General features: G+C 41.2%; 4 protein-coding genes across 14 annotated transcripts; 2 read left to right on the top strand and 2 right to left on the bottom strand.

Annotated features, from left to right (window-relative positions):
- Positions 1–22,755: 22,755 nt before the first annotated feature.
- Positions 22,756–71,310, bottom strand: lmo7a (LIM domain 7a). Of its 7 annotated transcripts, XM_085248664.1 has the most exons (33): positions 70,825–71,274; positions 70,521–70,696; positions 62,897–62,967; positions 60,609–60,678; positions 54,678–54,784; positions 47,422–47,452; positions 46,392–46,505; positions 45,261–45,480; positions 44,439–44,688; positions 43,888–44,193; positions 40,142–40,165; positions 39,368–39,482; positions 38,380–38,519; positions 37,233–37,914; positions 36,566–36,817; positions 36,092–36,206; positions 34,890–35,051; positions 33,911–34,095; positions 33,732–33,795; positions 32,411–32,467; positions 32,106–32,147; positions 31,306–31,334; positions 30,677–30,781; positions 28,911–28,997; positions 28,130–28,455; positions 27,856–27,912; positions 26,222–26,277; positions 25,924–26,082; positions 25,319–25,502; positions 24,816–25,151; positions 24,042–24,150; positions 23,527–23,629; positions 22,756–23,437 (listed from the first exon to the last, which is right to left on the bottom strand). In XM_085248664.1, the coding sequence occupies exons 2-33, from the start codon at positions 70,590–70,592 to the stop codon at positions 23,415–23,417; spliced, it is 4,653 nt and encodes a 1,550-aa protein (XP_085104790.1). In that variant the 5' UTR covers positions 70,593–70,696; positions 70,825–71,274; the 3' UTR covers positions 22,756–23,414. The 7 variants fall into 7 exon arrangements, with proteins under 7 accessions (XP_085104790.1, XP_085104791.1, XP_085104793.1 ...); XM_085248665.1 differs by lacking the exon at positions 27,856–27,912; XM_085248667.1 differs by lacking the exon at positions 43,888–44,193 and having other exon boundaries at positions 70,825–71,271.
- A 1,027-nt stretch (positions 71,311–72,337) lies between these two features.
- uchl3 (ubiquitin carboxyl-terminal esterase L3 (ubiquitin thiolesterase)) lies at positions 72,338–77,106 on the bottom strand. 2 transcript variants are annotated; one of them, XM_085249950.1, is made up of 9 exons: positions 76,968–77,106; positions 76,777–76,788; positions 75,461–75,589; positions 75,203–75,356; positions 73,907–73,992; positions 73,578–73,625; positions 73,403–73,478; positions 73,185–73,243; positions 72,338–73,099 (listed from the first exon to the last, which is right to left on the bottom strand). In XM_085249950.1, exons 1-9 carry the CDS (start codon positions 77,007–77,009, stop codon positions 73,010–73,012), a joined length of 696 nt encoding a protein of 231 aa, XP_085106076.1. In that variant the 5' UTR covers positions 77,010–77,106; the 3' UTR covers positions 72,338–73,009. The 2 variants fall into 2 exon arrangements, with proteins under 2 accessions (XP_085106076.1, XP_085106077.1); XM_085249951.1 differs by lacking the exon at positions 76,777–76,788 and having other exon boundaries at positions 76,968–77,099.
- A 2,616-nt stretch (positions 77,107–79,722) lies between these two features.
- On the top strand, positions 79,723–82,512 carry commd6 (COMM domain containing 6). The gene is made up of 7 exons (XM_085250138.1): positions 79,723–80,000; positions 80,681–80,739; positions 81,196–81,261; positions 81,373–81,449; positions 81,631–81,799; positions 81,912–82,064; positions 82,156–82,512. The coding sequence occupies exons 1-7, from the start codon at positions 79,976–79,978 to the stop codon at positions 82,204–82,206; spliced, it is 600 nt and encodes a 199-aa protein (XP_085106264.1). The 5' UTR covers positions 79,723–79,975; the 3' UTR covers positions 82,207–82,512.
- A 2,599-nt stretch (positions 82,513–85,111) lies between these two features.
- On the top strand, positions 85,112–114,041 carry tbc1d4 (TBC1 domain family, member 4). Of its 4 annotated transcripts, XM_085248601.1 has the most exons (24): positions 85,113–85,733; positions 85,888–86,329; positions 92,589–92,717; positions 92,808–93,039; positions 94,101–94,345; positions 95,406–95,495; positions 95,805–95,909; positions 96,012–96,144; positions 96,270–96,361; positions 96,453–96,563; positions 97,292–97,414; positions 97,934–97,993; positions 100,722–100,939; positions 101,407–101,568; positions 103,086–103,243; positions 103,947–104,153; positions 105,549–105,710; positions 105,861–106,019; positions 107,068–107,168; positions 107,283–107,426; positions 108,306–108,465; positions 108,621–108,790; positions 109,239–109,415; positions 110,030–114,040. In XM_085248601.1, the coding sequence occupies exons 2-24, from the start codon at positions 85,943–85,945 to the stop codon at positions 110,258–110,260; spliced, it is 3,756 nt and encodes a 1,251-aa protein (XP_085104727.1). In that variant the 5' UTR covers positions 85,113–85,733; positions 85,888–85,942; the 3' UTR covers positions 110,261–114,040. The 4 variants fall into 4 exon arrangements, with proteins under 4 accessions (XP_085104728.1, XP_085104727.1, XP_085104726.1 ...); XM_085248602.1 differs by having other exon boundaries at positions 85,112–86,329; positions 100,725–100,939; positions 110,030–114,041; XM_085248600.1 differs by having other exon boundaries at positions 85,113–86,329.
- The last annotated feature ends 15,319 nt before the right edge of the window (positions 114,042–129,360 follow it).

Below are 129,360 nucleotides of genomic sequence, written 5' to 3'. Positions count from 1 at the left end.
AGATGATTTGTGATGGTAAAGGTCGTACTAGGATCAGTTCAGCATAAGGCGACCAACATCAACTGACAAGTACAGCCTCTTCCAAAAAACTGCAAGCAGAGTGCTGTAAAATATTTGAGCTTTATGAAACACAAAAAAACGTCATTCTATGGGGCCATAGCTAAAGGATTGAATGCCATAGTAGCGAATGACTCATTGGTGGGATCTTTTTTGCCATCATGAGAACAACAGTAGCAAAAATTATAAAACCATAAAGGCAGTAATATTAGATTACTGAGAGCAATATGGATTATTTATTTGTTCCACATGCGTACTTGTGTTCATAGGCACTAAATACCCAAATTACAAACTGAAAACTAACTAATGCTAACCTTGAAACAAAGCACCTGCTGCTGGAGCCACTGCTGTCGTTGTTACAACCAAAGCAACTCACTTCACATCTCTACGGAGCCCCGCAGGGGACATGGGAGAAAAAAAAATTAAGACGGACTTTTGCGAGATCTCGCAAAACAAACTCGGGATCTCGCAAAACAAACTCGGGAAAAGTTTTTCGCAACTTTCGTTTTAGCCGCAAAAGTTTTAGCTGCATTCTTCCCGTTAGCTCGAGACCCACTACAGCCGGGAGGAACACCGCTTTCCCGGCACATCGTGCCTCGACCTCCCGGTCGGCTTCGAGCCGGCGTCCGAAGAATGCGGCTAAAAGTTTTGCAAGATCTCGCAAAACTTTTGCGAGATCCGGAGTTTGTTTTGCGAGATCTCGCATAAGCTTTGCGAGATCCCGAGTTTGTTTTGCGAGATCTCGCAAAAGTCCGTCTTAATTTTTTTTTCTCCCATGTCCCCTGCGGGGCTCCGTATCATGTCTCTGGCAGCGCACTGTGAAGAATTCCTAATGCGCGTCGCAGTCTTATTTCAGCTCTTTTTAGATTTCTGATCATTTATCAGCAGTCTTCAGACTAATATAATGTGTCCCAATCACCTGAGCGGAGATGTTGCGCCGTTCATTCGCTTGGCCATTAAACCTCCCACCTTTCACCGCAGCTGAGTTCTTTTGAAAATTACAGTCATCAAATAGAAATGCTTTTTCCACAGCTGCTGTGCACTTCTGTAAAATCTTTCTTACTTACCGGGGACCGCTCGTCTCACGGTGAAGCCTTTCATTCCAGTTTTCTCTGCATTCCTACGGTTATTAAAATCAGATGCCCTTTTAAACTGGCTATGCCGAGTATAAGTGTGGCCCAGATGAAAGACGAGCAATATGAAAGCTTCACTGTGATATTTTTGATTGTGGTGACAAAACATGTAACCAGTAGTTATCTGTAAGAGCAGCTTACAGCTGGGCGTTTTAATGGTCTTGCAACCAAAGAGTACACAGGACAAAATTCTCGCCGTGGCAGAAATTTAGGATGATGACCTCACAATGTGGCATTATGGTGGTTAGTAAGAAGAAGACTGTGTTCAATTAAACCCAGAGTGTTTCCTTGCCTGCATGGGTTTTTCCCAGGTTGTTCTAGATTCCTCCCAGAGTTTAAAGACATGCACATTAGGTTAAGAGGTGATTCTTCATGAACTGTTTGTCTGTTTCTCTGCGATTGACTGGTGACTTATTTAAGGTGCATCCTGTGACAACTGGGACAGACTCCAGTCCTCTGAGCAGGAAAAACAGTTACGTAAATGAATAGTAACTCAAGTGACTATTTCTGTTTTAATGTTTTGAGAACAAGCAGAAAGCCGTGTCACATCTGCATTTTCATCTGTGTCTGTCCTATGTCTTTAAGGTGTCCAGGTGACAACCTGTGTATAGATTTTATTACCGTCCATGTCACTCTGGCTAGAATCGATCACAAGTCAAGAACGAGATTTGTTTAACATGTGCTAGAAAAAACAAAAAAATGTTTCAAACTAATCTGCATGGACGTTCTATTAAACCAAAAGGACCTGAAGGACAATGTCATCTGCGACTTTCAAAAAGGAAAAGAATATGGCAAAAACCCCACATCCTGCATTGCCTTACTCTCCAGAAGATATCTGGCTAAATGCACTCAGGTTATCTGAACCAGTGGTTTGACTGATTACCCTATGTCTAATAACATACCAGTATGATGGCACAGGGCACACATTTTCTTTTCATATTGCAGTTGTTATTTTGTCAAAGAACAAAAAAAAAGTAGTGCATGTTTTTTTTGGTCTAAACCCACATTGCCTAATGTAAGTGACTGTGAGTCTATATCTGTGCCATCACAGCCCACTGATTTCTTGCCCTTAAATGATTATTCCACATCAATAATTATCCTTCTCATCTCCACATCTTATAAGAGTTCATTACATTTTTCTATTTGGCATCCAGGAAAGTCCTCCCCTTCAGTCGCTGCAGTTTCTCTGGCCAAACCAGGACCAACACTGACAAGGAATTCATTAAAACAATTTTCAATATCTTTTGTTTTGTATCAGGAAATTATTGGGAAAGTATAGTTTTTTTTGTCTTGCATGAATTTTGTTAGATTCGCTGTAGTAAGCCATTTCACAATTTCTCACCATGTTAGTTGGTTTGTTGTTATATTTCTTACAAGATCGCTCTGCTTTTTTTTCTATTCTTCAGTTTTTTTCTTACATGCATTTTTGAGTGCCTTAGTCAGTCATGGTTTCTTAACAGAGTTGTATTTTATTGTTTTTCCTCACCCGTGGATAGCCTCTGTTACAGTGTTATTATATGCAAAAAGCTTCTGTGTGCTTCATACAGAATATATATCATCTACATCTACATTTTACTCCAATCATACCATCCTCATCAATGTATTTTGTTTTGAATTTTATTTTTATTTACTTGTTCAAAAATCTATCTATCTATCTATCTATCTATCTATCTATCTATCTATCTATCTATCTATCTATCTATCTATCTATCTATCTATCTATCTATCTATCTATCTATCTATCTATCTATCTATCTATCTATCTATCTATCTATCTATCTATCTATCTATCTATCGTCTCTTGAAATGATCCGATCAGTGCAACACTGGAACAGATCCAAATAAAAGACATGGAGGTTAATAGGCCAAACAAAATGTTTATGATGCAAAGAAATAATAGTAATAAAAAATGTTGACCTGAAAGACCCAAACGCTTGCTTGAATGATTATGTTTCTGGTGTTATCATATCTCCACTCAGGAGAGTGCAGCAGGAGACACAGTGGAGGAATTGCAGCCACATCTCATAGTCGACGATTCATTAGCTGTTACCATCTTGCAGTCATGTTGCACAGAAAAGCACACAATACACTTGCAAGAGTGCTGAAATCTTAATCTATATGCACCTTTAAGCAAGTAAGGTGTCTGCTCAGTTGTAGAAGCTTTTTATATTTCAAAATAAAACCTCAATAATAATAAAGACACATTACTCACTTCTATCAGGATCATTGAATGCTTTAGAAAAAGCTAGCTTGTAGACCTTGAGTTAATCTTTTTAATCAAACTACACCAAATTCAAAAGCGGAAGTTCAACATTGAAATATTAAATCACCAGACATTTTTTGTTTTTTTGCACAGTGAAGCATGATATACTATATATTTTTATATTTTCAACTCTCTGTTTATATTTTGTATTTTTTGATGTATAGAAATTTCAAATAATGCATGTTTACACAGTTTTTTCTCTTTCCTAACTGTATCAGGGTAGAATCCCCAATGATGCGGTTACGTCTGCACGAATGTGGTATCCGCATGAACTCGGAGGACAGGCTTTTGGAGTCGTTGGTCTAGTTTCACGTTTTCCACATCTGGCTTGGTTTTGAGAGGAAGCAATTTTGTGTACAGGAGACAGAATTACAGGGTGCAGAGGCATAAATAAAAAAAGCCAAAGTATCAAGTCAGTGCTTATGTCTGAGCTTAGAAATAGCCACTATGGACAGAAATGGAAGGAAAGAGGTGTAAATCACATTCACAAGTGGCATTATGGAAGAAGTCAAGCAACAGCTCTATGTGTATGTTGTTGCATCGTGGTCTTACCGAGGAAAAGGCAACAACGTCTTTCACAGATTTTTCACTGACTACACTGAGCCTTTTACTGTTAGTTTCAAATCCATTTGAACAATAGTTTTAGTCTACTTAGACATTTGGGTGATTCTGTGGCAGCAATAACTTAAATTACAAGCCTCTACAGAAACCACAGCATCCTGTGTTTCATTTACAGTCTACCCTTTAGCCATTAAAGTTAGCTTGTGAAACAGCATTCACTGAGAACTGCACTCTACTATGAAGTCACGTAAGTGGCTCACTCAAAATGAAAATTAGCGTCAGTCTTGCAGCTACTCAGTCAGTACCGCTAGCTAGCTAATGTAGCTTAGCATAAAAAATGGGACATAACCTGTTCAGCTCTAACTTCCTGGAGTGCTGAGGAATGGCTCTGGATATAAATTGTCCTTAAGCTTTGTTTTTGGTGTCAAGTACATAAGATAAAACACCTTAATCTGTGCCCTTTAATAGTGCTAGCATACTGCTATTAGTAGGTTAAATAGCAAAGCATTGTCAAAATTTACACTGAAGAGAGAGTGTAAATTTTGGTTACAAAAATGGTTAACAAGTTAACAAGTAAGTATTAAGCAGGCTGGTGAACATGTTTCCTATGAGATTGATTGGTTGATTGATTGATTGATTGATTGGTAATTTTAGACCCCATTCCCAGCCCCATGTAAGCTAGTTTAATTTTTAAGAGACTTTTGATGTCATGTGTTAATAACACTGACGTCAATTTGTTGTTCTTGGTCAGAATAATTGTGCACTGTGTGAATGAGGCTTGTAGTGAAAAAGGGCTTTGCATTGCAGCAGTTGAAGAACAAAGAAGCTCGTCACTTCATCCATGTGGGGCTCTCGCCGTTGAATACTACAACGCATTTGTTCAAAGTATTTTTTAACAAACTGGTGCAAAGATAAAAATGCATGAACCCTCTGATGTTCTGTAGGGTGGTTAATGCAGAAAGTTTGGAGCCATGTCCAAATATTTTAGTTGTGATGCTGCCAAAGTCTTGCTAATGCTTTTCAAAGCATAACTGACTTTCAAAAACGAGTTTGGTTTTCATGGAAAAGGAGCACGTTATTATTACGTGATTAAGACCAGACCTTTTCTATGTTTTGTTTGAGTTTGCACATTTTTGTGGGGCAGAAGACCGAAGATAGAATTTCCTGCAGAAGCCAACTGATGCAGACTGATTATTTGCGGTCTGAAAAGACCATAGAGTGCAGCAATATGTCAAAAATAAGTTGAGGATATTATTTATTTATTTATTTTTTTCCTTTTTTAAAGCTGAAAAACTGAACTTTCAGCTATGATTCACTTACAAACAAAAACCCGCAGTGATCAGCAGCCTAAAACTACTTAAATTACTGAGTTTCTGTATTCAAACCACACGTTCATGAGTGAATTCAAAGCTGCTGGAAAAATGCACATTTTTTGCAGTAGGTGTTTTTCTTTGCCTTTGCTTTCTCATCTATTCTCTTCTCTCTTTTCTATTTAAAATATATAACATGCAGAAGAACGTTGCGCAGCTAAACAAAGAAAATTGCATCAGTTTATTTCCTCCAACTCCCTGTAACATTATCTGGAATTCACACTAGTCAAGACTGAGAACAAAAATCTCCCGTTGTTGCTTGTTATTGCAAACAACAATAGACGAAAATGAAGAAACGTGAAAGGATATGAGTCTCAGGGCTACAAATCACAACAGCACTTTCAGAAGCTGATACAAACACTGAGACAGCTGCGGTGTTCAGATAAAAAGGAATACACGTCTGTATCTGTCATATCAGATTCAAAGCAAGAACTGATGGGGAAAAAAACAAAAAAAAGACATTCTGTACACACATTTCACAGGTGATTTCATCTCGCTTGCTTTGAGCTGTGTTGTGTTGCTCATCTGCACACTGGCTGTCTGACAATCCTCTATTTGTAGCGGGAGAATAAACATCGGAGGAGTTGATGGAAGCCCCTAAAGATATTATGTAACACACAGAAAATCAATACCAGGCAGCAGGGATACAGTACAGGTGGATTATCTTTCTTCTGGGTGGATTCCTATTAATTTATATATTAAAAACAAAATTTAAAAAATAAATAAAAACAGTTCTCTTTGAGGAGTTACACTCTGACAGGCAGCCAGTAGATAGTAGATTAACACGGGGGGATTGTTTTCAGCGTTGCAGAACTACACTATGAGCTGTGCTGAAAGTCTGTGGTGTTATATATGTGATCACAGCAGTGACTGCTTCCATGTTCAGAACCAAGCACAGTTAAGTGGTGATGGAGAGTGGAGTGCTATAGAAATACTTCCTTAGAAAGTGGTGAAAAAAAAAATCCAACATCTGCTTGACTCTTTTCTGACAGATGTCTGCCTCTTCTGCAGAACTTGTTTACAGGTTACAGCTTGATTAGATAACTAGGTCGAACTAGGCTCCTTTTCCTGAGACAACCTCGAATTTTCAAGTGCATTCATACATGCAGATACTGGTTAACATATACATGACTTTGCATCTGTTGCTGAGGATGCTGATGAAATGTTGGTGCTTAAAATTTAGCAAAGTTTCGCTTAAGCAGAGACACGAGCGTAAAAACTGTTTAACGTTACCAGCGCTGTTTGGTAGACATGCACAGAGATGCAGCTCTGTTTGACAGAAATTCCCAATCAAATGTTCTGCTTCTTCCTTGAGGCAAAGCTTAGAGTGGCTGTTCTGGCAAGCATCAATGGAGTTATTTTAATGTTAGAAAAACATCACACCAGAGATTTTATTTAAAAAAAAGGAATGTAACTGCTGCCACAATCCTTCAAAGGCATGTGGGCATGTACATCAGTTCCTATATGAAGATTCAGTAAATCTCTCTCTCTCTTCTCACAACCTTCAAACTCATTGGTTGAGGGATAAAGCAAAGTGAGAGACACAACCGACTTGCGAATGCCTGTAAATTAACACTGTGATTGGATAGGCTATGCAATATTTCCATCCACTAAGTGCAGTAATTAAGGAGAGATGCTGTATCAGTATCACAATATTAAAGAAAAAAAAAGATGCATTTGAAACGAGCGCATAATGAAATGGAAAATTCACAAATCTTTCTGTGTGTTCACTGTGAACAGATTTCATCGATGTGTGGCAAGTGCACATTTTTCTACATGTGTGGACTCTAGCATTGAAAATGATAATTGATCCTGTAAGACTTTTTGATTTTATTTATTTTTATTTGGTGGTATGTCAAAGATGGAATATTTTAGGTTAGTTGGAGTCAGATGGGCTGGTCTGTGTATTTGAGAAACTGCTGATCTATTGGGATTCTCCCACACAACCATCTGCGGGGTTTAGAGGGAATAGTCTGAAAAAAAGAAAATATGCAGGTTTCTGGGTCAAAATACCCTGTTGGTGTTAGAGGTCAGGGGAGAATAGTCAGACACGAGTATCAAGACGGCAACAGCAACTATAATAACCACTCGTTATGCAGAAGAGCATCTGTGGCCAAGCAACACGTCAAAGCTTGTGGTAGATGGGCTACAGCAGCAGAAGACCACACCACATGCCACTCCTGCCACTTAAGTACAGGAAACTACAGTTCTCATAGGCTCACCTAAATTGGACAATACAAGATTGGAAAAATGTTGTGTGGTTTGATGAGTCTTGATTTCTGATTATTGATCCAGGTGGTTGGATCAGAACTTGCTGTAAACAACTTGAAAGCATGGATCCATCCTGCTTTTATATCATGGGGTGTAAGAAAAAAATCATGGGATTTTTTTTCTTGCACACTTAAGGACCCTTAAGCATCATTCGTTCACCGTGTACCCATCATCTGATTCCTGATTCTAGGAGGATAAAACACCATGCCAGAAAGCTAAAATCCTCTCAAACTGGTTTCTTGAACATGACAATAAGTTCACTGTACTCCGATAGCTCCACAGTCACCAGCTCATAATGTAGTCGAACACCTTTGGGATGTGGTGGAACAGGAGATTTGCAGAAAGTATTGAAAAGTTGTTGCCATATGAACAAAGCCCTTTAGTTTAGTGGGCTTCCAGGTTTATGACAAAAATGTGATGTTTCATTCGTCACCTAAAAGTTGTATTCTCTGTAAATTTTCAATAATAAATAGATGAAGAAAAAAGGGACCCTTGATTTTTTGTAATAGAGGACACTAAATAACACTGATATGAGCCTTTTCCTTAGATATGAGCCTTTTCCATACTGATGGTAATTACACCTAATGAAAGTCACTATATTTCAAGCATAATTAAATTGAAAGTTCCACTTTTACTGTAAGAATTCAAGGCTAGTCAAGATTTCAGACTGTTTTATGAGTCACCCAGGAGACATCATGGCGCTCATTATTCTTACGGCACTGACCCAACTCTCACAGAGAAACTTTTAATTGTGTGTCAATCTTGGCCATTATCACACTGAGCTCAGCAGGCCGCAATCAAAAAGCCACTTTTGTATTGACTCAAAAACTGTATTTTCTCCTCTTTGCAACAGTCCCTCAGTTGGATCTCCCACAGCGCACCCGGAAAGACGCTTGGCTCAGTCAGACACTCGAAGAGCTGCTGGGAAAACCAGTGAACTGCCTGACTATGATAAAGTGCTGTCATAATCATTGATCTGAACCCTGCAGTAGTAAACACTAATGCAACGCTGTATTACACCAGCAGTCGAAGATGTAGTGTCACAACTTTAATCTCTCCTCTGTGTTTAAAGTGGGAGCAGGTAGGGTATCTTACATGAGATTGCTGCAAAGAAAAATACCTTAGTAGAAATGGAAGTGGGTTTAGGGGGTTGAGTGCGATAAGGCAGCGTCTCCTTCATCATTTCAACTGGATCAAACCCAAGTGCCGGATTAGATGAGATGGTGGGAAGGAAAAAGATTTAAGAGCACTGAGAAAACGTTGCCAGCTTGGATTTCACTCTTTATCTAAAGGCTGGGGCGCCTACTGCCATGCTAAATTCTTTTAATTATTAATGCGCTTGTTTACTTTGCTCAGCGCAGTGATTAACTAGAACTGCGGTTCAACATGATAAGTGACTGTTGAAGACGCAGCCAAGCTGTAAATATTTGCCATACAACGAGGCATCATATTGTGGCTGATGACGGCAGTAGGACAGGTGGCCTGAGGAGTTGCACTCAGTGCATTTCTTTTTCACTCTGAAACAAGGATCGCGCTGAGGCAGCTGACATTTAAGCAACACCACCGCTGAGGAAGATTTTTCAGGAGGTGTAAAGGTCACATGATGCCAGGGTGGCATCTAGTTTTCTTGTTATGTTTCTTTTTGAAGCTCTGAGTGTGACAAACAAAATTTTAATCACTTCTGTCAGTGTGTGGTTGTGTGATTGGCTAAACAGTGAAACACGTGAAAGTGTTTCCATGTGATCATTTTTTGTGTACACTTTCATCAAGTTATGATATCCACTGAATTTCCTCTGTATGCATGATTCGCTGTATTTGTGCTGCAGGAGCGGGGTGCACCAAGCCCAAACTGCTTTGATGTTGAGCCCTCACTGGTCAGCCTCCTTTGTTGTTGCATGCTTGGCGGTGGGATCCTGGGAATGAGAGCCCGGCTGTGGGGTATGTGTATGAAGCTCGAGTTTAAATATGCGTAACTTATCAGTTCAATTCAAGGAGGCAGCTGGCGATTTGACTTAAATGAATATCTACTTGTAACAGACTGACCCGTGTGATACACAGTTCAACCCTCACAATAAATGCTTGCTCGAATCGGTGAGGAAGTCAATTGAATTTACAGAGACCTAATTACCGGCCTCGGTTTCCTACTCCAATACTCTCAGAGTGTTGTAGGCAATCATATTGTCTCATTTCCCGTTTTTCTTCTTTAGTCGACCACATTCAGCTCATATTGCTGACGTGGAACATCTGAAAAGATTTCTACCAGCCACATTTTGTTAGCAAAGCAGCTACATTCACAGCCAGGTTTTTCCTCTTATGAAGTGGGAAGAGAATTTCAAAGGGATCTTCTGAAACTCAGCAAATTTCTAGTGCAAAAACCTTTGTGTAACAGATAGGAAAAATCCTTCTTGTCTTCTTCTTCTTCTAACAAGGAATTGTTTCAACTGGAGAAAGACTTAATCCTTCATACAGTCTGCAATGAAATATGGATTAGGAAGTGTGAGGTGATAAGTATAAGATATGATGCTGAAATGCAGAGGTGGGCTGAAATTCAGTGACTCATCCACGACTAAATCTTGGTGCAGCGACATGATTGTCAGCAACGTGCTATGTGATATGGTGTGCTTTGTAGCCGACCTTTTCATTGGCTTATGACGGGCTATTTATGCTTATTAGAGTTACAGGTATAATCACAGCTGACTGGTACTTGGCTCCCTCTCCCGTAACGCCATTAATGAACAAGAACAATTATATAATAAAGAAATTATGTAATGGCCTAATGGTAATGCCAGGAAATGAGTAAAGTAATTGACACTCTCATCATCGCCTTATAACAGGTTGGTACATATTGAATACTGTATATTGATTTGCCTACTTTACACATGATTTCAACAGATGAAATTTTATTGATGCAAGAGACAAGAAAAACTAATAAAACAACAACAACATCTGCCGGCTTAAAAACTGCCTATTTATCTGTTCTGTGCTGTTCCTTCTTTTTCACTCTTACCAGAAAGCAGGTGTGTTTGCACCCTCACGACCCAGCTGTGCCCTGATCTCCAAGGATAGCAGGTTTTCCCATCAGCCTCCCACCAGCCGTTACAGAACTGAAGTAAGCAACCAACTTCACCCAGGGTGAATCTTCTGCTTCATCCTGTTCGCTTAGCTGGCTAATCTCTCCCCCACCTGGGTAGCCATTGACCCGGTGCAACGCATTCAGTAGACAGGATGAAGCCTGATGGGACAGCAAATTAGTGGTATTGATTACATATTAGATTGAAGAGGGTTTGTCAGGAAGACAGAGGGTGGTGTTTTGTAGGAAATACAGCCTACAGCAGCTGCGATCCAGCTGGTGAATAAGCTGATATTTTTTTTTTTTTGGCAAGATCTACAATTGGAAAAAAGTATAATAAATCAACCTGCTCAAATCAGTTAGAGTTAAATCTGTCTCTACAGAAGAGGTCAACAGCTGCCACTTCTCAGTTAGGAAATCAGGCTGGTTGGTGGAGATTACTAAAGGGCACGGGAGGATTAATGAGCACAAAAAACGAGGAGCTACAACAAACAAACAGCGTTTTCGGTCTCTGCTTCAAAGCATCCACACATTTTAATAAAGAAAAGGTTATGTGGGTCTACTTTTAATATCATTAAAATCACATCACTTAAGTTTTAAACATATAATAAAATTGTTAAACATTTTTGGGAAATCCCTTCTTTTTGGGAGCTCGACAAGAAGACTCATTCCACTCATAGCACAGAAGTTTAGTGTGAGGATGCAGCCCGCTTTAACTTTGCGCTAAGACTAAAGAAAAATGTTAGACAAATGTTGGTCTTAAAAATCCGATATTGGTGGTGATTTAAGTGCCTTAAATCACTACTCTACTCAAAAAGCTACTCCTCTTGTCTCAGACTATATGGAAGTCTGTAAGAAAAGAACCCTTCAACTCATTTGATACATGACCTCACATTTCTCTGATGAGTTTGTTTTGTCAGTCTAAAAGCCAGTCATGCAGGGAATGCTTTGCAGCCTACATCACGAGCATAAATTCTGATCTACCTCTCACCTGTCATTTCCAATTTCAAAACACCAAAATGGTGACGCGCAAAATGCTCAAGTCAAGGCTTCAAGATGTTTTCACTAACTAAGAAACAACTAAGAAGCAGTCCAGCACATAACCACTCCATAAAGCCATAAATCGATGCTTTTACACCATATTTTATTATGGATTTACCACGAAACAGCATGTATATTTATTATCTTTATTGATGCCGATTTGGGCAGGGCTTAGCCAGGCTAATTGTTTAATTGTTTAAAGCAACCCAAATCCCTTTAAACTAAAGAAGACAAATTCATGCTTTTTACAAATAAGTGTTTAGGCTTTTAGTGTTTTAAAATACAAATGAAGTGTGCTTGATGGATATATAACTCAAATTATGTCCACTCCCTTTGAGATCCGAGAGCTCGAAATAGCCTGTATGATTCATGTGAAGCCGTAAAGAGCCAAAGCCTTGGAAATCAATCAGTAGTTTGGAGAAAAATGCTCAGTGTAACATCCTCAAGTGGCTGGCATCACAATGAGAAGCGGCTGTTTATCAAAAATTGCCCGCCTTCGTGGCTGTTGTTAATTAGGTAAAGGGATTATTCTCCAAAATGATATGAACGGAGCTGCAGGACTGTCGAACTACAGAAACTAATATCACAGGAAGAGAATTCACTTGTAGCTGGAAGATGTTTTGTTGCTACTTGCTGACTGCCACACAGCTGAGATCTCACAGGTAGAAAAGAAAACTGTATATAGTACTATAGATGGAAAATCAAAGGCCCTTCAAAGGCCGAAACAATTCATCTATGGAAACCATAGCAACTACAAGGAGGCTATGGGGGCTATAATGATGTGTTGAGGGTTGACGTCTTAAAGAGTACATACACACTTTTTTTTTTCTAAATGAAAAAAAAAAAAAAAAAAAAAAAAAGAGTACATACACACTGATGAGCAGGAAAGCATATCATCCAGTCCACTAAGTAAGAGGAAATTCATAATAACATAATAATATACAGTATATTGCATATGTAGTTATCATAATCACTGCAGTAATTATTAATAAATACAACAATCCTGCAATGTCCTGGGTGTACCCTGCCTCTAAGACAGCAGGATGGATGGATGGATGGATGGATGGATGGATGCAACAATCATAATACTTTGTAATACCTTTGAGTTGTTCCCATTTTTAAATAGTTCTCACTATTAAGAACACAAGTAGAAGAACTAAAAAAAAAAAAAGTCTCAGCAACGCAGCGGCACTCTTGTGGGTCTGAAGACTTTACCTTTTCTTGGTCGTTCCTGAAAGTGTTTTTCTACAAACACTACATCCACATGTAGCATGCGTGGCACAAGGATGATCCACTCCGCTCAAACCCTCATATCTCCTCCTCCTGAGGACATAAAGTATCAGCTCAGGAGAGCATGAAATTGAGTTTAGAGATAAATGGACATAAGTGAAGTTTTCATGATAACCTAGAGCAAACACCCAGGCCATTAGCAAGTTAACAAGCCAAACACTCTAATAAGCTCAGCTTTTCTCTTTGCTTTGTGTATGACTCCGGAGCACTCACAGGGTTTAATGATGAACAGAGGTAATGGCTAAACTGCAAACAGACAATAAAGGAAGAGGAGGATACAACCTCCTCTTCCTGAGTACACAAACTTTGTTTTCCAACTGTGGAATTTGTGGTGTAGTCAATCAGAGAAAAAGGCATACCGAGGGAGCCTAGCAGAGGGATATTTACATTAATTAAAGTCTGCGCCAGTATTTAATCATGTCAGCATGATCTTCAGGGAGTATAGTTTTCATATGCAAAGTCAGAATTTAATTGAGATAATTGTGAGAGCGGCTAATAAAATACACAAGACAGCACAGGATTTACCTTTGCCCCCCAAGGTGGAAAGTCTTTCATTTAGCCTTGTGTGCACTGGAGCAATGACACAGGTTTTGTAGTTATGCTGAACATCTAAGGATATGAGAAAGAATTGGAATTTAATTTCCTATCTCTACAGACAGCCTTCAGAATGTGAATATGAATGATGAGCGTTCATCCAACACAAACAAATTGTCAAACAGTGATTTAGGAGCCACGGCTCTGGAGGAATCCCTAAAGGGCGTCCTGTTCCCGCCGCAGCTTCAGCCTCATTCCCCGTGGGTCTGCAGTCAAGTATGAAGAAGATAGCAGCTGGCGTATCAACGACCCGTACGCTTGGGACTTCGGGACATAAGGCCTAGAAAGTTGAACTAACCCATTTGCAACCTTTAAGTCTAAATTAAATTACTGAAAGTCTGACTGTAAAGAAATTAGAGGAGTTCTTTCATACAAATCAAGCGTTAATGCCTGCATCAGGCCCCACGCTATCGTGCTCCTCTGTGGTTTCTTCTTCACAAAGAGCACAGCTGAGGTCAATTCTTTGATGTTTCAGAGACTCTCGGCGCTATTTCATCCTCCAATTTCTCCTCGATGTCCATTTTCTTTCTTTGTGTACACAGAGCATATGCGCAAACCCTCCTCCTGTGTTGCCATCATGAAAATTGTTAATATCAATATACTGACAATAGCTCTGCTCCTCTGCTGTAGCCTGAACAAAACAAGAAGCTTACAGTGCAGGAAATGATGAGTTCTGGAAAGCTATTCACCATACAGTAATTACAGCAGTGCAAGGGAGATAATGATGCTGAATGGGCCACAAACAAAAGACAGGACTGACAGCTTCATGTTCTAGTGGTGCTTTTCAGATGAAATATTGACCGCTTGCTGCAGCGGTAACAATAAAGTCCCATTTCGATTAGCCTGCTTCTTTTTCAGGAATCTATTCACCCAACAGTCCTGCGTTTCTTCAAAGTCAGAGCAACAACAGGTATATTCAGTCAAGTCAAGAGACTAAACTTCTAGTGGAGAATTAAACCATGGATGAGAAAGAACCTTTGCTTTTATCTACACAGACAGTGATAGCTTTCCTAAATTCAACAACTGTGGCTCCATGGCACATAAGCCTGTCTCAGTGGGTCTTTATGACTAAACACGCAGTAAAGATAAAGTTAGATTCTTTTACAGGACACGCAGCACAACCGCGAGAAAAAACTGTTTTGACAGGGCAAGAAAACAGAAAGATGACACATCTTTAGACATAATATACACTCTGAGAACATCTATAAGTGCTACTAATGTCTGAGAGGAGAGAACACGAGGCTGACATCAACCAAAGGCAGAACAGGACACAGCGTGCTGCATCCTAGTGTAGCGTAGAGAAGCCAAATTTATATTGGTGTCTAAAAGCGTACACAGACAGCTCATCCACGTCAGGCAGCAGAGTCACAGTCAGGCACTGAAAGTGTTGTTTTGTGGAAGTGTGCAGCTCTGAAAAGATGTGCTGTTAAAAATATGCTTCAAACTGGTGTGTCACCAGTCTGGTCTTTGCACACATTCAAAGAAATGTTCCGCACTAACTCGAAACCTGAAACCCCCCTGCTGCATTTAGATTCTGACATGGAGCTACTTGACCAAACTATATTCTTCCTGTTGGAGAGCTTTATAGAGCGGAAGAAGGGAGAAATGTGGACTGACCTGCTTTAAAAGCAAACCAAAGTTACACATCCTGCTGGATTACCTTTCATCGAGCACAGCTGCAGGCATGAGTTCACAAGCGGGTCTAAATAGGCTATATATATATAAATATAATATAAAGTGCCTAGAGGCAACTGTTGTTGTGCTTTGGTACTAAACAAATAATTTTCAGTTCAATTCAATTTATATAGCGCAAAATCACATTGTCAGATTCAAGGTGACTGTTCTTTCTACTTTCTACTATGAGAGAATGGCGCCTTTGGGAGAGCTGAAAATAACTGTGTGCACAAGATGGAAATTACTGTGCTTTAAATTTAGTTTGCAAACAATTGTTTATTTATCCATGGCACAGCTGCAGAGCATAATTAGCATCTTTTCTGGAGTCTTGTTCCCGGAGAGTGATGAATGTAAAGCAGTTCTGCTCCTTTAGCTCCATTCTTGGTCAGGAAACATCTGACTGTTTAGATGCTAAATGCTCCACTGTGTCACCCAACAGCGCCTGTCAGTTGTTTGGTGATAAGAAGGTAGTGTGCAGGGGGGGGTTGTTGGTACTTTTCACTGTAAACAGCTGCCTCTACAGCACAGGATGGTGCTATGACAGCAAATGAATAAACAAACAAATATATGTTAATAATTCATTTTACATAATTTTTATAGTGACATTTGAAATATTGTGACTTAAAGAAATAATCCAAATCTTGTCTATGCATCTTTATTCAGCTTTTTATTTTACATAAGGAGGTTTTGGTAATCAGTCCTCTGTAACATGATCTCCTGCATCTGGGTGGTTAAAACCATGGAGCCAAATTGTCTGTTATACCAAGCTCAACATAGAGTTGCATAATCTACACAACAGACTGATCTGTCTAGAGTAGTTGGAGTTCCACAAAAGGATCCTATTTAAAGCCAAATAAAAACAAGGATTAGAGTGAGGCTGTTCAAACCAATTCAGACATTCACCTGCTTTTCTTTTGTGTTTTTAAAATCACTGAAACTGCAGTCTACAACAGCAAAATATTACATATACAGTCATGATTCACTCGTGTGTGTTACACGATCGTTTAAAGCAAAGACTGCAAATGTTTTCTTGTCAGTGTGGCTTTAATCAGGCTGTTTCAGCCTAAGGTTGGCTTCGGGTTATCCAGAGGATTATTGAGTTGCCCATATGGCTATTCAGAGAAAGAGAGAGAGGAACAAAAGTGGATGCTGGCATTGCCAGCTGTGAATGAGCAGAAACCATGCACATCCACTAACACTCTCTACTCAACTCCCTCCGGCCTGTGCAGAATCACACTGCCATAACTGTTTGATATAATATAATATAATATAATATAATATAATATAATATAATATAATATAATATAATATAATATAATAAAAACTACTCTCATTTCGACCTAATATGAAATTTCAACCATTGCCCAATATAAGCATATATTGCCTCACTATCACTTTAACCACATCTTAATAAGAATACTATACGTTTGACTTACATCTGTAGTATGACTTAAATTGGACCTAAACAAAGTCATTAAGTGTAACTTTCCACTCTGATAGTTTGTGCAACAACTGAAGAACTCAAACAGCGTCTGCCTACAGTTTTTCTAAAATTTGATTTGTACATCCTCTTGTCTGTGTTCATAAATTATGCTCTCTCTTCTTCCGGATGAAGCGTTGTTGTTGTTATTCTTGAGTAATTTCTTTCACAGTTCAAGGTCTCACTCAAGGTCTGTTTGTTTATTAAGAAACCAAATTTCCTTTCAAGCTTGAGTAAAAGTTTAGAGCCAAAAATGTTTTGTGTTTTTCTTTTGCTCTATTAATACAATTAAACATAAAAAGTCAGAAGAACTTTTGTGTATAAAACAAAGACACAAAAAGATTATTTGCGAACTTGTTCTGAAGCCTTCAGTATGTGATCCTGGTTTTTGAATGAGAGCATGAACACATTTGGAGAAAAGGGTAGAGCTACAGAGTTATCCAGCAGCAAACTCTCTTTACATGATAAATCCAGAGCATTTTTAAAAAAAAATATAAGTCATCCCATAAAATCTAATTAGTTCAAGCTTATTCAGAAGAAATCCAGACACAGTCATGCATGCTTTTATCAACTCTAGATTATGTTATTTCATTGTAGACTTGCTTGGGCCAACAAAATTATAGGCTGAACGCAGCTTCTAAACTAAGCTTGCTAAAAGCTGCAGGATAATGTCAACGGTAGTAAAAGTTGAAAAAGTCAGATGCAGGCTGAAAACTGAAAACATTCACCTTCAAAGTAAAAGCTCTGCCTCAGCGCTGTAACCGACAATTTATTGAAAACATAGCTTTTGCTTTGAAGGCCAACAGACAAGTCAGCATGTTCCATGCAAACCATGGCAATCTGCTAGCAACCGAAGCAATCACATAGAGGTTATTGCCCACCAATCAGGGAATGCACATCTTTTCCTAGTGAGGGATGACGCTTGCTGACTGTCTCTAGGCCTGTTTGATTGGGGCATTCGCAAATTGATTTCTGCCATCAGCCTTTGCCAATCGCTCACCATTTGGTTGGAGAATACACATTTTTCCCTTGTAACATTTTGAGCCAATATGGTAGTAGTCACATGACTGCTAAACCTCAATAAGGATTCTGTCACTTTTGAGATCCACCCTCAACTTGCCACTTGAGGAACTGACACTTTCTCTATCCATCCATTTATCCATCTATTTTATCAGCAGGTCTTTTCAGAACTGTAAAAAAAAAGTATTTTGTATCTGTAGGTATGGAGAATAGAAGTGGCGTGAAGGTGAAAAGGGGTGATGTTTACAGGTTGTGTCGCTTATGATATTTCAAATGTACCTGGTGTAAACAGGCAAAATGGTAATGACCTTTAGGTGGTAAAAGACATTTTTGCCTCAGCTAGAGTAGCAGTGGGCTGGATGCTGTGGGTGGACAGTGCAAACACAATCTCTGTGCAACACTGTCTGCCTCTGTAGCAGTGTGTGCAGTCCAAACGTGAAAATGAATCTCCTGACATCAAATAAAAGGGCAGCTCTGAGAGAGTGCTATCCTTTCTTTTAAGTTTTCTTCTGATAAAATCCTAATTAACTTCAATCCTGGGCGACAAGTAAGCACAAAGCGAAGGGAACAGAGACTTGGCAATTTATGGAAAGGTGACATGCACTCACATGTACTGCTGCACACATCTGTCCTCCTGTCAGGACAATTCTTGAGCATATACAGCAGACCGAGAGGTAGTGCTACTTTGATGAATAGTGCAGCAGCATCCGGCAGACTCCAAATAGAAAATGTGAGTAGAGCATAACCCCTCGCATGTGGATTTGATCAAATTCAGTCTTGGCAAATGACTGTGCTCCTCCGTTCTTCTTCTGCTGCTCAAAACATACACACAAAAACACCACATAAAGAGTAGAAAATGCTTAACTGAAAATCTGTATTCCAACTCACGCTCAGATTTAAGGCAGAGGCATGATGAATTAATATGAGGACAGAAAACTTGGTCCCTTGTCACCTCCGGCATATTGCGGTCTCAAGCATATCAGGGTGCCCCAGCTGTGACCATGTAGTCTTATCATTTTAGAGACGTGTAACACTTTCTGCACTCCTTTTCTTTTCCCTGCCAACTGGAAAAGCAATTCAAATGCATCTTGTCACCAGTGGTAGCTTTCCTTTCTCATCCACTATCCAGAGGAAACAAAAATCAATCAGTGTTCTTTAAGGACATCGAGCGAAATCACGGATGTTCGTGGTCCTGATTGGAAGATGAGAAGAAATACTTTGCTTTTTATTGTTTTCATGTCTTGGATAATTACGTTTTTCAGTCGGTAGTCTTTTTCCTAGCAAAGATACTGCTCTTTAATAAAAGAAGAAAAACGTTCTTCTTTGTGAAACCTTAAATACGAGTGGGAGAGCACTGCTCACAGTGAGTCATGTTCATCATATAAAGAAAACTAACCTGCTCTGGTCAATGTGTCATATTTACCTCACACTACTTTAGACATCCATGGGAATCTTGTCTTATTGAATAAAAAGGTGGGGGAGAGGGAAAAAAGACCTTTGCCTATAAAGCTGAGTCGCTTTTGAATCAACATTGCCCTTTGTGAGTCAGGGATTAGAGCAATGAAGACGAGTAGGGATCTAGTTGAAAAAATGACTTCATGTCTGCAGAAGCGAGGTGATAAGCTGTTGTCAGTCAACAAAACAGCCAGCTGTGCTTTGCATAATGAACAGAGGAAGTGCTGGTATGGTTTGTTACTCCTTCAATAGATTTTTATTTAACACAGTTACTGCAGGTGACATTAACAAGGCTGCAACTACTGAACCTGGTCATGCTTTCCCAGACTGTGTATGCTAAAGTACCAATTTTACACACTCGTAATAGTCCAATGACTGAAAGATAAGGTAATTGGAAACCCATTAAAAAATGGGAAACGCCATGTGTGAATATAATGTGTACATGTACTGTACACTTGGGGAAAAGAAAGTACACCCATTTTAAATTCTAAGCTTCTACAAATCAGGGCATAAAAAATTAGCAAAATTACACCAAATTGCAGAATCAATGTGAAAAACTAAGTAGATCCTTACTGCCTCCACCTGGTTTAAGAGGGTACGTTGATTAACTGATCAGCAGCGAGTGTGAGTGTCTCTATTATAGTAGGAGTTTTGATAGTTTGCTGGTCTGAAGCATTCAGGTGTGCATCAGCATTGATCTTACAGAAGAAACTGTTGTGTGCATCAATATGGGAAGGTTTAAAAGGCCATTTCTAAACAAATATGATGTTCATCTTTCTGCAGTGTGGAAGACTTTTTACAATTGGAAAATATTTAAAATAGCTGCCAATCTTCCCAGGAGTGGAGGTCCCAGCAAATTCACCCCATGGTGAGACCATGCAATGCTCAAAGAAACTGCAAAAAACCCAAGAGATGCATTTCAGACTGTTACAATTCATGATAGTGCAATTAGATTAAAGCTGAACAAATATGGCTGGTTTGGAAGGACTACCAGGAGAAAGCTTCTTCTTTCCAAAAAGAACATGGCAACACGGGTTAGGCCTGGTAAAATTGTGTCTGAACAAAACAACCAGACTTCTGTCTTTGGATGTATGACAGACAAGAAGTGAAGATGTTTGATCATAATGTGCAGAGCTACTTCAGGACAGTGATCTCCAGCGCAGCAGCAAATCTACAGCTGAATGTCTGAAAAAGATAAGAATCCAGATGTTTCAATGGGTCACTGCCAATGCTCAATGAACAACTGCTCCTGAACCTCCATGAACTGATGCAATGTTTTAAAGAAGACTGGGACAAAATTCCTCCACAACATGTGAGAGACGGAGTCATACAGTAAACAATCAAATTATTGCTGCTAAAGGCAAGCTACTGAATCACAGGGTGCACTTAGTATTTCCACACGCTGCTTCTGCAGTTAAGTTTCATTTGTGTTAAATAAATAATTTCATCATGTATGTGTAATTGTTCATCTGACGTTGTAGTTAAGTGATGTTAGGCCATGATAAAAACCAGATGATTTATAAAACCTCAGGACTGAAAAAAGAATGCATTTCTTTTTTTGGATGACTGTATATGGATGAAACCTATACACGTCTCAACGGCTGCTGTGGCCTTTACAGATACTTACTATGAATGAGAGTTACATGCACCACATTCAGTTTAATCTAGTAACATTTTCTAATCATTTCCACCACCACAGACATGTGCTGCAATTAAACCAATCCAGCACAGTCATCATTTATGTAGCCCGCAGAGCTGTAATCATAACGTAATCACAGCCTGCATAAACGCTGTTGACTTTTTACTGATTTACTAAATTGCTACACCTTTTCTGCTTAAAGATTCTCCACTGCTTCTTAAAAAGCCGTGCTATTATGAATGAGGAGCAGCCTCACAGGTCCATACTGATGTGCTGGGAACTTATAGATTTACCTGAAGTGCATTTTCTTTAATCCCTGTGGTTAATTGAAAGCGTGACAGCACTTTGCTCTTTACACATGGTGCCTGCAAGCCATGGTCTGGTGAGACCGTGTCTGCAATTACGTGACTAATTATAGCATCAGTTCAAGCTGCAGGTGAATTAGTGCTTGATGGCTTCTCTAAAATGTGCGAAAAGCATTTTGCTTTAAAATGGCAAATTGCAACAGGTGCTGCTCGCCAAAGCTGTCTTTACACAGCGTCAACCAAAACATTGAGGGTCATTTATTTAGAAATGAAGCTCCAAAATTTAAAGCACATTGCAAATAGAGTTCTGCTTTTAAATGATTGTGGCAGCATCACTTCCTCTCTGATTCTGGATATCATACTCAGCAGTGCAAGCAACAGCAGCTGCAGATGAAAGAGAATTTAGTCCTTCTTGGTGAAAACTCTTATAGCACAGTGCCCCCTTCAGGTACTGAAGGGGGCAAATTGCACCCAATCAGAAAGAATGACTAAATCTCTCCCGTTGTGACACCAAGGCTGGAAAAGAAAACAAAAGAGAGAGAGAAAAAAACATTCATCACATGTTCTTCCCTAGAAATCCTGAAAAATCCTGAAAAAAGCCATTTCTGTAGTTAGGAATAGCTTTTTAAAGGAAGGTAGAAGAGGCCTTTCCGTCTCTTTACAGACCTCATTTTTTCTGAGCAGTCAAGCGTTTCTTTTATTTGTGAGCCTCAGTGCGTGCACACAAACACACGCACACACACAGTTATATGATTCTCCATGTCAAAACCTTCCCAAACCACAGGTTGTGGCTGTTGCTTTGGAGGAAAAAGACGGGGATACATATTATTCAGGGTTTCAGATTTCTCAGGCACTCGGCGCCATTCAGGCTGTGTTTGTTTTCTAAGCATTAGGATTAAAATCTCTCTCCCAGAAGAGCGCCAAGAAAAATCTAAAAAGGGAATCTAAGAATTTGAGATGTGCACCTCCGGGGGCTGTTTGTGCTTCACCTCAAGAAGACAGAGCCAATTTATGCTCAGTCCAGCTTATTTCCATACAGTATATTGCTTGAATTGGGCTTATTTCCATTTGGTCGCGGGCGGGGTGTAGGGTGGGTGAGGACAATTTCTTCCCCTGCAGATTAAATACATTTGGAAGCTCCTTCTTGTATGAATATTCCTTGTATATTTATGCAGTAGAGATAAAATGACAGAATACATTGAGAAAATAGACAATCAAAGTATAATCAAATGTAATGCATGCACTGAATAAAATATGCATGACAAATTGGCTTTGGAGAACACAGAGCAGGCAGGTCCTCTGAACCTTAGCACAAAAGCTCATTGAAATTCCTTTCATTATGACCGTGGAGCTACAGCGAAACAGAAAATGAGAGGGACAGACAGAGAAAGATGAGTATAATGATTTCTGATTATAGAGGCAGAAGAGTCCTTGCATCCCACTGTACCCAGGAATATCATTACAGTATTATGCAATTTAACAGATGGAGAACAAAAAAAAAAAAAAAAAAAAAGAACGACGTAACACGTGGGGAGCATTTAGTTATTTTTATTTACATTGTTATGTTTGCCTAATCAGTGTGACGTATATTCTTTACATAGAAACCTGCTTATGTGTGCAATACTCCATCACTGAAAACTTGAGACAAATGCAAATGACATTTTGCAGTATTTTAGTAATCTTAATTACAAATAAAAAGGCACATAGACATGATACCAATACCTTGGCTGACACAGATTTTTATAACACAATAGTTGGTGGGAAAAGAAGCGTGAAAATGAGGAGGATGATCCTGCAGGATTTTCTCTCAGTATCTAAGCAAAGTTTAGAAACAAAAAGGACTTTCATCTGGAATCTGGTAGACAGTTAATAGCTCGACTAGTTTTGTGGCTAAAACGTTTAAAAACTCCGGCGCATGCAGAACCCTTACACTCTGTACAATTGTGCTGCTTAATAGGATATAAACACAAAAGCTGATAACTACTTTGCAAGCGTCCCTCCCTTAATCACACACTGTAAAAACAAATATGATTCTCATCAAGGTATCGCCTGGGGTTTTAACAGAATCATAAACAGCGATACGTCCCAACCAAGTGTCCCGGTTAATTGCAATGGCTTCAATGTTCACTTTAAAATTCAAGGGTTGTTGTCGGAAGTAGTCTCTTCATCAATCTGCTGGAGTACAGTCACGTCACATAGATGTTGGTTGACCAGCTAAAAGAAGAGGGGAAAAAAGCGACCGATTATGGGAGGAAGGCGAGAACAACACCACCCACTGATGATCAGCTCGAGAAAGTACTCACTTTTGACTCGCATGTAGCAGGAGTTACAGTAGAGCTGCTTGTTTCGTATTCTGACTTCAGCCCCGGCTTCTGATCCTCCAAGGTCAGACTTACAGTCGATGCACTGAGGAAGTTTGGGAAGGAGAAGAATTGAGGAATGAATCAGTAAACGTGACCAAAGGAGGAGTGATGAGGACAGACAAATCTAGACCGTGATTCTGTGTATTAAAGGAGAAGGATGAGAATCAAGAGATGAAGGCTGACACAGTGGATTAACTTTCAGATAAAGGTCACCGCAGCTCCCAGAAGAAACAACAACAACTAGATTAGACTGCTGATAAAAAAAAAAAAAAAGCAAAGGGAATAGTTGATCTTGCAGGATTTAGTTTCTTTTTCTCAATAAAGGGATCAGGGGATTGACATTCACCAGGATTCACCAGGTTAGTAAAACAAACTAAAGAGCCTGAGGCGATCAAGTTAGTTTTTGAGGATCGGCGGCCGATGTGCTCCGCGGCTGACCGGAGTCCAGCTCTCACCTTAAAGCAACCCAAATGATAACAGAGCCCAAGGGACTCGATGATCATGGCTGCTCCCTTTCCCAGCGGGGTTTCACAGAACGTACAGATTTTCTTTCCACTCACTGACCTGAATTACAGAACGCACAGCTGTCATTTCAGAGCCAAGCACACATACATGACACATGTATGAATGCACACATATATGCACATACACACATACAAAACACACGCCAACACTGGTTCAAACCAAACAGACGGACACTTTGGCAAGCTGGCAAATGTTAACCTGTTGAAACAGCACTGCTGAAATGACAAAGGCTCATTAAAACAGTGTCATTTAGTGTCACACGCAAAATACTGTTTATGGCAACAAAAATGACACGAGGGAAACACTTGTGAATTTTCATAAAGGTTGGGAAACTCGGGTGTTAGGAAGTGAACAAGCTTCTTTAAGATAACCTTCAGGCAACCTTTGGACTTTCTTTGTCTCTCAGGTGTTTGGACATGATCACTGACAAACTTTCGTGTAATCCACAAAAACATGGCTAAACTTAAACTAGCATCTGCTGTATTCCACACATAAGTTAAAGTGAATTATGCTACTGTGTGATCTATAAAAAAGCACATCAAAAGAAACATTACATCATAAAAGGAGTGACATAAAGGAAAAAGAGAAATACCCTTTGCCACCACTTTTGCACGGCTGAGTAGCAACGCCTTAAATACCGCAACCCAGATGTACCAGGGAGTTGTTAGAGGCAGCATTAAGCAAAGCTTCATTTCTGGTTTTACCTGCTGTGCTGCTGAGGAGCGTCTGCCTCAGCCGTGGGTTCTGGAGAGTTGATGGGTGAAGGAGAAGAGGGTGAAGGTGAAGGGGAAGGCGACTGCCTGGACCAAGGGACCAAATGGGATCCTGCCCCACTTCGGAGTGAGCCCATGGAATAGGAAGAAGGCAGAGTGGAAGTGGAACCATACCGCTGAGCCCGCGGCCCCCCACCATAAAAGGATGTGCTGCCAGAAAGGGCAGAGTGAGGCCGAAAGTAGTTTTGGGCAAAAGAACCGCTTCGGGGTTTCGATGACGAACGCCAGGAGTTGTATGAGGTGTCCAAGTTGTCAAGAGAATCGCCTCTGCAAAGCCAACCCAAGCCACACCCCATGTTAGCCAGTTAGAAAAAGCAGTCGAACCTTCTGACTGACAACTTAACTTTTACACCCAACTCAAAAAAACAGGACAGTAGTAACAGAAAAGAGCCAACCGCCACCATCGCACCAAAGTTAATGAGGTATTACTGTACCTGCGCATAGGTGGCAGGTCCCTCTCCTTGTTGGTGGAAGTGTCGGGAGAACGCTGGCGGATCCAGCTGTTGTCCGTCAGCAATGACGTCTTCTTTTTCATCTCATTGAGGATCTGCTGCCGCTCCAGCTCAGCCTGAGATGCAGGCTGCTGGTCCTTCTTCTCAGCGGCTCCGCTTGAGGTCACTGCCAGGTGGGAGGACAGACAGAGGAAACATTATCGATGGAAAAAAAAAAATCATGACTGGTGATCGGCGGAGGAACAAAATGAATAGTCGTGGGGCAGACAGAATTAGATGAGGATGATATAAGTATCTGTTTTCCACAGTCTGGCTTGATGAGACAAGATATGACTAAATTATGGATGAAAAAGTCATTGATCTGAAAGAAAACATGCTGTAATCAATAAGTTAAATTGCTTTTGCTGCATGTCATTTTCTGGCCACGTGGCTGATTGGTTCGTCATTTGTCTGGTCAGCTGCAAATCAAACATCTGTAGGTTTAGAGTTAGAGTTAACGAAATGTCTCGATTGACTGATCGGCTGATCGTAACGGGAGTTTCACATTAAAACGACGAGAAACGGCGCTTTAGGGGGCTAAAATCCACCTCTCTCCGGCTCTCTGTATCTCATGGCATGGAGGATGTTCCTGCGCTCCAGCTCCAGCTCAGATGCAGCCTTCTGACTTTGGTAAACTCTGTCATGTGCCTTCTTCAGCTGCTCTTCCAGCAGCCGCTGAGCCATGCCCCCCGGGGGTACATGCACACCTACAGCAGGGTACAACCCACACAGGTATACATCTGTGCAACAAAATGTGTACGTGGAGTCATTTAAAACACCCTCTCCCACCTCCACAACCACCACAACACACACACACAAAGCCCCTAATGAATTAAGAAGGCTGACCTTTTCTCTGAGGTCTGTCCTCTTCGTCGAGCTGAGGGGATGATTTGGATTTTGTCCTGTCGAACAAAATTCAAAACATACATGAACAACACTACTTTTCAGTTCTAGCAGATGTTTCACTTTTGTGTACAAGTGTGAGGGAATTCATGTCTTTTTGTATGGATCATAGTTATATGTCAGATGGTATAATATAGAAGGCGATAAGTGTCACAGCATGTCAGCTGGTAATGTAGCATTCATCTTAAAACTTTGTGTATTTTTCCTTTTTCCCTCCGACTCCTGCACTCTCTGCCTCCCCTCTACCTTGTATCCCCTTTGACCTTCTTTCCCGCTTCCCACAAATCCTATAATAATAAATACAGTATAAATAATTAAATGGTTCCATTTGTGTGGGCGTTCAGGAATGCAGGATTACAGTTCTCGCTTTATGAGAAGCAGAACAGACACATTGCAAATGATTTAACAAATGAGTTCACAGATTACAGATTATATAGATTCTTTCTTTAGTTGCTAGATGTTTGATTTTGTTGCATGCACTGCTTGACTTCAAATCCCCCACGAGGTCAAATCTGTGCTTGTTTTTATTCCTGGTCCTTAATGCCTAGTTTATTCCATCCTTGGTAAGAATCCTGGTGGATTTACATTTGTTCTTAGGATCACTATCCTGTTTGAATGTCCCCACTCAGGTTCAGCTTCAGTTTTAGGGACATATGCCCTCACATTATCTTCAACCACTCTAATATGACTGTGGCTACACAACTCTGCCTTTGATTTGTCTCTGCAGTGCAACATTTAGCTGTTCACTGGGAAACTGAATTTTGTACCAATTTCCTTTCTGCACAGCAAAGTTTTTTTCCTCTCATATCTCTGATACAAGTTTAATACGAGCACCAGTTGTAAATATTTTCTTTAAAATATTTTAACTGTTTGGTTAATTTGAAGATAAACTCTCAAAGGCACCCATTTTCTTTTTTTAAATAAAGGCCTCAGAAGGATCACACAACACTAGCCACTAAAAGTCTGTCAATCATTTAAAAGGACTGAACCTCTTCTAATTTTATGGATTTAATTTTGTTATAAATGTAGCGGTTTGATTACTTTCTCCATATCATCTTTCCGTACTGTTTCGGAAAGGACAAAATGTTTGCTGGTCTAACAATGTAAAAATCTAGAGCTGAAAATGATTTGGGGCTAATTACCCAATAATGACAACTGTAAATAATCTACTTTGTAAAGGTTTCTAATCAAACTATATTGTTGTTGTAAGAAGAAGCATTTGTTTTGTGCATATAAAACTGCATAAATATGTACATACTTTATTGTATGTTTATTCTATTTGTATATTTATAGGCATGTTTCATTATAATTTGGTATAAGCTATACCAAATTATAATGGGGGGTTACGCTCATGAGTTCCACAGACTGTTGTTAAATCCAATCCAATATAATCTGTCTTAATTAATTATGTGTGTATGCATCTCATGCATTCTAAATAAGGATAGTCAACTAAGTATTCAACACATCAAACTGCAGTTATTGTAGAGCAATGATATCAAAAGCATGTTGCAGAGAAAGCATGGTTAACAGGTTATAAACAGGAAGAGGTCCAGCTGCTCTCGCTCTCTCGTACTAACCTGTCTGCATAGGTGAGTGAAGGCTGGGCATAAGGAAAGCCGTGGGAGCTAGTGGCCCTTTGGTGAAAGGCATTGTGTGCAGAGAGGTGGGATGATGAGTACCACACAAAGGAGGGATAAAGCACATGCAAACACATTAGTTGCACATGTTAATGCACAGACAGTAAAGCTGGTTAAATGTGTTATTATCAGCATGATGGTGAGTCAAGGAATACAAAAGACATGTGAGTTTGAGTATTCAGGGCAGCACAGGATTAGGAGTGGCTCTACTGACCACTGCTGCTGCTGCTCAAAGGCTCTCTCCTTCTCTCTGCGCTGCAGCTCTTCTGCCTCCAGCAACCTCCTCTCGTCCTCCCTTCTCTTCCTTTCCTCCTGCTCCTGCCTTTCCTTCCTCATCCTCTGCTCCTGGAGACGCAGCAGTTCTCGCTCCTCCTCTTCCCTCTTCCTCTTCTCCTCTGCCTGCCTTTGGCGCTCCTGCTCCTCCTTCCTCTTTCGCTCTTCTTCTTCCCACAGTAGAGATGTGGGCTGGTTGACGGGAGATAGTGGTGAGTGTGGGCCGGTGCTGCTGTTGCTGTGGTTGTTCACCTCCAGGCTCCCAAGCTACCAGAGACAAGAGACGAAAAGGGACGAGAAGAGGAAGCTTTTTGAGCACCAAGTAATTTAATCTTAATTAGCATCCAGGAGGAACTGCGACAACGATGGAGAAACTCCTCACATCCCCCGAGGTGGCGAGGTTTTAGAAATTATATTGTAGAGGGGAGTTTTTGTTGCAAACCTATTAGTTGGAAAGATTTCAGCCACTGCAGTAAATATATGTACTATGTGAGCATTCACATGACTAGACACTGCTCTGCTCTCCCTTTCCATTTCTAAAGGGTCACATACAAGAGAGCGTGCCCACATACTCCATGCATAATTATAGCAATTTTAGATCAAAGCTCTTTGGATACATTTAGATAAATTAGTGCCATGAGTCACAACTTACTGCCACCATTAAATACTCTCCAGCTGATTTATCAGCTCATAATTAATACAAAACAAAACACTTTTGTTACCTGTTTGGGGACCGTGCTTGTAGAAATTGCCTGCTGAGCCTTGAGCCACTCTTCCTGCAGCTTTTCCTGATCACGCTTATATTTCTCCTAAAAAAAGAAAAAAAAAAAAGAAGGTGAGGTCAAAGGTCATCTCATTTAATCCAGTCAGACATACAAAGCTCTTTCTAAAACAACACATGAAACTTCTATTCATTATAGATTCCATATGTAATTTTAAAACAGAATAATTAGGTATTGTGGCTGTTATATTGTTCAGATGATTTCTCAGCTCACTTACGTGTTATCTAACTATTCTACACATTCTAGGGAAACCTGCCCAGAGCAGGAAGTCCTGCTGGAAGATCATGAAATCAGGCTGCTTAACCAACAGGGAACAAGCCTGCCAGCATTAAAAATCCTTCCCGGCTGCAACGGCACTCTGCATAACCACCTTTGATCTCCATCCAGAAATAGGCCCCCAGAAAAATGTTTTGACATGATTCTCCTACACTAAAGTTGGATACTCGGCGCACACTTAGAAGCTCGAGTGCTGTCTCCTTCTGTTCTGAGCCTGTTAAGAGCAGACGTAATTGAGGATTTCCTAGCATGTCAGTAACTTCTAATTGTCTTTTTAAATTAAGGTTTCTTCCCCCCCCCACTAACCCTCAACTGGATAAGTGGATATCCCCACTCCATCTGTAATTACAGTGAGTGTAGTTCAACTCGTAATGTGTTGTGGACACATGATAGTTTGTCACTTGGGTTGTAACCTCTGACGGGGGGTTTTACCTTATGGAAGCCAGTTTTAAACATCTGGGGACAGTTTTGTACCTTCATGTAATGATGCAGGTGTTTATTGGCTTACTTTATATGTTTTTAATATTATTTATTCAGATTAAGAAATGGAGTGGCATCAAAAAGGTACATATCAGTGCCTGTGAGGTCCTGAAATTAGCCCTTAGCCATTAGGGGGTGCATTTGAGTAGACTGTAAGAAAAAAAAACACTTTCACTGCAGTGCTGTTTCTCACAGTGCAAGATAAGAAAGATATGAAATCATCATCTTCTTTCAGTTGCTCCCTTTAGAGTTTGCTACAGCAGCTCATGCTCCTCCATCCTCCTCTGTCACACCAACCTGCATGTCCTCCTTCATTGCATCCATAAAACTTCTGTGTCCTTCCTCTTCTTTTTTTCCTTTCCTGCCTAGCAGCTCTATATTCAACATCTTTTGCCCAATATATCCACTATCCCTCCTCTGCACATGTCCAAATCATCTCAGCCTTGCCGCTCTAATTTTGTCACCAAACCGCTCAGCCTCAGCTGTCCCTCTCACTTCTAATCCTGTCCCTCCTGGTCACTCTCAATGAGAATCTTATCATCAACTCCTCCTCCACCTCCTGCTGCACCTCATGCAGTAACCCATGCTTTACTGCTCTGTGTGAGGGAAATTTTCTTATTCGTTTCTCTTTTACACCTTTGGACGCCTACTAGGAGTAACCCTGCTTTCTCTTTTACGAAATTAGTGATTTCTTTGATATGTCAGGCTGGCTTCCAGACCAAAATGACTGGCTGTGAATCAGAAGTTAATGACAGTGATTTCTGCCTGTACATACTAGTCTTTTTTGATACATACTGAGGTGCAAAAACTCATCAATAAGGGTAAAGGGGAGGTTTTCAAATGTCATTTTTATGGGGGATCTAGGCTGTTGTAGTCTGAAGAAATAAACTGACAGTGTTGTGTGCTTGAACTCAACATTACTAAATATACAAGAGTACACCTTCACATACCTGTAGGAGGCGCTCTTGTTCCTTCTGCCACTTCTCTTGTCTTTTCCGCTCCTCTTCTGGGTCAAAAGACCAGCGACTGGAGGGAGTGATTACGGGAACTGGTATCTGAAGGCAAAAAAGGAAACCACACATAGCAAATTTACCTCGCAGTTGTACAAAACTATCGCTGAACTTTGTTGCTTTGAAGTCCGCCTACTTGTGCCATATAGATGTGATGATACTTAAATAATAATCTCTTAAACACCCAGTACTTATCTGCTCTTGTTTCACAACATTTCTACATGCTCCTGAAGGTGAGATGAAACTGCAAATATGCACTTGCACTGCACCGTCTGTACTTTATTTATTGTATTTTCTTATCTGGTTTCAAAGCTACACTAAAAAAGGTTCCCTATAATCACTGTTGAGTCACTAAAATGCTAAAAGACTGAAAAAGATGTGTGAACCTGGCTCTAAAGTGAACTACAAAACCTGGCTCTAAAGTGAACTACAAATGCAGTCAATGTGAGAGGCTTAACAGCGGCTCTGGGCTTTGTAATTACTGCAGTATCTGCTTTCAAAGATGTTGTCATACTAGAAGAGCAAACATAAGAGACAAAAACCGGCCTTTATGCACTGACACTACTCACATCTGGCACTGCAGGCTCTGATCCTCCTCCTAGAACAAGAAAGACAATCATTCAGTCGATATCTCCAGGCAGGCACAGGCAGAGCAGTGAAACATAATGTAAAAATACACAAGCGAGCCCTCAAGACATGTAACACAACAGCGCCAAGTTGACGGGCTTATTTAAGTTTCAACTTGATCTTTTAGTCAGGTAGCAGTCAATCAAAGCAAATGACACTTGATGTTTTCAGAAAAAGCCCCCCAGCAGCAACGGTCAACATTCACCCACTAAGGCTTATTGATTCTCTCAATTCAAGCTCACCCACTTGTTAACATTTGGATTGGATGCAGGCCCAATAGTTCTGAATGGGAAAACCAATAAACTGATTGTGATGACAAAAAAGATCAAACCAGAAAAAAGAAACACAAAGAAACCAGCAGCATGCACACAAGCAGAGAGGGGTCTGTCTCAAAGGCCAACAGATGCTTCGAAATATGCATGCCAAGAGTGCTTTTAACTTGCAGCAAAGTGAAAAGTGTAACCATGTGTTAAGCCTGGACACCATCCCAAAATACCACAAAGCACAGCAGGATTCAAAGGTTTGTGTTTGTGGTTGGTGTGCTGGAACCGTGTCTGAAATGCTGTCAAACTTAAGGGGAAATGCGTCATGTCACAGATTATTTTTATTTCATCTGCAGGAGGTCTTTGAGTAGAACCTCCTTAAAAATAACATCAATCTTTCTGGGTTTGAGCAGCATGTCAGGGTCCCGGGCTGTACCAAGTGAATGTGAGGAGGTCAATGCACACACAGCCCTGTTTACCACAGAGGTAGACCAGCGCACTGACACTGGACCCTGAGCCACCTGAAGGAGGGAGGGGGCACAGCATAAAGGTTAAGCTCTGGCACCAGACGAGAGAACATGAGACAACAGAGCCATCGAAAAATCAAAGTCACGAGGCTGCCATTGATACGAAAACATGCAAAAAGTCCTCGAATAATCTGAGGAATTCAGAGAGACAAAAGCATAGAGAATCCAGCCACCAGGTTACACAGAAAGCATAATAAATACGAAGAACTGTCCTACATCTCTTCGCTCAACCTTCCTTGTTTTTTTGGTTTTTTTACCTTGTTCAAAGAACTCTGACCTCCGCTTTAAGTTTTTCAAAGATATGGGTTCTGACTCTACATGAGAGATGGAAAACAGAATGCAACAAAAACATTAGAAATAAGTTAAACCTGACCTAACAGCACATACTGATCATGTCATTCTGATAAAGTCTATTACAACCAAAAAAGTTGGGACACTATGTAAAATGTAAATAAAGACAGAATGCATTCATAATGGAAAACATATCAAAATGTTTAAACTAAGAAAATTGACACTTTTAAAAAAGGCTCATTTTGAGTATGATGGAAGCAACACATCTTAAAAAGTCAGGACACGGCCATATAAATATTTGGGAACTGAGGAGACAGGTTGTTGGACTTCTCTAGCTGCTCAACAGTCCTGGGTCTTTTTGTTGTTGTGTTTTTCATTTTCATGATGCTCCAAATGTCTTCAGTGGTGAAAGGTCTGAACTGCAGGCCAGCTGAGGGCCGGACTCTTCTACTATAAAACCACACTGTTGTACTAGCTGCAAATATGTGGGTTAGCATCTTTTTTGTAGAATTATGCAAGGCTTTCCCTGAAAAATCCATTGTCTGATTCTTAAGCTGTTGCTCTAAAACCTGGATATACTTTTTGGCAGATGTACAAGCTACCAGTTCCATAAGCAATAATCCACTCCCACACCATCAGAACTGAGCGCTGATACCAAGCCACGTGGTCCTTCTTCTCTTTAAACTCAACGACACAGCATCCATGTTTTCCAACAGGAATTTCAAAGTTCGATTTGCCTGACCAGGGGAAAGTTTTCCACTTTGCATCAGTCCATTTTAAACAAACTTACATGAAATCGTTCCACAATTTGTAGACAGTTTTTCATCTTTACTGCCGAGAAGCTCTGCCTCTCTAAGATCCTCTTTCCATACCCTGTCAGGTCACTAATCTGTTGCTGTAAAATCGGGTTAGCTTAAAAATTTTCCTCAAGTTGTTTCTTTTGTACCACTTACATTTCCCCCTCCAAACTTCTGAGATGTGTTGTTATCATCAAATTTAAGATCTACTATCTTTTTTCTTAAAATGGGATATTTTCTCAGTTAAAACATTTGATATACTTCCTGTGTTGTACTGTGAATAAAATACGGTTTTATGAGACTAGCAACTCATTCCAGTGTGTTTTTTCACATTTTACACAGCATGTCAACTCTTTTGGAGCTGTACAAAGTAACGTGAAAAACAAGACAAAGTCAAACCAGCAACTCCTACTGATGTATTTTTGTATTCAGTCCAGAAATAATCAAGATCAATTTCATAACCTTTCTGACTGTGCGCTCTGCTCTTTACCTTTTTTCCTCATGGTCACCGGCTCCTCTCGGAAACCTCCATTAACTCCGTTTGAAGCCACTTCCTGCAGGGAGACATCGTGGGGTGCACACTCATTAAAAAGCCACCAGGCTGGGGAACAATACAGAAATAAAGGCTAATCAAGTCTGAGTCAGTCAAGGTGATTCTGAGTCACTTACGCTAACGGGATGAGCCGGGGTCTCTTTGAACGTCAGCGTTTCTGCTGGAGTGTTTGAAGTAAAATCCAGGCTGGAGCTGATTGTGCTTTTTTCTTGGGAACCTACAAGCATTGGATGATCCGTACTGGTCAGATTGATGGTCTTATGGCTTTTAAATGGCAGGGAAGGTTGAACTCTGTCCCAGTCTGCGCGCAGACAATGTAACAGCATAAAAATATGATGTGTTTGCACATAAACCATGTGTTTTGTGCGGGTTTTTTTGGTTTTTTTCTTGTTGCCAGGCTTCTATATATGTGAACATATACAACGTCTGCATAAAGAAAGCTATAAAGCAAGGGGATAAGCGCGCTGTTATGTTATTATTATAGAGTGCAGCAGGGGGAGACAGAGTAACCCCCTTCCCCAGCCATGCAGCCCATTAAAGCCCCCATTAACCCAAACACCGTTTCTAATAGGCTCACAACCACTGGACACCTGTAATTAACTAATATTGTGAGTTAGTTAAAGTTAGCAATACTGTGTGAACTAATGTGACACTGATAGTCCAAAATAAAGTAAACCTGTAACAGTAACACTGAAAACACCACACACTTATAGGCCTGTAGATCTGAGCTGGGTTAGTTCTCTAGAAGGAAAAACACTGGGGTGGAATAGCGAGCAGAAAGAAGAAATAACTACATAAGGGGGGAAGAGGGAAGCAATTAAACAAAAAAAATCCCACAGAAATCAAAACAATAACAGTCTTTCTTCACCAGATGAGCAAAGATAACTCACAAGTCCTTCATCATTTAGCCTGTCATGAGCTCATTTATGGATGAATTCACAACAGGCTACAGACCAATTTAGAGTGTCAAAACTGTTTAGCAACCCAAGCAGCATAAGCAGTGCTCCCAGTCTGGGAATGCAGCCCTCAAAAACTTTTCACTTTCCTTCTCTGGCTGTCACGCAAGCAAAAACAGGCAGGGTTCAGACTACTCACTGTTCTGCCCATGACGCCTTATATCCATGACCAGACTGCCCTCCTGCAGAGCCTCATCCATGTGGGACTTCCACTCGGTGTAGCTCATGTCTGCCACCTTGTGCCCGTTCACCGTCAGCACCTTGTCTCCAGTCTGAAGCTGGCACATCTCAGCCGGGCTGCCTACAGTGGGCACAGGTCAGAGTCATAAGCTGAAATTTTACTTGATTCCACACTTGTTTTGACCATCATAATTCCCACTTGTGTTTCTTATATAAAACTGGGAATGTAATGTCACTAAAACTGACTTTTGGAAGACAAGATTTCATCCCACCTGTTTTATCCCCCTACAAAAAAAGCTCACAGTTAAACAATTCAATGTTATATGAGCATTATTCTTCCCAGTTAACATGTAACATGTAAATGTAGGTACACACTATCTATTTTGTCTAACAGATAAAAGCTACAGAGTCATACTTACTCTTCACGTCATATAAAACATGCCTGTATTTTCAGTAGAAGTCCTGGAGACACATTCCAGCTTCATGAAGATCATAATGTCAAATTTTAGTTAAAAGTGTTTTATGGAGTGTTTGAACTGCATTTTTTAAATAAACGTCTTACTTTATCAGCATGCCAGTGTCAGCATGCTAACACTGGCACATTTACAAGTGTAAGCGGTAATAAGAATAAAATGAAAGATCAAGCGCTACGCCATACAGAGTCTGCAGATACAGTGAAATAAGCTGTAAGCAGGTATGACAAGGCTATATTCGTGTATTGCTTTGGGCTGTTTGTATTACTTTACTAATTTATTTGGCATGCTGTGATGTGCAGGTGGGGAATCTCAGTAGAAGGAGAGGCTCAGACCCAGCAGATCTGACCCAGATAGAAGCTGCCCTACATACAGTGAATCAGGCATCGCCACTGCAATGGACTCAAAAACCTGCTGACAACTAACCGACCGAGGCTGACAGATAACTGTAACAGAGCGGAGCGCTGGTTGTCAATATTACCACTGTACTGTATCTGTGAACAGATCAGTCAGTTCTAGTGAGAGTGAAAAACTTGCATTGTGTGTCTGATCTATTTTCTTCGGGGCCTATTTACTGCGAATGCTGTCAGTTTGGCTGACTTTCACACATTATGTTGGATGGTGGAAAAAAAAACATATTACTTATGTAATACAAATCCTTAAAAAAAGTATTCCTGTGAAGTGCTACCTGGCTGGATAGATGTGACACAAGCTCCTGTTGAGTCCCAGGCTGCCTGGAAACCGAAATCTCTGCTGCTGTTGGGCTTCTGGTTCAGGCTGATCCGCATCTCACAGTAGTTCTCCTAGAAACCAGACGACATAGGTGAGTAGAGGTGAACTTGAAGAGTACAAATGTGGGCTGACTTCCATTTGCTCTGGAGATGCTTGTCAGGGTTGGCCTGCTTTGGCAGGGAAGCCTTCCATTAGTCATTTATGGCTGTTGAATAAATGCCAACCTGTTACTATACTTTAGCTACTACACTACTCCTAATGAGCTCATGCATTAAGTTTTACTGACTACTTACCACAAAGCTAAAGATACACTAATAATGCTGAAAATTTAAAAAATTCACTAAAAGAAACGTGTTCAGTTTTTTTCATTGTAACCAACAGAAAACAAAAAAAGCTTTACTGCTTTGTCAGCAGGAGGAGATTCGAGTACCTGGCTGGTTTCTTTGGCTGGAGCAGGAGGTTCACTCTTGACCTGTGGAGGTACAGGTGTGACGCTCTGAGCAGAGTTGACGCTATTCCCCGTAGTCGCCTCTTCCTCCTCCTCTTCACTGCTGTGTGCTGAGCTAGACTGAGCTTCGTCCTCAGAGGTCATGAACTGATGGTACCGACTCGGCACTGATGACTTCTTAGAAACATCGACGTTGCCATTGACGCGCTTGTGTGAGTCGTCTGTCTGTGCGGGCTGCATGTAGAGTGGCAAAGAACACAGCCGTTAAGGCTCAATTACAACAAAGTGTAAAATGAACTTTAACAGCAAAGGGCTGCTGATTAGAAAATGATAGAATTTACTCTAAAAAAGCTGGTAATTATGTTACCAGCTATTTTTTAAAACATGTGTTAAACAGTTTCCTGACGAGTAACTAGTAATGAATGTGGAATAGTCTGAAAATAGCAGCTCTGGTAGTGGAGTTAGCATAATAAAACCACCAGCTTCATCCATTATTCACACTGTAATCAGATATGACTCCTGGGCAATACTGATGTAGTGAAAACAAATTACCTGCCAAACATTTCTTACTTCCAAACAAACACATCCTTCCCTCTTGATGTTCTTGTGCTGTGCTGGTAGTTTACTTGTAAAACTATCTAGTACTCACGGTAAAGCCTCGGGGAAGAGATGTGATGCGTGAGGACTGGCTCCCAAAGGGCCTTGGTGTGACAACTGAAGTTAGACGTGCGCTATCCGATCTCTGGTAGGTCTTGGGCAGGGAGGAAGAAACCCGAGACACCGCGGGAGGCTTGGGTTCCATTGAGCTGGGCTGTGCTTGTGTGTGCAAAGGACCAGAAGAGAGGGGCTTCACCTCAGTCTGTGTGCCAGACAATGCAGGGCTTGGCTCAGGCACCTTTGGTAGGGAGCTAGAAGAGGAGACAACAGTTGGGGCCTCCTGCTTCTTGGCTGTGCTGGCGCGCTCTGAGTCTGTACTCCTCTGCAAAGGTACAGCTTCTGGAGACGGGGAGCGGTTGAATGAGCTGTAGTTGTTTGGAGTGATGGTGTTCGTGATGGAGCTGCTTAGTGCGGGACTGTCCACGACTTCAAGTGAAGTGGGAGGGGAAGCAGCCCTGCCGGTAGCTGGGGAAGCGATGGGAGGTTCTTTGTCATTCACAGAGGGCTTGGGGGGTTCATAGGAAAATTGGGAAGTGTCAATTGTGTAGCTTCGGCTAGGAAGAGCTCGGGTACGTGGGGCAATGACGGGTTTTTCAAATACGTTGTCGTCGTCGTCGTCTAAAAAAGAGAGAGATCCAAGACGGCTGCCAACGCTGCTCTTTCTTTTACCTTCTCTGTGGAGCGAACAGACGAAGAGAAGGTGGGAGGACATGAGAGGCAAATAGGTACAAATTGGACTAGATGAATAAAGTTAACGATGAATGTGGGGGCATGGAGTGTTAACGAGGACAGCAGAAAGCGGAGCACGGGCAGAAATAAGAGGGCAAGAACGATGTGCACTTAAATAAAATGACCGGCACGTTCTAAGCCATGATTGAATAACACTTTCACAGTGAATCAGTGCACAATTACGGTCTCCTCATTCACTCTTGCCCAAATAATCACATAGTCTCTCTTAATTACAGACACTTTTTCATGTGGTTACCTTAGCAAATGGTTCCCCTCTGATGGTGAAAGGGTTTAAAAGAGGAATAAATGTAGTGAGTGTTCCTTTTTGAGGAAAACCAGAATCACCAGAAATTAAAAGCAGAAAAACAACTACAGCAGTAAGTCTGTTGGACCTGTGTGTTTTTCCTCACCTCTCCTCTTGCATCTCCTTGAAGGTCTTAGACCTTTTCTCACCGCCGTAAGTAATCTGCTCTATCTTCTCCCTTTCCTCCTTCTTCTTTACTATATCAGAGTTGACACTGCGACGTCGGCTCTTCCAGTCGCTCAGGGCCTGCAGTGCAAAGAAGAAGCCCTCATCACCTCATGCAACATATCTCAAAAAGTCAATTTATAAGTACTGCAGATAAAGCAGACTGATTGTGTGCGCAGAGCTAAGTGTACAACTGAGGACAGTGAAGTTGAGAAGGAGGGAGAAAAAGATGTGAAAAAAGAGAACACCTTCAAATGGAGATTTGAAGGTGTTCTATTTGTGTGCTTTAGGCTCCTCCCAGCTCACTTCCCCTGTGTATTGGGGGCTGTGTGACCCAAATGCTGCTTTAAGACTCCATTATTTTGCTATGACACCACACTAGCCCAGTCCTGTAGTGTATATGTGTATAACTTTTTATTACTATTAACTTTTTATTGCTAAGAATGAACATGCACAATGGATCAGCAGTGTTTAAATTTACTGCAGCACTGCCATTTGGAGCTTACTTTCCATTTTCACTGTAACTTGAGAGTTAATTTCAGAGTTAATCGACTAAGTCTTCCTTACATCATTCCTTCATTTCACATTATTTCTACTTTTTTCGTGCATGTAGTGATTCTTGCGACAATTTTTAATGATGCAGGTCCATAGCCAGAGGGCAGTGCTGCTCTAGTTAACATCTGAACACCTACAATTTCAATCCAAACTGTTCTTTTTTCCCCCCTGCAGCTATCCAACACACCAAAGCACCTGCTCCCCTGTTCGCCTAGTAGCACATATGGATCTCACAGATCTGTGTGACTCATCTTTCGCCTCATCTGCACTGCAACCAAACTTCTTTCTGCCCAAGCAGGCATGTCTTGAATCATATAGCAAGAAGAGTGGGCAGCTGACAGATATCCTCAAATATCAGTGCACATTGTACTCACATCCTGCCACTTATCCTCGCTCTGTTTAACCTTCTCACGATACTTCTGCAGCTCTTCGTAGCGAACCTGCCGGATGACCGCGGGGTCGACGTGCACATCACTTGTTGATTTACTCCTGCGGGGGGAAAAAAGCAGATCAAGCAGACTTTTTTTTTTCAAAGATCAAAAGGCATCAGAAGTTTAGCTGACAGGTGGAAATCCACTCCAGATATGCATGCACAGTCCTGTGTATTTCCATCCTGTTAAATAAGCTGTAAATACAAACACATAACGAAGACACTGCAGTTCCACTGGGTACCTGCCATTAATATTTTTGGTATCTGCAGTAACTTGTTAGTATTCAAACCCAGCACACCAGCTGACCACCAAACCTTGAGGGTGATATAAGCTCAGGTTAGTAACAGTCTTTCCCATCATGCAAAAGTCTTTAAAGCCCCACCTTATGGAGAAATAACTTAAATAACTTCACCTACCTGTAAAGTTTTACATACAGTGTTTCATAACTCTCACTGGGACACACTGCAGTTTAGGCATGGACCCACTACTATTATATGTAAGCTGTGTCAAAAGAGCTTTGTGGAGCAAAGCCCACCTCCCCTCACCTCACCCTGAACTTGGCTCTGAGCCGTGAAACAGTCAATGTTGTGTGTCAGCGTTTAGCAGCTAGAGAGTGAGAACAGCAGCACAAAAAGCAGGAGGCAGCAGCGTGCGACCATAAGAGGGCAGAGCAAATGCAAACGTGCCACTTTTTTTGTTTTGTTTTTAGAAACTCACCCGTCTGTACCCTCTTGGCGCTCTCTAGGAAACCAGAAAAAAAAGCCACAGACAACAAAGTCACATTTATACCGACTGCAGTTTGACAGTGAGTCAGTGAGTGCTTTGGTCAAGAGCTTGAGACCAATTAGAAGCTATTACACACCAGCTCGTTCACAGCTAAGAGGGCTTCAAATGTATAGAGGGCCAGCTAGGACATGACTCTGCTTGTTTTTGTTGTTAATATCAAGAGGATTAAAGTTACACTAGGCTGAGGAAGCGTGTAGACGTGTACCTTTCCCTAAACAAGGCTGCTTTCTGCAGACCCCAAATCCATCCATCCATCCAAATGGGCTTAATTCAGGTTAAACGGTTGCTGTGTGTGTGCTTTTGTGTGTCCGCTCATGTGCAAACAGTACAGTGAAGATTTGTGTTCAAGTTACTATGGGCATGAGTCACATCGTCTTTCAGAGCTGTGAGGAATTTCTATAGTGCTTCTTGTTGGCGCAACAGACACGACTATATTTAATTTGTTGGACTGGTGCAGTTAGAGTGTTGGGGATGTTATGTTTGGATACTTCTCAGCATTCAACCTTTCCACCCTTTCTGCTGCTCTCTGAGTTTCACGGACCTGTATAAAGTTCCTTGTGCTGAGTAAAAGCAACACTATGCTCAGGTCAGGTTGGACTTTAAATTCCCATATTGCACTTTTCTACTCTGCTTGAGCACTCGCGGGTTTAAAAAAAGAATCAGCGCAGTTACTCACAAGTTGCTTTTTCCTTTTATTAAGCATGAATGTTTTAATTCCCATATGTAGGTAAACTGTCAGATAAGAAAAGATGAAAGGCAGATTTCTTTTCAGGGCTGTTTCGCAAATGATACACCAAATCATTATGGTTTTTTAAAAAATCAATGCATCACAACTCAAAATACACAATCTTGGTTGGTTTATTGTGCAGGTAATGTCTCAGTCTTTACACGCCATGAGTTTGAGAAGTAAAATTGACCACATCAAGCACTCAACTCTGAGGGAACAACAAACATTTAGAACAAGTTCTAAGCTGCTGTTGTGGTTAATTTCACCACATTTTCTTCACTCTTACTTTGAAATACCCATGTCTGATCAAGAAACAAGCATTTAACTGTGTAAAACTCGCCTCGCTGACTGTGAAGGACTTTAAATCAAATCTCAGCCAGAACAGAACAATTCAGTATCAAACAAAAATTACTGAAAGTCTGAAATGGCACAGAAACAACAAGACAAACATGCAGGAAAAAAGTCTACAGCCACTCTTACGTCAATCTTTTTTTTCCTTTACAGCTTCAGAGCAGCTAGCCTTTCCACCAAAAGCCTTTTCTTATGTCTTAACTGACTAGCTTCCCTGATTGCCTGCCACTTCTGCAGGTCCTCTTTGCTACAGGAAGAAGGCACTGAAGGGGTTTTCTGACTGGCTGATGAAGCGGAGCTCTGGCTCTGATCAGAACAGATTCTGAACTTTCGAATTAGCATGTCATCCGTTTCAGGACGGGTCTCCTTATCAACTTCATTCAGGTTCGGTATTGCTGCTTTATGAGTCAGGGGACATGGGGGGCAGAGGAGTCTGGACTTGAGGTCAGGAGGCAGTGCCCAAGGCTCTGGGATGGGCATCGGGGCATAGTTGTCAGGTGCTCCTGAGAGTGGTCGCTGTTGCTGTGCCTGCTGGGTTTTCTCCCTACGAAACACCACATCGTCCTGCTCAATGTCTGGGAACTCAGTTTCCTCGGCGCCTCCACGAACGGGTTTCTGGGTGACAATGTTGAGCTGTGGCTCAGAGGTGCAGCGGCGATGTCTGCAAGTCAGCAGAGTCTTCAGTTTAGCCAAGTTTGTGTTGGACTGGAAGGCAAGGGTTCGCCTGGCAAACATGTCATCATTCTCCAAGTCCGGGCAAATACTTTCATAATCAATGGGGTCCGGGGGCTCCCGGGGGTCTTGGCGCCCCAGGAGCATCCACTTCTCCCCTTTCACCAGTCTGGGACCTGAGGTGGGGTCCACAGGGGCAAACACCAGTGGGGGGGTCTCTAAGAGAGGGGACTTGGGATGCTGTGGAGGAGTGTGTGGTTGAACATGAGGACTGCAGAGTAGGCAGAAGGAGAGAAAAGGACAGAGAGGTGGTGAGTGCATGCGTGTGAACCGGATCAAAGAGCAAAAAAAGGAGGAAAAGATACAACAAGCAGCCACAGTGGTGACATTTGATTCAAACAGAAGTTGATCAAATGTGGATTTTACAGTCACACTGTTAGGAAATCAAACTGCAATGCTGCTTTCTACAAAAAAAAAAAGGAAAAAAGAAAAAGGAAAAAGTCTAGGCTTGAATAGGCTGTAATATAAATAGATTAATATTGACACAGCCTATTTCCACTAAGGTCAAAGGAAGCAAACTACATTATAAAGCATGTTAGGGCTGCTCCCGTCGCCTGAGGATACATTTTATCATTAGTATTATTTTCCAGGAGCTCGTCAGAAACAGAGCCCCAACAGGAGTCAGTTATATTTTCTTATAAAAATCTGGATGCTTTAAAATATTCCAGCATCATCACAATCATGCAGCTGTATCGACCTTTTCCCCACAACAAGGGTGGTGTGAGCTGAAGCCTCGTGTGTGTGGGTATGAGAGGGAGATGGGCCAGAGGGAGAGGGGGCGGAGGAGAGCCAGGGGCTGATGTCACAGTCTGAGTCATCTGACGAAGAGCCTGACTTCTTATGGCTACAGCCGACGAAAGAAGAAAGGACAGAGGAAGACAAAAGGTGGATGAAATTAGAGAAGAAACAACGGTAGGAAAAGTTAAAGGAAATATAGGCTGGAATCTGGAAAACAGTGAACCACAGAATCACAGATTTCTAATCTGAAAGGTTAGATTGGCATGCAGTTATTTAAGGTCAGCAAAATCAAGCTATAGATAGGAAGAAAGAAAGGATTGTGTATATATGAGTATAAATGTATGCCCTCACACACCTGAAGCCTTGTATCTTCTTGTACCAGGGTCTCCTCTGAGAGCCCAGTTTGATCTTCTGAATGTGAATGTCTTCTTCTGGTGTCCAGAATTTGGGTAAGAACTTGTCATAAGATACACTACTTGTAGGCAGAGGTTTGATACCCATCTTACGGGCATAGAGATCATCTTGGACAGGGTCAGCATAGCCCACCTCATCATCCTCATCCTCAGAGTCGTCATATACCTCCCTGAACAAGCTGTCAGTGGACACGCCTCGGCGGTGGTCCACCCTCACTGAACCGTGCCGGGGGGGTTGCATTTCCCCTCTGCTGATGCTGCTGCTGCTCAAGAGAGACAGCCAACCACAAGTGTCAAAACCTTATTTTTTGGCACACAGGTCACACCAAAAAAAAAAAAAAAAAAAAAAAAGGATATATATATTTGTCCATCACAACAACCGCAAATGAAATGACGCAAGGAATATCAAACCAATGCAAGCTCAACGTCAAGCTGGGAGGCAAAAATTGATTTGTGGACTTGTCCTGCCAACTCAAATCACTCCTCCAAGCTGAAAAGAAGCAAATGAGGGCATGCTAAATCTTTAAAAATGCAAAGCTCTTTGAACAAAAGCACCAAACTGAAGACTGCAAAATTGTTAGAGGCAGCACACTATGACAAAAAGCCACTGCTCATGGTTACAACTAACCATGCAAACTGAGGGTAAGAAAAGCATTCTTGTTTGCTTTTATCAAGCAGGCACATCAAAGTCACGCCGTTGCTTCATGTTCTCTGACCTGAGGCAGGCCACGTTTTGTTGAGGGACAACAGTGGGAGTTATAGTGACCTTGGGCAAGGTGTCCCCCCTGCCTCCAGCCACCCGTCCCCCAACCTGAGGACTGATGGGTAAGGCGAAGTTGGTGGGAGGAGCAGGGGAGGGGCTGTGGAAGCGCCTACTGGCCAGGTCATCCAGAACGAGATCGGGGTCCGGTCGGTCTGTGTCCGAGTCACTGCCACTTTCATACTCGCGGGCCCACTGGAGATGCGCGTCAGAGAAGGCACTCTGGGATACTTGACTGTCTCCGTAGCAGCCAGGGGACACCCTTATTTCACCAAGGCAGTCATTCCACAACAAAAATGAGAGACAACACCGTCGGCCATTCATAGACAACACAGCGATGAGAAAGGAGAAACAAAGAGCTACCGAGTAAACTTCAAGCCTTTGAAGCACGAACATGGAGTCAAGATATCTTTTGTTATAATAACCAAAAGGTAAGAGGAATAAAAAACAGCTCAGATGAGAAAGAGCACCTTCAAACAGAACAATGTGCATGGATTGTTGTGCTACCTGGTGAGAGAGCTTTCATCCTCTGCGAAACTGCTGCTGGCCCAGCTGCGCCGGTTGTCCTCATTACGTTCGGCCCGTTTCTTCCTTAGTGGAGCAGGCACGTAGCCAGAAGCTTTGTCTTTAGTGGGCAGGAACTGGTTAAACTGCGTGGTGGTTTTCGGTGCGACGACTGCCGACCGGCGGTAGCTGAGATTGTCCTTGTTCTCGGTCATCTTGAAGACAGAGTCTGCCTCGGTATCGCTACAACAACCTGGACCATGAAAGAGGAAAAACAGGTGTAAGGATTAGGGAAGAAAGTGGGAGAACAGAGAAAAGAGCGAGAGGAGTATATTGTGTGTTTTGGCGTGACTTTGGATGAGTAACAGAGGGGTGCAGGGTGTGGGGACAGAGGCCTCCTCATTTACAGGCCGGTGTGGACGGCTGTGGAATGTCTCACTGACCTCCACTGTGCATGGAGGAACTGCTCTGAGATCATCTGCCAGCAGTTTCCCCTTCTTTAAGTCAATATCATCACATGTTGGTATTCACTTTCAAAAGCATACCACTAGGTGGCAATAGGCATTTGTTTTCACAAATGGGTGTCAACTCTGTGGTTCTGAGGCAGTGTGTCTTCCCTGTTCACAAATATTTGAGTTTCTACACAGATGAGCTGGATTATAAATATTCAAGCAGAGAGACAATTTGAGAACAAACAAGCGAAAAGCGTGAGAACCACTCTCTAATGTCACGCTGTGTCCTGACAAATAATCAGCTTTAGGAAGATAAAAAGAAAGACGAAATTTGTCACCAAGATGTGGATGGAAATGAAATGATGTCTCCTACCCTCGCTGCTGCCTTTAAGAGTGGTGTCAGATGAGATGCTGTGGGGTCGGGAACCCAACGAATCCAAGCTGTCCAGGGAGTCGTCCCTCCTGTGTCTACCACCACCACCTCCTCCTCCTCCTCTCAGATGGGAGAGCTCCTCTCGCTCAGAGTACCAATTGTCTCCAAAACCGCTGTCTCGGACGTTGCTGCTTTTCTGACTGGAAGAATCCTGCAGAGCCTTTCACACACACACAAAAACATTCAGATAATAGGGTGCCAATTACAATATTTATCTCCACTGTGTGTGTGGTGAGATCTCCCAGGTAGAGAGTGAGTGGTCTGTTTTGTCTGGCCTCTCATTCTCGCAGACAAAGTTACTATAAGCATACGCTTCCATACCATATATAAAGGAGTGCCATTTAAATGGGATAACTTCACTGTTTTCTCTTCTCTCCCATCTTTGTCAAAATAAACAGTGTCACGATTCGCACGCCCTCGACGGCTGTGTTTACTGCGTGAAAAGAATGTCATCGCACATAAACGCATAAGCAAGCCCCAGACGAGCAAAAACTTGTCAACCACTTTAAAGAGAAAATGATTTTCACATCTGTAATCTGCCAAATCCTACCAGACAATGCGAGTCCGCAAAGCAAACTCAGCCTAACCCTGCGCCACTGAACTTGGATTATCGTGGCTAAACGTACAAAATACGCTGCATCCCACTGCTATTACTGAAAATCGGTGGAGAGGTCTTACACACCAACCTATAAATCTATGTGAAAGCAAAGCGCCAAATTCAACACTGGCACAGGCACGGGCGGAAACGAGGCTTCTTCAAGAAAAGACGTGGCTATTTTCACTTGCAAAACTATGCGAACAGCATGTTGTAAACAACATTAAAATAGTTGAGTCAAGGGATCGGGTCTTTTATGACTCTACGTAGCTTTGGTTTTCGTGGCTAGCACACTGCGTCCCCCTCGGCCTATTGCTGTCATTCTTCTGCCTCATAGTCTTCATACCAGGGAGGATACAGTAACAAGACAGCGGCTATAGAAGAGGATTTCTAGTCCTGCCATTTCTGCTGTCCACAAGGAAATTCAGCGCGTGTTTCATGAATGAGATAGAGAGAACACACTTCTGGGAATTTACCTTGTATAGTGCTGTGCCCAATAAACCCTCAAATGCCTTGAAGTTCAAGTAAGGTCCATCATAGAAGCAGTCACACTGAGCTCTTCTACCTAACCAGTAAATGGTGATCAATACCTGGAAAGAGAAAACAAAAGAGATTATACCTTCATTATTTTTATGAGAAACCTATATCTATACATCAGGTTATCACTACAGCTTTACCTGTACAAATGTCAGGGATCAATGTGCTGTGCAGTGCTAAAGCAGTCGATTGTTATGATAGTTGCAGCCCTGCTTTGATGAGGGTCAGATCACCTAGAGCCATGCTCTAATTTCCAGGCTCATCCAGAATACTCTGTTGTTGTTTGTCTGTGCATTTATATGCTGGACAGGAGACTGGTGCACTAAGGCAAACAGTAAACCAACAAAGCTATAACCCCGTTACACATGATACCGTTTAAAGTGGCGTGTCAGCGCTTTGGTTTTTTATGTCAGAAAGTTATCACGGTTGGTGTTGACTTTTTTTTTTTTTTTTTTTACATAAAAAGGGGCAAACATCCTCTAGTGAACATGTATACATTCTTAATGAATTTAAAATTTTAAAGTTATGAGGTGATCATTTGTCATTTTTTTCCTCAATTTATTCTGTAGATGCAAATAAATTGCAGTAGCTGTTTTTCGGCATTGCACCTAAATAAAATAAGGAGGAGAGGTTTACCTATCTCCTTGTATGACCCTCATTAAAGGAGGTTAAGTGTAGGAGGTTATGGCATTCTTGTGACCTGTGGAGTTAAGACTTTAAATGTCTAATCAATACATTCAAATTGTGAATCTGTGAAGCATTATCACGCGAGTCTCTCAGTTTCTTCCTCCTTTGTCTAACCTTCCAAAAATATGAGCAATAAAGCTCTATGTGGCATTATCTTTGCATTGGAATAAATATTTATAATGACAAACTATTATGGGATTCTATAAGCCAGTTGTAAAATATCTGAAAATGAATAAAATATATAAAATAAAATAAAAAACAAAAAAAAAAAAAAACACTCACATTTTTCAGCCTCCTGCTGGTCTCTTGATCCCTGGGAGAAAAACAGAAGGTTCATGTGTATGAGAGAAGATGAAAGTAAAAAACAAAACAAAACAAAAAAAACACAGAGCATCGTTGTTGAGTTTATGTGTCGGGTAGTGAAAGAGCTGGAAACTGAGAGCACAATCCAGACTATTGCCAGCCTCGCTCTCACACAAAAGGCGGTGAGAAAAACAAACACATATTTGTGGGGGGAAAAGCCATGAAGTAAAATGTTGAGGCTTAACAATCCGTGTCACATCTGAGCACCTAATTTCAAGCTAATCGCAACATCTGAGCAATTGCGCTATCATTTAGTTAAACTTTAGGGACATAAATGGGTTCTTGGTCACGATGTGGAATAAAGATAAGCCCAGCAGCTGCTAATTTATCACCAAACAAGGCTCTGTTTAATATTTCACTCATATTTCTGGGGATTCAGAGTCAAACTGTGTCAGTAAGCCAACTTTCCCAGGAAACTGGAAGCTCCTGTGAAACCAAACAAAACTCACAGTCTCAAGCTGCAGCCTATTACCCTTGGTAGTCTGTGTACTTGTCACCTATCATGACCTTAATGTCTGTCTTGAGATGTTGGCAAACAGAAATGCATCATAAACAGTAACCATAATGATTTCACGAGAAGATTTACAGTCTGCTTTACATCTCCTGTTCACGTTGCACATTTCTGCATCTTTGTAATACCACAGGCAAACACACCTCTGTCTAACAATGAGAACTTGGGTTACAGCGAGACTTTTTCCATGCATGCCATGCATGCAATGTAACCAATAAACCTGCCAAGACAATGATGATGCTGTACATCAGTACCTAAAACCAGAAATGTTTAGGCTTCTATGGGTTTGCTGGGTTCAGATAAAGGAAACAAAGCAAGGACGGATATTTGAATCCATATTTTTCAGGCCAAAGGACAGAAAGGAACAACTGAATTGCTCAGTAGAGAAATAAGAGCTAAAAATAAACATGTAAATGCTGTTCTGAAGTACACTGCAGAGTACAGAGATACTGAGAGAAAATACTGTACTTTTTATTATTGTACTCTGAATGTATTTAATATATTTGGTTATTCTTAAGATTTTACATTGAAAACATTTTTTTTTTTACAACAAAAGCACCATGTAGGACTTAAACAGGTAGTTTCCAAACAAGCCAATGTCAGATGTTGCATATTCATCTGAGTGACCTCCCCCTTTTCATGGAATCAGATATATTGAATGAACTGTTCAAGAGTACATACCCAGTAACTTATTAAATTACTAAAAAAAAAAAACCACTTTCTGTCAAGTTCATCATCATAAACTTTCAATTTCTTCCTCTGAAAGAGACCCATGAACTATAGTACCACACTGCATGTGGAAGAAGTAGCTCCGCTTGTGCTCTACAAACACCTTTTTATTTAACGGCTATTTAATTCCATTCAATTCAGTTTTACTTATATAGCACCAATTCTCATCAATAGTCGCCTTTATATTGTAAGGTAAAGACTCATATGCCTTACATGCATATGAGCAAGACTAGGAGGAGAAAGCTTCCTGAAGTCACAAGCTGGTATACTCCTCACACTCCCTAGTTTATGTCAGGAATGGCATATGGTGTAAAACTCTGTATTTATTATGATAAACAGTATGTTGCTGACAATGCTTCTGTACTTCTGCTCGAGTATTTTTCCACTGCCGCCGGTACTTTTACCTATCTAAAGGTTCTAACACTTCTTTCACCACAAACAGCTGGATGGGAAGCTGATCAACTTTCCCACTAGCAAGCGTCATCTCACACCAGGGGTTTCCAAAATGCTGATTTGCCAACACTGCAAACTGAAATGGACATTTACCAGTTTGGAACACTGAGAAATATTTATGGCCCCAGTAAAAGAGATGGATAAAAAAAATGCCCTTGTGTGGCTTGGAACATGGGCACAAAGTCTAAGATTATAGCAGCGGCAGCCAGGTCCAAAAAAGTGGGCGTTGTATACCAAAACTACCAGCATTTCTCGTAATGCCCATTTATACACGAGCAGAGAAGATAAAATGGGGCTATTTCTAGTTCTCTGGAGCCTCGGGACTTTGCTGTAGCTTGTTAGAATCAGCTGAGTACTCATATGATTGAGCACGGACACTGCTGGAGTCTGATGCACACCAGTTCTAAACAGAAAGTACAAGCTAGGAAAAAGATACTCTAAAGTAGTATAATCAGTTTATTGTGATTTATTAGGTTTCAAGGGGGGAAAAAAACAAACATTTGTGTTTTATGCTTCTTTTTTTATATGTATCGTGGCTGCTAAAATATATGCAAGTGTCTTCTTGTGTGTCAAAAGAGGTAAAAAGAGGTTATTCAGGAAGTCATATAGGATTGGTTTATGGTCCTATGAAAAACTATACATGCTATACAGTGAGCAAACAAAGCTCTGACAGGAAACCATCAAGCTTGACAAAATTATAAGACAGTCTTATCATTCACAAGTGTTATTTGCTACATGTTTACACAGACTTTTGCACCACCACACTTTTGGCCAAGGCAAAGAACACGTAACGACCAATCCCTCATCACTTCAGACGGCGTTCTTTAAACTTGCGCCGCACACAAGTACCCAAGACAACACGTAGGCAAGTCAGCAACGTCTACTACACAGCCATTGGAAAGATAAACACAAGCCTCTACCTCTACAACCAAATCAAAATTAGTTTTTCCCCAACAAGATGTTTTTATTTACATGGCACAGTTTCAGCTATTACTATCAGCTACTTTAATTTGACCTAAAGGAGTCGAATAGTAAATGCTGCCAAAATTGAGAAAAAGGAGACAAAAGGGCAGAAAGAAGTCAGATAAACTGAAGAAACACAAATATTCAAATGTTACACAAATAACTTTCTAAGAGAGAGCAAAGGAAATTATCTAATTCAATCACTTCCCTGTGTTGTAACAGAGGCAGAACGATAGACTAAGTAGATAATAATAAAATCTACAGATAAATGTATTCCAACCTGTATCTGTCTCTAGTATCAGTCTGTTTACAGCCAATAACGACATCAAACCAGCTCGACCTCTCAAACCAAACACCAAAGCTAAATTAGTGGGTGTGAAAGCGCAATCAGAGAGCATACCTCTGCAATGAAGATTACTTGCTCAGCCGCAATCCATAAATCCACATGTAACAGCATTCATCTATGTTCTTTGAGATTTAAATACAGACCCAGACAATCCCCAGCAGTACCCCCCCAAAAAAGAAAAAAAGACAGACACAAGGAGAGTTAAAATAGAGGAATCAGCTGTGGGTGAAACAGTGTCAGACATCATTGTGTCGTACTTATCAGGCACACTGCAGCCTTTGTGAGCGAGGAAACAGGGTGAGGCTGGTATTTCTCTCTCCAAGTTAACTACAGGGCACAAATATAACCCTTGTGTTGCCCTTTTACAGCCAGGGCTGTGTCAGTGGTGTAGAAACTTTATTGGCCTCTCAGCATCATCGCTCGTTTGGTTTCCCAATCTGCCCACGGTTCACGCAACGCTGTGACAAACAGTGATGGCATTGCCATATATTATACTATGGAACCAGAAGGTGCAGTTCCAGCTCGCTGAACCACACCCGAAACAACAACACACCGGGCACTGCGTCTGACTCCTTTGCCCCGAGTTCCAAACATTCAGATTTTCACAGTGAGCTTCAAAGTACTACCACAGTACACACAGAATGGGGTACAATACACACTGGTGGTGAAGAAATTCTGATAACAAGCTATGTAATCTGTACACATTTCTCTGGGAAACAACACTTTCCTTCAAATATGTGGTTTCTTATGCCATTGCATAAGAAAATACACACAGAGGTCACAATGCTTATTGATTATTTAGAAGAAGCTATTAACATTCCTCAGAGGACAATGCACCTGTCAATCTTGTGCAGTTGTTTTCTCTCTTTTTTTGGGTTGCAGAGCAGTCAATAATTTGCTTAATCAAACAGTGGAAAACAAATGAGACTTTGGACCCCTCTCTGTGGGGGACTTGTTCTGTCAGTTACTGGAAGTCACAGAGCAAAGCGATCACAACAGCGAGAGCAATTTGCAAATTCCACTATAAACGTTGTGCATTCAGAAAGCACTTAAATACATGTAGGCTAGCAAAGGCATCATCATAAAACTATGGTTTATGGACGGGCTGAAACTCATTGAACAATCTCTAAATCCTTAGGGCCTTATAAAACGGATTTAAATAAATTTTCATTTTAAGTTCAATTTAAACAAAAATCAACAAACAACTTTTTTCTTATTTTAAAAAATCCTAACTTTTGAGTGAAAAAAACCCCTCTAAGCCAAGCTTATATATTTGAAGCAAGTTATTTTCTGCTGGTTATGTTTGGGACATGTACACAACCGCGTCGTAGCAATGCTGCTGAATTTCTATATCGGATCTAATAGTCCACAGGATGTAGCTAATTTTGAATAGTGCGCTTTTGGAGGGAATGATTAATCCTCAGCCTCATCCTGTGGACAGTTGATAGCTGGTCATAAATAGATGTGAATCACAGTTTGCGATCATGAATCAGATTCAGTCTGGTACTACGTGCTTAAGAAACAGTAACTTGGCTTCGGTTTAACACGTGGACGATACGAGGCAGGACACTGTCCCCTCTTATCTTTCAGTATCTGTATCACAACAGTTTGTGATGCCTATTAACACTTTTTGACATTGTGTTTGTGACTGATAAAAGTCATTATCATAAAAAAGGTTTCATAACACAATGCAATACAGCACTGAACGTGCTAGAACCAGTACTACAATTGCAAAGCTCAAAGGTCAGGCCAAACATCCAATACGCTTTTATGGTGATCGTAATGCGGGCGGGCACGAATTAAATAAAGCCTTCCTTGTGTGCGGCGTCATGCAAACTGTCACTGTGCCTTGTTAATAACTGTATTTTAAGCACCTTACATCTATTTGTCAAACTGGATGCCGAGGACATTTCAGCCTAGACGACTGATCAGCAAAAACACGTTGCAGAGAATTTCTTGGTCTGCTAACAAATAGAAAACTCGATTTGTCATTTCAGTTTCGTTTTATATATCAGTCAGTTCATTCTGCTTCATCTTTCTGCTGCAAAACATTTCAGGTAACTAATGCAAAATGGGAAAGTTTAAATCTAAATGGCAAAAAAATTTAAAAATAAACGTCCGGTTTATCTGCAAGTGAAAGCAACACAGAGCAACCAAGAGACAGAATAACAACCTAATTGCTGCTGAACAGCAAAAAACTGTGAAGCTGAGCGAAGCACCTGTCAGACTGGGTTTAAGGGAGTGGAGGTTGGACAAACACCAGGGGTAAAGACAGCTGATAGAGACAACTTTCTCTCCCTCGCTCTGTGTGTGTGTGTGAGCTCTCAGTGCCTCATTTGCTTAGCCTCTGATAAGCACCAGCACCATAAAACCATTGGCTGCTTGTATGCAGCCTTGTTTGGGAAGATATCCTCATGTTACTCCTGGTGCGCGCTCTCTCTCTTTGTAAGTCAGAAATGCTGCAAGCGAAATTTTTACCCAGCAGGCCAAATTTTATTCCTTCTTGCATAAAAAGAATTCTGGGCATAATTAAAACCTGCTGAATTTAAGAGCAGGAATGACTCGTGCACTCAAGAATGTGTAACTGAATATATACAAACACAAACACACGCAGGTGTACTATGAAGACCACAAGCAAGGGGAGGCTGCAAACTATAAAAAGCTCCTTTACTGGTGTCCTGATACCATTCCAATCAGTCCTGCTTCTCAAAGTGACCCCAGATGCTAAAAATAGGATAGCGAGAACAGTCTTACAAAACCCCAGCACGCAGATGGACAAGGCGGCAAAGAGCTGAGCTCAAGTATACTCTAAGAAGTATACTTTTTATTATATGTCTGCGTGACAGAGTCAGCTGCTAATATGCTAGAGTGACTTTTAGTCAGCTATCACTGCATGAGTATCGTTTCTCCAGCTTGTTACTGTCGCACGAAATTTACCACTAGCATCATGGGAAAAGTTATGTAATGAAGGAAGTGACTGAGAGCATGGTGTAAGACGTATCACAGAATTATCTTTATGAGAGTGACAGGCAAAGATATCTTAAGGCAGCTTGTTCTCTGGTGTAGAGGTGAGGGTGTGTCTTCATAAAAGGTAGGCAGATTTGTTTGTTTAAAGCCCATATACCACTTTACAGTACACCTGTCTGCATGTATGCCTTTTTGATTTACGTGGTTTCGACAATAGCTGTCAGCGGTGGCGAAAAACCGCTTAGGTGAATTATGGGAAAAATGCAACATCTCGAAGGAACACCCCAAATTAAGGGCTACTTTGTGTTTACATTAAGTGAAACACAAAGAGGTGAAGCCCCTCTGAATATACATGCTGCATTTTTACACCTTCACCATGGATTATTTTGTCACCCAAAGTGATGTATTTGCTAATAAGGGCTTATCTGCGTCAAGCTTAACGACCTGCAGGTATTGCTGTTAAAGCACTTTTTTTAAATGCTTGCGCAGCACAGAGAGGGTGCCACAGAGGATGGACAGTACGCCGAGCCCTGCTTCGCTTCCCCCTGAAGGCACACCTGTGCGAAAGATGAACAGGTTGTTCAACATACCGCGCGCTTCTCTGGCGGGGCATTCAACTGACACAAAAGCAACTGTGTGAAAAAACTAATAAACACAGCAGCAGGGTACTGATAATGCGCGAGGCTTCTCTTTAATTAACAATCGCAACGACGAGTCTTTAAAATCTATACCCTGCACCAGTAAGTGCTCAGTTACTGTCACGACTAGGATTTTGCAACCGGAATCATGACATTTGTATTGAATGGAAATTAATTTGACCTGATACTTTACAATCAGATTACACATTCTTACTACTGTGTTTTTTTTTTATCAACAGTTGGATCTCCCACACTTTAAAGAAACTCATGTACCTCGGCAGGTGTATAACAGCAGGAGAAAATATGTACTGAAAATAGAGTTGACCTTTTTTTAACAGCAGCTTGAATCGTGGCTCACATGAGAACCCATGTCCCTTACAGTATCTGTGAAAGCTACAATGAATCATTCAGCCTCTCTGTGGGAGATTAAGTTGATTCAATCAAGGAAGAAGCAAAAACACGAGTGGGTCTCGGCTTTTGTCTCTTGCATGATTGCATCACAGGTCTGTGAATGATGAGTACAGGCATCAAAGTGTTTGTGCCAATGCTCTGAAAGCTTAAAACTTACTTGACTGTGACTCTTGAGGACAAGTCTTGAAGATCTCCGGGGTGAAAGAGCTGCGCTTCCTTTAGTCCAAGCTTCCCGCAGGCCTTGAGGAAGACGTTAAGGTTGTCCTGGGTAAAGAACAAAGCAGGGATGAGGTCTGTCCACCTTTAGAGGCAAAGAATAATCACTCAGGAATTCAGTGGCAGGGACACAACCTACAAGTGATTGCTTCCAAAGTTCATGTCACAGAGCAGAAGTGGATTGGGAGGAGCATGTGCGTAGCAAATAAGAAGTGACCCATGGCAGGACACAAACACACATGCAGTGGGTGGGGGGAGGAGGCAGCCTGACAAGAGCTGAGTGACAGCAGCAGAGCCACCTGTGGGTTGCGTTAGGGTAGGGAAAACAGCCAAACCAGGAAGAATGACATCAGAGGTTTGCACAAGTCCCACCCAGCCAGGAGCTGGAGAGCAAAAGTGACGCACGCGGCAGCACGCTGCCTGTTGCACTCTTTTCTCACACCCTGAAACTGTCCCCTCCCCTCTGTGCCAAGCCCTTTATTCGAGAATACCTGTGGAATCTGTGGGGTGGTGGTGTATTTTTGAGACATTAGGTTGCTATGAAACCTTAAGTCGGGTGACAGAAACGGATAAATATTTCCCTGAAGCGATTCTTCAGAGGACATGGGAGTGGAAGGACTGCTTTTTTTTTTTGTTTCCCCCGTACATTGTGTCAATCACTTTACGGTTTGCGTGTACGTACACGATTTGGACAGGTGTGTGGGCATGATGCAGGAAAGCAAAAATACATTTTGCTCCAAACATATACACACAACTCAGACATTTCAAGCAAATCAACCACACAAGCACCATTCTTTTCCGGTCTCGTGACTTTTCCAGTTGTAATCCCAACTGTCCTGTTTGTAAGGCTGCACTTCCCATTGGGACAGCACTGCTTATGAGGGCTTTCATGTAATCATACATGGTTTCAACATGGGCTGAAATAATTAAGGGGTAGCTAGTTCTATATTTAAATGGCAAACATGCTTATTAGCAAATGGAGGAAGAGAGTTCGCCTCCCAGTGGATGTGAGCTAACAGTTTTGCCTGTCCCTCTGCAGTACTTTGATGGGCTTTATAGGCTACAACCATTACAAGTCATACATCAGCACTTCACCTACTGTATGCAAGAGGTACAGAATAGCACAATCTCCCAGACTGAGATATCGTGACGAATACGACTGAGTAACTCAGGAGATAACACTGATTCTGGCTGCTTAAAGGGACAGATAGGGCCTTTGGTGCTTTTTATCTTCCATCTACATTGATTAAGTGTGAGTTGATCACTACTTGAGATTTAAGCTATTGTGATGTCGTCTTTCTGTTGAATATAATGCAATCAGATGGCGCTTGCCTTGGACCACTCATAGGGCCAAAAACTATTTTTTGAAAACTCTGCAGCAATGTCTGTTTTCAAGAAGAAAAAAAAATGCACAGGCCTTGTTGAATGTCATGTCATTTTGTGTTACTGATTGGTACAACATGTACCTTTCAGAAAAAACAAAGCATACTTTTAGCTGCTTTAATTTGCCTCACTAGGGTGAGGCAAACAACAAGACAGCTTTCAAGTACAGGCACTCTGAATGTTAGATTGGAATTTTAAAAACTTGCATTACAAATTATGTTTAAAGACGAGACAATAAATATGGTTTAAAGGAAGTGTAACACAGCCCAGATCATGTTTTCAACAGTGAAGTGAGGAATTGTTAATATTTTATTTGTTTCCCAGGAAAATGTCTAATTCGGTTAAAGTTTGAGAAGTATCATGGTGTTTTTTCAAATGCAGCAAATATCTGCAGTGGCATGAATTATGAAACACAGCTTTATTCATCATACAACCTGGTAACCCATCAGCCCATCCAAAGCCTCCTAAAAAGTGACTGGACAATAAAACTAAGCCTACGAACAGACTACAGATGGAAACCAGAATATTTGTGCAAACAACAATTTTGTTGCATATATGAACATATTCATATGTAAAATCTCTTTAGAGAAATTATTCAGCGATAACTGAGTCTGTTAGCATGATCCCTTTACTTAGCCTTAATTAACTAAAGTGGCATCCAAAACTAACTATAGAAGGAACTGAGTTTGTAATCTGTGTCCATTATCTAAATAGTGACTATATTTGTTATAATAAGTTAACTGGTAATGTTATTCAGTACTTTATATGCTAAACTGTTAACGTGCAGATCTCATAACATATATCCCACTCAATCCCAGAAAATGGGATTAAGGCAAATAAAATTCTAGTTCTATATCTTTTGGTATGTTAATTAACTACAAAGAGCATTATGAACAAACTAAAAGCCCCCGCCCCCCCAATAGATCAGTCCCAGAACATGCAGAGATAATGATGTTGAAGGAATTTTATGCTGACTTGTGCCTGCATATAATCCTGCTAAATATGCTGTACCCATCCAGCAGCCTCTAATCCTCTCATGCAAACTCGAGGATCCTGATTTAAGCACTTCGCTCCAAGAAACGGAAAGCTTCTTCATCCCTTCTGGTCGCATTATGGCCACGCCATTTCTTTCACTGCTCTCTTTGTCTACAATAATTCCCCTCAACTGACCCCTTCCAGTGCTTTAAAGAACAAGGAAAGTTATGATTAAAATATCAGGCTACACAGTTTCAAAACCTGTGACAATAAACCAAGAGGAGATTGAATACTTGAAATACCGTCTCTCCTCAAACGGGCTCAATAAAGGGCCCACACGTCTCAAAAGTCGGATCCAGTCATAACATGCACGCATACAACGCAAACACAGTAACAAAACATGGTCAAATACCGTTCATTGCACAGACAATTACACATTTAGATGAGTAAAGACACCCTAAAGGCCATTGAAACTGTTTATCCTCTCCATCCTCCCCCAACTACCTCAACTCACCAAGGAGTTGGTGTGTGCTGGAGCAGCCACTGACATGCCAATTACGGTGTATTTATGGTCTGCACTTTAGTGGGCAGATGGAGTCATCCTTAACTCCCTCCCTCTGGCTTTGCCCCAGTGGGCCTCAGATCCAGGCCCACATTCGTGCAGTTCGCTGCCCAACCACACAACTGCCGCCTTCCTGCTAAGCACTGGTAAAAGCAGAACCAGGCTTGAACCGGGCTTCCATGGCCCAAACCCACATCTCACTCAGCAACAGTCAGAGGAGTTTGCTGACATGAGAAACATTCCCCTGGACACAAGTGAAAGCAAAGAATAGGCCAGAGACTGGAGCCAATGTTGCTAAATATTCTGCAAAACTGGAGATTTACTGTTTTTCTCTCTCTCCTTCGTTCCTTCTTTGGTCTTTTTTGCTCTGCCCAAACTTGAGGCTGGTATTGATTTAGAGTACTGACAATCCCACAGATAGCAAATCTCAAACCCCACTTATAAGTCTAAAAGTTGAAAATACTCATATTTGAGTGGTAATGAGGCACGTTTGCAAGGAACAAAATGATTCAAATCATGCTGTATCTACTCTGCAACATGAAAAAAGAAACAAAAGAAAAATAGTGTTACTCTTGCTCTTTGTCCACTGCTTCTGGCTTTTCTTCCAGATCTATATTTCTAAGTTGTGTAACAGAAGATGAATGGGCAAACACAGAAATGTTCAGAAAATAGCAAACTTCCAACTAAAAAACCACCTCCCTCCACCACCACCACCAACAACAACAACACAACCAAAGACCACACTTATTGCTATTAAAAGAGACGCGAGATAGGGGGAAAAAGTGAGAGTACTTGGAGAGGAAATATATTCTCGCATCAGTGAGACTGAGTAATGTTCGTCTGGAGAACTTTCCACTTTTCTCCATGTGGTTGGCAGTCACTGATAGCCTCGAGCCAACCAGAAGCCTTCACATTTGCGAGAGAATTTATGATCAGGTGGTTTCAGGTTTATGTCCAGGTCTCGGAAATACCACACAAATGCTTCAGATGGAGGAGAAACTTATTACCTCAGCAGGTGCCCGGCCAGCTCTGTCAGTAGTAGTCCAAAACAAACTGGCAGGAAATTTGATTTACGTCAAAATGCCTATATGATGGCGCATGTTTGTTGTTTACAGACTGCTTATTTCACTGCTAACTTGTCACTGTCTTGTCAGCAGAGCCCATAGACACACATGAACTCCCTCTGCTTCAGCTAGGGTTGGGATTCTCTATAATTCCACTAGACAGCTGGTCCCAATTACTCCCACAACAGAGAGATGCTGAGGGATGGGTTTAAGGTAGGTTTTTAAACCTACCCTAGAAGTTGTTTGCAGACGCTCCCAAAACATCCATGTTAGCTAAAGCAGCCAGGCCCAAAAGATCTCAGCTGAAATGTGACAACAGTACCAGGCCGACTGATTCAAAAACAGGTATTTAGCATAGACTGTACCAAAGATTGGTATAACCAAAGACACAAGCCACTGGCTTACTGTTTTTGTCTTTGAAAATGGACCTGGGCCCTGTACTACAAAGCAAGTTAAACAAACCCAGGATATCTTTCCATGATCTGGCCTCACTTACCGTAAGATCAGCAATGAAGCTAAGTGATCACACTTCTTTCCGAGCTTTCTTCCAGGAATGGTGATGTCATTTTGGGCAGTAGGTGGAGATTTTATACCTGCTGATCTCTGATCTCGAACATAACCTGCTGCAGAGCAGGTAAGGCCCGAAGGATAACTTGCAATGTTGGTGCACCCCGGTAAGAGGTCAGTCATCTTCATTCTACTAACAATCTATTTCAGGGGTGTCAAACTCAAATACACAGTGGGCCAAAATTCAAAACTGGAACAAAGTCGCGGGCTAACATTAATATTTATTGAAATACATTTATTCCTCCAGATATAAGAATGAATCTTTTCTTATGGACTAAAACACGTTTTGCTGAAAAACTGAATATGGAACAAGCAAAGCTTAATACTAAATAATATATATATTAGCTGTATAATACCAGTAGGCCCGCTCTAATAGTAATAGTAATTCGCGGGCCAAATGTAATTAGGCTGCGGGCCAAATTTGGCCCGCGGGCCAGAGTTTGACACCTATGATCTATTTTGAACCTTGAAATCACCTGGATAAGCCCAAATCCTACTTTATAGTGCAGGTATATCTGGACAAAACGCCAATACTTAATGCTAATGTCAATTTGGTTTTTAAGGGACGTCCATATTTCTCCTTAATACTAAATTTGATGCAAAGATTGAATTTACATCTTAATGCAACTGAAACAGATGAGTTTTCTAAAAATGTATCCTCTGTCGTGTCGTCACGAGGGACGAAATTAGCCATAGAGACAACAGATGTTTTTGCACCACTCTAAAGACATGTTTATTTCTGTTGCAACTTTAAACTTGAGGGTTTGTGGGGATTGACTGACTCTTGGAGCCAGCGTCACATGGCCGTTAAAGGAGCTTCTTGAACTTCAGCGTTCAGTTTTTCTGCTCTGCAGGTTGCCGCTTGGTTTTAAACCCCAAATCTGGCCCCGTCTAACATTCTATCACTCAATCAAAACTGTAATCATCATGTCAACACAAAGACCTTTTGTCTGTAATGGTTTTGATTGAACACAGCCTTCAGCACGGCCGTCCCCGTATTTATGATGCAACCAAATGAACCGGCGGCATTTCAACCAGCTTCACGTTCATTGAACTTAATAGCGTGGAAGGATACGTGGAGCGACAAGTCACTGAGCAAAAACTCTGCTGCTGCCTGCTACACCTCACACTGCTCCACCCAATCTAAGACACCCACTACTATTTCTACAATAGAAATTATCCCCCCCCAAAAAATGCAATAACGAGAGACAAAACTATGATCAAAATAAAGATGAGCTCTTATTGTATTTAAAGGATATGTCTGAGTACAGCTTTTAAATACAATAAGATTGAGACTAAACAATAAGGGGGAAAAACTTACCAGTCCAGCAATAGGAGTAGGCAGTCTGTTAACCCTCTTGACAACACCAGGCTTGATCTTGTTAATCAGTCTGTGAGCAAAAGAGAGGGAGAGGACGAGGGGAAGGGAGACGGTGAGTGAAAGGAGTTGGTTATTGGCTAGCCTGCTTTAAGTGCGAGGGAACGAATAAAATGTGTTGCAAAGTCTTAGTGTTGTGTGTTTACGACTTTGTTTAATGGTAGCCACCTGGCTTCAGTTTAGCAAATCGCCACTGCTGCAACCGTGATGTAAACACACCAGGCACACTGCTCCTAAAATATACCCTCCAACACTGAAACAACCCCAAACAAACCTTGAATCAGCCTCAGAAAACAGTAAGTAAGATAGATGGTGGATTTCTGGTGTTAACCAAACACCCAAGGCAGAAAAAAAACAAACAGCTTGACCAACTGGACTAAAGGCTTCATAAGATGACCATAGTTTATTGTGCCTCAGAGATCTGGTCGGAAAAAAAAGAACTACCACACAGTAAAATTATTCTGTTAGAGGTATTTACAAGTCATGCTTCCCGTTTAAAAAGTCTTCCTTTCACGGTTTAAATTAGAATATTTTGCAATCAAATATACTCAAAGTACAAGGACTGCAGACTGCAACTAAATCCTATATTCATTACTACTTAATATAAAGATCATATGCTTTATATACCAGGGAGCTACATTAACATGACTGACAGGTCAACTGAGGAATACTGAGCATCTAGCTTAAATTCAGTTTTCAGCTAGAAAACCTTGCAATTTATATGGATGTTACTTTGACAGGTGCACTCCTCAAAGGAAGTGGTCTCCCCCAGCTCTGTTATAACCATGCTGCACAAACTGCTGAGAACCTCTACCAAGAGCAAAGGGTGTTTACCAGATCTCCAAACTTCCAAGCTGACTGTTCATTCGAATTATTAGCAAACATCCCAGTGCCAGAGAGTAAGAGACACCCACAGATGATCCATGTGGGGGTAAGCATGAAACTATGCAATACTGTGCAGTTGGTTTTATTATTCTGCATGACTGATTAATAAAAATCCCTATAAAATGTAATCCAAAGCAATAAAAAGGTGTGACTACAACCCCCACTGCTTGATTAAAGAAAAATAACACATTAAAAGCTCAACATGAGGCAAAATAATTTGTTTACTCTGCGGGCTGGGAGCGGATGGACTGGTATAAGGCTTAGCATGGGCTCACAATAGATGTAAAGAAAGAATGCAAAGGGCCATTTGGGTTCACATTACTCATTTAGCATGAAACAATGGAACGTTACGAGATAACACACACTTTAAGTGAAGTAGGATATAAACATGTCTGCGATCCACGCAAAACATTCTTTTCCAAGCGAGAAACTCCGATAACCAAAACACAATGGGAAGGGAGGCAGCGTTGCTAGGTGAAAGCGATTTTAATCTGTCTTCCTCTTCCTTGTGTTGAGAAAACACAGACAGCCCGTGAGTGAGAGTGTCCGTGTAGTTCTCTGACATCAGGCAAACAGACGAGTCAGGATCAAATCAGCAGAATGAACGGCTTCTTCTCTGAACCAATGCCAATAGAGTGTGGAAGATTCTGCATGGCCTGCTGGTAATTACGGCTTCCTGCTGATCCGAGCAAATCACATCAGTGATGTGCCCATTTAGCAGTGCTGCCCACAAGCAGACACATGAAGGGACATGAGGCTAGCCCTCACACACAGAGCCCTAATCTGAGAAAAAGCCACAAACCCACAACTCTAAGAAGAGCAGTTAGTGAATGAACACACAAGCCAGTCCCGGACAGATAAATTTGTTCCTCCAACTCATCAAAAATGTATGTACCCGTCGATGTACCCATGCTAATGAGAAAGCGGGGTGCCCTGATTCTCCAGTGCGGTTTCAGCTGGAGCTCTTTCCATTCACTACACAGCTTCTCACACAGCTCTCATTAAAGTAACGATGGCGCTCTGCCCGATCCACAGATCTGTAACATCTGTCAAACACACAACACAGCTCCTATTGAAATAGATCACATTTCATATTCTCAAACAAGACCACAGGGGAAAGAGCTGACAAAGAAAACATCAAATAACTACATAATAGAGTCACTATTGTGCTGTCTCAAAACACAGGCTCACTTCATGTGACTAACAAACAAACAGTGACCCAGCAGGGGGTCTGCCTGGGAAACATCAGTAACACTTACGTCGGTGCGCAGACCTGAAGGAGAGCGGAGGGATTCCTTATGAATGAGTGGCTTACGAGAGGTGCCTGGGAAAAGCAGAGTACTTACTCACACAGAAGAACGCCATTCTCCAGCGCAGATCGGAAGTCCTTGCTCCCAAATTTTTTCTTCGTTACTGCCTGGGGGAAAAAAAAGAGGAAAAAAAGTGATACAAAAAAAAAACAAAAAAAAAAAAACATAACAGAGCAATCAGGGTTGGATGAGGAGAGGAGGCGGGAGGTGAGGGGGGGTGGGGTGTTATATGTGTGAAATAGGGTGGAGAGCCTGGAGAAGAAAGGTAGGATGTTGAGAACAGTAGCAGAGGAAGTCAGAGGTATTTCCTCTCGAGTTCCTACGCTGTCTCTGCGGGGAGAGAGCCGTGCACAGTTCTTCAGGTATTCCTCAGGAGCTCACAAGTACCTCATGTCTTCTCACTTTAATGCCAAAAGCTGCTGGTAAACCGGAGAGCTGTGCTAAAACTGTGCTGGAGTCAGACTGCCTGAACCACAAAGCTATGGCAGCATCTGGAGTACGGGAGGAACACAGCACTTTGTTATAGCCTCATGCCTTTCCCATGATCTAAAACCACCGCTGCAGGAACACCAAGAGCCATTACGCAGACAAACGCACCGCACGCATGTCGTGCAGCCTTATGCATTTAAACTCATGCACATTTGCATCCTTGATTTTAAACATAACACTAATTATATTTTGTATCTGCTTGTTGTAGCTTTTCATTAATGCATTCTGAACTTCCAATAATAGCTTTTTTATGTTACTAACCAGTCTAAGTTTGTCAGACTAACACACCAGTCAGTACCTGTGATTGTATCCGGCTCCTGTATCCAGTTATCTTTGAAAGCAGAGCAGCTCTGCACAATCCTTTACAGTCAATATGTTATAACCCCAATTCCACATGGTTTATTTGCTGTGTAAAATGTAAATAAAAACAGAATGCAATGAATGCCATTTTAATAAAATCACATTTTATTCACAACAACATGTCAAATATTTTTAACGGAGATGTACCATTTTAAGAGAAATACTAACTCATTTTAAATTGAATGGCAGCAACATGTCTTAAAAAAAAGTTAGGACAGGGCCACGTTTACCACTATGTAGCATCCGCTTTTCTTTTATCAACAGTCTGTAAACATCTGGGAACCGAGGAAACCAGATGCTGAACTTTTGGGAGAGGAATGTTGTCCCATTATTGTCTGACACAGGATTCTAGCCATTCAAGAGCCCTGGATCTTCCTGGATCTGGTGCTCTAAATGTTTTCAGTTGGTGAAACGTCTGCACTGTAGGCAGGCCAGTGCAGCACCTGGACTCTTCTACTATGAAGCCATACTGCTGTAATAGATGTAGTATGCAGTTTACCATTGTAAGGTTTCTGTTTCTATTTACTTTTTGCACAGCATCCCAACCTTTCTGGTATCAGGATTGTGGAATTTATTTTTTTTAAATTTGCATGTACATCAAAACACATTAGACAATTATACATGTATTCATAGAACTTTTGCAATGTGGTAAGTGCACTGCAGGACAAGTAAAAACAACTGGACAAAAATATCCTCCTCTATTTTCCAAAGCAGAAAGGACTTTTTAAATTAAGTGTTTCTTTGCCAGTGGCCTAACGTTCCAACACATTGTGCTCAGTTTTTAAGCAATCCCTGAAGAGTTGAAACAAAAAGCAGTGCTATCCTCTCTGGCAGAGGTTATGACTACAATGGCAACCTCATAGTATTTTTTTTTTTTTACTGTGGGAGCATGCACACTGTAAAACACTTTTTTTAAGAGGTCTTGAGCAATAGTTTCCAGGCTTTCTAAAATAACCTGAGAAACACATCTGACCCTTCAGATGATCCATCTACTTTTCACTGAATCCTCATCAGAACTGGTTTCAATGGAAGGCCAAAGTTCAAGAAGCCAAATTGTAAAATAGAATTAAACCAAGTCTGTTTTTGCCTTATATACGGTATTTCCATGTATGTTTGGACGTGCTTTGATAAATTGCTACAGCTATTTACATTTTTCCAGCAAAATATAAAGAAACGGAGGCTGATTCAAGACCTTTGCACATTACTGTAACTTAAATCACCAAGAGGGAGGGTGAGCTGACACATTGAACTACAAGAATAATACTGGTGGGTGCAGCTGGCATGAGCCAAAACATAAATGCACGCACTCTCACAGAAAGCAAAAACACGTTGGACGAGTCTCGCTGACTGATTGATCAGATGTTCCTTGTTCCAAGCCTTTTGTCTGACTTCCTTTGTCCCACAGAAAGGAACAAAAGCTGGGACAATTACTACTATAGTTAAGTACAGGCAAACATTTTTAGGATGACAGGAGAAACAGAAACAATTATAGAGACTGGCTGGATGCCACTATTATTCCTTGCCAACAGATTGTGCTACACCCCAAAACACACCCTAGGTAAGCTGAGATGCCCAAAGCCTCAAATACCCATCATTCCAAAAGTATTAGACCATGGTGTAATAGATGAATAAAGATTAAGGTTCTCACACTAGTAGGAGGAAGCCATTCTGCATATGTGATTGTGCTGCTGTTTGGGAAATACATGTTTTGTTTACATAATACACTGAGATCTTGGCCTGCTCCTCTTTCATTGACCAAAATACAATCAGAACCAGACACTGAGAACACGAAACCAGCACACAGATATGCAAAGCTACAGACATGTAGACACAAACACAAAATCACACGGAGAGCAAACAACCCCTGCAGCAGACAGAGAGCAGTCAGCCAGCTGCTGCAGTTGGCATATGAAATCCTGACCCCTACTGTTCTATACACACAGCTGGGATTTGCATGCATGCAAACAAACACTACATGTGGGAACATTATCGGAAGTATGATTCCATCTAATTTGGGTCTTTCCTAAAAGTGTCCCTTTATTTATTTTTCATTAAACGTTCTTTTCAGAGTTCTATCGGCTAATCAACCAACAAAATGATTCCAATAATAACTTCAAGGCTAAAAATGGGAGCCGACCTGGAATTAACACAAAGCTGGAAGCATTGGCATAATTCTATCCTCTACAGTCATCATTAGAGGTATTAACTGCACTTAGATCCAGTCCTGCTGTGCCCTCCCTCTCCTGTCCAACCTGCCATGTGGGATAAAAAACTCTAATCTGCACCAACATACTGCCGCTCTGATTTAACAGGGAGGTTTAAGCCGGAGCAGGCATTTCAAAAACAGCTTGCCTTCATGCGCACCCACCTTCACCTTCCAGCTTCCACCAAAATGTGACCAAAGTTTACTCTGGGCTGTGGAAGGGTCCTGTGAAATTCATTATTATTATTGGAGTGAACCATTATCTGTGGTAGAGGCCAAATATTCAGAGACTCTGCATCCATGACCGCAGTTATTGTTTATTCATGCAGGGCACTGAGGCAACTCTGTATTCAAGGTTTGTGCGGATGCAGCCCCTCTGGCCACTAATTGTTCCTGAAATTCTTTGTTTCTTCTGCAGCACATTGAGGTATGGGTCATCAGAGGGAAACTGGGACCATATCCAAATATTTCAAGGTTTGGACTCAAGGGAAAGACACTACTGTGGAAGCACTTAGTAATAACACAATCAGCATCCTGGAATAATAGGAGTACATCAACATGTAACTGCAAGGGAATGTTGTCTTGTTTGAGGGCTGGTCTCACATGAGTACGTCTGAAAGCATGCGGCCTCGTTTCTAATTGGTTTCTGTCAAAACAGTCAAAACCCCGAGTGAGGCTACAGCGAAGTGACTAATCATCAATTGCACAACACAGCTTTTGGTATGAAAAACAACACAGCAGCATAGGTCACGGGGAGGGGGGATTCATTCAAACTTGGCAACATTGAAAAAAAAAAATTTGTAGAAAAGGTAATGACCCTACATAACACTTATATAAGGAAAAGTTTGCACACAAAAAGTCAAGGAAAATCTGTCGTAGCATGTTGTGTGGATTAGCTGGTATCAGATAGCATTTCATAACCTTCTTATTTTACTTATTTTATGTGGATGGCTGCAAAATGTCTCAAACCCCACATGGAATAAAAGCATATCTAATAATATTCCTTTCTGGATTTGTTAATTGTGAAATTCTTTCCAAATCAGTCTTTGTATGAAATAATTGAGGAAAGTATTTGAATAGATACTTCTTTTCCAAAAATGTGTCCTTTTTTATCCATTGCATTTATAATTGTAACATTTTGCAATATTATATTTAGCTGGCTAACAAAACCCACACCCCAATGACCTCAACTTGGACAACTTGCTCTACTATAAGAGAGATTTTTCAAACTTTTGCTGCACTTAACAAAAACATTTACAGAAAATAAACAGGTGATTAAAAGGTAAATAACAATCAAATCCCTCCTACACTCACCAGACGCTGCTAGGTACACCTTGCTAATTCTTGGTTGAACCTCTTTGGCTTCAGAACTGCTGCAATGTGGTTGCAGGCCACAGTTGGTACTAAAGGCCCAAGGTGAGACAAGAACATAATAATGGATTGCATTTTTATATAGCGCTTTTCGAGACCCTCAATGCGCTTTACAATTCCACTATTCATTCACTCTCGCATTCACACACTGGTGGAGGCAAGCTACGGTTGTAGCCACAGCTGCCCTGGGGCAGACTGACAGAAGCGAGGCTGCCATATTGCGCCATCGGCCCCTCTGGCCATCACCAGTAGGCGGTAGGTAAAGTGTCTTGCCCAAGGACACAATGACTGAGACAGACAGAGCTTTGGATCGAACCGGCAACCTTCCGGTTACAAGATGAGCTTCCCAGTATACTAACACCATCACCAGCTTGAACTGTTGATATGAGGCAGGGTTATGTTTTCATATTGTTTACAACAAATTCTGATCCTCCAAACTAAATGTTGCTGAGGAAGTTGAGAATCATCAGACCAGGCAACGGTTTTCCAGTCTTCACTTGTCTTCCAATTTTGGTGAGTCTGTGTAAACTGTAGCTTCAGCTTTCTGTTCTTCAATGAGAGAAGTGGCACCTGGTGTGATCTGCTGCTGTTGCAGCTCGTGTGTTTAAAGGCTCTATGTGTCGTGCACTTCTGCGTCGCCTGGTTGTAACAACTGGCTATTTGAGTTCCTGTTGGCTTCCTATCAGCTTGAAGCGGTCTTGCCATATCCTCCTGCCTCTTCCTGGATCCTTTCTTTCTTTTGGACCATTCTCTGTAACCCTAGAGATGGTTGTGCAGGAAGATCCCAGTTTATTATCATTTTCTAAAATATTCCAGCCCTTCTGGCACCAGCAACCATGCCACACTCAAAGTCACTTAAATCACCTTCCTCCCCCATTCTGATGCTTATCATATCTGCAAGAAAAACAATGCACTAAGTTGCTGCCATGTGGCTGATTAGAGGTTTGAACTAACGAGCAGTTGAACAGGTGTACCTAACAAAGTGGCCAGTGAGTGCATGTGGAAAATCTCCAGAAAAGTAGAATTAAGTTACATTGCTTACACATGTTACTATGGTAGATGGGACAAGAAACTATAAAGGGCTTAGTTTTGGTTCAGTATTACACAACTGTAACCAGATAAGTAACAAAACTTCACAATATCTGCAGTATTATGTTACCTTTGACCTTTTGCTTTGTTCCACTTTGTTTTTTTGAGAAACACAATGCAGCATTTTTTATACTAACCACACACACACACACAAACACACAGCATTGAGAGTTGAAATGTTATACAGAATAAAGAGTGCGATGTTAACATGAGCTTCACATGGACCAATAGCTACTGGGAAACCCCACCTAGAACTGTTCTGAGAGCAGGCTCTTTGAAAAATTCAGTCTTATTAATGACAACGTAAACAAAAGAGGTGGCGGAAAAGATGCTGCCATGTGTCTGACATCTTTGCTTGCTTCGGCACCGTTAGTGAAACACAGATCTAAGACTTAATGATTTTATTATATTACTAATTGCCAAGTTATTATTCATAGCGGATTGTTTATTGTCGGACCAGCCATATACATGATCTTCTGACCTGTAAATATAAACACAGCCACTTCTTCTCAATTGTCCCACCAATCACACTTGAAGCCTTTCTATTTAATTAAAGAGGACCTCCATTATTCCACTGGGCCCTGTGGTTGTAGGACGCATCGCCCTGCGCTGACAGCCTGCCAGCTTCGAGGGGGCTATGTTCACAGCCATGGAAGCTAATGCAGGAATGTGTCCATGTGACAGGCTCCAGACCATTTAGTCTAGTTTTTAACAACACCACCAACCTCGCCACGCACACATGCCTCTGTTTAAAGTGCTGTGAAGCCAAGCAGCTTGTTAATCATTCAGTGGCTGAATCCAAGAAGTGAGGGGGGGATCTCTTTGAAGAGAAACCTTTCCTCTCTGATGGTACTAAGTAGCTGATTGTTCTTGTATTGCAGAATAGTTCTTAGTCTTATTCTTTCAAAAATATTACCCCCATTGCCTTCACCCATTTGTTCAGCTTTCTGCTCACCCTCCCTAAAGTCCCTCCCTGCAGACCATCATGCCCCCACCTCACTCCATGAGCAAAGCCACTACAATGGGCCAGTGTGCAAGTGTGAGAGACACTGATGTCACATTGAAAGCATTCAGATTCACCCTCATGAAATAAGAACAATATTTGTTTAGTTAGGGCCATGCAGCAGTTTCATGCAGCCCTGCTGGGAAGAGAATTTGCAAGATGAGGACACATAATTTCACCCGCTTGTTATGAGAATAGGGAAAAAAAGCGCCAGTCTGGCGCGAGTTGGAGTGGAAACTTTAGAGAATATGACATTTTAGGAATGAAATGGAACAGCTGGAGTTTTTTTTCTGTTGGCAGCTATTTTAAAATTTGAAGGCTACCACAAGAGAGGGGGAAATTACTGTAAAACACTTTTTCAGCTTCAGAAAAGAACCCTCTTGTCAAAACCTCTATTGTATATTGCTCACTTTCAGAATTGGTCATAATCATAATATGCAGCACAAAATACGAATGCTTGGATTCATTGCTAACATGTAATTTTGTATAAGCACCATAAACCCAAAATCTCAGTCATTTGTTATGAATCGGAGTTAATCCACAGTTACATAATAGCTTGGATCAGTCATAGAAGATTTTCCTAATTGCTCTTTTGGGTTTTCCTCTCTACCTGCAGCAACTGAAGCCTCGAAGGCAAAGGTAAATGAAGAAAAAAAAAAAACAGGTCTAGGCAAGATCTGACATCAGAAGTATCAGCCAGCAACAGTGATGACTGGGGTCAGACCCACCTACCTGTTCTGTGAAGAGAAAAGAGATAAGTGCTAAGAATTGTGTGATTCATCTTTCAAAAGAGAAGATTGATGGCTGGGTAACTTGAGACGTGAGGTCAAAAGGTGACACATGCCTGTATGGATCTTTGAGTCAGGGCTATTATCATTTGGAACTTGGGTGCTGGCGGTTAAAGCAGTTCACAGTCATAAAGAATTTCTCAAGCATGTATGTATTGGAAGGTCAAACTCCGCCAAAAACATAACTATAAAATTAAAAAGATATACAAATAACAGATCTTTTTCACTAGCAACTGACAGTCCTTAACTTTTACTTATAGACTGCCTTACCTGTTAATTCTACTGAGGACAGCAAAGAAAAGAAGTAAAGAAAGTTCTGAAATATATATATATATGTGTGTGTGTGTTTTTACTCACCTCAATCCATCTCTGCGCCTCCGAGTAGGCTTCCTCGCAGCTGACTGAAGACTGCTCACGCCACTCCATCATAAGAACTTATTATCCGAGCTTCACCGGCGGGTAAAGTCCTAGCAGCCCGCATATAAAAGGTCCACATAAATGTGAGCCATCTGAAGCAAGCAAACTCGATCAACCTACATAAAAGTGCACACAGGTGAACTCTCAGTCATTCATCAAATATGCCTCCTATTGTTCTTTCCCACCTGCTCATTCGTAAATGAATGCAAGGTGTAACAGTGTGCATCATCTTGCGACTGCTTACCTTTTCTTTCATCCGACACACCTGTGCTTTGTGTCCTTTTGGCAGCGGGTTTACACACTCCACCTTTTTTACGCAGCGATTGAGTGTTTGAAGACGCGCTGAGCTCACCTCTTGCAGCACTCACACGAAAGACAGTTTTTCACCTCAAGTTTTAGAGCTGCATGAGTTAGAGTCTGCAGCGGGAGTGTCTCCAAACCCGGGTCCGGGGACCACCCACAGGTCCTTGAGCGGATTCCAGTTGAAACACACGGTTGAATTCGCTGTTAGCCCCCCCAAGAAAGGTATTTGGACTCCTGGTTTGGGCCAGATGCACGTTAGTGTAAGTGTATACTGAGGTAAGCCATTAAATTCTGTCGGACTACAAATATCCTGAAAGAAAATGTGAGGTCGGTTGACGTCTGGTCTCCAAACACAAAAATGTTGCGGGAAAAAAAAACTTTGAGTCTATGGATAAAACTTATGTAATTGCAGGAGTTCGGCGCTACCTTTAAAATAACGTTCTTTTCCTGCACCACCGCCAAGCGGTGATTAAGGGGTATTCCAAGACCTGAGCACATGCTTTACTCGAGGGTTTCAAACTTCATTGCGAAACAACAGCATGCCGATCCATTAAAATGAGTGGGATTTGGTTTGCAACTTTTAGAACAACTTACTGATTACATTTCAATCAACTGGGCTTTTGTTTTTGGAACTTGTAGGGAAGAGGCTATGTGCTACAACATTATCTGCAGTTCTGTGAAAAATGAAGCATGAGTCAGTAGCTTGTAGAACCACCTTTAGTAGCAATAATTTGATGTGATCAGTTTCTGTATAATTCATTGGAGTTTTCCCCACTCTCCTTTACAACCATGTAGAATATTTGGTATAAAAGAAATTTCATGGTCAATTCAATGACTTGGAAAATACCAGGTCCTATAGCAAAACAAGTCCTCCATCACCGTGCTGACAGTTTGTATGAGGCATCTGCTGATGTGCTGTTTGGTTTTCAAGAAATATCGGGTTATTTTGGTCTCATATGTCCAAAAAACACTGTTCCAAGTCTTGTGTTTTGTTCAGGTGTAAATCATTCTGCCATGCTCATTTTAGAGATATGAGACATCCTTATCTCCTGGAAACCCTTTCAAGCAACCAATATTTGTTCAGTCTTTTTTTAATCATACTGTCACAGTTAAACATATAGGGGGTTTATTGCATTTTCTCTAAGCATTGCACAGCCTAACCTTGAGGTCCACTTCTGGGAAGATTGTGGTATTGTGTTAACACATACCTAAATTCTCCAGACCAGCAAACTGCCAAAACTTCTGCATTTATAAAGACACTCACTCTTTCTAATAATAAATGAATAAGTGCATTTGATTAGCAGCACCTGGCTGCTATGACCCCTATGGAAGTTTTAAGTGGTTACTTTGCTTTTCAATGGACTTTATGGAGTCCTGTAAAAACTCCTTTTTTCAGGATGAAGGTAAAAAGCTAATGGTTTTGCAACAGGAAAAAGTATCCACAAAAGAAGAGCTTAATAAATTTTTCATTTATTTGACATATTTCTTATTACAAAAATCTAGGCATCTTCCACACAGATTTCCAGCTGTATAGTCTGCGTGTTTAGTGAGCCTCACTTCAACATCATTACTGCATCCAACAACATTAGGCCTATTTTCCCCCCTCAAAGCTATGAATGAAATAGCTTGCAAATGTGTTTCTTCAGCTTGTGTTGAGCATGTGATTAGACATCTCATTTAAAACAAATCACTACATACAGTATGTGTCATTGAAGTCTGAGTAAAAAAAGTTAACTTTCCTCAGTGATGTAGAAATTTTTAACATTTCCTTCTTCACTAAAAGGCCAAAAATTAAGTAAACAAACCGTAGTGCAATGTCGAGACCATACAGCTAATACCTGTATGACATTTAGAGATGTCAGCAGAGGCGAGCTGGAAAATTCAGATCTCAGTGAGAAATACCTTTATTGACAAGCAGCACTCTGTTTGCTTTAGAATTAATTTAACAACTATGTAGAACACAAGGGGAAATTACTTTACAAGGATATCCCTGACATTTTATTTTCTTCACACATCGACTTGCTATAGCATTTTGAAAGAAAAATTAAATAAAGTCAGCACTTCAGAATGTTTGGCAGTAATGTTGTCTTTGTTTTCTAGGGTCAGAGAAAAACAGAGTAGTTTCCTCAGTATGAATCTTTGGAGAGGGCAATGATGGTGAAACGAACCTCCTGAGGGTCGCGAGCCATAAAGACTTTGCAAACCTCTATAGCATCCTAGAAAAAGGAAGACAATGATTGAATGTAGGCAAGCTTATGGCAGTATTATTAAGACCATCTCAGTTTTATTTGGTTGTCTCACCTCAAGGAAAGTATCCTCTGAGGTTTTTCCATGGGCAATAGGGAAAGGCTTACGGCCATCTAGGTATTGGAAGAAAAAGTTAATCATGTAGGTTTAACAAAAATGTGCTTCCAGTCTTCTAGTACTAAATGTTGTAATGATTGTAATGACCATCAACAATGTGACAAATTCTACCAAATATTTTCTATAAGCGCACTTTTGCTTTGCGGCTAACTCACCCAGTTCATATAAGTGCCCTCCAACATTCACAAAAGCTATAAAATGCAGATTCACTTTCTCGTCTAAACTTGGGGCCTACAACAGACAAGAAGCAAATGTTAAAGTGCATTAAGTTCAACACAAAGCATGCAAAAAAAACTTGAGATAACACAGAGTTAAAAATCAAAAAGACACCTCAGTCTGTCCTTCCTGCGCACTGGATTCATGTGTAACACGTATACTCTGGAAGAGAAAACAGGAAAACAGGCTGAATGTTTCCTCTGTTGTATATTTCAGGGTCATTTGAATGATGCACATTTTTGCATTGATCTTGTTATGGTTTCCTTTTTCCTGGTTTGTGAAATAATTTTTTATGACTTTGTACTATTACATTGCAAAAGCGGTAGCAAGCACAAGTATGACAATGCCCTCTTGTGACAAGTTGGTTACACAATTCTTAGTACTGTCCTTCACACGTGATGAAAACTTTGTCACCCTGTTCTTAATAAAGATACTTTTCCAACCTCGTCTTTTTCCAGGAAGGTTGCCCTTTCCTCCGGGGTCATTTTAGATGTTTGTTCAAGAAATTTCTTAAGAGGAGAATCAGGTTCTGAAAGAAAGAAAAACACTTAATAGAACCTAAAAAAAACTGACTTAAAGCAAACACAAAATTAGATTTATACTCAGTGACGTCTTTATTAGGTACACCTGTATAATGGAGTGAAATGAGATAATGAGAGAAGTCAACTTCAACATGCCCATAAACTCAACAACCACTCTGATACGCACGGCTGTTCAATTGCTCATTAACACAAATATTTAAGCAGCAACTCAGTGCATTTAACCATGCAGACATGGTCAGGACAACCTGCTGAAGTTCAAACAACGCATCAGAACAAATGTGACATGGCTGCTGTTGAGGTTTTCACAGACTGCTGATCTATTAGGATTTTCAAAGAAAAACATCTCTAGGGTTTACAGAGATCACATGGTAAGGTCAGAATTTGTTGTAAACAACATAAGAGAATGGATCCATCCAAGCTGGTGATGTAATGGTGTGGGTGATATAACCTTGGCACTCTTTGGGCCACTTTGTACCAACTATGTATCATTTAAACACCACAGCTACCTGAGTATTGTTGCTAACCATGCCCATCCCTTAATGACTACAATGTGCCCATCTTCTGATTGCTGCTTTCAGCAGGATAACAGACCGTGTCACGAGGCTCAAATCATCAAACATGTCAATGAATTAACTGTACTCAAATGACATCAATGACAGTGACATCACAGTCACCAGGTCTCAATCCGATAGTGAACATTTAGAACAGGAGACTGGTTTAATGGACATACCATTGACAAATGTGCAGCAACTGTTTGATGCCATCACGTCAACGTGGATCAAAATAGCTGAGGAATGTTTCCAGCAACTTTTTGAATCTGTGCTATAAAGAATTAAGTCATTTCCAAAGGCAAAATGGATCCAATCTGGCACTAGCAAGATACCTAATAAGTAGCTGCTGAATGGATTTTGACACTGACATACAGGTGTATAAGTTGTTATAGGTTTTGTACCAAGGTCATTTGGTTTATTATTTGGGCACGCTGGATAGTGTTGATGGTGTTTCTAATATTCTGCCGCTCTTATGCATGTAACAGGCACCTAGCAACACCAACTTCACTGATATACACGCATAGGGTCTTGCACATTAGTTCATCAAAAACCAAACAAGATAGATGGCTATAGAAAAAAAAAACTGTCTAAATAAAGCTAAATGATCATTAAAGTAACCTCAATAAAAAATATAATGAAAACTCACCAAATTCCAGATGTGCCTGGTTGTTTGCCACAGCGTGAATTAATCCTATTGTTCCACAAGCGTTTCCAATAGTTTGCTTAATGAAGTAGATGTCTGGAGAAACCTGAGGCTGATCTTTGAGCTTCTCCTCCTCTTCTTGTTTAAATGCCTCATACTAGACAGACATGACAGATGAGAGAAAATCAGTTTAACAGTGTTTCCTAACCAGATGTAAAGTTGACATATGGATAATGAAAATACGTGACTTATAACAGGTACCTTCTCTGTCACTGGAAAGAGGAGTAGCACCGCACACACTGGTCTTGGTACCATGCTGAGAAGCTCCGGATCCAATCCATACACATCCCCAAACTGCCAGGTTGGCTTCATACCCAGACAGCTAACAAACTACACACAAGCGGAGTGCAAATTCATGCAGATCAAAATAAACTTAGACATTTTAAATCTAAAATAAATACAATAGCTGGCTCCTAATTACCATCTGAAAATTAGATTTCTACCTAAAAGGATATGTTTCTGTAACATTCGACTTTTGACAATTCAATGTAATTTAACTGGTATAGAATTAAACATTATGCCATTGTATGTCAGGAATTTAAACTTGAAAACTAAAACTGTTAATAGAATAGCAACATAAGAAGCACTTTTTACAGTAACACCGTTTTCAGGAAAGTATTTTTGACACTTTGTGGAGAAAATACAAATTTCCTTCATTATTTATTTCAACCAAACACTCAATTGCTAAATGACACCTTCTGCAGCTAAAACAGTCAATCAGTTTATCAGCAAAAAACTAAAAAAGTGATAAATAAAAAAAAGAGTTGCCTTCATGAAGTGTATAATGTTTAATATTTGGTGAAAAATTATTTAGAAGGATGATGATTCGTGCTTGGAGGATGCAGTTGCGATTCTGTTTGATGTTTGTATTAAACAAGTGTTAAGAACAATTTAAAAATAGTTTTTTGGTTACCCCCCCCAAACAAACAAACAAACTACAGTATCCTACAATATCAGAGTTCACTCAAAATCTCGACTACAAACCGGTAATCCATTACTATATCATCTGCGTCTATGCGCCCAAAATTTGATTTATTTTCATATTCACGCCCACTTTTGAGTAGTTACACACTTGAACGACATTAATTAATCTGTATCAATAAAACACCATTTAATTTATGCTACATAATACTCTTAGCTGTAGGAACCTGTGCAATAAAGTGTAACGTAATCATCTAGTGTGCGTCCTGCGAATGACATCAAACACACCGCACTATCTGCAGACTGAAACAGCTGGAAAGTTGGATGAAAAGTATGAGGAAAATGACTGAACGTCTTAAAATTAGAAGCAGGGCAAGTTGACAAAACTTTAAATTTATCAGATTTCTTCACTCTTGTTTCCTGTCAGTCTGTTTACATGACATTATTACATCATATTATGTAATATGAACCTTTTAACAATAACATTAGGTGCAACACCGCTGCTGAGTAGGCCTTGCATCTCTCCGAACCGGTTTGGTTATTTGCTTTGACTACTCTATCGTGTTTTACGGAAAATATAAAAAGAAAACACTTACTTTAGTCATGACCTGAAATGAGAAGACACAAATGGAAAACGTTAATGAAAATGTTGTTGGGTTAGCAAAGCGGCGACAACGGCTTTAGCTTTTGTTCTCTCTGATAGCTTCAAGTTAGCTGCCTCTCACATGTTTGAGAATGAATAACTTCGATAAAACAACATGTTCTGAAGGAAACCAGGAAAACATACTTCTGGATTTGACTCAAGAGGCAGCCAACGTGGGGAATCCATTGTGAAGCACAGCTAAGTGATGTTTTCCCGTTAGAGTAGTGCTGAGTCCGATTTACAATCAAATCTGTTTGACAGCTGCGATTCGCTTCCGCGTCTGGAGGGCGCACGTTGTGTGATCCGCGGGGGTGACTTGACTTTATCAATAAACCATAACTACCCAAAGAAAATGCCCAAAAGACTCGATAAGGCATGCGACATATATGGATGCATTAACATGTTTATTATAAATCGTTTAAATATGATTCTGTATACACAAAATGAACATTAAAGTATGGTAATCCCACCATCTTCAGCCTCGGTGGACTATTCCAGGGCTATGGGCGGAGCTTAGATAAAGGCATTTTTGCGCTCAGGGATGGACGATGTTTAAGTATATTCCCCGATATACCATCTAACTGACATAATATGACACTGGTCATTGTTTTTCTTAATGATCTAACCACCATAATAATATTAATAAAAATAATGAACAACAAGAACCACACTCAATTAAATTATTTCATTTTTAAATTATTAATCTAAGTGTTATTTTTACCAGTAGGGGGCGTTGTTGGCCATAAATTCAATCGCTAAAGAAAACGACAACAAAACAGAAAGAACAAAAATATTTTTCTTTATGTGGTTATAGTTAGTCAACAAGGTTTCATACCTTTCAATATTGATTCATAACACTTTGGTGGTATACCTTCATCGTCTTATTTTTTGTGAATTATGCCAAAACTGAAACCATCATGTGAGGAAAACAATTGTTTGTTGGATGTATTTCTAGATTTTTTTTAAGTAGGTAGTAAGTTTTTATTAATGTATATTATTGTTGTATTATTGTTTTTATTAGTAGTATTTTATTCAGTAATCTTTTGCTAAAGTGTTTAACTGACTGTAATTACATGGTAATGACTGTGTGTTATAAGCTTAGTGGTCTGATGATGAATTTTTGTTTTTCTCTGACCCTATACTTTCTCCTAGTCCCTCATCTGAACTATTTGGCAGGGATTCAAAACAGCTGTGCATCAACCTCGAGAGTGCTGAAGAGGCTTATTGAACTTAAGGGGATCAATAAATCAGAGACCTAGGCAGCAAATCATCAAGACATCATGATTAAACTGGTGAGTGTGTAAGACTTCGGTTTGTTGAAGCTTTCAACCCTTTAGTTTGATTTATTGATATTGTACTAAGAAATACAATACTCTGCAAAAAAGCCTTGAGCCACCACTTACTTTTTCATATTTTGCTTCCAATGAGCCAGACTTTGGTGTAATTTTTAAGTGCTTTTGAGCCATAGTTCTCCAGGCTTTTTTTGGACATGGGCTGCTTTATGAATTATTTTCAGTCCAGTCCTTGTACACTGACCATTTTCAGAGGAGTGATGGTTTGTTAAGCCACTTAAACAGATTCATTTTTTGTTGTTGTACATACACAATGACAATAAAGCACTATTCTATCCACCACCAGATGAACAATATCTGAAAGTCATGTCCTTAATAAATAGGAAAAAAATCCAGAGAAGACTTGACATAGGACCTGGGAGATGCATTTGGCCCTTCAGTTGATCCATCTACTCTTTGCAGATCCCTCATGAGAAATGATCTCAGAGAAAGAGTGGCTGTCAAAAACAATTTATAAGAAAGAGAATCAGAGAGAAAAGACAGAGGGATACCAAACTACACAAGAACGGCACAGAGTGGCAACAGGTCTTATAAGGTGATGAATCCAAATTTGAACTGCTGTGTTCAAATCTTTGTCGTTATGTATGGATGAGGTCAAGAGAGAGGCATCAATACCCACACTGTGAGGTTAAAACATTATAGTTTGGGCCTGCCTTTCATCAACTGGTGATGGGAATATTGTCAAAATCGATGAAATTATGAACACAGAAAAGTACCATCAGATTTTACATTACACTCTGGAAAGCATCTGACTGCCACCAGCTTAATTGTTTTGCATGACCATGATCCTGAATACACTGCCATTGCAGTAAAAGTGTACCTGGATAGAAAAACATACAAATACCACTATCAGTCATAGACTAGCCCCTGTAGCGCCCAGACCTCAACATTATTGAAGCAGTGTAGGTACACCTTGGCAACATGCAAAGCCTAAAGAACTATTCCTACAGACTACTTTAAGAAATGACAAGAAAATGCATGTAACAGAAGTGATTATACCAAATATTGAATTTCAGATGTGGTAGAATTGTGCATAGCTGTTCAAAACTTCAAAGACTTTTCTCATGAGTTCATTGAAATAAGTTCATTTTAACTTTTGTACTCAAATGAATGAATTAATTCTTAATGGATAAACTTCAGTAGAATAGTACTGAAGACAACTGGATATTTATTAGGGTGTTCAGTTAAAAAAATGAGCAAACATGTTTTTAATAGGCTATTGTGCAGGGGGGGAGAGGAGGACAGAAATCTGTCGCAGATATACAACTATATTGACGATAAATCAGAGATTTAACCTAGCAGAGCTTTAAATTAGACCAGCCACTTTGACAGATTTTTTTTTTTTTTTACCACTTATCTAGTTCTCTTGAAATCAGTGATTGAGGACTAGAAATAATATTGATTGGTCATTTCCCCAAATAAAATCCTGACCATTTAGAGTCAATGAGCCACCTCTCCGGCTGACTCTGCAAAAGACTAGAACAATAAATATCTGCTACAGCAGATGGCGCTATGCACCGTTTACAGTGATTTTCTATAAGCTAATAAAACCAAAGAAGAAGACTTTTTTTTTTGTTTTAAGGAAGGAGCATTAATGAACAGAATTGACGTAGAATAGATGGTTAGTTGATCTAAGAAGCCGATTTATTCATAACTACTATTTTTTGTAAATAATACAATAATTACGTTAAACGTTTTCTGAAATTTCCAAGGCAATCTGTTCGGTGGTCAAATTTAACGAGAAAGTCGCTAATTTGGCTGCGCTAATACCGTGGTCAAACCCAGAGCCTGACAGAGAGGATGCCAGCAGCAGAGGAGTCATATGGTGGGTTCGCATTACTCCACTTCAGTAGAATGTTGTTTAAATGGCAATTAAGAAGAATAGATTAGGCTTTCACCCAGGAAATATGTGCTAATTTAGCCACTGCATAGCATTAACTTAACACCGTTGTAACCACAGAGACTTCCTGTCGCTGTCTTTCCCCCACTTATATTTGACTCCAGCATCTGACTCCTAATGCTTAAAAGCCCTTAACCCCTTTTTAATGAATGCTACTTTAACATACATGCAGAAATACACAAATGTTTACAGCTCAATAATAAAGCCAAAATAAGATGTTTTAAAAGCTAAATGAACCTTGCCCTCTTGTATTAGTTATTACATGTATTATTATTATTTTTTTATCCTTGTTTACCCACTGTTATTTGACAAATCACTATGCAAGGTTCTTCAGGTAAGGCCTATACTATATACTATCTTATTTACTATATTTATTTCCGGGTTAGATAATTTATATCATCATGCTATTGCAGTTGTGATTGCCTGCTCTTGGGAAAGAAAGAACACAAAAAGCATTAAGAAGACACTCTTGGGAAAAGAAGGAAAACAAAAAGTATTAAGAAGACACAAGTACTATCATTAGACTCCCATGATGCCTGTGACTGCATTAAAAAGAAGTATGGAAAACCTTGTGATAAATAAATTGTTTCACTTCTGTATTCAAGGCGTCAACAAAGTTGTGGACAACATATGCAGGATTTCTCCAGATCTGTTAGCAGATGTGGTGAGTGTATCTGTCCTTGGTTGTGTATGTTACTATACGGGTGGAAAAAAGTGGCAGCTAGGAAAACAGAGTAGACTTAAATAGTATTTACAGTGACAGCTGCAGACAACCCTCCTTCTGCAACTCTCCCCATTTCCGTTCTGGGTCTTTCCCATTACTTGAGCATCACGTACAGCTACTTGTAAATATAAGTCTTTTATTTAAATTGTTTTGGGGCTGTTTCATTAGTTTCACTGCCACAGGCTCAGACTGTATTATGAAACTCCGATAACTTAAACAGTTGTGCAACTTCAAAACACTGCCTTTATAACTCGCTACTGGAGGATGTTATTGTTGACCAAAATAGCGCTCATTTCAGGGCTATTAGCAACCACTGTGCACAAGTACCATAGGATGTGGTGTAGCTGTGGAGGCTATGCTGCAGTTCTGATAGCTAATCTTCAATAATCTCCACAGTGTCAGCACGTACTGACTTATCTTCAAGGGCAGAAGAGAGGAGTAGATTCAGCTGAAATTTCTGATGTGAGTCACCCTTTCTTTAGAATACATTTGACTTATAATAACCTATCCTCCCAAATTCCTCTTTTGAGACCTTTTCTGGGTTTTTTTTTTGTTTGTTTTTTTTGTGGGCAGAGATTTCAGAGAGCTGAAGTGAGGCTTGATCATGAAGCTCTGCAGGACATGATCAGATTTCTCTTGCTAACATTCCGGTATTTTCCCCCACATTTCTTTTAAATTTTTTATAAAGTATGTAGTTTCTGAATTTGATAACTGTGCCTTCCATGTTCCATACATTTGTTTCTTACATAGCACACTTAAAAAGGCCAAATTATACATAAAGTAGGATGTTGTCCTACTATAGGCTGTGATAGTAGTGTTTTTTTTTGCTAGGTCAGCTGGAAAGAGCAACATCTCTGGGGATGAACTTGTGTCAAAGCTGGAAGAAGGCTCTACCAAGTGGACCAAAGCTTCCCTTCAGGTCTTGCATAAGTTGTGGAGTGAACATGGTGTGTCAGTCCACACTCAACAAGAGGCCCAGGCCATGCTCAGCATCGGTCAGGTTTGTCCAAGTTTAATGAAATAAAGTATATATATTCTGCCCCCCCTGAACATATAACTTCTCGTTTTCTCCTCTTCTCTTTCAAAACTGATGGAACTTTGTTTTGCCTTAGTTGGTGGACATGCAGTGGAAGCTTGGCATGGCAGTGAGCTCAGACACCTGTCGATCTCTCAACTCCCCATTTGTGTGTCTGCTGCTGAAGATTGTTGAGCCTTCAGGACAAATCTGTCAGAGGTCTTTTGAGATGACCATCCCACAATTCCAGGTTTTGTATTTTTTTTTTTCATGTGAATGTAGTGTTGTTGGTGTTATTTATTCATGATATTTTATCCCTCTCCTACTTCTTCTTTCTGCAGAACTTCTACAAACAGTTCAAGGAGATGGCAGCTGTTATGGAGACTGTATGATTGTTAGCACACCTAAGTGCTTGTTACAGTTATACCAGGTTTATGTGCAACTAACGGAAGAAACTTTGACATAAGTGTTTATTTGCTGGTTGTCTCAAAACACCAACTCTCAGTTTTGTGCTTGTATTTTTCCACAGATTGCGCAACCTCCCACTTGATAATACTTTTAGGATGTCTAGCCTTGGGTTAGCTTAGAGTTATGCATTATACATTTAAAATGCTAAGCCAGCAAAATCTGACCAATATATGTGTTGCCAAATGTGTGTGATGTGATTCAGTCTGTAATAAATTTCAGTTTGCCTGTGAGTGTGTATGTTTACACTAAACTACCCCCCACCCCAGAAATGAAAACAATACAGTGACCTAATCTGTTATATTTTTGTCAGGGGTAGGAGACTGTAGTAGCGCACTATACAGCAAATTACATACTAATATATATTCAAATAATATTACATGTAATATTGATTTGTCTTTTTGTAGAGCATGTGATGTAAAGTGGTCCAACTTTTTAATTGTTGCGGTTGTCTTAGAAGTCCATAACACATTTTTGCCACTACTTTACTTTGACTCTACAGCTCAAAGGGAAATAATGTCTTTAACCAAGGCTTTTAAAAATAGATTCAGTGGTTAATTTTCTCACTAATATTTTACCTGTTTTTGGAAGCCTGCAAAAGACAACAATTTAATACATTTTACAAAAGTAAATTTATGCAAACCATAGCAAATCAAGATCAAATAGATGCTCTTAAAATGAACACATCATTACTGGTTATTAGTTACACCTTTTTAGTACTGGTTAGACCACTGGTTAGACCACCTTTTCCCTTAGGAATGTTGAATCCATTCCTCATGGCATGGATTCAACAAGGTGCTGGAAATATTCCCTAGTGATTTCGGTCCATGTTAGCATCACACAGTTGCTGCAGATTTGCCAGCTGTGTATCCATGAGGCCAACTTCCTGTCCACCACATTCCAAGGGTGCTTTATTAGATTGTGATCTGGTGACTTGTGGAGGCCATTTGAGTGCAGTGAACCCACTGACATGTTCAAGAAACCAGTTTGAGATGGTTTGAACTTAATGACATGTCACGTTATCTTGCTGGAATCAGCCATCAGAAGAGGCATACACTGTTGTCATAAAGGGATGGACATGGTTACAGTACAATACTCGGGTTGGTTAAGGTGCTTAAATGATATTCAGTTGGTAATAAAGGGCCTCAAGTATACAAAAAAATATTACCCACATCATTGCAACACCAACTTGAATCCGTGATACAAAGTAGGATGAATCCATACCTTCATGTTGTTTATCCCAAATTCTGACCCCACCATCTCAATGTAAAAGCAGAAATCCATGTGAATTGTAGGCTCAGTTTCCTGATCTTAGCTGACAAGAGTGGCACCTGGTGTGGTCTTCTGCTCAGAGTTTTTCTTCTACATACCTGGGTTGTAATGAGTTGTTATTTAAGTAACTGTTGCCTTCCTATCAAGCTTGGTCCCCCCCAAATACAACAGCTGCTCATTAGATGTTTTCTCTGTTTCAGATCATTCTCTGTAAACCTTAGAAACAGTTGTGTTGGAAAATCCCTGTATATCAGCAATTTCTGAAAGACCAGTCAGACCAGCCTGTCTGGCACCAACAAGCATGCCACAGTAAAAGTCACTTAAATCCCTGTTTTCCTCCATTCCGACGCTCAGTTTGAAATTCAGCAGGCCATCTTGACCATGTCTACGTGCCTATTTTGTTGCCGTCTGTTTGATTAGATATTTGTATTAACAAGCAGATGAACAGGTGTACCTTGAAAATTGTGAACGTGCATAGCAGCTTCATCTTCCATCCCTCCTAATAATCTCATGACCCATGAGATTCTTCAGGTGACCCTGTGGAGGGAGTTCGACCCCTACTTTGGGAACCAGTAGACTAAAATATCTAGCAACTACCAAGCCTGGACCAGCTATTTGTGGACCGATGGGTGGGCATAAACAATCGAACAGCTTCTGATAACGTTTGTAGAGAGTGAGAACTTTTACATTTTTAAAAAACTATTTTGAATAATTAAGCATTTTAGACTGCTGCTTCAGTCAGTATGAACACCCACCATTGCAGTGGTGCAGTAAGTAATAATTGGAGTTAAGAATTAACTGTTATTTGAATGAATATTTCAACTTTTACAAGTGAGCCATTACACACTTCTTATTAGTAGACAATGAAATCCTACAAACTGGTTCAAGAACTCACAAAAAAGAAATAAAACTTACATTTTGGTATGCTTTTATGGTAAAGTAGTAGTTTTAGAAGTAACGTTTGATCCCTGGGCCTTCAAAGATACTATAAAATGATTATGCAGTCCTTAGATTTCAAGATATTTCAAGATAATTTAACTGTGACGCACTGCAGTCTATGGATTCTGAATGTTATTTGCAATCGAATCCAATTAAAGTACAACTTTAACTTTATACCAACTGACAATGGTATTCAGTGAGGATCCGGGATCAGCTGTGTATCTATTCTACACGCATCTACATTTAAAGTAGGTACACACCATCAGCGCGGGGGTTGTTTGGTTGTAGAGCTCCTGGCTACAGCTTCATTGGTGAGTTTATATATGGCTAAGGTACTATTTTGGGGATAGGCGGACTGCTTGGATATTATAGCGTTAAGTTGAGGGGAAGTCTTCCCGTGCATAAAGCACCACATATGATTATGAATGTCGAGTAGTGGTGGGACTGAGATTAACCTACTTGTGAACAGCCGGGACTCACTTTGCTTAGCAAGAAAAAAAATTGCACATGTTATCGAAACCTGGTTCAACCTGATGGAGGCGGTTGGCAGGTAGAATTACAACCAACGGGAGCTGGAACCAAGGGCACTTGTGCCACGGGGGGCTGAAAACACATCTCACGGTGCCACGAAGAAAGAACATTTCCAGGTAAAACTTAATGTACTGTGGAGAAAGGCGGAGCCTCGTCCTGTCACGTTTCGCACAGCGGCTCTGCGCTGCCCACTCCTCCAGCACATGGGATGGATGGGCGGTTCGTCACAGGCGCGCAGCCGCTCCGCCTCCGAGGCGTTGTGGAAGGAAGGATCACTGACGGGAGACTGCGCCGCAAGACGATAAACAAGCATCAGTGTCTGTATTTTATTGTTCATCTGCAGAGAGAAATCGCAACGGTGGCAAAGAAGCGTTTGTGCACTAGGATTTCAGGACCGGGACGTTGGAAATGCGCCGCCCTGCGTGCGCATTCGGAGACAACGTCCAACGCGTCAAAGAAATCAGATTTCTCTGGGTGACTTGTGTTTACACGGGAGTCAACCAAAGCCACGTTTTTGGCAAGCTATCTTGGTTGGGACAGTATAGTACAGGGGTGTTTAGCGCTTGGTTCTCCGCCTAAGCAAACGGTGGAGCGGAGCAGGGAGTAAAACAGCGAATAGACAGCACTCGAAGTTCTTTTTTTTAATCCTTGAGGGAAAAACTGAACATCATGGAGAGTTGCAGCTGATCGAAAGGGCGAGCACATGTTGGAGGTTTGTTTGAGCGCTGCGTAAACTTTGTGTATGGATGTGGACATGGAAAGTGTTGCAAACTAAACACAACTACAGCTAGCCTCGGTGGCAAGAGGGAAAAATATATTGATAGTGTTTTATTTTTGTTTTGGGGTTGTTGTTTTTTTGGAAGTAGGATTTGCTCTGTGTTGTTGTCATCGAGTTTCGGGCGAAAAGTCTGCTGGGTCAACATGGAGAGTCACAACGAGAAGGAGAAGTCGGACAACAGGTTCGCCCTCACTTACATCGGCTGGTCCCTGCTGGACAGGCGGACCACCCTACCCATGCTGCCGTGGCTGGTGGCCGAGATCCGCAGGCGGTGCGAGAAAGGCGACTGCGGCCCTGTGATGCAGCCCAGGGAAGTTCATCTGGTCCTCTGCCCCCCCTTCATCCGATGTGTCCCCACCACCAGCAACAACTCCTCAGTGTTCATATTCGAGCACAAAGCACAGCTCATATCTCGCTTCATTCACAACAGCAATGACCTCACCTATTTTGCCTATCTCCTGCGGGGCCAGCCCGACAACCCCGAGTCCGAGATGTCCTGTCACGTCTTTAAGGCCTGCGACCCCAACCAGGTAGGCCTGCTCCTCTCTGCACAGCACAGTTTTCAATACCATGAACATGAATGGACCAAAACTCAGGCCAAAAAAAGTAACGCGGTGATCCATTAGGAACACACTTATAAAAAAGCTTTAAATAATATTTTTTTTACACCTAAGAAGACCTGAAGCAAGTATCCAAATCAAACGTCCTGAGTATATGTGACTAAATTAAATATGATGTCATGGTGAGGCAAACTATTTTTTTAAGGGTGGACTGATCCTGTCATTAGTTGTAAACTGAAAAACAATGAGATGTCCAACTAAGCCTGAAGTGAAATGTCTCCAAGGTGAAAGCTGTATAATTTAATCTCAACCTCGCACAATATTTGATCAGTCGTTGGTCAAAATGTGTTTGTTTTGGGATTAAGTATTTAGGCCACTAGATGGTGGGCATGACAAACCCAGTACTGTGTTGTTGTTGTTGTTTTTTTGGTCAAAGTTAATCTATCCCTGGCCTTTCCCTGATCTTAAGTACAGTGGCCCTGAAGCTCAGTGCACCAGAGCTTAAGAAAAGACATATGGTTTCACCAATTTTGCACCACGAAGGGAAAATGATAGCTGAAAGCTCCCATTATAGAGTGGCATTTTCTGTCTTTGTGTCGGTTTATCCCTTTTGCAGCGTCATGTGTCAGACTGGAGAAGATGGGACTGTGTTTCCTGAAGTTGCAGCGCTCGGCGCTCTTGGGGCTGCTGTAGATCTGACATGTGTCTGGTGTCTGTGGTGTGACAACAACTGAATACAATATTGAGTCAGCACATTCACTTGCCGATCAGCATGCCACTCTTGAGTAATAACTGAAATAAACAGCCAGAAATCAGGAACGTGGGAGTCTGTGATTAAATATATATTGGTAGTAATCCTTTCTGCTCTTTTCTGAAAAGCAGTTCATAGCATATTTTTTTAGGAAGTTGCTGCACTCAGTAGCCTACCCTAGTGTTTATCTGAGTTATCTTTTCTCTGATTTGGTGGTAGAGAATGTTATTTATACAAGATTCTTAAACAAACGCAGTTTAATCTTGGTGCCACCTCAATTCCTAATTCCATGCAACCCATTCTGAAGTCTAACATCCCTACTCATGCTAATCCTGTTTTCCCACTGACTCAGGAAATGTGCACCAGTAATGTTCACAAACACATATCTAGTTATACTCACATTTTGCATTGATCTCAAGTGTGCCCGTGCCGTATCGTGTTTCCTGTGCAGGGGGCTGAGCACAATGTTTGTGTGTTAGTGAAAACTGAGGAGCAGAAGCGCCAGCAAGCTTAAGGCGTGCACACTTTCGAGGTCTCTGGCCTCTCTGCTAATGCCCGAATGTGTGTGCAGCAGTGAGAAAAGTATCTTGGACGTACCTCATTCATCACTATTACGCAACGAGAACTGGTTTGGCAACCAGCAAGCCCAAGCAACGTGTGCAAGGTGGACCATGTGGAATGCATGGCTAATTCTACCAGTACTCTGTTGCCATGTACAACACCCTGTTGCGGCAACTGCTAGCAGTCTGTTTGTCCCATTTTCCATACATAAACAGCATTTATTGCGAGCATTCTTACTACCACGTTGTGCGTTTTCTCTTTTTTCCAAACTGACTTTGAAGACACAAAAAATATTGCTTTATTTTTGGTTGGCAGGAATGGTTTCACATCTATTTTTAGTTGTAGAAATGACAGGCCTTCCTTGTGTAAGGAGATTTGGCATCTATCAAAATGATGAGAAAGGTTATAATGAAAAGACACTCTTGATGTCTTCAAGAGCACTGCAACTTATTAGATCCTTTTGGATTTAAGAAATAAAACGGTAAAGGAATAGCCCTGAATATGCAGTTTGCCTACAAACGTGACATCTCTCATGTATGTGTTTCAAATGTCATCGTGCTAAAAATCAGGTTTGACCTCCTGGACTTGAAATGCAGCCTCGGTCCTCACGCGTTCACTGTTAGGGTTAACAAGACTAACATTAACATGCATCAAAGGGAAGATTTGGACACAAGTTAAACTTTTTTTTTCAGTTGAAGTGGGAGATGTTTACTTGACTTGTCTGTGAGACTGATAGGCACACATTCAGCACAGTCTCCAGTCAACACCACTGTGCTATTATCAAGCCAGCAACACACACTCAAGGCCTGCACAGCATAAACCACAGACCCCTGCATCATTTTTTTTTAACCTCTGCTCTGACTTGGAACAGTATCACTGTGGAATCACTCACTGGGTAACCTGTTGTCTCTGCTGTGGGTGATGTTCATTTTCAGTCACAGTGGCACACACTGTTAAACTAAAATAGGAAAAGTCATTGTCTACCATTCAGCTTTACAAACCGTGCAGAGCTTGTTTTTTCATCTATTATATCAAGTGCCTTTCCCTTTTGTGCCAAAGACAGGAATTGAAAAGCTTTTTTTCTTATATTATGTGCACCTGTTGCCCAGAGAAGGAAAAGTGGCCCAGTGTCTGTCTGTTAATGTGACCAGATTTCTGAGGCCACATATTTGTAACCGGTTATCATGATATTCTGTGCACAGTTCACAATGAAAGGGAAACTGTCTGCAGTCACTGATATGTTGTTACATGTCAGATAAGCATAGCAAGCAGCTTTGAATACTTGAGTTCTTGGATTAACTTTATAAAAATGTATATTATTAGCAAGCTGCTTGTCTGGTAATTTGGTGTGACAGATAAGTCACCGGATCAAATACAGTCATGTGAAAAAGTGAGTTTTGACAGGACAGGCAGCCAGGTGCACAGTGGGGACCCCACCAAACTCACCCCAAGGTCACCCCATGCAACGCTCAGAGAGAATGCAGAAAAACCCAAGATCTACATATGAGACTGTAATTAGAGAAAATACTGAACAAGTATGGCTGATTTGGAAGAATATGGACACCTCTTACCAACTGTCACGCATGGTGGTGGAGGGGTGATGATCTGGGCTCGCTTTGCAGCTAAAGGCCCTGGGCGCCTTGCAGTCACAATGAACTCCTCTCTATACCAAAGTATTATGGAGTGAAATGTGAGGCCATCTGTCTGACAGCTAAAGCTTGGCTGAAAATTGGGTCATGCAACAAGACAATGATCCCAACCACAGCAGCGAATCTATAACAGAATAGCTGAAAAACAAGAATAAAGGTGTTGCAATGACCCAAAGTCCAGACCTCAGGTTGATTGAAATTCTGTGGCATGGACGTTTAGAGAGCTGTGCATAAATAAATGCCTGCAAACCTCATTGAACTGAAGCAAAGTTTTAGATGGCAAGCCAAAATTCCTCTGCAGTCATGCAAAAGACTGATAAAGTCATACAAGACAGAAAATTATTACTTCAAGTTGTTGCTGCGAAAATGATAGTGTGTACTTAGTTTTTCACAGGGCTGCGTAAAACTCTATGAAAAGTTTCTTTTGCACATGGCTGTGAGTTCCCTCCTAAGTTTCAGTAAAATCAGAGCACTAACAAAGTGAAAAACAGTCTCTCCATAGCTGTTTAATTACCAGGATCTATGTTTACATATACACTTGTATTGGCAAAAAAAAAAAAAATAGACGTTTTACTGACGCATTACAATTTCCAGTTGTGACATCTTGTCACTGTGGCAGTAAAGATATCATAAGGAATTTTTGTTTGTTTGCTTGCTTGTTGTTGTGGTCAAATATGAATTTTGTTCAACTTACATTTGTCCTCAGCCACATGGAAAAGCACAGGCTACAGTGAGGTCAAACTTTAAATGTCAAGTGGCATCAGAACAAATCCTTGCAGAGCCAGAGCCACACAAAGACGGATATTTGGCCTTAAAGCAACTCCATAAATCGAAGTTTATGGTTATGACGTTAATAAGCTACAGTTTGTTTGTTTTTTCCGTCTTTCTATTCAATTTGGGCAACTTTCTAAGAACTTGCATCGCATGCTTTTAACTTAAAAGCATGCGATCTTTGATTGCTTCTGGTCTGACGTGGGGTATTACGTTTCATCTCTCGCTTGCTTTCTGTTTCCATTCTTATCTTTTTATTGACACAGTGATAACCTGTGCACCTCCAAAAGAGCCTAATTAGGCCTAATCACAGATATTGTGGCCGAACGTGAGACTCCGCAACTTCTCAGCGGTCTGGCTTATTGCTGCCGATAATAGCAGCAGAGCAATGTGCCATCTACTGTAAGATCTGATGTTATTAGGGGCTTTTGAAGAGCGCTTGGACATGATGGGAGCTATGCACTGAGAGTACTCAGGACTCTAGCAGCTCAGAGGGCACTATTCCCGTGTTTGTTTTCACCTAAGCTCTAAAGCTCTGCTCTGCTACTGGTGTTTATAGAGAAGCATTGCTTCACAACCGCCGTCGCTTATATCGTTTAATGAAGCCAGCCTATGATCACTGAATGTTACGCTAGTTTAAAGAACCGCTTTAGTGGGAAGAGGACGCTGGCTTTCCTTTAGTTCCTCAACAGCTTTTCTGCCTGCCTGTCTGTGCATGTCTCCCTTCAAGAGGCGAGCACCTTTGCCGACTCTGTATTGGGTAGATAAGGAATAATTGATCGCACGCTTCGGCATCATCTTACTCATGTATAATAAAGCAGCTCCTTTTAATGTTTAGACAAATCTGTCTCTTTTTTTCCCCCTCCCTTTGTGACAAAGTGTTGTGGTGGCCAGCTGTAGTTCTCAGCCAACAAGACCTTTTGCTTACCTCGACCTCGTAGTGTCAACACTGTCTTTTCCAATGAAGAATGCACTTTCACACAAAATGTAGCCATCAAGATCCCATGTGTGGTTTATTTTTCATCCCTTGTAAGTTATTACAGCACGTTTTCATTTATTCGCAACCCGCGTTTACAGAGAGCGCAGATATTTGTTTCTGAAGCTTAAAATGATCACCGCGATATTATTTTATCCTGGAAATAAGTCAGCCAACAGTTTGAAAATCATTCACAGTTTCTGGAGTGTGGGATTAGGACTGAGCATCACCCCCACCCCAGCCACTTCCACTTTTCCTCATCTCAAGGCAACGCTCTGTCACCAGCCAGGAAAAGCGCAAGGCCTTGAGGGGGGAGGTGGGAAAGCAGGCGCTTAGAAAGTGGGACTTTAAAATAGCCCCAGTAGCAGACGTGCATTTGATCTCATTGCCTTTTATGAAAATCAGACACGGGCTTTGTCAGGATGTTTGAGTTCATTCACAGCTTTTCTTTTCCTGTTTGCCTGCCCTCCCCTCTCTGCGCTCTGTTGTTCTGGTCACACCTCTGAAGTAAGCGCCATGTACTTTGCTATACAACTTCCCTCTCCAGTCCACATTAGAAATATATTTGTTCAACCGCCTGTATCCAGCTCTTATCTGATCTGATGTGTGCAGTCTGTGGAGCTGCTGTTTGTTCTAGCCCTCACTGTTGTCTTAAACACAGTATTTGGCTGACCTTGGCTGCAGCATTAGTTCCAGGCACTCTGCTTCTTTTAGGGAGCTTTAGCGTCGAGGCTTTCAGTCAGTTGTTTGCTGCCAAAATTTTAGTGCAGCGGTGATTCATTGCTCTCTGACTCCACTGCTATTGTTCGGTCCCCATTGTAAAAGTATTCAAAGCCTAAATTATGGTGGGTTTTTTTTTGTCTTGTCTTTTGCCTGTTTTTTTTAAATTTTTAAATCTTTGACTTGTTATCAAAGCAAGCTGTTATCAAGCTTTGATGACACTAACACACTAGCTGCCTGCTAATGTTTAAGTGCCACAGTGTAGCAGCAATAGGCTTATCGACCTTCAAGTCTCGAGTTTCCCCCAGCCTTCTGTTTTCTGTTCATTGCTGTAGAGAGTGGGTGTTCCCCATGGCTGCACGCCTACCTCTGACACCACTGTAGCTTTTGGTCCGTCTATTGTTATAGTTTTTGTTCAAATCTTTTGCTCTTTTCAAGTTATTTAAATTTCAAGTCTAAATATGGTTTTATTTTATTTATGTCTTAACATGCATAACCAAAACAACAGTATTGATATGATTCCACGTAATTTTTTTACTGTTAATTTCTTACTTCTTCTTAGTTTTTATTTGTCATTTTGAGAATGACATGAAGCATTATTCATGTTCATACTTTACAGAACCTGACGAAAAGTTAGAAATTTCGTTGTCTTAGATTTTAGGGTTATGTTATACTCGTGCTCTTTCAATGTCTGCGAAGCTGGTGTTCCCCTCGACCTCCCTTAGTCTTTTTGTCATGGTTTTTCTTTGTTCCTGTCTTCCTGTTCATCACATCCTTTCATTCCACTTGCCTCGCTTACAGGTCCCTGAGGTGATTAGTAACATTCGCCAAGTGTCCAAAACAGCGCTTAAGGAAGATTCCAAACCCAAACAGGAAACCGACGAGGCCTTCTACAACTCCCAGAAGTTTGAAGTGCTTTACTGTGGCAAGGTAGGAATCTGTGCATATGCCTTTAGAATGGAGTGTTTTTAAGATAAAAAAGGGCTTCAATGAATGCTGTTGGTGTTGCAAAAATCCCAGGTGACGGTCGGATACAAGAAGGCTCCATCCACGCTCGTCGATGATTGCATCGACAAGTTTCGCCAGCACGAGATTGAGCGCAAACGCGTTCGACTCCTCAACGGTCAACGAGGATCCACGGAGAGCCCCCCTGTGGAGTTTCTCATGGGAGGCGAAGGAGACCCGCTCTCCTCTGCTCTGAATGAGACTATGGAAGACCCCAGAGGTCCTGGAGGGGAGGACGTGACCTCAGGTGGGGACGAACGCTTCAAACAAATTTATGATGAGGAAAAGTTTTATTGAAATGATGTGTGTGTGTGCACAGCAACAAGTAACTTGAAGGCTGGTCAGGTTCACATGTCCCACATTGTTGTAAGTAAATGCTGCTACTGTCAGTTTTGCAAGGACACAAAAGCTGATTTGCAACTCAAAATCAAGTTTAAACACAAGGAGACAAAGAGCGACTTTACAGACGTGTCTGTTCTGCACCCAAAATGACAACATTTGCTTGCATAATTTAGCTTCAGCCAAATAATGATTATAATGTTTCTTCTATTGGTTGGTTTACAGTGCTCACTTTGACTCAGTGTGGATTATTCTGTTTGTGCACCTCCTTGTATTACACTGTGTTCGCTGTTATGTTGACAGGCTAGTGTTCCAAATGGAAAACAGCAAGTTGCACGCTTACTTTTCACAAAATGTGGCAGCCATCCACATTTATGTAATTATCAAGTTGCTGGCTATACAAGCAAAAATAGGAACTAGACTTAAAAAAACTGTAATAAAGATAAAATATTTATAGGAAATATCCTTGGGTTTAGTATCTGTTAGTTTGGTAAAAACATGATTATAACCGAGACATTGATGGATGTGTTTATTGGAACTCTAAATGTATGCTTTCAAAAATTTCTGTGTTTTTATGGTAATATATGCGGTCGCTGAGTTTCCTAAAAAGACTAAAACTAAAACTGAAACTAACAAAAACTAAGCTGAACCAAGAAAATCAAGTGAAACTAAACTGAATTACAAACAAGATGAAAATGAAATTAAAATAAAAACTAAGTAAAAAATACACAATTATAATAACTCTGTTATTATCACTTTATGTTCATCAGGAGGCAAGTAAACCATTTACTAAAAACAAGAGGTCAGTAGAAAAATCTAGGTTAATTTAATGATTCAGTCAAACTGGGTAATCCTGTGTACTTGGTAGAACAGCACTGGAGTATATCCATTAGATCAATAGCGACTAAAGGTTCTAGTGATGTAATTTTCTAAACAGGTGTGAGTTCATGTTTGATGTGTCTGATCCAGGTAAAGGTATTCTCAGCAGCGGCAGTCAGAGCAACCTACGAGGAGCGTTCCCCGAGTCCATCCAGGAGGACTCGGGATTCGAGGAGCCCCAGGAGTTTCGGACACGCTGCAGCAGCATGGTGGGGAGTCTGCAGAGGAAGCCGGGAGAAGGCATCGTCATGGTTTCCACACGCCGTCGTCACGCTAGCGCACCAAATCACGTTCAGCCTTCGGATGCAGACAAAAACCGCACTATGCTCTTTCAGGTAGGAGAAGTTGAACGGAGTAAAGGGCTGTGCTGTACTGCTGCTAATGTGTTGGTGTCACAGTGAGAGCGCTTCTCTTCTCTTTGTCCAAATGACTGTTCAAGTTCTTTCCTTCGGTTCGATGCAGAACACTTCTCAAAATAACAGTGTTCTCACATGAAAATCTTTGTCTAGTATGGAGAGAAGTGACTGACCTGGGCCCTGAAGGCATCATTTATATCTTAATAAATAATTTGCAGTGAGCTTAAAGGGATGTCCACCTTACGTGTATGTGCACGCAGTGTACAGTTGGGCTGGCCGGGTGTCTTATTTTGCATTGTTTTGGATTTACTCCACTCTAAACATACCCTTTTCAATAATATGGATGGATTTTTTTAAGCTCCTCATGCCAAACCATAATTTGTGTTGTAAAACTTGATTCCATCTGTTACACCAGAAAACCAAATGGTCGCTGGCCTCAGCGCTGTTTGTCACGGAGGCCTCCTTTGCATAGACTCTCACTGCTGAGGTTCACACCACCGCAAATCATTTTTATGTGCACGTGGCTGGCAGCTATAATGTGTAGACCAGCTTGGCCTGGTGTAACTGTTCCAGTTAATAAGGCCGTAACTCCTGTGGTATTAAAAAAAAAAAAAAAAACTGACTTCACCACTGCTCCTGTGATAACACACGGTCGCTGCTTCATGAAAAACATGTGCGCCGCACTGTGAGCCAGCTGCCATTCCTCACGCACCATGCCTGTTTCGTCATGAAGCTACTTTTAAAAACTAGAGCACAACGCTCGATGTGATACTGTACGTAGCAGTCAATTATGAGGAAAAATCATTAGCGGAGACTCGCTGACCCTGATTTTAAAGCGCACGTGAGCGTCTTTTATCTCTATTGCCAATCGGGTCCCGGAATAATTATAGTCCTAGTCATAAAATGCTTAACATCACAGGAGATCCCAGTGTGTTTACACACATGCTCTCCCATCCGTGTTGTTTTGTGAGAACTTTTCATGCATCTATTACATGTTTTTACTTCACTCTGTGTGACCGTGGTCTCTCGTGTTTCATAGGTTGGACGTTTTGAAGTAAACCTTATAAGTCCTGACAGTAAAACTGTGGTCCTGGAGAAGAACTTCAAGGATATCTCATCGTGCTGTCAGGTTGGTGTATATTTACTTGTAATGTTTACTGAAAAGGTCTCTCTTGTGTCTCTGCTGCAGCCCTAGCAACTGGAATCTAATCACAGAGAGCCTTTGCTCATCTTTACACAAGAGCAGACCTTTAGTGTTTATTCCTTAATTTAGTGGCAGATCTTTGTCAGTAATGTAAGAATACACTTCTTTTCACCTTTGTTGGTTGTTTAGTAATTAAATATGATATAATTAAATCATCATTATGGTGATGTGCTATAAAGTTCCACAGCTATCCCAGGCCTCTGAGGCTAGTTTGTCTTTTGCTCCCATCCCCAGGGTATCAAACATACTGACCATTTTGGATTCATCTGTCGGCACCACTCAGAGTCTGGTCCCAGTCAGTACGTGTGCTACATTTTCCAGTGTGCCAGTGAATCCCTGGTGAGTCACAGGAATTATGTAAATAAAATGAAATTCTTAAGTGCATGTGGCAAACATCTCTTTCTTTGTGCGTGTGTGTGTTCATTCGCCTGTGCGTGTCAGGTGGACGAGGTGATGCTGACACTGAAGCAGGCCTTCAGTACAGCAGCCGCCTTACAAAGCAACAAGACTCAGATCCAGCTATGCGAAGCCTGCCCCATGCATGACCTGCACAAGCTCTGCGAGAGGATTGAAGGTAGGTCATGTCACCTGCATCAGACATCCGGCACTTCTCTCGGCTTTGACTCATGAATATATTGAATTTTCTCAGAGTTAAAGCAAGTTAAAGAGTACAGCTTATTTCATCTTCTCTGTTTCCAGGTCTCTACCCACCTAGAGCAAAGTTATCCATCCAGAAATATCTCTCCCAGCTGACCGACAATGAGCAAGCTGAGATTTTTGAGCGAGTTCAGGTCTGGCAATGGAGGTGACACTTTGATACAAACATATTATTTCTTACAGCTGTTGATTCACACTTGAGTGTTTGTGCATTCATTTCTGCAGAGACTGAAGCCTGCGTCAGACCAGGAGGAGAATGAGCTTGTGATTCTTCATCTGAGACAGCTCTGTGAAACCAAACAAAAGTCCCACCTCCACATTGGAGAGGCCCCTAAGGTAAGGGCACGAGAAAGCTTACGGTCCAAAAATAATTTCCAGCAAAGTGGTGTTTCTGTTGAATAGAGAATCGACACTTGGCGACATCACAGTTGTCGATCGATTTGTTGGTTTTACTCTAAATTTCACTTTGAAAAGCAAAAACAAACAGACAGGCTGGATCCTTAAAATGTTTCTAGTGGTCCTTAACATGAAATCTGAGAAACGTCAATTCAGACCCCTGATGGTTCTGAAAATCGCTTGCATGAAATGGCATAAAATTTGAATTTCTCAGACCGTATCCTAAGGTTTTGTTTTGGACTTTGTGTTGATAAAGGGATTGTGTAGAAATATTGATGGTAAAAGAACTCCTTAGCTGCTGTCTTAAATGTAAAGCTTGTTGCTTTGTATAGATGTAGATGTCCCTCTCCCTGAGACCTACAATGAACCGCTGTTTACGTTCTGTGAGTTGCTGAGAGGGGAAACACGACATTTAAAGTATGAGAGGATTGTGGATAATTGCTTTGGAATGATATACCCTGAGCGATCTGCATGCTAAATATTATCAATCATAGCGCAGTCTCCAGCAGCAGCACCACTTCTTTTAAAGCAGTTAGCAGCTATTGGCTGTTTCTTGCAGGCTTTATCACAGGATCTGCAACTGTATTCGTACAGTGAACCTGTTTTGGTTTATAATTAAATTCATTGAAGTCTTGTTAATTAAATCTTTTTCTTTTGCTGTCTAACAGAATGCAGCAAACAGCTCAGCAGCAGGAGATGGCACAGCCACCGGCAGTCGCTTCAAGCTCGACATTTTTAAGAATAAAGCGCGTTCATCCCTCACTAGCTCTCTGGAGAATATCTTTGCAAGGGTGGGTCTTTTTAAACATGTTTCCTTTTCTGCCACTGCCTTATCTTCCCCATTTCCTGCCGTTATATTATTATAACCATTTACTTATTTCCCCCAGTTTATCCCTGTCTTTTATGTCTCCACAACGGACAGAAAGTAGAGCCGCCATGATGTTTACCTCTTACTAGTCTTCTAGGTTTCTGTTTCTGTGTCACTGTCATCACAGGGATTTGGATTGACCCATATCTGCCAGTGAGACAGCAGAATAATTCCTTAGCAGAGGCGTCCAGGAGAACTCTGCTGCCATCTGTTATTATCTTAGAGACTTAGCTGAACAATAATGCTGTTAGGCAGCAAGGAAACGTTTTCCCTTTGTTTCTTTCTGCTTCACTCTTAATCTAATCGCTGTTTCTTTTTGTCAGAAACAATTGTGTAAAAGAAAAAAAAGAGTGTTTTTACTTTTTTAAAATTTATTTATTTTTTTTTTTAAATTTACCCACTTGTGTTTTTATAACTTTTGTACAATCATCTCTGTCACCAGGGCGCCAGTCGAATGCGCGGCCGCTTGGGAAGCATGGGAAGCATGAGCAGTTTTGAAAGAGTAAGTGTCCTTGAGGATGAACATGAGAATTCCCAGAGCTTCAGTCGGGGGACTCTGAGACTTCTCACTCTTACCCCGTGGCATCTAAAAGCATGCTATATTCCAACTGTGTCCTCGGGAAAGGGGCAGGTCGATAAGAATACTTTCACTTTCATCAGTGTCAGTAGGTGGATCTGCCAACAGTCCTCTTCGCATGAGGAGAAACGATTTTGTGCTGCGTTTTTCCCCACATAGTTTTGTGATCAAGCTTGCACTGACAAAAAGGCAGAACAGTACAAGAGGGAACGTGTGTACAGAGATGCTAGTGAGCCGTTTAAGGTTGTTGGCTCCCTTGTGGTTACTGCTGTGCAAAATGTGGAGTGAGAGCGTGATATGGTCCCTCTGACTCCTCATCAGTCATGATGGGTTTAGCAGTACGCTGCTACGATGAACAAGTAAACAAGCAAATTAACCAATTGAGTGCCAGGCACCCAATTTACAATCTAAAGGCTAGGTTAGGCTAAACCAAACCCAACATAAAGTTGTGGCTGGTGTAGCAATTATTTTATAATTCTATACTTAGAATTAATTAAAGAGGTTTCTTTGAAATGCAGCAAACGCATTTGTAACTAAAATGCCGATGCAGCACAGGGATGCTGGATTTTTTGCATGGTTTTTTTTGTTTTGTTTGTTTTTTGTTTTTTACCGTGCATTGTGTTCTGCATCCTGATTGGCTATAGACCATTGTCAATCAATCTCGTGCCGTGTCTTCTGTACAGTACAGAATGCGTCCAGCTGGTCAAATTTACATAAATCTTCAATCGCTAGCAGTGTGACTCTGAAGTGCTGCACTGTATGTTTGTAAGTTTTCTGATCAACAAACACAAATATGTTGACAAAACATTTTGCACTTTGGTTTCATTCTATAATACTGGACTTAATTTTCTACGAAGGTTAGAACTTGGAGAGTGTTTAAACAAGAGAGATTAGTGTGAAAATGTTCATGCCTGTCTGAGAAAAGTGTATAAAGTGTGTAGTGAGGGGTTTTACAGCCTTAAAACATCTATAATAATTGTAAAAAAAATAACGTTGGCTACTTTGTGGATTTCACTTATCACGGGCTATTTTTAGAACGCAACTCCCGTGATAAACGAGGAACCACTGTATTGTTATATAACACATCATAAAGCACATGCTGTAGAATATTGTGCAAATGTCTCGAGCCGTCCTTCATTTTTCATATTTTTTTAGGAAAATGGGAAATCACCATAGTGATTCAGTGAAACATACAATGAAAGTACAGCATATAAGGCAAAAACAGAGACTGTACAATTCTAATAAGCTTGAAAGGCAATATTTGGTGTTGTATCATGATTTTAATTTGGTATTATTACAACGGCCTCTACAGTCACAAACCTGCTGGAGACCTGCAAACAGACTTTAAAGGGTTAAAACTACAGAAAAGAAGTGTTACTTGTTTTACTGAGGCCGCAAAAGTATGAAATACTCTCTCCTTGTAGCAGATGTGTGACTTTTTTCACCGGATGTGTTAATACTGTCATATCAGATTTATTGAGAATACTAACTGCCAAGTAAGGACGATTATTAATACCAGTCTTCAAATGGCAGCTCCAAGTGTCTGGGAATTTATTAAGCTATTATTTCTCTTTCTTTTATCTATGATTAGCCACACTGGCTATTGCAGGTTTTAACAAATGTAAGCGATCATTTATCATGGAGTGACATATATCATTTTAATTTATGAGGTTCAAGTAAAGGTTTCTGTCATTGAGATGTCTTTAAAAAGTCCGGAAAAAGTTGCTTTGATTGGGATTAAATGAGTAAGTAGTCTCGTGGGGATTCTGTCAGGATGTGATGAGCTCGTGAAAAGGAAATCCCACTCAGGATGTTCAGTTACGCATCTGCTGAGCCACGTGTGGCCTGGATTTGTCTTCTCGACCCTGACGTAAGAGAGATTACTGCAAAAGTCTCTGATTTGAGTAAAATTCTATCATCAGTTTTTCCTAAAATTAACAACAGCATCAGGTTGTTAGATGACATCATCGTCTAGCGTGATTTGCAAACAGACCTCTTTCCAGTCTATAATGTCATCAGCTGTAGCCCTCAATTTTTTAATGTCATCAGCTACATAAAAAAAAAAAAGAGCGCATTGAAAGCAGCAGCATGACCTAACCCTGATCTTAAATAGGGAGGTCTCTAAAAGCATGATGGAAGGAGATAGGAGGGCTTTCGTGTACAGTTGCGTGTCACCGAGGTCCTCCCCTCCAATGGTGTGTGATGTTGTGAGTCACAGGACACTGGCCATTAGAATACAATAGATGTGGGAGTTGTGCCACCAGACATGAGGCAGCACGGAGTGATAGCGTGGAGTATAAAGTTGAACCATGGACTGAGGCTTGCTGTGGGTTGAATAGGTGAGTGTGCGATTGAGTGTTTAACTTGGCTGTGAGCTGTGTCGTGTGGTTTAACTTCCAGTGAAACATGGACTGATTTTTCACTTTTTGACTTTTGCCTTCTGTCACTGACTTTTTGTTTGATTGTATGATCCACAGAAATTTAAGCCATTCATAAAAAAATGTGTGTGTGTATGCATATATATATATATATATATATATATATATATATATATATATATATATAAAATGTCATTAAATATGCATCACTGGAAAACAGTGAAGTCATAAATATGACTGACTGCTTCCCGCCTTACACATTCTGTCCTCTTCAGCAGGATGAGGAATCTCCTGGTCACTCCCCCCCAGGTTCCCCTCCTGCCTTCCCGGACGAAGACCCGGAAGCTGGCTTTCAGTTTCGTCGGCGCGCTCACACCTTCAGCCATCCACCTGTGAAAAAACGCATCTCCTTCGACGGCCAATTGCCAATACAGAACAAACAGACTCTGCTTCGCAGGCAGCAATCCGTTAACTCAGAGTTGCTGCAAAGCAGGTAAATATAAGCTAGTTTACAGTTAATCACCCTCTGCAGTTTTAAAGAAGGGTTCTGCGTCTGTTTGGTGATATTTGCAGGAGTTAATAATTTGTTCCTTTTTGCAGTTATACAGATCCCCTCCCTTTCCGCCTTTGCTGGATTGAGCTTTTGTGTTTTGTTTGAAGATATGGCTAATGCTAACTTAATCATTAGAACTGGTTGCTTTTCTTTTAATCGCGTCAACAGTGTGTGTGCACAGACATTGTAATCTATTTGCAGCACTTTGATCAGTCTATAATCTCTTCACCTTCTGCCCCGCTGTCCTCGAACAATAGCATCACAAGTTTCCTGTCACTGTTTTGATCCCTCATAAGCTCCCCACTTGTTTTTTTTTCCCTTATTCATTTCTGTGCTTGGACCGAAAGCTCTTTGTTTTGTGTAATGTTTTTCTTTATTTGTGGGCATTTCATGTTTGGCCCGCCCAGTCCCGTGGCTGTTTCAAGAACACGCAGTGTTTCAGAGAGCGAGTCCTCCTCCTCCACCTTCAGCCTCCCCTCCTCCTTCACTGCTCCCACTTTCCTGAAAAGCTTTTACCAGGGCTCACTGGGTTCCCTGAACTCCCTTCCAGACAGTGGGAGCCTCAAGAGGTGAGAGGGGGGTGCTCAGGCAACCCCCCTTGCTTAGACTGAAATGCACCCCATACCGGGGACTTCATCAGGAATGAGATGGGTGGGAGGGACAGGCTGTTCTTTGCTGGCAGTAGCAGTATTCCCATTGGCTGTCAACACCTTTTTAACACCCAGCTTTATTGCCCTGTATCTCTTTTTCTGTATATCCAAAGCAAATTTGTCTTAGGATAAAATTCTTTTTCATTTTTTTCCACACCATGTATGCAGCTGGAGCCATCCTCTTCCTGTTTCTCTCAGCAGGGGATGCTGATGCATCCCTCCCTTGTTGCATTTGCATGTGCATTGCAAGCTTTTTGCTTTAATAACTGTGTCTCACAGCTTTAACCTTCATCCTTCCTGACTGGTGCAAGAGTTGCTACTCTAACTCGTCATGCTAATAAGATTCCCTGATACGTTTATGTTCAGCAGTTGCTATTAATGGTTAGCTTCACAAATAAGCAAATATAGTGTGTTTGATACCTGATGGTGCAGCAGTAGGAGCAAGTTTTTGAGCACAGCTTACAATGATGATGAATGAGAAGTTTAAATGACACAGCACTGGAGACACTTGATCTAAATACTCCAACGTGCTCGCAGCCTAGTTTGCTTTGTTGATTGCACTGTATGACAACTTTGCCCCTTAGGGACTTGGCGAGCATGAAAACATAGCAAGAGGTAGTAGGTCAGGGGAAGAGTTTTAATCTGTTAAAGAGACAGTGTTATATGTGTAGAACAATTGTTTTCTCAGTGCCATTTGTTTCAATCCAAGGTCACTTCCTGTTTTTCACTGCCCACGTGATCCGACGGGCTCTTGTGTGCTAAACAAGCTCGCCAGCTGTTTAAGCGACACTGAGCGAGAAGCGAAAAAGCTCTGTTCTTGTGCAGACTAAAGAATGCAATCTGCACTTTCAAAGGAACTGAATTTAAAATTTGCTTAAATTTTCACAACCCACTTTTGCTCTTGCAAGGCTGGTAATTGTGCGCTTGTGTAGAAAACCTCTGTTGACATGGATGAGAAATGGGACGTTCGGTATTCAGTTCAGCAGCACCAGCCAAGCTTGCAACAATGTTCATCACGGTCAGCTTTTACTGGCATTTATTTTCTGAGTTGGAAGGAAAACATTTGCTACGAGGTGGGGAAGTTTTTCAGTTCTGATTTTTCATTTCCACTTACTAAACCAACTTCTTTTTCAGCAGATGAACACACGTGCATGCACCTCAGCTGTGGCCGATGTTTCTCTTTTACATGCTGACTTTGCTACTTTATTAACATTTACACTGGGAAGGAGTTAGTGGCTGGCGCAGTATGTTGAAGTTTCATCTTGGCTATTTTTTTTATCAGTCCAGAGAGCTTGTATTATTTTACCACCATTGTGTGTATGTGTGCTTATGTTTGTGTGTCTGCATTTGTAAAAGTGTGCTGAAAAGAGAGTCTGTGTAAGCTGACACCTGACTCGTTTATCAGGTGTCACTGACGCTGCTGTTTTCTCTCGTAGCAATGGCGAAGGCAGGAAGAGGACTCTGTCTGGCTGTAGCAGTGACTCGTTCAGCGGGGGTCTCCCTCTGAGCCCACGCAGGGTCTCCTGGAGACAGAAGATCTTTCTTAGAGTCGCATCGCCAATGAACAAGCCATCTGCATCCATGCCGCACACAGGTCTGGCAACTCGATCCTTGTAAGAGTTCAAGAAACACAATGTAAAAGCTTTGTATAATCCACAGATCTACTAGAAGGCAGATCGAATCTTCTTCTAAGAAATGACAGTACCTCAAACAGATTTTTAAATTCCAGGCTTATATGCAAAGACTGAGGGTTGAAAAAGAGCAAAGGGAGAACAAGTAGCTTTGTACCATTGTTTTCCCCCATGAATAAGTCTCTAACAAGGTTTTTGACCAAGCAGCATTGCAAAATTGTATCATGATTTTTATTTACGACTGATTTAGTCATATATAGTTAGAATATTTTCTGACTGAAGCCAGAAAAAACAGTTTCATTTTTTTGACTGCTTTCTTGAGTTTTGTCTCCAATGTTGACAGTCAAACATCTGTCTCTAAGAAGTGATTCTGTTTTTTTTTGTCCTTCTGTTCAGTTAAAATTGGTCTGGGTTTATTGGAGCTCCCTGCTGTGTTTTTTGCTGCATTGATGGGAGCAGTGAGACTGTTAATACACTGTAAAACCAAAGCAGATCAGAAGCTAGAGCAGTCTGAATGCCTGTGTGCAGCTGCAGAGCTGAGTGCTAACAATCTGTGAACTATCACTGCAGAAAGCCCATCTTTATTTTCTAGCATTCATTGTCCCAAAAGTTTTGACTTAACAATATATTTTCTATATTTACAATGTGTTGGATGTTGTGTTTCAGACGACTCCGAAAACAGGGAGCTGTTGCCTCTCTCTCCTCGTGCCTCATCTCTGGACCCTTTGGGTCAGCTGCTGCCCCAGGCAGGCGACCCTGGGTCAGAGAGGAAGTCAAAGAGGACGGCAGCTGACTACCGGGCTCTCTGGAGGACAGCTATCCACCAACAGATCCTCCTGCTGCGTATGGAGAAGGAGAATCAGAGACTTGAAGGTGAGTCTAACTAGTTAATTCTACACAAAGTATAGTGAACTTGAGTGGAGCCTGGTACTATGACTGATATTGATATTACCGCAAAAGACTTCAAAGTGTATATAAGTATTTTTTTCCCCTCAGTAACTGTTAGTATCTATAACTTGAAAGCTTGGATATCATTGTTAAGTTATATTAAGCTAGGAAGATATTTATTACAGTAATAATTTAAACTCCTGTCTCTTTACTTCACCTGTCATCTAAACTTTACACTCAACCCTTACCCCGTACTCCAATCTTTAAAGTCTTGTCATTCCCAACTGAAGCTTTATGATCATGGACAGAGATAAAGGAGCTGAGGTTAGCAGCTCGTTAAGCTCTTTCATTTTTTGTTTATTTTCAGAAGTCTGGTAACGCCATACTGGTTTTGGGACACTTGAGCAAAGCTACATTTAGTTTTGGTTTTGCAGCACTTTCAGATAGACAAACTTATGTAGAAGCGGTAGTGTAGCTTACAATGAAGTCTTGCAATTTTCCTTTATAAAAAGACTGAAATAATAGCACCAGTAGTGCTACAGTGGATTGTCCAGATGCAGCTTTGCAAACCCAAGGAAACAAATGGCTAAAAAATGACATCAAGTGGGTTATTTTGGGGGCTTTTGGGGCTTTATTTTTGGCGATTGGGAACAGCTATCTTATTATAAATGAATGATTAATGAAGTTACCCTTTAAAATGCTAAAGAAAAGACCTAAGATCATAATATTTTGTAAATGCCCAGATCAAACCATGGACCTAATAAATATGTTGCTTCCAGTGACAGACAGGAGAAGTACTATGTGTCGCTTTTATATTCTGAACACCAACACATCTCTTTCCCTTTGTTTGCTACTATGACATCAATGCTGGTCTGAGGACCTAACTGTGAATAACTGTTTAATAGAAGGTAAGCAACATAAAAGGAGAATTTGGGATAAAAATAAAAGCAGATGTTTTTGCATGCGTCTGGTGGCTGGTTATTGTACCATTCGATTCAGCTTTTTTTTTTTGCGTGCATGGTGATCATACTTTATGATTTCTGTTATTTTTTGTGCTCCCATTATGCTGTTGTAAGTTTCTCCATGCCCATTGTGGCTTGCGTTTATGTGAAAAGGGTTTCCATGTTATCCAGTGATTAAAGGTTGAAGCCGCGATGCTTTGTATCCACGCTTTCTCTGGAACATGAAATCTTTTAATTGTCATTATTCTTTGCTACAAATCCAAAGTTATAGGGGCTTATTTCGAAGTTGTTGGCCTTTAGTCTCATTTTTTGTTTCTTTCTGAAAACTGAGTCTTTAATGGACTTTAATGTATTAAATATGAGTCGGTCGCTTTTTATACTGATATTTATATATATATTCATATACATTCTGTTGCAGCGAGCCGAGATGAGCTGCACATCCGCAAGATGAAGCTTAACTACCAAGAAGTGAGCGAGTGCTCCAAAGATGCACAGGCTTTGTGGGAGAGAAAACTGACAGCCCCGGGCAGAACAACGGTCCCACAAGACAAGGAAGAAATGTATCGTGCCCTCTGCCAAGGTGAGAGGCACTAAAAAAAGAAAAAAAGAAAACCGTATCACCAGTGGCATGTAAACAGCGCTATAAATAAATCTGAAACTCCCCACAGGACAAAAAACATTGTAAGTTAACATTGTTTCTTTTATTTCTGTTGTGGTTTTTTGCGTGCAGGAGTTCCAAAGAGCAGACGCGGGGAAGTCTGGTTGCTTCTTTCCCATCAGCACCGGCTGCGTCACAGACTCCCGCCACGTCAGCTAGCCCTGGATACCCACTACCATGACCTCCTCAAGCAGCTCACCGCACAGCAGCATGCCATTCTGGTCGATTTAGGTGTGCACAGGACCACAAAAACCCACGAATTTCATCGAAGATACAGATACAATCTATGCATGTAGAAAGGTTTCTGTGTCTATGTGAAAAAGAAAGTACACCCCATGATTCAGTTTGTAGACTCTCCTTTAACATGTATACGTTTGTCAGTCTTTCACATTAGGGTGGAGGTATTTTGGCCTACTTTTCTTTGCAACATTGCTTCACTTCATTGGGGTTTTCAGGCATTTGTTTATGAACAATCTGGTGTAAGATCTAGATTTGACTGTGTGCTTGTGATCATCGCCCTGTTGCATGGCTCAGTTTTGACCTCACATTTGACTGTAGAATACTTTGTTTGGCTGCAAGGTGCCCAGGTCCTGTGGCTAAAAAACGATCCCAAATCATCACCCCTCACAGCATATTGTGCTGATATGCTGTGTTTGGTTTTTGCCAAATGTGGTGCTGTGCATTATGGCCAAAGGACAAAGGACTGCAGAAGTCTGGGAAACCTTTCAAAACAAGCTGCAATACTTCATTCTTTTTCTGATTGTAATGAACTCGAGCATTTAACATGCTAACTGAGGCCTGTAAGATTTGAGATTAAGCTCTCAGGTGTTTTACAGCTTCTTTGAACATTATATAGTCTGACCTTTTGGTGAATTTGCTGGTACGTCCACTCCTGGGAAGATTGTGGTATTGTGTTAACACACACCTGAAAGCTCCAGACCAGCAAACTGATATAAACATCTGATATATATATTAATTAGCTTCTGGCTGCTACAGAACCTCTGAATTCCAATGGGAACAGTAAGGTTATGCTTAGTTTTCGACAGGAATTCACAGAGAAACTTTCTTTTTCACATGACACACGCTGTATCTGTTTATGATTATATATGTTGAGGAAGGCCGGAAATCTGAAGATGGCCTCAGCTGGTCCTTCAGCAAAGGCGACTGTTTTCAGAGCTGTCACTTCAGTATTGTTGCTCGTAGTTTAATGTGTTAACCAGAAAACAACAATTCCTGGTTATTTTTCTCACATTTACTCTCACTATCTCTCTCTGATTAGGCCGGACCTTCCCCACCCACCAGTACTTCTCAGCCCAGCTTGGCGCTGGACAGCTCTCCCTTTACAACCTCCTGAAAGCTTACTCTCTGCTGGATACAGAGGTACATACTGTAATCCCCACAGTGGCTCACTTTAAGGCCTGTACTGTAATGATTGTTGTGAAATTTGCAATAACCCCCTTTTTAAACATTTTTTTAAATTCTTGTGCTGCACAGGTTGGCTACTGCCAGGGTATCAGCTTTGTGGCTGGAGTTCTGCTCCTCCACATGGGTGAAGAGCAGGCCTTTGACATGCTGAAGTTTCTCATGTATGACCTCGGCATAAGGCGGCAGTACAGACCCGACATGGTCTCTCTGCAGGTCAGTGGGTGGAATGAACAACTTATTCTGTCACAATGTCCAGTGTTTGTGTTCATTATGTATTGCAGGAATATTTGCAAATGTTAAGCTCCAGTGCCACCGCTGACCTTAAAGACAATGCTGTGCACAATTACACATGCAAATGTCCATTGCCAAAGGTGGCGTTCAGTTTAAACAAATTCCAATCTATTCGAAACAGTTATACAGTAACAAATGCTTGTTACTGCATAACTGCTATAATGCTGTAAACATTCACTTTTAGCTGTTACTTACTGCTGCATGAACCCTTGTGTGGGTTTTATTAGCTACCAAGAGCAAACAGCAGTTAAGTGTCTCCACCTCTTAGTCAAACCACTCCTGCTCTGTATCTGTTAAACATCATCTGACCTCGCTGCAGTTACAGCATCAGCAGGCGTGGTAATATTTAATCCGCTTCAGGTAACTGCTGAGCCAGGTCTCTCTTCCCTGCAGGGTTTACACTTTTAATCCAAAGTTTTTAAAGTCAGGAGGAGTTTCGTCTGTTTTCTCTGCACAGTGGCTCAGTTTGAGGGAGCTAAAGGTATTACTTGCTTTCTTTTTAACTGTCAGGAAATTGTAAAACTTGATAACTGTCTAATTTTAGCCTGAGCTAACTTCTGCTTCCTTTTTCTATTGGTTGTACTTTTGACTAACGTGCTGTTAAAGAGCACAGATCATCAAATGTCTGGCCGTGACGCATGTCTGAGCATAATAATACTTAAAGGGCTCTGTGTTTGGATAAAAGTTGGCTTGCCAGCTTGTGATTCCTGGATTGCTCTGTGACATTCTGTTAACAAGTCCTGACATACCAGTTTGACGCAGCATGTTTTGACCTGCTTCTGTGTTTATGTGTGTGTGCAGATTCAGATGTACCAGCTCACCAGGCTGTTGCACGACTATCACCGTGAGCTGTACAACCACTTTGAGGAGCACGAGATCTGCCCGAGCCTCTACGCCGCGCCGTGGTTCCTCACGCTCTTTGCCTCGCAATTCCCACTCGGCTTTGTGTCCCGGATCTTTGGTATATACATATCTTTTTTACTTTTTCTTTTTAGATTAATGGTTTGTTTGCTCACATGCAAAATTGGATATGATAATTGAATTGTCTGCTAAGCCCTACAGCTCGAGGAAAAACATCGTAAATCACTACTGGTTTATGTATTGCCTGTTTTTCAGATTTTGTGTTTGTCGAGGGGTCTGAGGTGATTTTTAAAGTGGCCCTCTGTCTGCTGGGCAGCCATGAGGGGGAGATAGTTGAGTGTGACAGCTTTGAGAGCATTGTGGACTATCTGAAAACGACACTCCCCGCCCTCAGCCACACACAGATGGAGCAGACCATTGCTAAGGTACACAAACTGCCCTTTTTTTTTTTTTTTTTTTTACAGTGCCAGATTATTAAACAAACAGTAACACTTGGAAGTGCATCCTGGCCCAAATTTGATACTAGTGAAAGCTCAAAGCTCAAATCCTTACAACATCCATCAACCACTAAATAACTGAAATTCATGGTTGGTGTCGAAGAATGCACTTTGTTCCCTAGCGACTTGTGATTGCCAGGGGGTCGATGACCAGTCTCTTGGCCTGTGTCAGTAAAGCTTCAGAATATGCTTTTACCTCAGAAAGGTGCCCACGTGATTTGAAGCTGTTTGTAAGATCACTTTGGTCTTTTTGTGGCTATTTGTTGATGAACACTCCATGCAGGTGCATTTCCATTGACCTTAATGTTTTGGTACCAGAGTGTTGTACGATAACGAGCTGTCTTTCAGTGGCATCTATCTGTCTGTTGATGGCCAGGTAATGGAGATGGACATCTCAAAGCAGCTGCAAGCATACGAAGTGGAGTACCACGTTCTACAAGATGAGATGTTAGAATCTGGACCACTGCCTGATGACTCTGAGCGGCTTGACAAGCTGGAGAAGACAAATGCGCAGTTGAAGAAGCAAAATATGGAGCTGCTGGAAAAACTTCAGGTAAGGAAGTGAAGGTTCAAACCTCTATGAGACCCCAGCCCCACCCACTCCCCTGCCGGGTGTTACTTAATTTTGACGTGACTATGATATAATTGAGGTAAACATTTTAACCCAGTGTCACTGTGTGGAGACAATTTTGAAGCCAGTAGTAGTACCTAAAACTACCTATAGATGGCACTAAAACACAAGTTAAAAACACAGTACCAGTGTTTGTAAGACAAAGGGACTAAATGCTGCATGCTCTGCAGATATCGCTTCACTAATGTTTAAAGTAGAACCAGTAAAGTCACACCTGATGGTCTTCATATAAATACATGTTAAAGAAATATTTATTTACTGTCCCATCTGTCTCGTCTGAGTCACACCTATGGTACAACATTTAACAAGTGCTTGTGATTCTGTAAGAAATAAAATCATATTTGATTTGCACTTTTAAAAAGGTCACGTGCTATCGTGTGACTACAAGTTACAAATTCTTCCTTTTTAGACTTTTAGTTTAGTTCTGAGATTTTGTAACTGTATTTTGTAACCTGTATTAGTTTCACCTCCTGTTTAAATGTTAGTCTATACATTGTACTCTGTGTGCTCTAACATACAATGTTTGTGTCCTCCAGGCTGCGCGGCAAAAGATTCAGACTCTGGAGACGAGCATGGAGAACTTCCTTTCTCGGGAGAGCAAAATGAAGCACATGATTCGCTCTCTGGAGCAGGAGAGGGCAGCTTACCAGAGAACCATTGAACGCATGCGCTCGTGCCTTCCTCCTGACGCCTTGACAGATGTAGAGATGACCCAGATCAAAACAGGGCCCAACGGGAAAGCCAAAACAGCAGCCAAAAAGCCCTGATGGCAACCAGGGTGCCGGCTGCTGTGGGCCAGACGCACAGGCAGATACCGAAATGAACAAATGAAGACTGTTTTGTGGAAAGCTGCTGAGTTCCACCGCATTGTTGTAATGCTGTACAAGAGCTGTACACTATTTTTTTTTTTCTTTCTAAATGTGTTTTGTCTGAAGTGGAGACGCGCAGACTGTATAGGGAAATATCTATGTGACATTCGTCAGAAGATAATAGCGTAGTGGGAGGAGAGTTTCATCTGTATTAGCAAACAGACCGTTCCCATAGTGCATTGGAGCCACTGTTCGTCTCATCCATTTCACTGCCAGTTTGAAGGTGAGATCAAGATGCACACCATCCTTCACTTCTGAGATTTTTTTGGTGAGAGTGAGAAACGGATCTGCTCCTGCAATGTTTTTTTTGTTCTTTGAGCACTACCTTCATTCTCAGCAACACTACAAAAGTAGTGAACAGAAGGTGCCTATTGGCAAATAATCTTTTGGACCTCAGGGTCAACTTATAGCCATTACCAGTGTCTTTGATCTTGGAGTGAAGATCGCGTTGTTTTTGATATCTTCAAACTTGTGTCTGCGATGGACGCGCAGCCTCAGGCTATTGATGTTGCTTTGTTACTTCTGTTTAATTCACTTGAAATTTTTGTGAATGTAATTTCTCTCCAAAGATCACGGTGAAAATGTGTCGTTCCCCACCTCGCCCACCTACAGAGACATCTGAGCACACATCTGCCATATTAGGCTTTAAACTTCTGCGGATACGTATATAGTATCATGTTTATCTCTTGGCATCGCCTCACTGCCTTCACGTGAGAGAGCTTTAGTACTTGCACTTGCTACTTTTAAGGAGGAAGTGTTTCTTCCAAAGCTCAGGCAGGATGTGTGGTTGTCTGCCTTTTCAGTTTCCTGTGTGACTGACCGCGGTGTCGCCTTCTTTTAGCACAAAGATCAGACACTGAGACAGAGTTCACACTCCCCGGGCGCCGAACAACAGACCAAGGTGGAGGAGTGATCTGAATGTACATCACATGGTTCTCTCAGAGAAGAAAAAAGTCTGTATGCGATTTTTTTTTTCTCTTTTGTTTTGTGTGTAACAGTTGAATGCAGGTAGCTAGTCCTGTAGATCTAACACACAGTGGCAGTTGCTTTGCTGGTTGTCACACGTCAGCATGTTTGCGTTAAAACTCAAGTGTTTAGGTGAGCAGAGCAGCAGTATAGGAGAAAACTTGAAGACACTTGAGTGTTCTATTCACTGGTAGGGAGTCTCTCCTAATACAGGGTAATATATACAGTATATAGGCACACACAAACACACACTGTGATGTGAACTGCCTGGCTGTAAGGACAGACAGTTTTATGAGTTCAGCGAGTGTCCCTGGCTCCCTTTTCAGTTTTGTTTTAGCCCACCCCTGTGTCTGACTCACCATCACTGGTTCTGATTGAAAGCAAAGCAGTCTTGGGCTTGACTTCACTTTGAGAAAACGCCCTTCCGTTTAAACCAAGGTGATGTCTATCAAAGGGAGGGGGAAAAAGTACCCACTAACAGTGTCTATCACTCTTTCCGTCCTTGGTGACAAGTTGCGATGACACATTTGTCTGTTTCACTTTTTATTTTTAAATGTCAGTACATGTGGGCATGTTCTGTGGCAGACAATGCAGTGTGTTGATGTTAGGGATCCTTTACCCAGAGCACAGCAGCTGTTCCACGCAAGGCTGACGAATCGAGCCCGATCGTCTCGGTCAGGGTGGGAATTTGTCTTGTAATTGATGCGATTTTGTTCAAATTCAGGCCAAACGTTTCATACTTTATGGAGAAATGGCCACATCTTTACAGCAGGGATTTTCTAAATAGTTAAGAAAGGAAAACATATCAAACAACAAATTGTTAAACATCCATTCTTCACCACTCCCCTGCCTCTTTTTGCCTGTGTTTTGCTTAACTACAGAATTTGTGAATCTTAGAAATAGGTCACCGAACCAAAGATGTGATTGTTTTCCAAAAGCAAATTCATTCAATCAAAATGAAGTGACATCTGTTTGCAATCTTTTGGTTTTTACTATGACAAGAACTCCAACAGTTACCAAATATTGGTAATTTAAAAACACAAAAAAGGTGCATTTTTTCCCCCATCATGTTCATTTTTTGTGCCAAAGATGGCCTTTGTTTCTTTTATTCAGAGTTATGATAAAAGCTTCTTTTTGATATCTAATGTAAAGCACGTTCAGGTGCTGAGTCTTGACTTCTACAATAATGTGTGCATCACTGTGTTTTAACAAAAGACTGTCAACACGAGGGCTACCGAGAGGCAAAGAAACTGTCATGAATTCTTCAATAAACCTCACCTTGCCTTTTTTTTCCTTCTTTTTTTCTGTCTACTCATGTCCGAATCTCTTTCTTGCCCAGTAAGCTCTCATAAAGAAATCATGTTCCTTTAGCAATCCGAGTGTAGGATGTAGCCTGGAGCCCAAATGTCTTTGTGTGTAGACGTATTATTGCGTAAAAGGCCAAGGTAAGCTTCGACAGTTTTAGAGAATCTATTTAAAGACCTTTCAGGAGTTGTTCTTTTGTTAACGCCTTGGGCAAAGAGAACTACAGTTCTGCAGTGGGGTGAACAATCCACACTGAAATTGTGGTCCTGCAAAGAAACGTTCAACCTAGTGTGCATTTCTGAATTAGCTATAGTGTAGTGAATGAAATGAGAAACATTTTTAATGCAGGCGAACATTGAATGAATTGGAGATATCTGTTTTGTATACTAAGCTGGTTTGATTAAACCCATTTATTTTAAATTACTGAGTACCAACCAGGTACAGGTTAGCAACTCTACAACATGTTGGCTTAAATTGGAGAAATGGGTCTGTGTACTAATTAGCCTCGGGGAAGCCTCTGTGTGTTATGAAATACAGTTTTATGGAACTGAAAAACAAAGTAAAAGGGAAAGACATAGCCAGATGCTTATAATCAATACCCCTTATCGATTATTAGCAATGTGAAGGTCTATAAATATAGTTGAATATAAATGCTTTCCTTGTGCAGTGCTCAAAGCTTTATCAGAGATTCTCGAAACCTCAGTTGATGTTGAATGTTAAAGTTCATGATGGTACAATTACAATTGTTTGGAATGCTTTTGAACATTTCTACTCTTAGAAATAAAGAACATGGCAGTACAACTTAGGTTTACAAAGTTGCATCTGAACAAACCACAAGGCTTCTGGTACGATGTTCGGGCAGATGAGATCAAAGTGGAGATGTTTTTCCATGATGTACAGCACCATGTTTTGTGAAAACAAAACAGCATGTCAGCACAAACTCCTCAAGCACGGTGGTGGAGTCGCGATGACTTGAGCTTGTTTTGCAGCCACAGCACCAGTGCACCGTGCAGTCACTGATTTGACAATGTTGTGATGTGATCCTAAGAGGGCTGGGCGTAAACAAATGCTAGCAACCCTCAATGAACTGACGCAATGTTGTAAAGAAGAGTCGTCCAAAATTCCTCCGCGATGATGTGAGACACTGCAAGTTATTGCTGCTTAATGTGATTTTCCAAGCTACTGAATCATGGGCTGTACTAAGTTTTCCGACTTTATTTTTACGTAACTAGCATAAAAATGGTTGCCGAAATGTTTCTGAAAGACTAGTTCCAAATCACTTCCAATAAACATGTTTGGAACTGGAGCGATGGGACACTGGAGTTCATGTAACAGATAAAATGCTGGTAACCACTGATGTAGACGCCTTCTTAGCTCTTTGTCTAATGCGTAGTTTATGAATAAAACCCACAGGGAGCAAGTGCTCTATGAGCCAAGGAGGGGCTTTGAAAGATAGCAGCCACAAGGACCAGTCATTGTTTTCCTAGGAGGGTCTTACCCAGAAAGGACTGTGGAGTGTTGCTCTGATCAGCCTCTGCCAAGCCTGGAGCTTGTCACACATAAGACACACAAATGACCGCCAACCAGGAGCCTATCACACACTAAACAAAAGGGGCCACATTCCTTGTGTATTCCCACACGAGGACACATCCTGCAGCAGGCGAAGAGAGGGATACTGGGAGTCCACAGGGGATTGGCCCAGAATGACACTTCCTCTGCTGAAGGTCTTATCAGCTCTATTTGTGTTTTCTCTCTCTCTCTGTCTTCACTATCTTCATCCTTCAATCCATCTCTACCTCCCACTCTGCTTCCCACTCTCCTCATCCCTCCCATTGGATTTGTGAGGCTTGATCTGCAGCTTTGGTGTAATTTCTGCTGTACTGTAGAGCCTATGGGAAAAAATATCCAGCAATGCAGATGCTCAGGCAGGTAGTTATTGCAATGTACGGCTGATGCAAAAATCACAAGTGGTTGGTACTCGAAACAAAACAACCATACGACACAGAACTATTGTTCTAGCCCTCTAGAAGACATTTGAGTGTGCGTTCGAATAGCAGTAGAAAACGATCACAGGAAAAGGGGGTGAAAATGAAAAGACAGTATGAGCTAGATGCATTGAAGGAGTGAAGGGGTATAAGAGAGTGGAGGAGGTGGAGGAAGGAGGTTAGAAAGGGTCCTTCTGCCTTATATGGGAATTTACTGCTCTGCTTGTGGCGCAGTCTAAAAGCTGGAGCTGTTTCTGTAGAAAACATGGAGCAAGAGTCATTGGTGCAAAGTAGAACAGTCATAAAATATCTATGCTGAAGCTCAACTTTAACTTTGCTGTATGGTTATCCATAAATCACATCAATATCCCATTCAAATCACAGTCAGGCAAAAAAAAAAAAAAAAATACAAAACAAACAAACTTTACAACACTGCAGGAGTGCTGTTAAAAAGCTTGCTTGAGTGGCACAGGAATTGTTGATACAGACTGGGAACTAGTAAATTTGGAGGATAGAGATTGGGAATGACGGGGGAAGATTTTGGGGGTATGGAGAGAAACAGCTGGAGGGGTGGGAGAGAGACTCAGGTGGGCTCAGTCAAGTCCAGAGAGAGGAGTTGGCTCCCTAGAGAACAGGAACACACACAGACTCACAGACGTGAACACATTTCGCAGTGTTTCATAGTTCAGCTGTGCCTTGATTCCTCTCCCCATCTTTCCCCCGATTTCCCCACTTTGCAGACACACCGGCTGTTCCGACTCTTTGAAAGCTCCTTCCTTCTCTAAAGCTATGAAATAAACCCTTCCATATAACAACCTGAATTCCAATCAGCTATCCACATTGTACAGGCATGCACATGAGTGCACCTAGACACACAGCACTACCACAATGACATGTTTTAGTTAGCACTGTGACAGATTTGCTTCATACAGAGTGCTTTCTCTCCCTCTGTACCTGTCATGGATGTAGCTGCCAGAGGGGGTGATGGTACCCGGCCAGGAACGACAGACGGAATAGTGAATAGGGCAATAATGAAGCTGCAGCAGAAACACAGAACTAAACACACACACACACACACACACACACACACACACACACACACACGCTCTTATTCCCTTGGCTAGTCCATTCCATTCCTTTGGTTCCTTCCACTGAGTGCAGGTAGATACACAAATACTGCCTGGAGAATCTTGCGATTAATGACACGCTTGTCATATCTAAACCCTTTTCATCTTTTTTTCTGACAAGAGCCACTCTTCCTCTCCTTACTTTCTCTCGGCCTGGTAGACACACTATCAAAAAATCCCTACGGCCAACTGCAGCACATGCTGGGGGAATAACGCCTGGCTTACCTGATCCAATGGTTCATTCATCTGTGGAGCCTCTGGAGGCCTGAAAAACACACGCAGCATCCTCGGACGCAAGGCAATCACAGATTTATATGTATGTACACACACACATACGAGCACTTTAAACTGCAACAGACATGCAGGCCTAGCCCATGCCCACTCCCTTATTCCCTTTTGGCCGTTGCTCTGAACCCACAAACATTTAGAAAACAAGGCTAACAACAACGTGAAGCTCACGTACCATAAGTAACACGTCTGAAGATTTTAGTAGGGCTCTTTTCCACACAACAAATGGGACTTAAGTCCCAGGTGACTGAAATGATCAGAGGAGAGACTTTGCGCCTGAGCCCCTTCTAATCACATTATCCAGTGGCTGTGCCTGGCCCACATCACCCCAGCAATGATTAAGACAAACACAAGCAAGAGAGGAGGAGAAATAGACAGCGAGAGACACAATGAGACTGCAGGCAGGCAAGAAGGTGGGGGTGGTCAGACAGACAAGGAGTGAGTCAGACAGGCAGATATCCTCCTACATGTTGGTCCATCAAATAAAAGAGCAGATAATATGCGAGGATCAAGTTCTGCAGAGGCGATCCTTGAGCTTCCTGTGTTCTGGGTTAAGCCCTGTAAGACCTGGGCGTACGGCATCAGCGATAAGGGACTGGGTGTGACACGAGGAATGGAGAAGCGTGCCTGACATCATGTTGTGTTTATAAGAACATCCTCTTCGCGAGGCCACAAAGGGCACAAACAAAGAGACGAGGTGGTGGGTAGGGTGTTCGCATGTGTGACTCAGAGCACTCTGGACACTTTCTGACATCATCCTTTGGAAGCCCAATCAAAGCAGAGAGGGTTGTCCAAGAAGAGGCTGCCAATAACAATGAAGTGTTCACAAGAAGCGCCTTTCTAAACTACGCTTGCCTGGGAATTGTTCAAGAAAGTCGACAAGTTCAACACATAGATGATTTGCTATCGCTGTTCTTTTCTCCCTTGCTCGCTGTTATTTTCTTACACTAAGCCACCCAGCTGTTGCTGCTAGCTCAGACCCACACACTGGGTTTTTTATTATGCCGATCTGACATCGCTGAAGTTGGGAGGGGAGACAGCTGTACTCGTGTGGCCCTGGGCGCACCCGTCATTAGTGCCAGCCTTGCTTCACTCTTCCTCCATCTCCCTCCCTTGTTCCAGACCTTTCTCCTTCTCTCCTACGTTGTTTCTAAAACAACACCACCACCACCACCACCACACCCTTTCGGAATATTTCCCGACCCCATCTCTGCCAGTCTTCCCACCTGTCCGTCCATCCTAACAAGACGCTGCAGCCCTCTCACACATCCTCACCTCCCCGCTTTCTCCCTCGAAGATGACAGAAAACAACCTGCATTGTGTTGGTTAAAGGCTGAGTGCTGTGTGGTTGCCACTCAAGATTTTCTTGAATAGATAATTTTCAAATTGATTCAGGCTGGGCTCACATCTAATGGTCTGTGTGGGCTCTAATGTGAACAGGAGATAATCAACACCCTGTGTTTTGGAGCTGTTTTGTCAGTCATTTATATTTCTGTGACTGTCTCTTTCTGCCTTCTCATGTCTTCATTTTCTCTCTCTCTCAGGAGCTTATCATCTCACACTGCCGATTTCTACCAATTCTTTTCCACCTATACCTCACTATCACTTTCTCTCATGCTATCTGAGATGCTTAGAGGTTGATTTCCCAGTGTGTGTCATTAACCTTTTCTCTTTTCTCTGGGTTAAACCCAGGGAGCACTGTTTGAGAAGACTTGGGGAGCATGCTGCTCTCATTCAAGTGGAATGGAGGCTACATCCTTATTAGCCTGTAAACTGAAAGCACTTCTGTCTCTTATCATATAACACTTTCCCCTCTCATATAACTTTAATTTTACGTGTTTCCGAGAGGTGTCAACAAAAATTACTCAACACGATACCATTCTCACCTCCTTGTATTTTGCCGTGTGACATAACAGCATGGGGCAGGAGGGTGGGGGCAGGAACGCACATGCCGGATGCACTCAGATGATATAACCTAGTACAGTTCTTGATAAGATGTTTTAAGCCTCCGGGGTAGAGAAAGATCATCATTGTGCATACAATAAAGTCTGTCATCTTCCTCTAGCAGTGTGTCTAATCACCATGAGTGAGGTGTAATTAATGTTTCACTCGTGCGCTGTGTATGTGCAGTTGAGGACCGTGGGTGAGAGGATGTAGTGTGCGGTCTCTCTAACAAGCTCCCACTCACCCCAGTGGAGGCAGGCAGGGAAGGCTGGAGTGACTGCGAGGCTGTTAGAGCAAGTGGGTTGCGTTGGACGTGTCCATGTCTGTGTGTCTGCGCGAATGTGTGCGAGTGTGCCTGTCGGTGAGTGTGTGTTGGTGTGTGAAAAAGAGTGCATGTGTGTCCTTTTGTGTGTGCTGTACTGGGATGTGGAAATTGAATGGAGCCTTTCAGTTCTACTGCTCGTCTCCTCGGGGGTGAGAGACTGGTTGCCATGGTTATCCTGGAATCCTGCCGCTAATGGGTGGGAGTTTGTGTAGCTCTGGCAACCTGGCCTGTCTAGGTTGGAGTACGTGTGCGTGCGTGCATGCATGTGTGTGTGTGAGTGAGAGGGAGAGAGAGAGTGGGTGTGGTTGGGTGGAGGCAACATTCTAGGACACAGGAGGTCACACATGTGAGAACACACGCTTTCATTCCTGTGTGCCCCTGGATGGACAAACACAGGCTGGTCATGCATACATGCACTTTATGCCTAAACTGTAGATGCTAAATATTTACTCTACTCCACTTGTAGTGCAGTTTGTTGTAGATTTAACAGGTGGCAGGAAGGCTGGCACCAACTGATGCTGTTTTTTTTAAAATGTAAATCTCTAAACAGGAAATTATAAAATCTCCTACTGTTTTTTGAAACTTAATATATTAGGAATCAATTGGGAGCAAACACTGAGCTCTTAAATTCTAAATTTAGATACCCATATTTCTAATGCAGATAAATGTAACACAACTGATCACACCTGACTTCAGTCCTATATAACAGCTCTGATCAAGCATATGGTCACCTCTTTAGACAGCTCCTCCTTCATACCGACTCATCAAAACATACTTGAAATACAAAAAATATCAAATAAACCTCCTCGTGTGCCCACAAACTCTAGTGCAACTCAGAAGTAAGAGCCGCACTAGAGTAACACAGTGCTGCTGGATGTCACCGTTTTACAGTGAATATAATGTGTCTCCAGACGGCTGTCCACCACTGCAAAAATCTTTGATTTGCTCACCCCACAAGCATGGTGGATCATGATGAAATTATCTTCTTCTTTTACAACATTATTGCATGTGTAAAACATAATGCAGAGAAACAGTAAAACCCCGCTCCTCTTGTCATCCCCATCATCATCCTTTTACCCTCAGGCGAGTGGCACTCTTGACTGGGCACAGAGACCCCACTGAACAGGAACACTGTGGAGAGTGGATAATGAGAAACTCCACACAGAGTAGATTAGTGTAGGCAAAAAGATTCACTGTCACTATGTGCTTCTATTCCTGCACAGTTCCAGATATGATTGTAAATGCTAGTTCACAATAAGTTCCATCTCCCAAATACAGCGCGTGCACGTATCGGTACATGCTAATTGGGTTACATTATTCATACTGCATTGTGAATTTGACACAGAGCACTTGGATGGCAGTGAGGCAATTGTGCACAAATAATACACCCATGATATGCAATGTGACCAGATAACCCTGGTTTTCCTATTCCCAGTGTTCTAGTAGGAAGGGATCAGTCTCTACTAGTCACACAGATGTCTTGGCTCCTGCTACTCTTGGAGGACTGATCCATACGCTGTATGAACCCCTGTGGATTTAAAGGAACTTGGCTGAGGAATTTTCTCTCTTCCATTCCAGTCATTATATATGGCCGATTCACCGTAGCCTGGAAACATTAGGAAAAATGTTTCTTTTGTATGTCATCCAACAAGCATAAAAATAGAAAATAAAGGCCAAAGCAGTATTGTGATTATGATCACACACGATACTTTGAGCATGTGTTCTGGATGACAGACCTGGAGCCCGAGGACAAAATCATCTGTCAGGAAACTCGCTGCTGACAAGGTCGAAGTGGTTTGATCCTTTTTTTCCCTCCTCTTTTTCATGTTTCACAAAAAGCAGCAAGCAGAGGCTCAAGAATGTGGGCTGGACTTGTGGTCAAACCCAGAAGTTCATGGGGGGTAGAAAAACCTTGTGGATCCGCCCCTTGCTCCTTAGCCTAGATTTATACTGAACGGTTACATAATTCAACAAACACCTCCAACTCTGTTGCCAGGGTCCAGCTGTAAGCCATCTAACACCCAGACTACAACATGGTCAGCACTTTAAGTTGTGTTATGACTAACTAATCACAGTTACTGGAAAAAACTGCAATTACATGTTTTGGCTGATGAATTCTGGTTTCATATTCACACTGTAGAAAATGGGACTGGAAGTATATTTCCTGCTTTCAGTCTCTCGTCTCTGTTCACTTTTAGATGACCATTGAACGTTCTTTGTGTTTGCCTTACTGAGTGAGTATCTTATCATCTTATGTAATGCATTCCTTACCACTGTGCAGCAACAACGGCAGGCACTGAACAGTGACAGTAAATGTAATAGATTTTCAGTGTTACAGAACACATCCACATGTACTTTGTAGCTTTCCGACTCTAAAATCCCAGGATCCTTTTAAACAGGTCGCCTTAATAGTTTCCTCTACTCATTTAGTTTGGATGTTCCCTTCTCCCTTCCCCAGTGCTTTATCCTTTTTTGATATTTCCACTCACTAGCCCAGACAGCCTCAGCCTTGACTCAGGGCCACCCAATGCTCTCACTGTCCAACTATTTAACTAACCACAGCGAAACAGCTTTAATTTCAGCTTGCTGCTCAGCCTGTCTGAATGCAAGATCGCTTGGGGGTCTTTCTGGAAAGCCGTGGTATGGGGTCCAACAGGCCAGCCAGGCAAACAAGGGAGAACAACAGCTCTGTGCAGTTAGACTCCAGAGACACATAATGTCAGTCAGAGCAGGCTACCTCAGGAGAAATTCAGTGTGCTGCGCTTTTAAATGCTTCTCTCCACCTCTGGCCAATACCCACAAGGGTGAGAGTTAATCAATAGCCAGCAGTCAGCAACTGGGTTGAAAAACATATTTAGCTATCTCTCCTCATCAGATCATTTTGGTTTCCTTGTTTTTGCACCAAATATATGCAAACTAGAATGGGGGAAAACTGGGTCTGTTCTGAGGACATATAATAACACACCATTAGTGTCAGTCTTAGTTCATCTATCACATTTTACCCATCATACTGTAGTGTTTGGACATGGTGCAATGACCAGTACCAAGAGTGTTGACAAAATACTTTTTTTTTTAATTTAAAAAGAAAACAAAACTTATTTACAAAGAAAAATATCCTCACAAATATCCTACTTTCTCACCAGTACATAAATATGTAGCTAGAGCTCCTGAGCATCATTTAGCATAAGTCAGCATAAAGATGGGAAAAAGAGGAGAAACAAAGGGCATGGCTCTTCCAAAGGTAGCCACATTCACCAACCAGCTCCTCAGTTTTCACAGGACCAGTAACTTTCTGAAGTATTTGTTGGTTGCTTGGCAACTGGTGCTTACCAAGAAGTGATTTGGCACTCTTGCTCATAATCTCCATTAACAAATCTCTACATATGAAAATTCATCGTCTGCACCAAAGGGAAAACAATTCCAGTATGGAAGGTTGTCTGGTTTCCGTCACTTTTCAGCAGACTTTGGTTGCATGCAGGTTGACTGTCAATAGAGGAATTGCTTTTGACAGCATACAACCTTGAACCACTGGCTATGGTCTGACGATGATTTCACTTTTATTAGATTGGTTTAAATTTTAAAGATTGGCCAGGGGACTGAACAGGAAGGCTTGGCCTAGATATCTGTTGGCTGCACCTGAAGCACATAAAATTAGCAATTGGACCCAGAAGCACATAGTCAGTAGACTGGCCAATGGGTTTCTCAGTTATACTGCTGTTGACTCCAGCTGGTAGCCATCAGTTGTGCACTTATCATTCAAACTTGAATGATCACTTCTATTAAACTATAAGAAAATATTTTATATTTTATTTTCCCATTTATCCAACCATCCATCCATTTTATCCAGACACTGGGGCTGGAGCCCATCCAAGCTGACATGTAGCCAAGGGTCTAGATAACCTGGACAAGTTGCCATCACATCACAAGGCCTGGATTCCAGTGTAAATTTACAAGTATAAACAAACAGAACGAAAAATCAATCTTTTGGATTAGTATAGACACTGTTTTTAAAGCACATCTGATCACTTCTTTGGCTCCCCTGCAAAAATCTGCCATACAGTAACAAGTGTTCTCATCTCTCATCACACAAGTTGCTGATTAACATGTTATTGTAAAAGTAACCACATTAAAAATAATGGCTAGGAAAGTTTTTCTATATTAAATATTCCAAATTGTAAAAAAGGGAAAAAAGGAAAAAAAACTTATATATATAAAATACAAGGAATCAGTCGTCCAGCAAAGGTGGATGTGTGTGTATATTTTTGCTGACACAGTAGACTTTGGATTTGTCTGGATGAAGGGGAATACATTTATTGGTTTTGAGGAGTGAGGGCCCACACCAGTCACCCTAGGGTCTTGTTATCCTCTCCTCTGCCTGTGCTCTTGGGGCGACTTTAATGAACACTCCTGTTCCAGGCCTCTTCTGGCTCCAGTCAGGCTATCTACAGGGCTGCCCCCCCTTTCCCCCGCCCCCCGACTGGCTATAGAAGCAAAGAAGGTCCTTCTACAACATGGAGCAATGGTAAGATGGAGACAGTAAGTAGGCTAGGTGATCGAACTGAATAATTGATGTGCAGAGTTCACATAGGAACACCTCAAGACTTGGTGTGAACACACACTAGCCACCATAGTGTATGCACTGGTACAGATTTGAGGGGAAAAGTGCTAAGACGACATATGAGTTAAAACTTTTTACTCTTAACTTCTTTATACACCTTTTAAAAAAATTGTTTCTTGTCATTAGTAAAAATCAAATCAGCTCTGAGTTCATGAGAGACTATAAATGGAAATAGACAACAAGTAATTCATTCTTGCTGTGTCAACTGATAAAAGACACCAAGTATTTTAAATGTGTGCTACTGATAAGGCCAAGCAACACATGCTGGAATAACTCCAATTACCTCATGGGGAATGATAGCTGACTGTGTAAAACTAGCAAAGAAACATGAGACAGAAACAAGAAGTGCAGAAATGTTTCCACTCAACATCTCCATCTTTTGATGAAAAAGAGAACCAAAAGCTATTTTACAAGTGTTCTCAGTCGAAGTTGTGTACATTGTAGCTGCACAGAGGCTTCATTTATGAAGTCGAGTGACAGATGAAACACCAGCTGTCAGTAAATCTGATGTTGGAATCTTTCAAATCATCCAAAAATTTGTGGAACCAAAATACGAATTAAAGACGCATGTTGATGTAATTGAATCCTTGCCATCGTTAATGGAATGCACACAGACTTTTTCTTTTTTGGGGGGGAACATCTTAATTTTTGACAGCGAGCTCAACATTTCATCACATGTGTTCATCACAGTCCAAAGACAAACACTGTGCTGAAATTCTCTTTCTCAATATAAAACCACACAAGGCATCCTTAGATTAGAAACGTGTGTAACTGAGAGAAATGACATGAAGTGTTAAAGTGATTTCCTACGTAATGCTACAGAGACATGATTTAGTGGTTCTTCTCTTATCCTCAGAAGATATATTGAATAATCCCACATTGTGACTACTCACCTAAAAGCAGCTTAAATGCTTTAAAAGCAGAAGTTTTGGCTGTTTGTTGGTCTAGAGCATTCAGGTGTGTTGAAACAATACCATAATCTTCCCAGGAGTGGACCACCCAGCAAATTCATCCCAAGGTCAGCTAGCAAGTTAAATGTTAAAGTTTTCAACAGTGCAATTAGAAGTAGACTGAACAAATGTAGCTTGTTTGGAGGTTTACCAGCAGAAAGTCTCTTCTCTCTAAAAAGAACATGGCAGCATGGCTTCGGTTTGTTAAACTTAATCTAAAAAATCCCCAAAACTTAATTAGAAACAAACAATCCCACTAAAATTTGGCCAGATGAGAGCAAAGTGAGGGTCTTTGGCTGTAACACACAGCACCACATTTAATTAAAACCAAACTCAGCATATCAGCATAAACACCTCATACCTCATACTGATCACTTTGACTTATTGCTGCTTGATGTGTACTTTCTTTTTCACATCACTGTATGTTATTTTACAATGTGTGCAGAAGCCAAAAGGATTCAAGCTATATTAAAATGATCAAGTGAAAGTGATATCTTCAGAGCTGAGAGTCAGCTATTTTCACATTTTGAACATTGCTGAATTGAAGGCTTTTGTGAATTGTCACGAAGTATTTTTACTTTACAATCTCAGATGCTAAAAGCCTAAATGAAATCAAGTCTTAAATGGGATCATCTCTTTAGCAGAAAGAGAAAATATGAGTCATACAGGAGGGTAGGCAATTATTCTCATTACAACCATTTTGTTTCACCAGCGTATATTCCTTTTAAAATTCCAACCTCTGTAATGAAGTGACACTTTTAACAGGTTTTATAGTCTGCATGGAACAAAACAGTAAGACTAAAGAAGGAAGATGTATCTATGATGCACGTTTTGTGGACCATCTTCAGTACAACAGCAGACCTGTTTTGAATCCATCAGTATTCAGTAGTTGTGTCTGGGTGTGGTCACATCATCTGACCACTGCTGCTGTTGTATAAATTTTCCTTCACATCTTGCCTCGTTGGCACGAGGTTAAGGAAAAGTGATTAGGAAAGAAAACAGGATGCAATATACACTTTTTTTTTCTTTTGTCTTTTTGCTTTTACCGACAATGAAGTCAAAATAACAAACAAAAAATCAGGGGCTCAAAATCAAATAAGATAGTGTAAACTGTGTATATGTGTGTTTGTATGTCTCCAAGGAGACAGACCTAACTCCTATTTTAACTGACTTTCCTGAAAGCCTTGAAAAAGCCCAGATATTGCGTGGCTATGTTAAGGGAAATATTTTGCTGCAGTCCACTGACTTTTCAATTGTAGCTGGCCTTCCTTGCATAGCAAGTCAAATGGGTATTTCAGCATGTAAACAACCCCACTAGTTGCTTAAGAACCGCATCCCTTTATTTTATAAAAAGAAAGAAAAAAAAGATGCATCCTGAACGTGGGATGCCTGCACTCTTTAGGAGCTATTATTGTAACCAGATTACGAATAATAAGGAGACTTTCGGTTATCACGGAGTTTGGAAGCGTTTTTCCAATCTGAAGAGACACAGCATATGTTTCTGGTTTTTCGTGCCTTAAAAGAGGCTGGTGTCCATTTAACTTTGCAAAGTTTTTGTCAGACTTCAGTGTGCCAAAAAAACTGGCATAATGATAATGGAACTCCACTCAAGAAAGCAAGTGTCACTTCTGTGAGTCCCATGTGGGTCACTAGCTAGCATTAGCTACTACTGGAATGATATAGCTGAAAAGTGTATAAAATGGACTCAACTGCAGTTAGTCAATGAGTCCTGTTGTATGTTTGGTAGGAGTCCTAAAGTAGTGAGTCTTGTCTGTCCTATTTTTAGGGCAAGGTGCCAGTACAGTGTGTCTGCAGACGTACGTGTATGTCTTCAAAAAACGGAGGACGGCTCGGAAAACTAACACTTCTGGAATGCCCCCTGCAGAGTGAGGACTTCAGGGTTGGATGTGTGTTTATGGGAGGGTTTTGGCAGGAAGAGGCAGGGACCCTGTCCAGAATAACGGAACAGCAGTGGAATGCGGTGCAGCGGGGAATATCCTGAGTCAAACACAAGGCAAACCCTGAGGTCTGAGGAGGAGCGCTTTGTGGCAAGACTTTTATAAACTGTGTTTTTATATTAAGACAGATGACACTAAGCGCACTATTCATTTGAGTGGCTGACAACACAACATGGATGCCTGCAATCGGCTTTTTCATTTTACACCACAACTAAATTAGAAGACCATGTCCCATGGAATATCTTTCAAACCTGTGACTCATTCACTGAAAATCTCTATCCAAATGTGAGAGCCTCAACTGTGGCGGTGTTGAAGTCACAGTGAATATGAAGTGTTAGTATTTCTCTCCAGGCTGTGCATTAGGCCGGATGCCACGCACCTTCGCCCACATGCCTCCCACAACCCAGCACCCGTATATAGAGGGCAGAATCTGAGCCCAAGCTGCAAGCAGGCAGATAAAGACAATCCCATTGATGTAGGAGCATCTCACTGGTAAAAAGAGACATCTCTGACACAACCCTGCCTGCGTTACCCTTGCTACAGAATCAGATTAAGTACCGCAAAAAATATTGTGCTGAGGCTTGAAGGCGGAGAGTCAGCTTTTACTTACATCTTAAGCAGTTATGGTGGATCTGTGTATGTGAATATGTGCGCGCACATCCCTATAAACCTGGTGGTTGCAGGGAAATACCTTTAACTGAAACACCGACAAGCAGCTCAATCCATCAGTTCCTTCAGGAGCCACGTCTGCGCCATGTAATGACATAAATAATCACTGTGGAGCCCATGAATGACATGTTCCACCCACAATGCAACCCGCAAACTGCATATCTTATCGCTTTATGGTATTTATTTTCTTACAAGAAAGCACAGGAATTTACAAAGAAAGTTAAAGTGTAAACCTGAACACATCCTTTGGTGATTCAAGGAGCATTTATTTCAGTCGTTTAAAACAAAATATATCATCCGTATAATCCACACAATAAATCTGCACAACCCACAGTACACCACTGTTATGCTGTCTCTTACACTAAACCTGCTCTCAGTAATATTTCACCTGCTTTGTCTGTTTTTATCATTACGAGGAAGATTTGTACGGCGTGAAATCATACGAGCTATGGCTGGACTTGCTTGGTTTGCTTTCCGCACACCCCCAACTCTCTTCTCACCCTCCTGGTCTGTTTCCTCTCACTCTCTTTGTTTTTGCCGTTTTCTCTTACTCTGTCTCTCTGCCAGACCTTTGCTTTACACTCCCTCTTCTTGCTCACCTCCTCCCTGAAACCAACTCCTTGGCAACCAGTTGCAGCGTCTCCCAGAAAGGTAGACAGCCTCTCCGTGGTGCCACAGCAACCCAATGCAACATCAGACAGCGAGGCATGCTGCATTATTAACCAGAAACAGCCGAGAGGGGCTGGAGAGGAGCAGATAGCGGGCAGGAGAGACAGAATGAGAGGGAGTGCGTTACAAGTCCCGCACTGCTGGTTGTTGCAGTGTAAACTCAAGAGGAGCAACAACACTTCAGCCTTTGACCTGCCATGCATGACCACATTAGCGGAGAGTAACACATATGCAGACAGTGGAAGTGAGAGCGAAACAGAGAGAGAGACAGAGAAAGAGAAATTACAGAGCGGTTACATTCAGCCAAATCCACAGGGGAATCAATAAGGAACATCTGGATCTGGGGTGGACAGGGTGGCTTTGTTTGCAGGGAGTACGCTATCTTGACACCTCACCCAGATTCTCCCTGGGTTTCTACACAGGAGGAGGCAGGGAGGTGAGGAGATATTGCTGGGGGTGTGATCGTACAAGAAAAGGTGTTTGCTTTTCTGCAAGAAAAATGTTTCTGTTCTAAGGCTAAAGATCTACCACGAGTGCTCCTTCTATTGTATTAGTGAGAGAACTGATTCAGTCTAAATTTTCATATAAAAACGTCTGACTGCTTTCAATTTTCAACCTAGACCCTACAATAAAATCAGGTTTGAACCTCTGAATAAAGTGAGGCCTCTCGGTGAGGCCATCACAATAGACTGCATAATTGAGGGTCAAATGTCACATGTTGTAGTGCTATTGCAAACCCCACAGACAAGATATCTTTCAAAAGGAAACCCATCCGTCTATCTATCCTCTTTTCCTTATTTGCAATTCAGGGTCATAGTTGGGCAGGACACTTTCCTGATGTCACAGGGTGAGAGTCGGGGTACATCCTGGACAGGTCACTAACACATCCATTTAGAATGACCAGTTAACCTAACACCATACATGTCTTTGGACTGTGGGAGGATGCTGGTGCATATGAAAACAATATGCAAACACAGAAAGCCCCCAGTCTGTGACTTTTATCTACCTCAGAAAAACTAGCATACAAAAGTAGCAATGATTTAGATATGAAGGAGCTGCAAAACACAGGGAATAACTTTCAATTAACACTTCTAGTATCAAATCAAATAACAGTATGTAATTATTAGACACACAAATCCCAAGGAATTTGGGGCCAGTGGAGATCTTTGACCCTAGTTGCCCATTCTACATAATCCATCTATGGAAGAGACCCACAAATATCCAACAGAGTAAAGACATCACAGATGAGAAAATACTCTGCTCAGACAGACTGTCAAAGTTTAAAAAATTATTCTGAATTATTCTGCTGTTATTTTGAAAAGGAGAAAAAAAACTGTTAAAGCCAAGAAAATAAAGTGGATGTGAGGACACAAATGGCAAATACATAACTCAATAAAACCATTTACATGCTTATTTTTTGACCACAGATGGTTAATATGTTTAAGTGTATGTTTCAGTAAAGGTCTGAATAAAAATAAAAGAGCGGCTGAAAGGATCTCTACAGTGAATTAGCAGGGATATTCATGCAGTATCCTTGACTGTGCTGAACTAGGTAGCTTCACAGAATCACGGCGACAAAAGAGACACATCCTCTATTCTTCATCAGGTATTTGAGTCTCTCAGCCAGCCCCACACCATGTTCCTAGATTGAATACGGTCGCCGCAGTCTGCTCCACACTTTGAACAAGAGGAAAATACACACAAATGTTGAAATGGAGAGACAGACAGAGCGCGCACAAATAAAGGCTGGGGAGCGAGGACTGAAACTGAAAAAAAAGTGGAGGAGATGAGAGAGGCTGAAGTGGAGAGAGAGAGACAGGGGGAAACAGAAAGAGTTGGAGGAAGGTTTAGTCAGAGGGGGGGAAGCGCGAGGGGAGGAGAGGAGAGGTAATGAGGCCAGTGACTGGCTTTACACCTCGTCTCTGTGGAAACTAATTGGGAGAGAGCTGGAGGGCACTAATTTGAGCACTCTGCTGGGTAAATGTAGTGCAACGAACTATGAAGGGTAAATCAATGTACTACCTCTCCCTACACCTCGCTTTCTCTCTTTCTCTACCTCGCACCAAGTCACCCACCCCCATTATTGTTTCCTAATAAAAATTCCATTGACTTCAACTATGCTTGTGGGTATAAAGGTATTGACCTGGGTAGATATCATGCGTGCTGATGAGGTGCAGAGAGGGTTTCAGCAAGT

Source organism: Mchenga conophoros, linkage group LG16 (assembly GCF_057382185.1).
Source record: "Mchenga conophoros isolate Kocher_MC1m ecotype Shallow Benthic linkage group LG16, M_conophoros_male_GT1.1, whole genome shotgun sequence".
NCBI classification, from domain to species: Eukaryota; Metazoa; Chordata; class Actinopteri; order Cichliformes; family Cichlidae; genus Mchenga; species Mchenga conophoros.
Note: the sequence above shows the minus strand (reverse complement) of the source record. Positions and strands in the feature narration are given on the sequence as shown.

What these genes read in the sequence shown, in the direction of transcription:
- tbc1d4 (XM_085248601.1), top strand. Translation starts at nt 85,943, where the DNA reads ATGGAGAGTCACAACGAGAAGGAGAAGTCGGACAACAGGTTCGCCCTC. An exon ending in TGGAGAATATCTTTGCAAGG is followed by an intron (nt 97,415 to 97,933) that starts GTGGGTCTTTTT and finishes CTCTGTCACCAG; the next exon opens with GGCGCCAGTCGAATGCGCGG. An exon ending in CCGACATGGTCTCTCTGCAG is followed by an intron (nt 107,427 to 108,305) that starts GTCAGTGGGTGG and finishes GTGTGTGTGCAG; the next exon opens with ATTCAGATGTACCAGCTCAC.
- uchl3 (XM_085249950.1), bottom strand. Translation starts at nt 77,009, where the DNA reads ATGGATTCCCCACGTTGGCTGCCTCTTGAGTCAAATCCAGAA. An exon ending in CCAGGCACATCTGGAATTTG is followed by an intron (nt 73,993 to 75,202) that starts GTGAGTTTTCAT and finishes TCTTTCTTTCAG; the next exon opens with AACCTGATTCTCCTCTTAAG. An exon ending in CCTTCCTGGAAAAAGACGAG is followed by an intron (nt 73,626 to 73,906) that starts GTTGGAAAAGTA and finishes TTTCTCTTCCAG; the next exon opens with AGTATACGTGTTACACATGA.
- lmo7a (XM_085248664.1), bottom strand. Translation starts at nt 70,592, where the DNA reads ATGATGGAGTGGCGTGAGCAGTCTTCAGTCAGCTGCGAGGAAGCCTAC. An exon ending in CAGCCAAAGAAACCAGCCAG is followed by an intron (nt 36,207 to 36,565) that starts GTACTCGAATCT and finishes TCTGGTTTCTAG; the next exon opens with GAGAACTACTGTGAGATGCG. An exon ending in ATCATTTGGGTTGCTTTAAG is followed by an intron (nt 23,630 to 24,041) that starts GTGAGAGCTGGA and finishes AAACTTCCTCAG; the next exon opens with TGCATCGACTGTAAGTCTGA.
- commd6 (XM_085250138.1), top strand. Translation starts at nt 79,976, where the DNA reads ATGCCAGCAGCAGAGGAGTCATATG. An exon ending in ATTCAGCTGAAATTTCTGAT is followed by an intron (nt 81,262 to 81,372) that starts GTGAGTCACCCT and finishes TTTTGTGGGCAG; the next exon opens with AGATTTCAGAGAGCTGAAGT. An exon ending in CCATGCTCAGCATCGGTCAG is followed by an intron (nt 81,800 to 81,911) that starts GTTTGTCCAAGT and finishes GTTTTGCCTTAG; the next exon opens with TTGGTGGACATGCAGTGGAA.